The sequence below is a fragment of the Lathyrus oleraceus genome, chromosome 3, assembly GCF_024323335.1.
Source record: "Lathyrus oleraceus cultivar Zhongwan6 chromosome 3, CAAS_Psat_ZW6_1.0, whole genome shotgun sequence".
In the NCBI taxonomy this organism is placed as follows: Eukaryota; Viridiplantae; Streptophyta; class Magnoliopsida; order Fabales; family Fabaceae; genus Lathyrus; species Lathyrus oleraceus.
Window position 1 is genome coordinate 89,629,596 of NC_066581.1, and position 121,896 is coordinate 89,751,491.

At 37.8% G+C, this 121,896-nt stretch overlaps 11 protein-coding genes and 1 pseudogene across 17 annotated transcripts; 5 read left to right on the forward strand and 7 right to left on the reverse strand.

Annotated features, from left to right (window-relative positions):
• Nucleotides 1-27,020: 27,020 nt before the first annotated feature.
• LOC127129836 (uncharacterized) lies at nt 27,021-27,599 on the reverse strand. The gene has a single exon (XM_051058955.1). The coding sequence runs from the start codon at nt 27,597-27,599 to the stop codon at nt 27,021-27,023; it is 579 nt and encodes a 192-aa protein (XP_050914912.1).
• Nucleotides 27,600-57,915: 30,316 nt separating this feature from the next.
• LOC127129837 (uncharacterized) lies at nt 57,916-58,999 on the reverse strand. The gene is made up of 3 exons (XM_051058956.1): nt 58,956-58,999; nt 58,740-58,918; nt 57,916-58,535 (listed from the first exon to the last, which is right to left on the reverse strand). The coding sequence occupies exons 1-3, from the start codon at nt 58,997-58,999 to the stop codon at nt 58,189-58,191; spliced, it is 570 nt and encodes a 189-aa protein (XP_050914913.1). The 3' UTR covers nt 57,916-58,188.
• Nucleotides 59,000-59,123: 124 nt separating this feature from the next.
• Nucleotides 59,124-59,764, forward strand: LOC127129838 (uncharacterized). The gene is made up of 2 exons (XM_051058957.1): nt 59,124-59,563; nt 59,752-59,764. Exons 1-2 carry the CDS (start codon nt 59,124-59,126, stop codon nt 59,762-59,764), a joined length of 453 nt encoding a protein of 150 aa, XP_050914914.1.
• Nucleotides 59,765-59,770: 6 nt separating this feature from the next.
• LOC127125526 (zinc finger BED domain-containing protein RICESLEEPER 1-like) lies at nt 59,771-61,920 on the forward strand. 2 transcript variants are annotated; one of them, XM_051054324.1, is made up of 3 exons: nt 59,771-60,489; nt 60,569-60,632; nt 61,741-61,920. In XM_051054324.1, exons 1-2 carry the CDS (start codon nt 59,775-59,777, stop codon nt 60,628-60,630), a joined length of 777 nt encoding a protein of 258 aa, XP_050910281.1. In that variant the 5' UTR covers nt 59,771-59,774; the 3' UTR covers nt 60,631-60,632; nt 61,741-61,920. The 2 variants fall into 2 exon arrangements, with proteins under 2 accessions (XP_050910281.1, XP_050910280.1); XM_051054323.1 differs by having other exon boundaries at nt 59,771-60,632.
• An 864-nt stretch (nt 61,921-62,784) lies between these two features.
• LOC127125524 (pentatricopeptide repeat-containing protein At1g62670, mitochondrial) lies at nt 62,785-65,686 on the reverse strand. Of its 2 annotated transcripts, none has more exons than XM_051054321.1 (2): nt 64,454-65,686; nt 62,785-63,357 (listed from the first exon to the last, which is right to left on the reverse strand). In XM_051054321.1, the coding sequence occupies exon 1, from the start codon at nt 65,459-65,461 to the stop codon at nt 64,460-64,462; it is 1,002 nt and encodes a 333-aa protein (XP_050910278.1). In that variant the 5' UTR covers nt 65,462-65,686; the 3' UTR covers nt 62,785-63,357; nt 64,454-64,459. The 2 variants fall into 2 exon arrangements, with proteins under 2 accessions (XP_050910278.1, XP_050910276.1); XM_051054319.1 differs by lacking the exon at nt 62,785-63,357 and adding an exon at nt 63,484-63,939 and having other exon boundaries at nt 64,454-65,684.
• Nucleotides 65,687-66,444: 758 nt separating this feature from the next.
• Nucleotides 66,445-69,324, reverse strand: LOC127125523 (pentatricopeptide repeat-containing protein At5g50280, chloroplastic-like; annotated as a pseudogene).
• A 77-nt stretch (nt 69,325-69,401) lies between these two features.
• Nucleotides 69,402-72,162, forward strand: LOC127125525 (protein root UVB sensitive 3). The gene is made up of 10 exons (XM_051054322.1): nt 69,402-69,596; nt 69,741-69,804; nt 70,155-70,238; nt 70,532-70,614; nt 70,718-70,847; nt 70,956-71,048; nt 71,197-71,335; nt 71,436-71,476; nt 71,568-71,755; nt 71,860-72,162. The coding sequence occupies exons 1-10, from the start codon at nt 69,564-69,566 to the stop codon at nt 71,956-71,958; spliced, it is 954 nt and encodes a 317-aa protein (XP_050910279.1). The 5' UTR covers nt 69,402-69,563; the 3' UTR covers nt 71,959-72,162.
• Nucleotides 72,163-79,674: 7,512 nt separating this feature from the next.
• On the reverse strand, nt 79,675-82,557 carry LOC127125522 (pentatricopeptide repeat-containing protein At5g50280, chloroplastic). The gene is made up of 2 exons (XM_051054318.1): nt 81,626-82,557; nt 79,675-81,195 (listed from the first exon to the last, which is right to left on the reverse strand). The coding sequence occupies exons 1-2, from the start codon at nt 82,447-82,449 to the stop codon at nt 79,908-79,910; spliced, it is 2,112 nt and encodes a 703-aa protein (XP_050910275.1). The 5' UTR covers nt 82,450-82,557; the 3' UTR covers nt 79,675-79,907.
• Nucleotides 82,558-88,453: 5,896 nt separating this feature from the next.
• On the forward strand, nt 88,454-89,653 carry LOC127125527 (uncharacterized). The gene has a single exon (XM_051054325.1). It carries the CDS (start codon nt 88,469-88,471, stop codon nt 89,540-89,542), a length of 1,074 nt encoding a protein of 357 aa, XP_050910282.1. The 5' UTR covers nt 88,454-88,468; the 3' UTR covers nt 89,543-89,653.
• Nucleotides 89,654-90,853: 1,200 nt separating this feature from the next.
• LOC127129840 (uncharacterized) lies at nt 90,854-91,927 on the reverse strand. Its single transcript, XM_051058958.1, has one exon. It carries the CDS (start codon nt 91,925-91,927, stop codon nt 90,854-90,856), a length of 1,074 nt encoding a protein of 357 aa, XP_050914915.1.
• A 5,948-nt stretch (nt 91,928-97,875) lies between these two features.
• LOC127125528 (pentatricopeptide repeat-containing protein At5g50280, chloroplastic) lies at nt 97,876-100,753 on the forward strand. Its single transcript, XM_051054326.1, has 2 exons — nt 97,876-98,802; nt 99,233-100,753. The coding sequence occupies exons 1-2, from the start codon at nt 97,979-97,981 to the stop codon at nt 100,518-100,520; spliced, it is 2,112 nt and encodes a 703-aa protein (XP_050910283.1). The 5' UTR covers nt 97,876-97,978; the 3' UTR covers nt 100,521-100,753.
• Nucleotides 100,754-108,125: 7,372 nt separating this feature from the next.
• LOC127125531 (protein root UVB sensitive 3) lies at nt 108,126-119,155 on the reverse strand. Of its 5 annotated transcripts, none has more exons than XR_007804677.1 (9): nt 111,912-112,088; nt 110,077-110,133; nt 109,869-109,932; nt 109,435-109,518; nt 109,059-109,141; nt 108,826-108,955; nt 108,625-108,717; nt 108,338-108,459; nt 108,126-108,237 (listed from the first exon to the last, which is right to left on the reverse strand). XR_007804677.1 is itself a non-coding variant. In XM_051054331.1 (9 exons), the coding sequence occupies exons 2-9, from the start codon at nt 110,107-110,109 to the stop codon at nt 108,192-108,194; spliced, it is 672 nt and encodes a 223-aa protein (XP_050910288.1). In that variant the 5' UTR covers nt 110,110-110,133; nt 118,993-119,155; the 3' UTR covers nt 108,126-108,191. The 5 variants fall into 5 exon arrangements, 4 of the variants coding, with proteins under 4 accessions (XP_050910288.1, XP_050910287.1, XP_050910286.1 ...); XM_051054331.1 differs by lacking the exon at nt 111,912-112,088 and adding an exon at nt 118,993-119,155 and having other exon boundaries at nt 108,338-108,476; XM_051054330.1 differs by having other exon boundaries at nt 108,338-108,476.
• Between the last annotated feature and the right edge of the window lie 2,741 nt (nt 119,156-121,896).

The following is a 121,896-nucleotide window of genomic DNA, read 5'->3' on the forward strand; positions in this document are numbered from 1 at the left end:
GAACCAATCCCGGAGGAGGGGCCTGACCCTGAATCCGAATGGATTCTGATGTTTGATGGGGCCGTTAACGTGAATGGAAGCGGTGTTGGTGCTGTTTTGGTTACGCCGAAAGGATCCCATATTCCTTTTGCTGCCCGGCTAACATTTGAGTGTACCAACAACGTAGCTGAATACGAAGCTTGTATCTTGGGGATAGAAGAGGCGATTGATTTGAGGATCAAGAACCTTGTCATATATGGAGATTCAACTCTGGTTGTAAATCAGGTTAACGGGAAATGGTATACACATCAATCTCATTTGGTTCCGTATCGAGATTATACGAGGAGATTGTTGACGTTTTTCACCAAGGTGAAGATGCATCATGTGCCCAGAGAGGAGAATCCTTTGGCAGATGCTTTGGCTACTCTGGCTGCCTTGATTAAGGTGCAAAGGTGGAATCAGTTCCCCAGTGTGGAGATTGGTCGTCTGGATAGACCGGCTTATGTGTTTGCTGTTGATACAGCACCTGATGATGAGAAGCCGTGGTATTACGATATCAAGCGATATCTTGAGACGCAAGAATATCCTGAGGGAGCATCGAAAAAGGACCGAAAGACTCTGCGGAGGTTAGCCATGGTGTTTTACCTGAATAAGGATGGGGTTTTGTACAAGAGGAATTTTGATTGGGTCTTGCTCAGATGTGTTGATGATAGAGAAGCAAGTCAATTGATGAAAGAGGTTCACGAGGGATCGTTCGGTACCCATGCCAGTGGGAATGTGATGGTGAAGAAGCTGTTGAGAGCAGGTTATTACTGGATGACAATGGAGGCCCAGTGTTTTAATTTCGTGCGGAAGTGTCATAAATGCCAGATTTATGCTGATAAGGTGCACGTGCCTCCAAATCCGTTGAGCTTAATGTCGTCTTCATGGCCGTTTGCTATGTGGGGCATTGATATGATTGGAAAGATTGAGCCTACGGCTTCGAATGGGCACCGGTTCATATTAGTGGCTATCGATTACTTCACCAAGTGGGTTGAAGCAGCCTCTTATACGAACGTGACGAAGCAGGTCGTTGCCAGGTTTCTTAAGAGAGATATCATTTGCCGATATGGGGTTCCCGAGAGAATCATTACTGATAATGGTTCTAACTTGAACAATAAGATGATGGCAGAGCTGTGCCGGGAATTCAAGATCGAGCATCACAATTCTTCTCCTTATCGTCCGAAGATGAATGGGGCGGTTGAGGCAGCCAACAAGAATATAAAGAAGATTGTGCAGAAAATGGTGGTAACCTATAAAGATTGGCATGAGATGTTGCAATTTGCATTGCATGGGTATCGAACGTCGGTGCGCATATCTACTGGGGCAACTCCTTTCTCATTGGTATATGGGATGGAGGCGGTACTACCCGTTGAGGTTCAGATTCCCTCTTTGAGAGTCCTGATGGACGTAAAGTTGCAAGAGGCGGAATGGGTAAGGACCCGGTACGAAGAGTTGAGCCTAATCGAGGAGAAGAGGCTGGCAGCCATCTGTCATGGGCAGTTGTACCAGCAGCGGATGAAGCGTGCTTTTGACCGAAAGGTACGACCTCGGGTGTACCACGTAGGTGATATGGTACTGAAAAGGATCCTTCCTCCTCAAAACGATCGAAGGGGCAAATGGACACCGAATTATGAAGGTCCGTTCGTGGTCAAGAAGGTTTTCTCTGGCGGAGCCTTGTTGTTAACGACCATGGATGGTGAGGATTTTCCATCCCCTGTGAATGCGGACGCAGTTAAAAAATACTTCGTGTAAAAAGACCCGCTGGACGAAAAGAATAAAATAGTCCAGGCAAAAAGGGGCATCCCGGCGAACCAAAAACAGAAAAAGGTTCGGGAAAAAATTAGGGATAAAATGAAAAAATGTACACCCGGCAAGTCGAAAACCTGAAAAGGCGACTTGGGCAAAAAAGGGTATCCCGGTGGACTGAAAACCCGAAAGGGCGGTCCAGGCAAAAGAGGGATTGAAACGAACAACTGCGTTTGGCATGATCGTTTGCGCTTTGGTTAAAGCATCATGGATAATACCCGGTAGGGATCAGTTGGAATCGTCTTGTTTAGAAGGCAGAAAGCACGGAGAGTCTGAGGACATATGGGGTGTAACCGAGTTGGAACTCGATGAGATCACGGGTTTCACATTGCCATTAGGATAGATTTTTCCTTTTGTGCGCAATTACCTCTTTTCAGGAATTGCTTCCTTTGTATTGCTCATTTGAGCCACACTTTTTCAATCAATAAAATGCATATTCAGTCAAATAATTTTGTTTTTGTCTTTCATTACCGCTTTGATTGCAAAAACATCCAATATTTTTGATAAAGAATATTTGCATTTTAAAACATACAGGTTCCTTCCAATGCATGTTTATAAGATTGAAAACCTGAAATCTTATTCGGAAGGTTGAGTGACCCAAGTGTTGAAATCTTGGCACGCCTGGGGCACGGTTTTATCTAACGATCTGTTTTGCAGGAATTGTTAGGTACTTTTCACTCACTTGCAGGTTGTGGTATGGAAGCTTTGGTAAACAAATCCCCATGGGAGTCCGATCAGGGACGAATGTATGAAGGGTTGACGAAGACGTTGAGACGTACGACGATCCTTGATGGTAATCAAGAAGACTCTTCAAAGTCGGAAGACTGGAAAGTCTGTAGAAGTTCCCCGCAGAGTCCGATCAGGGACGGGCGAAACGGAGAACGGTAGAGAGACGACGAGGGACGTACGACGAACTTTGGAGTTAATCAAAAAGACTCTTCAAAGTCGGAAAATTGAAAAGTATGTATAAATCCCAGGAGTACGCTTTCCGTCGAGCGCGGAGTGATTGGGAATACAAGATGATGGAGCAGAAAAGGTCCAGACGAGTCTGGGAATTCTCAAAAGTGGAAAGCTGATACGAGATTGAGAGGTGGATACCGTGGTTCGACGAGTCGACGAGTGTTCTGCAACCATGTTTCTCATTTCCCAGCTAAGTCCCCAAGCAGAGTGGAGAGGACTAACTCCCCAGCAGATCCGAGATCTGTGGTTTCCCTAGCCAAGACGGGATGGTTATCCTCGGCAGGTTTATAATGATGTTTCCTCAACAGCCAGGCCAGAAGGTTGCTATTCCCCGAGTGGAGCGGGTTTCAATGAAATATATCTCCGGGAGTGCATCCTACCAGTGGATTGGACGAGTTTCCGTAGCAGACTGATATCTGCATCCCCAGCTGAGTTGATCCTACATGTTGATTGGATGGGTCGTCCCCAGCGGAGTAGCATTCGTTTCCCCTAGCAGGGTCAGGATGGTTATCCCCAGCAGGTTTTAGATCGATGATTCCCCAGTCGTTAGTCCAGGAGGTTGTTGTTTCCTAGCGGAGCTATCTGTGAGCATTCCCCCAGCGAAGTCGACAGGTATCTGTGAGGGTTCTCCAAGCAGAGGTGGATGTACATCCCCAGCAAGGCAGACTGTTGTATCCCCACAGATTGTTGGTGGTTCTTATCCCCGGCAATTCCTCAAGAGGATTGGGTGCAAAGGAGGTTTTCCCCAGCAAGGGTTGCCTATTTCCCAGCAACAGTGTTGTTCCCCAGCAGGGTGGAGTTGGAGCAATGCTGAGTTCCTCAGCAGAGTGTCTCGTGTTCCCCAGAAGAGTCCCTTGAGGGGGATAATTTTTATACATTCATCATGTAGAATAAAGCATAGCATATTGCATAGAAAGATAAATAATCGCGTAGCATTTCCATAATTGTGGAGCATTACGCAGAGAAATCAATCATGCATCATTGCAAACATAAGCTAGTCTCAAGCTGTGGTTACCGTTTGAGAGGTGGTTTGCCAGACAGCGAAGGTGTTACTCCGAGGAGTTTAGCCTCATGATTTGATCAAAGATATTTCCCCAGTAGTGCAATACTGGAGGAGGTTTCTGTCGTGCAAGACAGAAGCTGAAGATATTACTCTGAGGAGTTGAGCATCAGGACGTCAGGTCAGCAATGTTCCCCAGTAATGCGATACTGGAGGAAATTTTTCCGTCGGACAGAGATGGAAATAAAATCAGAGGACGTTACGCGATCAGTGCGATTCCGGGGTTCAAATGGAGAAAAGGAAATGTTGCGTCATTTTCTGGAGATCGGGGTTCAAATGGAGAAAAGGAAATGTGGAGACATTTTCTGGGGAGCGGGGTTCAAATGGAGATTGGAGTTGAAGATTATATCCGGGATGAGGTCCTCAGGAGTATCTTCTGTTCATGTGTCACCTTAGACTCGGGCTGAGGCCAATGGAGGTCATTATAGGTGTCTTCTGAGGAAGAGATACACATGTTACCTTCCTTTTGTGAAGGTATACCCTCTGACATGTCGCCCTCAGAGTGGTTTGGTGTTATTTCCGACGTTGCCAGCGGAATTATCACGAGAGATTGGAGAACGGGGTTCAAATGGAGAAAAGGAGATGTTGAGGCATTTTCTGGAGACGGGGTTCAAACGGAGAAAAGAAGATGTTGAGGCATTTTCTGGAGACGGGGTTCAAATGGAGAAAGGGAGATGTTGCGGCATTTTCTGGAGAACGGGGTTCACGATGGTGATCGTGGGTTATCGTCAGGCGACTGGGGTTCAAACTGGAGAATGGGGTTCATTATTTGGCAAACAGGAGAGCGGGGTTCAAATGCAGAGATCCGAGGATCATTTGCGCAAAGAAAAATTTTCGGGGTTCAAGAAAAGAAAAAAAGAGAGCAATTATCAGAAAATTTCGGGGTTCAAAAAAAGCGAAAAAAAGAAGAGAGAATAATAATCCCGAGCGGATGTGGTGTTCAGACCATGGTTATCCCTGTGTTACCATTTATTTTGGTATTCAGGTCGACGGTTTTCGGTATTCAGGCCGACTTTCTCCGTACCAGACGGATTTTTGTTTCGAGGTTTCTTCGCCGATTCTGACAGGCGTTGTTAATTATATCCCATCATAGTGCAAATTGTTCGTCTGTTCTTGGTATTCAATCACTCTTCATCCTGATCATCTGAAAGCCGAGGCTGTTCATATCGACAGGTTCACAGTGGATTGAATAGGGGCAGCTGTAACACCTCAAAATTTGCCCTCTTCTTTTGGGACTAGCTTAACATATTGCATTGCATTTTTAGGTCATTAGGCATGGCATATTGCATATCATGTGGTTACATAGTGCAAATTATCCTCACAAGTCTTGATCAGAAGATGAAGAGGTCATGGTGCAAGCTAGGGTTTCATTGGACTGGTCATTAATCATCTGAGGATGTGGAGGTCCAAATTAGGGTTTCATGATTCTCAAAGGATATTGATCTTCATCTTGATTGGAATGATACATCATCATCATCATGGCTTGTTATCATCAAAAGAATCAAGTGTTGGAGCATTTTCCTTGAGATTAGGGTTTTGACCACTGGTCAACCCTAATTAGTTGCATTGGGCCAATCAGGGCTTGGCAAGGAGATGGGGTCTACAGTGGATATGGGGATCATCATGTGATTAGATTGAGCTTATGGAGGCTAGGGTTTCATCCTTGAGCCATTTCATCAGAGGATTGAGGCTCAATTGGATCAGTGCATTGCCAAATTCATCTATCAGTTGAAAAAGTCAAATGTGGTCAACTGTGCTTGATTTAATGGATTTGGAGGTGGGAGAGAGTTGGATACACTTCATTCATGTTGAAACAAGTGTTATTTGACATTTCAAAGCTCAAGAATGAAGAAAATCAAGTCAGACAAAAAATTGCCAAAAATAGAAAGTGACTTGTAATGGAAGTTTCCAAAAATGGAAAGTTTTTCACCTTACAATTACATGTCCAAAAACGCTTCAAATGAAAATTTGTTCAACATGAAAGTTGTAGATCTTGATCTCACCTTTCCAAAAAGTCCAAGAACTTGAAATTCCCATATATGGTTGGCAAGTTATGGTCCATTCATTTTCCAAAAAGACCTATAATCAAAGTGGCATAACTTTCACATGGAGTGTCCAAAATGAGTGATCTTTTTATGAGCAAACTCCATTTCACATGTACTTTCATGGTGCATAATCAAAATTCATCAAAAATGGTCAATGCAAAAGGTCAATTTTCAAGTGCAACAATTAAAATCCAAGGGCAAAATGGTCCAATTTGAGAAATACATGGAATTTTGGAATGGGACTTTTTGCAACACACCACAAATGCCAAATAGAAGTGGTTTGAACTGTCATGAGTTTTCATGGTGCAATATTTGGCTAGGCTATTTTTGAACTTTCACTTAAAGTGCATTTTTGGCATGGCATAGTGAAAATGAGAAATACAAGGCCAATTAACATGAGACCAAAGCCAACACACTCCAAATGACATTTAGAAGATGTTTGAGCTGTCACCTTGCTGTCATATAGCCTAATTGGAAATGTCACTTTTGCCCTTGCCTTAAGTTTCACATTATGTTAATCAAACTCATTTCTTGCTAATTGGTGATTAAGAGGATGATTAAAGTGAAGTATAAAGTGCTAATCATAACTGAATTGCAAATGATAATCACAATTTTCGAGGTTTGTAACTAACTTTCCCTCCAAATTCACAAAAACTCTTCAAGAACTTCATCACTACTTTTCAAGATTTCTCCACGAATTCTCAACCAAATTGCCTAATTCTTGTTGATTCGTGCTCCTTACATCTTCCTCTCCAACTGTTTTGATGAATCCATTGCCAACAACATCAAAATCGTGATTGTTCAAAGGAGGCTCAACAATGGAGTTTTGAGATTTCTTCCACTTGGATCAACATTGAGCTTAGCTGAGCGTGGCATTCACCTTCCTCAACCTTCATCATCATCTGTTTTGGCAAAATACATCCAGAATCATCAAGAATCGTTGCTGCCATTTCCAAGGTGCATGAATTCGAATTTCACCATTTCTTAAATTATCATGTGCTTATTGTAGTGCATTCAATGTAGATGAACGTGATATGCTTGGTTTTGGATTTGGTTAGCTATTGAATGAGTTATTTTGATTTGAAGTTTTGATGTCATAATTTAAAATGCTCGATCCCGATTGTATGTTAAGAATTAGGATATTTGAGTCACATATTTTGAACCTACGTGGAAGGACGGTCACAAGGACTATAAGCTTGTTGATTTTCATTAAGATTTATGGATCTTGATTTTTCTGGAAATTTTCGAGTGTTCTTGTACAAGAACACGTTAGAACACTTGTTTGATCCAACAAATTGCCTTGCCATGTTTGAAAGCTGTTTCCCGCGCCTGTAAGCCAATAGGAATGCGCCATAGCATGTTTTCGAAGCGACGTCGTTTTGGTGGACTTCGTTAAAATTGCAAAAATGCCACTGCTTCATTTAATTAATATTTATTCCATTTCTTTTTCTTTTGATTATTTTATTTTGTTATGTGATCTTCTAAAATTCATATCTCATTCATTTTTCATCCAAAATTAGTGAGACTTTTTGCATTATTCTCATGGTGATGTGTAGAATTTTATGATGATTTTTGTGGATTTTTTGCATGTATAGAAAAATAATTGGCTTAGGGTTTGTTGAATATGTCACATTTTTGTATGTTTTGCCAAAACCTTCATGAAATGCTCATGCTTCCAAGGAAATGGATGAAAATTTTTGTGCTTGTTCTGGACTCATTGATGGTGATTTTAATGTAGAGTTTGTGATTTTTGGATACTTGGTTGATTAGATATGATTTTTTGAATCAAGGTGTGACAATTTGTGTCACACCAAGCTAGGTCAACTTCATGATTTTATTTGCCTGGCCTAGAGATGTTTGATTGCTCCAATTTTTTGCATGAATGATCATTGATATGTCAAGATAACATGTGAATTTTTCTGGAATTGTTGATGGCATTTTCTATTTGATTGATAATTTTCTTCCCTGTGTGCTCATTTTGTGACATTGTGTGACACATGTTGGCATTTTGCTTGTGAAATTCTCATATGGTATTGGATGGATGTGAAATTTGATATGTTGATTGTAGACACATTGTAGGACATTGTGGTTTTGATCCCATTCATTTCTAATATGATGCCACTGTTTTATGAATTATTGAAGTTGATGCTTGTTTGGATGCTTTGAATTGGCTTGTATAATTGTGTCTGGACTTCTTGATTTTCATTGACCTACTTCCTTTTGTCCAATTGAGCTGAAATTTGACATGCTATACATTGAATGTGTCCTGTTTAGGTGTGAATTATTTGAGGATTTTTGGAATTGTTTTGGTATGCTTTTGATTAAAGTCATTCTGTTTGGACTTTTGGTGTTGCATTTGACCTAGTTTGACATATTTCGGTCATGAAATGATAATGGTGAATGATATGAGCATGTGACCAATTGCATTTGCTTTTGATTTGTTTGAATGTGATGTTGGATTGGTTTTACTTGCTGTTTAGAATTTTTTATCCCCTTTGGACCCTAGGCTTGGCCTAGTGGTCTTGTTTCTCACATTTGGTGTGGATTTTCAGGTTGAAAGGCAAAAAGCTTAAGGAGATAAATGCAAGTTGCAAATTGAATTTGTTTGATGTTGTCCACTAACATTGACTTTGTGTTGTAGGGATTGATGCTTGAGCTTGAGCTCATAGCTTGCACTTATGTGCATTAATTTGTGTTGCTTGTACAGATTAACTGATTAACATTTGTTGTTTACTGTTTGTCTGTCTGAGTACTGATGATACTTGATTGATTTCAGGTACATTTAGTTGCTTACAGTTCCTTGAGAACTTGCTTGTTGTTGCTTGGTTTTTAAACCAATTGAGGTAGGAATTCTATTCTCCATGTAGTCTGGAAGACCTGGCCTGTTACTTGGCCAGGCAGCTGTCTGAAGTCCTCCTTAAGAGGCGATGTTTGTGCTTGTTTATTTTTGTACCAAGCAGGAAAAGACCTTGATTAAGGCAATTGGCGGAACCCAAGGGATATGCAATCTATCCCCCGCTATTCTGTTGAGTCGTCCCTCTGCTCACACCACTGTGTTGATGCATTGGGGCATTAACCCAAGATCTTGTACTTTGTACAGTTGTGTCAGAGTCTTTGAGCGTAGAAGGGTTCCATCTTTCTGAACCCACGCTCCTGTGTCTGAAGCTCTCCCTGGCCAGGGATAAGAGCTGTGAGGTCTCATCCTCACTTCACCTTTCATCAGCTTCACCTTAGCCCCTCAATGGCAAGGTTAAGAGCTAACACTGCCTTGTACAGATGACTTGCCTCGGCAGTCAAACCCTTTGTTTGGGCTCACTTGATTGGATATAGTGTGTGCTTTGTGAATATTTGCTTGAGGTGCTTGTTTTGCTTTGTTTATGCTTGTATGCTTGCTTCTTTCCTGGATAGGATTAGCTTGTTGTTGTGCAAGTAGGTAGAAACCTGAACATAGGGCAATGATGCATGATAACACTAGGCTCGAGTACAGCTCCCTGGTAGTGTGTCTCCCCTTTGTCTCTGGCTAGAATTTCAGTCCCTTTAGGGGGAACTACATCGCCCTGATCCTTGTTCCAGACGAGGTATGTAGGCAGGTGGTCGTGCGAGACCACTCCGGGCACCCTTTTTCTTTTTTGTGTGTGTTGTTTGACAGTTGCTAGGCTCGAGTTCCCGACTCCTTAGCAACTTGTTGTTTGTTTGTGCTTGTTGTGTGCTTGGAAGCTGATGTAAGTCCATCGAGTGGCATTCGGGTTCCAGTGTGGGTTTGTCTTGGTTCGGATGTCGATGTAAGTCCAGTGATTGGCATTCGGGCTCCACGTTTGCCTCTTTGTGTGTGTTTTGGTTCGGATGTTGATGTAAGTCCAGTGATTGGCAGTCGGGCTCCATGTTTGCCACCTTTTGTGTATGGGTGTTTTGTGTTGTTTGGCGTGCGTGAGCCGAACTACGGTAGCTCTGATTCTCGTTCCAGACGAGATACGTAGGCATAGGATGCGATGTCCTATCGAGCCCTCTCTCTCTTGACTCCACCTGTGTTGTTTTCGGTGGGTGTATGTGTGATGTTTTAGCAACCTTTTCTTTCTTAGAGCGTGGATCCCGTCGAGTACGACGGACGTGAGGGGTGCTAATACCTTCCCCTTGCGTAACCGACTCCCGTACCCATTCTCTTTGGTCGCGAGACCATGTCTTTTCCAGGTTTACTCTGAGCGTTTCCTTTCCCTCTTTGGGATAAATAACGCACGGTGGCGGCTCTGTGTTGTTTTTGTTTCAGCTCGCCGGTTGTTTTTCGCGGATGCGACAATGGGTACCCTGTAGGGGGCATTTGCTGAGAGGATGGTTGGTTGCCCGGTGACCAATTCTGCAGATATTGTGGTGGCTGGAGAGAGGATAGAAAGTTGGTTGAAGTTGGGGAAGATTCAGGGCAATGCTTCGTCATCAGGATCGAAGAAGCCCTTCGGAAATGGCCAAAGGAAGAAAGAGGGTGATACCAGTGCGGTGTATACGCAGAGAGGACCAAGTAGAGATCGTTACTTTCAGCACACTGCTGTGGTAACTATTCCTGCTAATAATCAGCCTGCACAACAATAGCAACAACCGCAACAACAAAGACAATCGTTTCAACAAAGGCCGCAGAGGGCCGGGTATCAAGTCAGAGGGAGGATGAATGATCGTCAGTTCGATAGACCGCCTGTGACCTATTCTTTCCTGTTGAAGAAGCTAAAAGACTTGGGGTTGGTACAGTTGCGAACGTTGGCTCCTTTGAGACCTGATCAGAGGCCAGCTAGTTTCGATGAAAACGCCAAGTGTGAATTCCATTCAGGTGCTCCTGGGCACAATGTAGAGAACTGCAAAGCTTTTAAGCATGTGGTCCAAGACCTGGTGGATTCAAAAGCTATCAACTTTGCACCGTCTCCCAATGTGAATGCTAATCCTATGCCTGCGCATGGTCAAATGGGGGTGAATGTGATCTTTGAGGAGAACAGAGTTTGGTTGTTGAATGTTGATCAGTTGAAGACTCCTTTGGCTGAGGTCAAGAGGCAGTTGTTGTTGAATGGGGTCTTTCCGGGTTGTGACAATTGTTGTGTTGTGTGCACTGTTGCTATTAATGGGTGTATACTATTGAGGGAGGTTGTCCAGAGGCTGATGGACGAAGGAAGCCTCGGGTTTGAGAAGGCTGGTATGGGGAAGGAAGATGTCTCCACCATAACCATATACTTTGATCCGGTTGATTTGTCAACTCTGGCTGATGCGGCTCCAGTTACTATCACGGTACCTGGGCCAATTCCCTACGACAAAGATGATGCCGTGCCGTGGCATTATGGTAGGGAGGTATATTGTAATGGAGAGAAAGTGGAGGATCAAGCTGCGGGTGAAACCACTATTTCAAAGGTGGATAATGCCGGACCCAGTGGGTTCACTCGTAGTGGAAGGCTGTTTGCACCTGATGCTCTGAGGGGAGGAGAAGGAGAAAAAGAAAAGAAAGAAAAGGTCGAGGCTTTAGCCAGGGCAAAAGGAAAACAAGCGATAATCAATGAAGGTACTCCCGTGGTGACACCGACGCCTGGTGGGTCGGAGAGAGAGCTTGATGATGAAGCGGAAGAATTCCTCAGAATCATCAAGAAATCTGAGTATAAACTTGTTGATCATCTGCAGCAGACTCCTTCCAAGATTTCAATCTTGTCTTTATTGCTGAGCTCTGAGGGGCATAGAGAGGCTTTGTTGAAGATTCTGAAAAGAGCCTATGTCCCTCAGGAGATAACCATTAACCAGTTGGAGACGGTGGTATCTAATGTTCATGCCAGCCATGGGCTGGGTTTCACCGATATGGATCTGACTGTGGATGGGAGGAATCATAATCGGGCTTTACACATCGCAATGGAATTTAAAGGGGTCGTGCTTTCGCATGTGTTGGTTGATACCGGCTCCTCATTAAATGTGTTGCCAAAGAAAGCCTTGGCAAAGTTGAACTGTGAAGGATTGATTCTGACGCCTACAGATCTGATAGTGAGGGCTTTTGATGGGTCGAAGCGGGCTGTGTTCGGAGAGGTTGAGCTCTCGGTGAAGATCGGACCTGAGGTGTTCAAGTTTGTTTTCTATGTCATGGATATTCAGCCGGCATACAATTGCCTGTTGGGTCGCCCATGGATTCATGCTGCTGGGGCAGTAACATCGACTTTGCACCAGAAGCTAAAATATATCTGGGATAGACAGGTCGTCACCGTGTGTGGAGAGGAGGATATCTTTGTCAGCCACCTTTCTTCGTTCAAATACGTGGAGATGGACGGTGAGATATGGGAGACCCCGAGTCAAGCATTCGACACCGTTAAGGTAGAGAATGCTCTTTTTGCCAAGGAGGAGGAGAAGTCGTCCATATCTTCATATAAGCAGGCCGCCGAGGTGGTGAAGAGTGGGGAAGCTCCTGGTTGGGGGAAGATGATGGACATCTCCGCCAAGAAAGACCGCTTTGGAGTGGGTTATCAGCCGGGCAGAGGCTCATCCGGACGAGGTAGAGGACGTCGTCCGTCCGTCACATTCACCAGTGCTGGAATGCTGGATCCAGATCACATTTGTATGGTGAATGATGAAGTCGATAGTGACTGTGAGATGGATCGATGGAGAAAGTCGTGTGCGCCATGGATGGGAGTCCAGAACTGGAAGGCTGAAAAGATCATCACGGTCACTCTGCTCGAAGAGTAATAATTTCTGTTTTCAGTTTTATCTGCATGAAAGCCATACGTTTTGCCCGAAACATAATGGTTCATTGTAAGGGCCACCTCATGTTTCATTTTGCAAATTTGCATCATAAATAGAACGGATGTTTTTCAATTAAAAGCGGTGTTCCCTATTTTTCATTTATTTTTGCAGTTTAAAAATAAAAACAAAATAAAAATGGCAATGTTTTCATTTTCCTTTTCAATTTGTCTCGCTCCGGTTCTAAAGCAATGCATGAATCAACATTCATGCAGATGCGATTTCTCGCTGGATCTCATTGATAACAATCCGGTTACACCCTCATATGACTTCGACAATCCGATCTATCATGCCGAAGAAGAAGGCGAAGAAGATTGTGAACTGCCAGGGGAATTAGCCAGGTTGTTAAAACAAGAGGAGGAGGTGATTCAGCCGCACGAAGAGCAGGTTGAGATTGTGAATTTAGGTACCGACGAGGTCAAGAAAGAAGTTAAAATCGGGGCTGCTTTGGAGGCGAGTGTCAAGAGCAGAATGGCGGCACTGTTGAAAGAGTATGTTGATATTTTTGCCTGGTCTTATCAAGATATGCCAGGGTTGGATACCGATATCGTTGTGCACAAGCTACCATTGAGAGCAGATTGTCCTCCAGTGAAGCAGAAGTTGCGTAGAACTCGACCTGAGATGGCCATGAAAATTAAGGAGGAAGTGCAGAAGCAGTGGGATGCTGGTTTCCTAGCTGTCACTAATTATCCGCCTTGGGTCGCGAACATTGTGCCAGTCCCGAAGAAAGATGGGAAGGGGAGAATGTGTGTGGACTACCGGGATCTCAATAGAGCTAGCCCGAAGGATGATTTCCCATTACCTCACATTGATGTGTTGGTAGATAATACAGCTCAATTCTCGGTGTTTTCCTTCATGGATGGTTTTTCTGGCTATAATCAAATCAAAATGTCGCCAGATGATATGGAGAAAACAACGTTCATAACACCATGGGGCACTTTTTCTTACAAGGTGATGCCATTTGGTCTCAAGAATGCCGGTGCTACTTATCAGAGAGCCATGGTGACTTTGTTTCATGATATGATTCATCATGAAATCGAATGCTATGTTGATGACATGATAGCAAAGTCCCAAACAGAAGAGGGGCATTTGGTAGATCTGGCCAAGTTGTTTGACCGACTGAAACAGTTCAGACTGAGGTTGAATCCGAACAAGTGCACTTTCGGAGTGCGGTCCGGTAAATTGCTGGGGTTCATTGTAAGTGAAAAAGGAATCGAGGTTGATCCTGCTAAAGTGAAAGCAATAAGAGAAATGCATGAACCGAGAACAGAGAAGGAGGTTCGTGTTTTCTTAGGTAGATTGAATTACATTTCACGGTTCATATCTCATCTAACAGCCACGTGTGAACCGATATTCAAATTGTTGAGAAAAGATCAAACGGTCAGGTGGAATAATTATTGCCAAGCGGCATTTGAAAAAATAAAAGAGTATTTGCAGGAGCCTCCGATTCTGATGCCTCCTGTGGAGGGACGACCGTTAATTCTGTACTTGACAGTCCTCAAGGGGTCTATGGGGTGTGTATTGGGGCAGCATGACGAGTCTGGTCAAAAAGAGCATGCCATATACTACCTTAGCAAAAAGTTTACCGACTGTGAAACAAGATATTCACTGCTCGAGAAAACTTGTTGTGCTTTGGCCTGGGCTACTCGCCGACTGAGACAGTATATGCTGGTTCATACCACTTTATTGATTTCCAAGATGGATCCGATCAAGTACATTTTTGAGAAGCCAGCATTGACCGGACGGGTTGCGAGATGGAAAATGATTTTGACAGAATATGATATACAGTATACCTCTCAGAAAGCAATCAAGGGGAGTGTATTGTCTGATTACCTCGCCCAGCAACCCATTGAGGATTATCAACCAATGAAGTTTGAATTCCCTGATGAGGATATCATGTTTCTCAAATCGAAAGATTGCGAGGAACCAATCCCGGAGGAGGGGCCTGACCCTGAATCCGAATGGATTCTGATGTTTGATGGGGCCTTTAACGTGAATGGTAGCGGTGTTGGTGCTGTTTTGGTTACGCCGAAAGGATCCCACATTCCTTTTGCCGCCCGGCTAACATTTGAGTGCACCAACAACGTGGCTGAATACGAAGCTTGTATCCTGGGGATTGAAGAGGCGATTGATTTGAGGATCAAGAACCTTGTTATATATGGAGATTCAGCTCTGGTTGTGAATCAGGTTAACGGAAAATGGTATACGCATCAGTCTCATTTAGTTCCATACCGGGATTATACGAGGAGATTGTTGACGTTTTCACCAAGGTGAAGATGCATCATGTGCCTAGAGAGGAGAATCCTTTGGCAGATGCTTTGGCTACTCTGGCTGCCTTGATTAAGGTGCAGTGGTGGAATCAGTTCCCCAGTGTTGAGGTGGGACGTCTGGATAGACCGGCTTATGTGTTTGCTGTTGATACAGCGCCTAATGATGAGAAGCCGTGGTATTACGATATCAAACGCTATCTGGAGACCCAAGAGTATCCTGAGGGAGCATCCAAGAAGGACTGAAAGACTCTGCGGAGGTTCGCCATGGTGTTCTACTTGAATAAGGATGTGGTTTTATACAAGAGGAATTTTGATTGGGTCTTGCTCAGGTGTGTTGATGACAAAGAAGCAAGCCAATTGATGAAAGAGGTTCACGAAGGATCGTTCGGTACCCATGCCAGTGGGAATGCAATGGTGAAGAAGCTGCTGAGGGCAGGTTATTATTGGATGACAATGGAGGCCCAATGTTTCAATTTCGTGCGGAAGTGTCATAAATGCCAGATTTATGCTGATAAGGTGCACGTGCCTCCAAATCCGTTGAGCTTGATGTCGTCTCCATGGCCGTTTGCTATGTGGGGCAGTGATATGATTGGGAAGATTGAGCCTACGGCTTCGAATGGGCATCGGTTCATATTAGTGGTTATTGATTACTTCACCAAATGGGTGGAAGCGACCTCTTATACGAATGTGACGAGGCAGGTCGTTGCCCGGTTCTTGAAGAGAGACATCATTTGTAGATATGGGGTTCCCGAGAGAATCATCACTGATAATGGTTCTAATTTGAACAACAAGATGATGGCAGAACTGTGTCGGGAATTCAAGATTGAGCATTAAAATTCTTCTCCTTATCGTCCGAAGATGAATGGGGCGGTCGAGGCAGCTAATAAGAATATAAAGAGGATTGTGCAGAAGATGGTTGTGACCTATAAGGACTGGCATGAGATGTTGCCGTTTGCATTGCATGGGTATCGAACCTCGGTGCGTACATCCACTGGGGCAACGCCTTTCTCGTTGGTATATGGGATGGAAGCCGTACTACCGGTTGAGGTTCAAATTCCCTCTTTGAGAGTCCTGATGGACGTGAAATTGCAAAAGGCTGAATGGGTAAGGATTCGTTATGAAGAGTTAAGCCTGATTGAGGAAAAGAGGTTGGCAGCCATTTGTCATGGGCAGTTGTACCAGCAAAGGATGAAGCGTGCTTTTGACCGAAAGGTGCGACCTCGTGTGTATCACGTAGGTGATATGGTGCTGAAAAGGATCCTTCCTCCTCAAAATGATCGTAGGGGAAAATGGACACCCAATTATGAAGGCCCATTCGTGGTCGAGAAGGTTTTCTCTGGTGGAGCCTTGTTAACGACCATGGATGGCGAGGATTTTCCATCCCCTGTGAATGCGGACGCAGTTAAAAAATACTTCGTATAAAGAGACCCGCTGGACGAAAAGAATAAAACAGTCCAGGCAAAAAAGGGCATCCCGGCGAACCAAAAAACAGAATGAAAAAGGTTCGGGCAAAAATTAGGGATTAAAAAGGAAAAAACTGTACACCCGGCAAGTCGAAAACCTGAAAAGGCGACTTGGGCAAAAAAGGGTATCCCGGTGGATTGAAAACCCGAAAGGGCGGTCCAGGCAAAAGAGGGATTGAAACGAACAACTGCGTCTGGCATGATCGTTTATACTTCGTATATGACATGGATAATCCCCGGTAGGGATCAGTCGGAAACGTCTTGTTCAGAAGGCAGAAAGCAAGGAGAGTCTGAGGACATATGGGGTGTAACCGAGTTGGAACTTGATGAGATCACGGGTTTCACATTGCCATTAGGATAGATTTTTCCTTTTGTGTGCAATTACCTCTTTTCAGGAATTGCTTCCTTTGTATTGCTCAATTTGAGCCATACTCTTTCAATCAATAAAATGCATATTCAGTCAAATAATTTTGTTTTTGTTTTCATTACCGCTTTGATTGCAAAAACATCAAATTGCTTGTGATAAAGGATCTTTGCATTGTAAGACACAGGTCCTTCCTATGCATGCTTATAAGATTGAAAGCTTGAAATCTTATTCGGAAGGTTGAGTGACCCAAGTGTTGAGATCTTGACACGCCTGGGGCACAGTTTTATCTAACGATCTCTTTTGCGGGTGCTGTTAGATATTTTCGCTCACTTGTAGGTTGTGATGTGGAAGCTTTTGACAAAAGAATCCCCGCGGAGTCCAATCAGGGACGAATGATGGAAGAATGGTGAAAAGACGGCGAGACGTACGACGATCCTGGATATTAATCAAGAAGACTCTTCAAAGTCTCAAAATTGGAAAGTTTGTACCCACCTAAGGAGTTCGCTCTTCGTAGAGTACGGAGCAGTCGAGAATACAAGGTGATGAATTAGAAAAGTCCGGACGAGTCTGGGAGTTCTCAAAATTGGAAAGCTGACAGTGGATTTAGACGATGAATGTCCTGGTTCGACGAGTTGACGGGTGTTCAGTACCAGACTTTCCTGATCTCCCCAAGCAGAGTCGGGATGACTGATTTCCCCGCAGATTCAAGGTTTGTGGAGTCCCTATCAGGGTCGGGATGGTCATCTCCCCGGCAAGTTGGAGATCGGTGTTTCCTCGGCAGCCAGGCCAGAAGGTTTCTATTTCCCAGCGGAGGTATCTGTTGGTAGTGGTTTCTCCAAGCAGGGTCGAGATTTATATCCCCAGCAAGTTAGAGACTGTTGTTTCCCCACAGAGTGCGTTGGTGGATTCTTCCCCAGCGTAGTCCCCAAGCGGATCGGGTGCAGAGGAGGTTTTCCCCAGCAAGGGTTGCTTTTTCCCAGCAGCAGTGCTATTCCCCAACAGGGTGGAAATTGGAGTGTTGGCGAGTTCCTCAGCAGAGTGCCTCGAGCTCCCCAGAAGAGTCCCTTGAGGGGGATACTTTTTATACATTCATCATGTAGAATAAGCATAGCATATTTCATAATAAATCGCGTAGCATTTCCATGGTTATGGAGCATTACGCTGAAAAATCAATCATGCATCATTATTGCAAACATAAGCTAGTCTCAAACCGTGGTTATCGTTTGAGAGGTGGTTTTGCCCGAAGGTGAAGGTGTTACTCCGAGGAGTTTGGTACCGTATTTTTATCAACAGTACTTCCCCAGTAGTGCGATATTGGAGGAAGAGTTTATGTCGAGCGGAGATGGGAATGTTAACCGAGAAAGTTTCGAGGTCCAAAAAGTAAGGAAAAGAGAAAGAATAATCCCCAGCGGAGCGCGAAGTGTTCGTTTGCTAGGGTTGAATAGAAGACAGCCGGTTCGTGGCTTGTTATCCCCAGCATGGGTCGTTGTCACGTGTGCCGACTCATTTATCACTGTTCCTTTCTGCCAATGCTGACAGGCATGAAAAGTTTTCCGGTATTCAGACTGAAGCGGTATTCAGACCAGTTTTTCGGTATTCAGACCGAGATGGCAGTCAGGCCAGTTTACGGTGTTCAGACCGAGATGGCAGTCAGGCCAGTTTCCGGTGTTCAGACCGAGATGGCAGTCAGGCCAATTTTCTGGTATCCAGACCGAGGCGGGTGTTCAGACCGATGTGGCATTCAGGACAGTTCCGATATTCAGATCGAAGAAGCTTCCGAAATTCAGATCGATGCAGCTTGTGGCATTCAGGCCAATTTTCCGGTAGTCAGACCGAAGCGATAGTCAGACCGAAGTGGTGTTCAGACCAAAGTGGCATTCAGGCCAGTTGTTGGGCATTCAGGCCAATTTCCCGGTATTCAGACCAATATCAATACTCTCATACTAGGATGTTCAGTATTCAGACTGACGAGCGGCGTTCAGGCCATGGTTATTCCTGTGTTATCATTTATTTTGGTATCCAGACCAATATTCCTGTTTCGGTATGCGGGCCGACTTTCTCCGTGCCAGACGGATCCTTCTTTTGAGATTGTTTCTTTGCCGATTCTGACAGGCATGGTTAATTATTTTCCCATCAGAGTGCAAATTGTTCGTCTGTTCTTGGTATTCAATCACTCTTCACCCTGATCATCTGAAAGTCGAGGCTATTCATATCGACAGGTTCACAGTGGATTGAATAGGGGCAGCTGTAACACCTCAAAATTTGCCCTAGCTTAGCATATTGCATTTCATTTTGTAAGACATTAGGCATTACATCTTTGCATATCATGTGGAGACAATAAGCAAGTCATCCTCCCAAGTCTTTCTCAGAAGATAAAGAAGTCAAAAGATTCAAGCCTGAGGGTCTTATGAATTGATCACTAATCATCTGAGGGTTGGTGCTTCAAATTAGGGTTTCTTGGTTCTTCAAGGAGGTTGATCTTTATCTTGGTTTCTCAATGGTACATCATCATCATCATGGTCTTATCATCACCAAGAGATTCATTGTGCTTGATCAGTTCCTTGAGATTAGGGTTTTGACCTCTGGTCAACCCTAATCAGGAGTATCATGCCAATCAGGGCTTGTCAAGGAGATGGGGGTTTTAAAGGAGATGGGGATCATCATATGGTTTTGATGGGCTTATGGAAGCTAGGGTTTCATCTTTGAGCCATTTCATCAGGAGATTGAGGCTCAAGCTCAACAGTCAAGCTGAAATTCATCTATCAACTGAAAAAGTCAACCTAAAGTCAAATCATGGATTTAAAGGTGGGAGAGGGTTAGAGAGACTTCATTCATGTTCAAACAAGTCTCATTTGACATTTCAAACATCAACATTGAAGAAAATAAAGTCAGATGAAAACTTTCCAAAAATAGAAAGTGACTTGTAATTCAAAATTGTCAAAAATGGAAAGGTTTTCTCCTCAAGATTACATGTCCAAAAATGCTTCAAATGAAATTTTGTCCAACATGAACGTTGAAGATCTTGCTCTCACCTTTCCAAAAAGTCCAAGAACATGAATTTCTCATGTATGGTTGGCAAGATATGGTCAAATCTTGGTCAAGATAATTTGAACTTCACAAGTGCATAACTTTTGAACCATAAGGCCAAATGGAGTGGGATATTTTGCAACATTTTCCTTTTGTCATGTGCTATCCAAATTATACATCATAAGCCATGCATTTTGATCACTAAAATATTTCAATTTCCATTTGAATTTTGGAGGGAAAATGGCAATTTGAAAAATATTCATTGAATTCGCTTCCAATCACTTGCTTTGGCTTAGAAACATCATTTGAAGTTGATCCAAACCAGAACCTTGCACTGTTACATTGCTTTTCATGCATATAGGGTGAATTGGCTAATTTGCACATAACACTTCAATTTCACTAATCATTTGCATTAGCACTAATTGTGATTACCAATATCATTAACAGAACATATAAAAGGCAAATCATAACTGTTTTTGGGATTGGCATAACAGAATTCTGAAATCTAGATCTAGATCCAAAAGCTTCACATTTTTTTCTCTCAACTTTTCTCCAAAATCCTTCACAAACCGCGCCAAGTTCTTGATCAATCCTTCATCCATAAGCATATTTGAGTGTGTTTGAAGCAAGAATTCATCATTTTCGTGCTGGTTTTGGAACTGTTGCAACCTTGCATCATCAATGGCAATTGAAGATTCAAGCTGAATCGTGCAAGCTGAACCTCCAATTCTTCATCCATTCACTCATCCAAGAACAAAGAAGCATCTGTTTGGACCTTGCAAGGCTTGAAAGTCACGATTCCACTTCTGCACTTCAATTAAGGTCAGGATTCGAGTCTCAAGATTCTTGAAATTAGGATATGCATGTGGTAGATCTTTGAACATAGGTCACACTGAGCTTTAGATCTTGGAAATTCGTTGAGTAATGAATGAGTTATTGTGAATCTAAGTTTGATGATTGAACTTTCTTTGGATCGAATCTTGTGATATAATGAGAATTAGGTTAATATAAGCTTTGATCCATGTTGTGTGTTGAAAGACGAAGCTAATGATATATTCACTTTGCATTTTGGTGACAAATGTTCATGATCTGGAAAAGTGATGAAGAACACGTATGAACTTAGGGTTTTTTGAATCCATAACTCATTTGATCTTGTAGCGCGCCTATTGCATGTGTTTTCTGTTTAAGCTCATGTATTGGTTGCATGGAGTAGGGCGTGGCACTTTGATTGGCTATAATTCATTTTCGCTGCCATGTAGACTTAAGTGAAACGCAGAGTTTCACTTAAGCGCGCCCTAGTTTAAATAGATACACAGTTCGATACCTGGCTGAGACAACTCCATGTGCCTTGCTTCATTTTATTTTCATTTTTTTCACATGTTCATCCATGCCATTTCATGTCATTTTTTAATTTTTTCTTCATTTCAAAAATTCATAACTTCATGAATAATGATCCAATTGAGATGAGGTTTTTTGCATGATGATCCTCATGACGTCTACTTCGTTTTGATGATTTTTCCAGAAATTGTGCACGCATGAATTTTTATTTTGCTTAGGGATTGTGTATGTGTATGTTTTCATGACCTACTTTGCCATATCCTTCATGAAATGATGAGATTTTATCCAACACTCTTGAAATTTTGTGTGCTTAAAATAGACACCTTAATGGACATTTTGGTATAGAGTTTACATTTTTCACATGTCTGGTTGTGGAGTTATGATCTGATGAATGTAGGCGTGACAATATGTGTCACACCTTTGCTTGCTTGACTTGTGGATTTTCTTTACCATGCCAATTCAATGCCAAATGATGTGAATTTTCGCATGATGCTACCTCTGGATGTTAGGATTTCTTGTGAATTTTTATGGAACTTTTGGATTCAATTTGGATTTGTTTGAGATTTTCTCTTCTGGCTTGCCATTTGTGGACCTTTTGATAGTCATGAACTTCAAAGATTTGTGAAATGCTTGATGTTTATCATATGAACTTGAAATTTTGCACATGTGTTCTTGACACTTTGAAGTTCATTGTGGCTTTGGTTTGAGGCATTTATCATGTTTGGATTCTGTTTTAGGTTTGTGTGAAGTTGATGTATGAAATTGTGCCTCATTTGAGCTTGTTTTGCCTTGCCCTGCCTTAGGGAATTTATTTGCCATGCTTCCACTTGTCCAAATGCATTGAATTTTGGTATGATGATCATGTTATGAGTGCTGTTTATCCATGATTTTTCTTGGGATTTATTGAATCATTTTTTAATTGATTTGGATTGGTTCATTATGTTTGCTTCAATGAGCTTTGAACTTGCATGCCTTGCCTTAGATGCTTTGTGAAATGAAATTGGTTGATGATATGGACATGAAACCACTTGGATGTTGTTCTTAATTGATTAAGCTTGGTTCATGCCAATTTTCATGTTCTGTTTTGGATTATTTCTCCTTCTTTGACCCTAGGCCTTGTCCTAGTGGTTAGTGCTTATGTTTGAGTTGTGTTTTCAGGACAAGGAGCATATGGCCTTGAGGAGTTTGATTCATTTGCTCATTTGGATTGATATTTGATTGATGTTGATTAACATTAAGTTGTTTTGTAGGTGGATTAGCTCCTTTGAGTTGAGCTTGTGCTTTCCTTTGATGCATTGATGTTTGTCTGTTGACTTGTGTACAGTTGTCTGTTGACCATTAACTGTCTGTTTGACTTTTTGAGTTGAATACTAGTTGTGTTAGATTGTTTTCAGGTACATTAGTTGCTTGAGTTCTTTTGAACTTGTATTTGTTGTTGCTTGGTTGCTTAACCAATTGAGGTAGAACTCACTGACTTCATGTAGTCTGGAAGACCTGTCCTGTTACTTGGGCAGACACCTGTCTGAAGTCCTCCTTAAGAGGCAATGCTTGTGTTTGTTTATATTTGTGCCAAGCAGGAAAAGACCTTTGTTAAGGCAATTGGCAGATAAAAGAGATGTGCAATCCATCTCCTGCTATTCAGTTTAGTCATCCCTTTGCTCACACAACTGGTGTTGATGCATTGTGGGTATTAACCCAAGATCTTTGTTGAGTTAGTCATATGTGTAGAAGGGTTCCAACTTTCTGAACCCACACATTCCTTTGTCTGAAGCTCTCCCAGGCCAGGGATAAGAGCTGTGAGGCACACCCCTCACCTCCCATTTCATCTGCTTCACCCTAACTCTCAATGTTAGGGTTAAGAGCTAACATCACCCGATTCCAGTTGGCTTGTGTTTCACAGCCTAACCTTGTGTGAGACCACTTTGTTTGTATATAGTGTGTGCTAATTGCTGATTGTGTGCTTGTATGCTTTGCTTTGCCTGTTTAGGATAGCTTGCTGCCTGTGCAAGTTAGATAGAAAACTCAACCTAGGACCATTGTGGATTGCATGATAACTATTAGGCTCGAGTCAGTCTCCCTTTTAGTTTGTCATTTCCCAGTCTCTGGTTAGGAGAAAGTTTCTCCCCTGTTTAGGGGAACTACGTTGCCCTGATCCTCATACCAGATGAGGTACGTAGGCAGGAGATCGTACGAGATCTCTCCGGGCACCCTTTTTCTTTTTTTTGTGTGTTTGCTTGACAGTTATTAGGCTCGAGTTCCCGACTCCCTATTAACTTGTTGGTGTGTTATCCCTCTTGTGTGTTAGGAGATTGATGTAAGACCAGCGATTGGCATTCCGTGTCCTTTTGTTGTGTGCTTGGAGTCCGATATAAGCCCAGCGATTGGCATTTGGTTTCCAGTGTGGGTTTGTTTGGTTCGGAGTTTGATGTAAGTCCAGCGATTGGCATTCGGTTTCCATGTTTGCCTGTTTGCGTGTGTTTTGTTTCGGCGTGCGTGAGCCGAACTACGGTAGCTCTGATTCTCATTCCAAATAAGATACGTAGGCATAGGATGCGATATCCTAGCGAGCCCTTCCCCTCTTCTCCCACCTGTGTTGTTTTCAGTGTGTGTGTGCATTTGTTTTGAGCAACTTCTTTAGCAACCTTGTCCTATCTTTTTTAGCGTGGATCCCGTCGAGTACGACGGATGCGTAGGGGTGCTAATACCTTCCCTTCGCATAACTGACTCCCGTACTCTGTTATCTCCGGTCGTAAGACCATTTCCTTTCCAGGTTTACTTCGAGCGTTTCCTTTCCCTCTTTGGGATAAATAACGCACGGTGGCGACTCTGTTTGTTTTGTTTTAGCCCGCCGGTTGTTTTTCGCGGATGCGACACTATGCTCTTCCTATTTTCGATTGTGGCAAGAGGCACTTGAGAGAGTAGGTTTTCCATTGACTAGCTTCCCAAACAAAGAGAAATCAAATAAGGAGAGAAAAAAAATCCTTAAATAACAAAATACAATCCTAGGTGGTCTAAGAATACTATTTTTTTTTTAAAACTTACCGACTTAAAACTGTAAATAGATTTTGTTTATGAAGTTTTACATGGTGGTGTTATGATATTCTTTGCAAAGGAATCATAAAATTGATTGAACAAAATTTGTTTTCTCTATCTCATTTACATATGAAATTCTATATTTACTATGATAGCAATTCAAGTTCTTTGCAGAATACCACTTAAGTTGGTTCCTTATCATTTTAGAACCACAAAAAAGACATTTAATGAACATTGCACATTGATTCGAAACACGGGATCATCACCCTTACCAAATTCGAAACAAGGTGAACAATGACTCCAAATACCCTACCAGTTTAGGACTTCTACATTCAAGTCTATTATGGTGCAACAATATTTCATGTCAAAGCATCATCATCAACATGATTTGTTCGACTAGGTAATAGTTGTGTATCGTAATGCAATGTTTTCAGAACTATTTTATTTTATTTTATTTTATTTCATTTCATTTCAGATCTTTCTGAACCAGCTCATTTTTCATTAGAAAAATATAAATATTAACAGAATACTACTAAACTCAAAGTATTCATAACTGAAGCTGTAAAAGAGAGCTCTTACATTTTCCTTTGAAAACATGCATCCACTTCATCCTTGCGGGACACCCTTTAAGTTCTCCAAACATGACTTTTGCTTCAGAAGCTGCATTCCATCCAGAGATAACCAACTTCTCAGATACTTTATCAGAAGGCGAAATGTTCCATAGCATTTGATGCTGCTCCACTGCATTTCATGATCCTCTCCAGTCCCAATGTATGTCAAAGATCCCTAAACTTGATTATGTTTATATGATAATCTCAGATTCGATCATATGCTAAAATCATTTATGCAATAGTTAAATCATAGTTTCAAAACTGTTCTTAAAAAACATTTCCGAGACATAACCTTTACACCTCTTGCTCAGTAGTGTCAAGTAGAAAAAGATGGAAGTGATATCATCAAACCATGCGAGATGCTGTTGTCTCAAACCATTGAGCAATGCAGAACAGGAAGGTGAGGAAACACAACAAACAAAAGATTTCATCATATGTCAGATACCAAAGCATATTTTTTATAAATCAGAATAATTATTATTGTATTATTTGGTATGCAAACTACATCTTACCACATTTCTCAAAGTAAATACATAACAGCATAAAATGTTACTGGAAAATAGAACTAGAATGTTGACATAAAGAGTAAAAAGCCCTAATGGAATCCATGCCCGTGGATAGATCTTTAGGTAAGCCAATGACAATAAACTTCAAGACAGAAAGTTCCAAATTACAGTATTTCCACCCCTTTGACACCAACTTATGAAGATCTTTAAGAATAAATCAATTCACATAAAAATGTATGTCCTTGACAAGATAACATAAGTTTATTGGTATCACATTACATTCTCCATTACTATTTTTTTTCTATCACAGGACAACAAATACTATACTTTCAACACCTAAAGTCCCAGTAACAAACCGCATGCCATCATAGGTAAGTCAGTCTATTTCTTTTCATTATCAATATTTCTATTTCACCGATCCAGGAAATAACGGTTTATTCAAACTTACGCTACAATGCTATAGGCTATAGCATCGACATAGTCACTATTTGACAGCACTTTGTACTAAATAATATCGCAGAACAGGAGCGGTTGTTCAAATTCTGCTACGCTTTAGCACCATTATAACTGTTATTTAACAAAGCTGCATTATCGATCACTTGATGCTGTCTAAAGCTAGCTTCAGGCCCTGCATATTTAGTGTATAGTAAATTGACTTTAACTAGATATTTTTCACATTGCTTATATTTAGGGATAGAAAATATTCTGAAGTAAAATACAGATTTCATAATTTCATGGAATGTGATAGAATTGATGGAAGAAACAAATAAATAATAGAAAACAAAGAGTATATCATTTTTGATAAGCTTCGCCCATATAAGCATGCGAGAGACCAACTTTAATAACTTTAATATGGTCTATGCAAAAATAATTGGAAGAATTATTTTAATCATTTTGATTTAACTTAATATTCGATTCAACTCAAGCAACTAATTAGTCATTATTCTTCTCTAGTATATAGTTTTTGCTAAGGTGTTACTTATGAGGATGAAAGATTTATCAGTTGATATTAGAAGCCTTACCTGGTGGCTTGGAAGGGTTTTGCTTCTTGAACGAAGAATTCTGGATGAGCAGTCTTCTACCCTTTTTGATCTCTCGCATGCTTATATGGGCGAAGCCTTACAACAATTTGGCACTTCAGAACAAGGTTATTAAAGTTGGTTTGCTTGATGGAGGGAGCTCGGCCATTGACTCTTGCTTCATTTAGAGGTTGGAATTATGGAATATGTATATGGACGAGTTGACACATACTTTGACAGTATGTGTTTTCATTTAGAGGTTGTTATTTATTTATTTTATTTTACTTTGACAGTTGTTATTTTGTTCTCTTGGAATATGTATATATACAGGTTCATAAGGCAAGACTCATAAGTAACACATACTGATGCACACCTTTCGTTTCACATTGAAAACAAAATAAATAACAACTGTCAAAGTAAAATAAAAAATAAAAATCCAAGAGTCAATAGACCATATTTAGATAAATAACATAATTAAGTGTGTATAGGATAAACAACAAAATAATTCTAACAAAATCATCTTTGAGCATAATTTTTGCATTTGAATCCAGAACAAGAGTTTACACAAACAAATTTAAATTGTAAAATCATGATTGAAAAACTGAAATATGTATTTGGAAAGCAGCAAACCAAACATAATATATAACTATCAAGAATTGCATTAGGTTGGCATTGATCTACTTAAAATCTACAATATCAGTAGCTTTCTTGACGAGCTTCACATGTAAGATGGATAGCTTTCAGTGATTATCAATTTGTAACATCATTATCATCGGAGTCTAATTTCCACCAAGAACCTTTGTCATCATTGTAGTCATTATCAATTTCATCATAGATATCTTCAATATCATCATCTCCAGATGCTTCAGCATCTGCATCATCCATGTTGAGTTTCTTTTTATCCACATCTGGATTGTACGTCCACTCCAACCTTTTCAATATATCACGATCTTTCCAATTTTCCATAACCGATACAGCCTCCTTCTTAGCCTTCCCCATCAAAATTTCCTCCCAGGAAAATGCAGTATCGGCAGTCCTTTTCAAGACTCCGTTACTACTAATATCCCCAATAACAACAGTCTTGAGACATCGCAACTTTGCTTCCTTTATCACATCAACAAAATCAGAATCATCCGATACAAGGACCACGCACTCAACCCGCCTGTGATCCATCATATCCACCATATGCTTTTGCAGCGCAACATCTGCAACTTGCGGCCTATCCAACACGGTTTGAACCCAAAACCCTGCCCGTTTCAGCTCATCAGCCAAACCATACCCAACTTTAGGAGTCAGAACAGCCCTTGCAGCCTTCTTATACTTGTCCATTTTCATAGAATACTTTCCCACCAATTTCACTTTCCTACTCCCTCTAGCAGACTCTATCTGATTCACCCTTTTCGCGTGTGTAACACCTCAAAATTTGCCCTCCTCTCTTGGGACTAGCATTAACATATTGCATTACATTTTTAGGTCATTAGGCATTTCATATTGCATATCATGTGGTTACATTGTGCAAGCCATTCTCCCAAGTCTTGATCAGAAGATGGAGAAGTCAAAGTGCAAGCCTAAGATTTATTGACTGATCATGGGCCATCTGAGGATTGGGCTGTGAATTAGGGTTTTATGGTTCTCAGTGGATGTTGGCCTTCATCTTGAGTACAATGATACATCATCATCATCATGGTTGGATGTCATCAGAAGATTGAAGAAGATTCCTTGAGATTAGGGTTTTGACCACTGGTCAACCCTAATCAATTGCATTGGGCCAGTCAGGGCATAATCAGGAGATGGAGTCTATGATGGATGTGAGGTTCATTTTGTGATTATATGGTGCTTATTGGGGCTAGGTTTTCACCCTTGAGCCATTTCAGTTGGAGATTGGAGCTTAATTTGATCAAAGCATTGCCCGATTCATCTGTCAGATGAAAAGTCAACTGTGGTCAACTGTACATGATCTGATGGATCTGGAGGTGGAGATGAGTTGGATACACTTCATTCATGTTGGAACAAGTGTTATTTGACATCTCAAAGCTTAAGAATGGAGAAAATCAAGTCAGGACAAAAACTGCCAAAAATAGAAAGTGACCTGTAATTGAAGTTTCCAAAAATGGAAAGTTTTTGACCTCAAGACCACGTGTCCAAGGAAGCTTCAAATGAAAATTTGTTCAACATGAAAGTTGTAGATCTTGTTCTCACCTTTCCAAAAAGTCCAAGAACTTGAAAATCCCATGTATGGTTGGAAAATTAGGGCTCAGTGAAATTCAAAAATGACCCATAATCAGGAGGCCATAACTTCCACATGGTTTGTCCAAATTGCAAGTTCTTTATATGCACAAACTCCATTTGACATGTACTTTCATGGTGCATAATTGTATTTTCCCAAAAATGGCCAATGCAAAAAGTCACTTTTCAACTGGACAGCTGAATTGGACCAGGGGCAAAATGGTCCAACTTTCAAAATAATTGGAATTTTTGAGTGGGGATTTTTGCTACACCTCATGAATGGCATTTGGAATATGTTGGAATCATCACTTCATGGTTAGGCTTCATGGTTTGAGATTTGGCTTGAAAAATGGAAGTGTGAAAATGGACAAAATGCAAACACAAGGTGAATTTGAGAATTACACAACCAATGAGCATGAGACAAGTTTCAGCAGCTCACATATGACATTTGGAAGGTGTGTGAGCTGTCATTGAGGTGGCATGAGCTGTCATATGGAAATTACACTTTTACCCCTCACTTGAAATTAGCATTTTCACTTACATTCCAATTTGGTTAATTAAGTTGGTTAAGCATGGTTTAAGCACTCCTATATATTCTTAATCACTTGCTAATCCTAACAGAAAATTACAGTTACCAAGATTGGATCTCAAAACCTCTCATTCTCTCAAAATTTCATCAAGAACACAAATCTTCAAATCCACAATTCTTCATCAAATCTCAACCAATCTTCAAGATTCTTGTTGCATTCAACTCCTTGCATCATCCTCTCAAACTGTTTTTGGCCATTGGAGCATGAGGAATGAGAATTCGCAGCTGTTGCATATGGAGCATCAATGGTGAAATGCAAATTTGGAGCAATAGAAGCCATGGCAATTGATCTCAAGCTCATCATTCATTTGCTAGAAGGCTATAGTGCATCTGTTTGAGGCCATACACGTGAAGAACACCACGAACAAGCACTGCCATTTCCAGGTTTGAGAAAATTCGAACCTCATGATTTGTTGCATACTTATGTGCGTTCTGTAGTTCATCTCACGTAGATCATTGTGATATAGTTGGTTTTAGGAATAGATGACTGTAGCGTGTGTAATCTGGAAATGAATTTTTGTATCCAAACCCTAACCTATTCGATTCACATGATTTAGGAATTGGTAGGTCGAATTGAATAGATATTCGTGTTCTATGTTCTTAGACGAGTCCAACGGTTATATGCTTGCTCATTTTCGTATTAGTTCGTGGATCTTCATGTTTTGAGTTTTCTGGAAAAGCTGTGCGAAAACGATGAAGAAAACACTGTTCAATCCAAATTTTGGTTTGAAAATTCAAAAAACGTGTTTCCCTCCCCCGCGCGTTTTATTTACAGAAATGCCATTGGCATTTTAATTAATTTAATTAATTTCATTTTAATTCATAAAAAATTGCTAACACCTTTAAAAAATCATAAAAAATTGTAGAAAAATCAGAAAAATATGAGGATTGTTTCTTTGACTTTGTTGTTGACTCTAGAATATTTTTGACCTATTGGTCAAAGTTGTGCATGGCAAAAATATCATTTGACCTAGGCTTCTTTCATATGTGCTCAAAATTGATACATTTTACCATTTGGTTCATGAAATGCACATAATGTTAAATAAATTCTTGCCAATTTTTGTGATGATTCTTGACTGGATGATGTTTATTTCCATATAAATTTCATGAATTTTTGATGCCTGGCCATTGAGATATGATTTTTGTAACTTAGGTGTGACAATTTGTGTCACACCTCTTGATGTCAATTTGCTGGAATTATTTGAGTGACCTATACATGTTGAAATTGATTGAAATTTTGCATGATGCTTAGTTGACATGTCAGGAAGCTATGAGAATTTTTGTGGAATTTTACATTGCATTTTCAATTTGATCATGATTTTCCATCTCTGTTGGTCACAATTGCAAGCTTGTATGATACATGTTGGTAGATTGAATGGGAAATCTTCATGTGGTATTGTATGATCATGAAATTTGGCATGCCTGTAATAGACACATAATGTGACATCCCTGTTTTGGTCTCATCCATTTATTTGTTGTTTTCATTGAGTTATGAATTTTTGAAGTAGAAGCATGTGTTGATGTTGTGATTTGGAGCATGAAATTGTGACTGTTTTTGTTGATTTTCATTGACATGGTTCCATTTGCCCAAATGAGCTCAAATTTGACATGGTAGACCTTGAATATCCCCTGTTTAGGTGTGATTAATTTGAGAATTTTTGGATGTGTTTTGGTATGGATTTGAATGCAATAGTTCTGTTTGTATGCTTGGTGCTTCATTTGAACTAGTTTGCCTTATTTTGTGCATAGCATGAGCATAATGAATGATATAAACATGAGACTAATGATGTTTACTCTTGTTTGACTTTAATTTGAGTTTGGTTTGTGAATGCCTTGCTGTTTAAGGATTTTTTCTTGTTTTGGACCCTAGGCTTGGCCTAGTGGTCTAGTTGCTAATGTGTGCTTGATTTTTCAGGATCAAAAGCATAATGCACATGGAGAATGATCCAAATCAATTTTAATTGATGTTGTTGATGTTTGTACACTAACATAACTTTGTTTTGTAGGTGGTGAAGCTTAGGCTTAAGCTTTGAGCTTGCCTTGTGTTGTGTATTGAGTTGTATAGATTAATTGGTTGAACACTTGCTGTTTACGGTTTGTCTGTCTGATTACTAACCGTGTGTGACTGTTTCCAGGTACCTTTAGTTGCTCAGTTCCTTGTGAACTTTTGCTTTGCTTTGCTTAAGCAACTTGCATAGAGGTATAATTTTCTAACTTCATGTAGTCTGGAGACCCGGCTGTTACCGGGCCGGGCAAATGTCTGAAGTCCTCCTTAAGAGGCAATGATTGTGGTTGTTTATTTTTAAGCCCAAGCAGGAAAAGTCCTTTAAATAAGGCAATTGGTGGAAGGTAGGGATAAGCAGTCTGTCCCCCACTATTCAGTGAGTCTTCTCCTTGCTCCCATTACATGGTTGTAGCATTGAGATCCCAGCCTAAGATCCTGTGCAGTGCACATTGTGTCAGAGTCTTCGAGTATAGAAGGGTTCCCCTATTCTGGACCCATGCTCATTTGTCAGAAGCTCTCCCTGGTTAGGGATAAGAGCTGTGAGGTCTCATCCTCACTTCATCCCTTCATCTGCTTCACCTTAGCCTCGTAATGGCAAGGTTAAGAGCAAAACCAGCCTGTACAGACGACTTGCTTAGGCAGTCAAACCTGATTGATTGAGCCCCCTTGTTTGGCTATAGTGTGTGATATGTGGATATCTGATTGACATGCTTGTTTGAGATACTTGTTCTCCTCTGATGTATGCTTGTATGTTGATTGCTTGTGTGCTAGCTTCTTTCCTGGTTAGGATAGTTTGCTTATGCAAGTAGGATAGAAACCTGAACTTAGGGCGACTTTGCATGACAACACCTAGGCTCGAGTCGTAGTCTCCCTAGTGTCGTGTCTTCCCCTGGTTTCTGGTTAGGAGAGTTTCTCCCCTGTTAAGGGGAACTACATCGCCCTGATCCTCGTGCCAGACGAGGTATGTAGGCAGGTGGTCGTGCGAGACCACTCCGGGCGCCTTTTTTTCTTTTTTGCGTGTGTTTACTTGTTATCTGATTGTGTTTTGGTTCGGATGCCGACGTAAGCCCAGTGATTGGCTGTCGGGCTCCACGTTTGCCGTTTTGAGGGTGTTTTGGTTCGGATGCCGACGTAATTCCATCAATTGGTTGTCGGGCTCCATGTTTGCCACCCTTGCTTGTTTGTTTGTTTTGTATTGTTTGGCGTGCGTAAGCCGAACTACAGTGGCTCTGATTCTTGTTCCAGACAAGATATGTAGGCATAAGGTGCGATACCTTATCGAGCTCCCTTCTCTTAACCCCACCTGCGTTCCCCGTGTGTGTGTGTGATGTTTAGCAACCCATTCTTTATTTTAGAACGTGGATCCCTAGGAGTACCTAGGACGTGAGGGGTGCTAATACCTTCCCCTTGCGTAACCGACTCCCTTACCCTTTCTCTTTGGTCGCGAGACCATGTTCTTTCCAGGTTTCTCTGAGCGTTTCCTTTCCCTATCTTGGGATAAATAACGCGCAGTGGCGGCTCTGTGTGTGTTTTGTTTTCGAGCCTCGCCGGTTGATTTTTCGCAGGATGCGACAGCTGGCGACTCTGCTGGGGACTACATCGATGTAGACCTATGCTGGTCCATCGTCCCTAAGCGAGTCCTTCCTAGCGTTTTAGGATTGGTTTAGGTTGCTTGTTTTGTGTGATTTATTGCATTTATTATTCTAACCAGTGTATATATTTGCATAAATGTCTGCATGCATCATACTATCATGTTGCTGTCCTCCGTGCAGGTGTTTCCTCTGTTTGGGGTGGGTGTTCTGAGTGGGGCTAAAACCCAGGCCCGAGTATACACCTAGGATTAGCGTGGTCTCATGTCTCTTCACATGTTGTACGACATGATGCGGAGACATGTCACCACAGCCGGACGAGGTTCATTTGAGAGAGTCTGGCCGGGTGGAGTTATTCCGCTTAGGTTGGATTATCTCTTTTGGGCTATTGACTCTGGTGACCGATCATTTCCCGGATCTTTGGTTTAGACGATCTTAAGGGAGCTACAATGGCACACCCGAAAGGGCAAACCCATTGAGTATCTCTGCCCGATTGTCGAGACTATTGTCCGCCTTAGGATGACCTGTTTAGAATTTACCTGTGAGGGGAGGGTGTTTCTTTCAGATGCATGATCAGATGACTTTGATGGTGACTAATTGTACCGTGGATCAGAGTCTTATTTATGAGTCAGATTTATGGCCATTTATTGCCGAGACGCCGGAGTGCTGTCCGTGGACATTTATCAGTGGGGATCCGTTTATTTCAGGATTCCCCGGGCCGAGATATTTATCAGTGGGGATCCGTTTATTTCAGGATTCCCCGGGCCGATTCAGATGGTTGTGGGTGTCTGCTCAGAGACTGGTGATGATGATGATGTATCTTTCTTCCGTTTATTTCGGAACCCGAGGGTCAGAGTTGTGGTTACATATTCCTCAGATGGTTGTGATCGGTTCAGAGGTCAGGGCTGTGACTCAGAGCAACAGATGACCAGATGACTTGGAGGATGGCACAGCCCATTGCATTCATTCATACATCATTCTCATTTTGCATTCATCTGCACCAAACTCACGTCTAGCCATATGGGGAGTATTATTGATTGAGAATCTGGTTGAGAGACATCGTGAATTTCAGAATGTGGATGTCAAAATATTAGCTGTCTCGATGAAACCAGAATCAAAGGACAGAATCTTCCTCATGTGGATAGACGTTGCATTCATGCATATTAACCTGTTTGCTGTTTTGCAGGAATCATTGCTCGCGCTCGTAGAGTTGTACCTTTGCACTCAACTCGTCCTCACAGATACTTCACCAGACGCAATACTCCTCGACTGATGGATCTTCCCAGTGCAGATATGCTTGAGCTAAAGGACAAAATGAATGAGCTGATCAACATCATGCAGGGTTTTGCAGTTGGTCAGAAAGCTTTGGCTGACAAAGTTGAAAAGCTCGAGCGGGCTTCAGCTGCTAACAGTGTTGTTAATCTGGATGGTGTCTCCAATCAGGGGCTGGGTGGATCCAGAGACGGTGAAAAAAGAGCAACCATTGGTGTGGTGAATAATACTGGTGCTGGTGGCCAACCGGGGCAGAATCTGAAGGATAATTTTGTGCCTCCATTCTATGGCTTCGATGAGGATAGGGAGGAAGATAGGGAAGCAGATCAGTTTTCCATGCACAATGAGCCCTTGGATCAATACGGGGTCCCGCCTCAGAACAAGGAGATCCAGCTGCTGGCTGAGAAGATTAAAGTGCTGGAAAGTTATGCCACTCCGGGGATGATCAACATGGCGAATATGGGGTTGGTTGAGGGGATTGTGATCCCACAAAAATTCAAGGCGCCTGCATTTGACAAATACAATGGGAGTTCCTGCCCGGAAACCCACCTTCAAGCCTTTGTCCGCAAGATCTCTGCATACACTACAGATCAGAAACTGTGGATGTACTTCTTCCAGGACAGTCTTTCTGGAGGATCCTTGGAATGGTATACCAAGCTGAAATCTGCTGACATCAAGAGCTGGCAGGATCTGGGAGATGCATTCTTTAAACAATATCAGTTCAACGTTGACATGGCTCCGAGTCGTACCCAGCTGCAGGGTATGTCTCAGAAAAATAACGAAGGGTTTAAAGAGTATGCACAAAGGTGGAGGGAGTTGGCTGCCAGAGTTCAACCTCCGCTAGTGGACAGAGAGATGTCTGATCTCTTCATGGGTACCCTGCAAGGGGTTTTTGCTGAAAGAATGGTGGGTTGTCCGGTGACCAACTTTGCTGACATTGTGGTGGCAGGGGAGAGAATCGAAAGTTGGCTGAAAATGGGGAAGATACAAGGTAATGCTTCGTCATCAGGGTCGAAGAAGCCATTCGGGAACGGTCAGCGCAAGAATGAGGGTAATACCAGTGCGGCCTGCGCTCAGAGAGGACCCAGTAGGGATCGTTACTTCCAGCACACCGCTGCGGTAACTATTCCTGCTGATAATCAGCCTGCACAACAGCAACAGCAGCGTCAGCCATTCCAGCAGAGGTCTCAGAGGGTAGGATATCCAGTCAGGAGGAGGATGAGTGATCGGCATTTTGACAGGCTGCCTGTGACATATTCTTTCCTATTGAAAAAGTTAAAAGATATGGGGCTGGTACAGTTGAGGACTTTGGCACCTATGAGACCTGATCAAAGGCCAGCCAATTTTGATGAAAGTGTCAAATGTGAATTCCATTCGGGTGCTCCCGGGCACAGCGTAGAGGACTGCAAAGCTTTTAAGCACGTAGTCCAAGACCTGGTGGATTCAAAAGCGATCAACTTCGCTCCATCTCCCAACGTTAATGCCAATCCCATGCCGGCACATGGTCAGGCGATGGTGAGTGCAATTGTTGAAGATTCAGATCACGCCTGTGTGATGGGCGAAGAGAATGACAGTAACTGCAAGTTCAATAGTTGGATAAAGCCGTGCGTACCAGGAAGCTGGAAGGCTTAACAAGATCAGCACTAACACTCGTCCGGAAGAGTAATATTTCTTGTTCTCAGTTTTATCTGCATGAAAGCCATACGTGTTGCCCGACACGTAATGGTCCATTGTAAGGGCCACCTCATGTTCATAATTTGCATTTCTGCATCATTAATAAATGGATGTTTTTCAGTCAAAAAAGCGGTGTTCCCTGTTTTTCATTTATTTTTGCAGTTTAAAAACAAATAAAAATGGCAATGTTTGTTTTCATTTTTTTCCTTTTTTGATTTGTCTCGTCCCAACTTCAAAAAATAATTCTCCGGATCTCGTTGATAACGATTCGGTTACACCTCATATGACTTCGACAATCCGAGCAATCAGGCTGAAGAAGAAGGCGAAGAAGACTGTGACCTGCTGGAATTAGCCAGGTTGTCAAAACAAGAGGAGAAGGTGATTCAGCCGCACGAGGAGCGGGTTGAGGTTGTTATTCCGAGCACCGCCGAGGTCAGGAAGGAAATAGGAAAATGAGGCCGCTTCAGAGGCGAATCGAGAGCAGAATGGTAGCCTTGATGAAAGAGCATGTGGATGCCTTCACCTGGTCATGTCAGGATATGCCAGGGTCAGGTACCAATGTCGTTGGGCACAAGCTACCATGGAGAGAAGACTGTCTTTCCGAGAAGCAGAACGCCGGTGCCACTTATCAGAGAGCCATGGTGACTTTGTCTCATGATGTGATTCATCATGAAATTGAATGCTATGCTATGACATGATAGCAAAGTCCCAAACAGGAGTGGGGCATCTGGTGGAGATAATTCAAACTGAGGTTGAATTCAGATAAGTGCACTATCAGAGTGCGGTCCGGTAAGATGAGGGGTTCATTATAAGAGAGGAGTCGAGGTTGATCCTGCTAAAAAAAAAAAAAAAAAAAAAATGCCTGAACCGAGAAAAAGAAAAGAGGTTCGTGGTTCCTTCGAAAGAATGAACTATCTGTCATGGTTCACATCTCATCTAACAGCCACGTGCGAACCTATATTCAAGATGTTGAAAAAAAAATCAAACGGTCAGGTGGATAATGATTGCCAAGGGGCATTGAAAGAAAAGAAAGAATGAGTTGCAGGAACCTCTGATTCCAATGTCTCCTGTGGAGAGAGACTGTTAATCTGTACTTGACGGCCTTCGAGGGGTCTACGAGGTGAAGTGGGTCAGCATGACGAGTCTTGTCGAAAAGAGCATGCAATTTACCTTAGCAAAAAGTTTACCGACTGTGAAACAATACATTCACTGCTCGAGAAAACTTGCTGTACTTTGGCATAGGCTGCTCGACGACTGAGACAGTGTATGCTGGTTCATGCCACTTTGTGGATTTCCGAGACGGATCCGACCAAGTATGGGTTTGAGAATCCAGCATTGACCGGACGGGTTGTGGGAATGCAAAAGAATGTTGACTGATTTGTGATGCTCTCAGAAAGCAATCAAAGGGGTATTGTCTGATTACATTGCTCAACAACCCGTAGAGAATTATCAACCGATGAAGTTTGAGTTCCCTGATGAGGACATCTCGAGGTGCTCTAATCGAAAGATTGAGAGTAGCCGATCCCGGAGGAGGGGCCTGACCCTGAATCCGAACGGATTCTGATGTCTGATGGGGAGGTTAAGGTGAATAAGATTTTATTGCCCGGCTAACGTTTGAGTGTACCCACAGTGGTGGCGGAGTGCGAAGCTTGTAGCCCAGTTACGGAACGTCGGTGCGAACATCTACTAGGGCAAACTCCTTTCTCGTTGGTGTATGGAAGGAAGCCGTGCTACCTGTTGAGGTTCAGATTTCCTCTTTGAGAGTCCTGATGGATGTGAAATTGCAAGAGGCCGAATGGGTAAGGACCCGGTACGAAGAGTTGAGCCTGATTGAAGAAAAGAGGCTAGCAGCCATCTGTCATGGGCAGTTATACCAACAACGGATGAAGCGTGCTTTTGACAGAAAGGTACGACCTCGGGTGTATCACGTAGGTGATATGATGCCAAAAGGATCCTTCCTCCTCAAAACGATCGAAGGGGCGAATGGACACCGAATTATGAAGGTCCATTCGTGGTCAAGAAGGTTTTCTCTGGCGGAGCCTTGTTGTTAACGACCATGGATGGCGAGGATTTTCCATCCCCTGTGAATGCAGACGCAGTTAAAAAATACTTCGTGTAAATAGACCCGCTGGACGAAAAGAATAAAATAGTCCAGGCAAAAATGGGCATCCCGGCGAACCAAAAACAGAAGAAAGGTTCGGGCAAAAATTAGGGATAAAATGTAAAAAACTGTACACCCGGCAAGTCGAAAACCTAAAAAGGCGACTTGGGCAAAAATGGGTATCCCGGTGGACTGAAAACCCGAAAGGGCGGTCCAGGCAAAAGAGGGATTGAAACGAATAACTGCGTCTAGCATGATCGTTTGCGCTTTGGTTAAAGCATTGTGGATAATACCCGGTAGAGATCAATCAGAATCGTCTTGTTCAGAAGGCAGAAAGCACGGAGAGTCCGAGGACATATGGGGTGTAACCGAGTTGGAACTCGATGAGATCACGGGTTTCACATTGCCATTAGGATAGATTTTTCCTCTTGTGCAATTACCTCTTTTCAGGAATTGCTTCCTCTGTATTTGCTCAATTTGAGCCACACTTTTCCGATCAATTAAATGCATATTCAGTCAAATAATTTTGTTTTTGTTTTCATTACCGCTTTGATTGCAAAAACATCCAGATATTTTTGATAAAGAATCTTGCATTTTTAAGACATACAGGTCCCTTCCAATGCGTGTTTATAAGATTGAAAGCTAGAAATCTTATTTGGAAGGTTGAGTGATCCAAGTGTTGAAATCTTGACATGCCTGGGGCATGGTTTTATCTGACGATCTGTTTTGCAGGAACTGTTCGGTATTCGTCACTCACTTGCAGGTTGTGGTGTGGAAGTTGTTGATGAAACAGATCCCCAGAGAGTTCGCTCAGGAACGAAAATGGCGAGGTGACGTTGAGGCGTACGGAGATCCTTGATGATAATCAAGAAGACTCTTCAAAATCAGAAGGTTTGAAAGTATGTAATTCCCCGCAGAATCCAATCAGGGATGAGTGAATGGGTAGAGGAGGATGGTAGGAAGAGACGTCGAGACGTCCGACGACCTTTGGAATTAATCAAGAAGACTCTTCAAAGTCGGAAAATTGAAATTTCTGTATAATCCGGGAGTACGTTTCCGTCGAGCACGGGGCAATTGGGAATACAAGATGATGGAGCAGAAAAGGTCCAGACGAGTCTGGAAATTCCCCAAAAGTGGAAAGCTGATGCGAGACTGGAAGGTAGATACCGTGGTTCGACGAGTTGACGGGTGTTGTACCAACTTTTCTCATTTCCCAGCTAGGTCCCCAAGCAGAGTTAGAGGGTTGGCTCCCCAGCAGATCCAATGTCTGTGGACTTCTCCAGCCGAGTCAGGATGGTTATCCCTGGCAGGTTCACAATGGTGTTTCCTCAGCAGCCAGACCTGAAGGTTGCTATTCCCCGAGTGGAGCGGGTTTCAACGAAATATATCTCCAGCAGTGTTCATCCTACCAGTGGATTGAACGGGTTTCCGCAGCAGGCGGATTTCTGCATTCCCAGCTGAGTTGATTCTACCTATGGATTGCATGGGTTGTCCCCAGCGGAGTGGCATGTATTCCCTAGCAGGGTCAGGATGGTTATCCCCAACAGGCGGTAGATTGATGGTTCCCCAGTCGACAGTCCTGGAGATTGCTATTTCCCCAGCGGAGTATCTGTGAGCATTCCCCCCAGTGAAGTCAACAGGTATCTGTGAGGGTTTCCCAAAGCAGAGATGGATGTACATCCCCAGCAAGTCAAAGACTGATGTATCCCCACAGAGTGTTGGTGGTGCTTATCCCCAGCGGTTTCTCGAGTGGATTGGGAGCAAAGGAGGTTCTTCCCCAGCAAGGGTTGCCTTTTCCCAGCAGCGGCAGTGCTATTCCCCAGCAGGGTGGAATCGGAGATTGACGAGTTCCTCAGTAGAGTGTCTCGTATTCCCCAGAAGAGTCCCTTGAGGGGGATGTTTTTATTTTTATGCATTCATCATGAAGAAATAGCATGGCATCATTGCATAGAAAAATAAATAAATCGCGTAGCATTTCCATAATTATGGAGCATTACGCAGAAAAATCAATCATGCATCATTGCAAGCATCAGCTAGTCTCAAGCCGTGGTTACCGTTTGAGAAGTGGTTTTTGCCAGACAGCGAAGGTGTTACTCCGAGGAGTTCAGCATTGTGATAGATCAAAGGTTCCCCAGTAGTGCGATACTGGAGGGTACTTTTTCCGTCGGGCAAAGATGGAAGGGTTACGCGATCAGCGCGACTCGAGCCGTGGTTACCGCTTGAGGTTTGGTTTCATCAGATGTTGAAGGTGGTACTCTGAGGAGTTTGGAATCATGACGTCAGATCAGCAATGTTCCCCAGTAGTGCGATATTGGAGGAAATGTTTCCGTCGGGCAGAGATGGAAATAAAATTAGAGGACGTTACGCGATCAGCGCGATTTCGGGGTCCAAAAAGAAAAACAAGAAAGAAGATAATCCCCAGCTAAACGCGAAGTGTTTGTCTGCTAGGGCTGAATAGAGAGCAGTCGGCTCAGGGCTTGTCATCCTCAACATGGGTCGTTGTGGCATTCCGGCCAGTTTCCGATTTCCAGATCGAAGAAGTTTCCGATTTCCAGATCGAAGAGGTTCTCAACAATCAGGACGAAGAACTTGTGGCACTCCGGCCAGTTTCCGATTTCCAGATCGAAGAAGTTTCCGATTTCCAGATCGAAGAGGTTCTCAACAGTCAGGACGAAGAACTTGTGGCATTCCGGCCAGTTTCCGATTTCCAGATCGAAGAAGTTTCCGATTTCCAGATCGAAGAAGTTCTCAACCATCAGGACGAAGAACTTGTGGCACTCCGACCAGTTTCCGATTTCCAGATCGAAGAGGTTCTCAACAGTCAGGACGAAGAACTTGTGGCACTCCGGCCAGTTTCCGATTTCCAGATCGAAGAAGTTTCCGATTTCCAGATCGAAGAGGTTCTCAACAGTCAGGACGAAGAACTTGTGGCACTCCGGCCAGTTCCGATTTCCAGATCGAAGAAGCTCATGATGATTAGATCGATGCAGCTTGTGGCAATCCGGCCAGTTTCCCGGTATCCAGACCGAAGTGGTATCCAGACCGAAGTGGTATCCAGACCGAAGAGGTATCCAGACCGAAGCAGTGTTCAGACCAAAGTGGTGTTCAGGCCAAGAAAATGAAAAAAGAAGAGAAAAAGTTCTGGGGTTCAGATGCAGAGATCCGAGGATCGTTTGCGCAAAGAAAATTTCCGGGGTTCAAGAAAAGCATAAAAAGGAATAATAATCCCGAGCGGATGAGTGGTTTTCAGACCATGGTTATCCCTGTGTTACCATTTATTTTGGTATCCAGGTCGACGTTTTTCAAGTTTGTTCGTCGCCGATGCTGACAGGCGTTAATTATTATCCCATCAGAGTGCAAATTGTTCGTCTGTTCTTGGTATTCAATCACTCTTCATCCTGATCATCCGAAAGCCGAGGCTATTTCGTATCGACAGGTTCACAGTGGATTGAATAGGGGCAGCTGTAACACCTCAAAATTTGCCCTCCTCTCTTGGGACTAGCATTAACATATTGCATTACATTTTTAGGTCATTAGGCATTGCATATTGCATATCATGTGGTTACATTGTGCAAGCCATTCTCCCAAGTCTTGATCAGAAGATGGAGAAGTCAAAGTGCAAGCCTAAGATTTATTGACTGATCATGGGCCATCTGAGGATTGGGCTGTGAATTAGGGTTTTATGGTTCTCAGTGGATGTTGGCCTTCATCTTGAGTACAATGATACATCATCATCATCATGGTTGGATGTCATCAGAAGATTGAAGAAGATTCCTTGAGATTAGGGTTTTGACCACTGGTCAACCCTAATCAATTGCATTGGGCCAGTCAGGGCATAATCAGGAGATGGAGTCTATGATGGATGTGAGGTTCATTTTGTGATTATATGGTGCTTATTGGGGCTAGGGTTTCACCCTTGAGCCATTTCAGTTGGAGATTGGAGCTTAATTTGATCAAAGCATTGCCCGATTCATCTGTCAGATGAAAAGTCAACTGTGGTCAACTGTACATGATCTGATGGATCTGGAGGTGGAGATGAGTTGGATACACTTCATTCATGTTGGAACAAGTGTTATTTGACATCTCAAAGCTTAAGAATGGAGAAAATCAAGTCAGGACAAAAACTGCCAAAAATAGAAAGTGACCTGTAATTGAAGTTTCCAAAAATGGAAAGTTTTTGACCTCAAGACCACGTGTCCAAGGAAGCTTCAAATGAAAATTTGTTCAACATGAAAGTTGTAGATCTTGTTCTCACCTTTCCAAAAAGTCCAAGAACTTGAAAATCCCATGTATGGTTGGAAAATTAGGGCTCAGTGAAATTCAAAAATGACCCATAATCAGGAGGCCATAACTTCCACATGGTTTGTCCAAATTGCAAGTTCTTTATATGCACAAACTCCATTTGACATGTACTTTCATGGTGCATAATTGGATTTTCCCAAACATGGCCAATGCAAAAAGTCACTTTTCAACTGGACAGCTGAATTGGACCAGGGGCAAAATGGTCCAACTTTCAAAATAATTGGAATTTTTGAGTGGGGATTTTTGCTACACCTCATGAATGGCATTTGGAATATGTTGGAATCATCACTTCATGGTTAGGCTTCATGGTTTGAGATTTGGCTTGAAAAATGGAAGTGTGAAAATGGACAAAATGCAAACACAAGGTGAATTTGAGAATTACACAACCAATGAGCATGAGACAAGTTTCAGCAGCTCACATATGACATTTGGAAGGTGTGTGAGCTGTCATTGAGGTGGCATGAGCTGTCATATGGAAATTACACTTTTACCCCTCACTTGAAATTAGCATTTTCACTTACATTCCAATTTGGTTAATTAAGTTGGTTAAGCATGGTTTAAGCACTCCTATATATTCTTAATCACTTGCTAGTCCTAACAGAAAATTACAGTTACCAAGATTGGATCTCAAAACCTCTCATTCTCTCAAAATTTCATCAAGAACACAAATCTTCAAATCCACAATTCTTCATCAAATCTCAACCAATCTTCAAGATTCTTGTTGCATTCAACTCCTTGCATCATCCTCTCAAACTGTTTTTGGCCATTGGAGCATGAGGAATGAGAATTCGCAGCTGTTGCATATGGAGCATCAATGGTGAAATGCAAATTTGGAGCAATAGAAGCCATGGCAATTGATCTCAAGCTCATCATTCATTTGCTAGAAGGCTATAGTGCATCTGTTTGAGGCCATACACGTGAAGAACAGCACGAACAAGCACTGCCATTTCCAGGTTTGAGAAAATTCGAACCTCATGATTTGTTGCATACTTATGTGCGTTCTGTAGTTCATCTCACGTAGATCATTGTGATATAGTTGGTTTTAGGAATAGATGACTGTAGCGTGTGTAATCTGGAAATGAATTTTTGTATCCAAACCCTAACCTATTCGATTCACATGATTTAGGAATTGGTAGGTCGAATTGAATAGATATTCGTGTTCTATGTTCTTAGACGAGTCCAACGGTTATATGCTTGCTCATTTTCGTATTAGTTCGTGGATCTTCATGTTTTGAGTTTTCTGGAAAAGCTGTGCGAAAACGATGAAGAAAACACTGTTCAATCCAAATTTTGGTTTGAAAATTCAAAAAACGTGTTTCCCTCCCCCGCGCGTTTTATTTACAGAAATGCCATTGGCATTTTAATTAATTTAATTAATTTCATTTTAATTCATAAAAAATTGCTAACACCTTTAAAAAATCATAAAAAATTGTAGAAAAATCAGAAAAATATGAGGATTGTTTCTTTGACTTTGTTGTTGACTCTAGAATATTTTTGACCTATTGGTCAAAGTTGTGCATGGCAAAAATATCATTTGACCTAGGCTTCTTTCATATGTGCTCAAAATTGATACATTTTACCATTTGGTTCATGAAATGCACATAATGTTAAATAAATTCTTGCCAATTTTTGTGATGATTCTTGATTGGATGATGTTTATTTCCATATAAATTTCATGAATTTTTGATGCCTGGCCATTGAGATATGATTTTTGTAACTTAGGTGTGACAATTTGTGTCACACCTCTTGATGTCAATTTGCTGGAATTATTTGAGTGACCTATACATGTTGAAATTGATTGAAATTTTGCATGATGCTTAGTTGACATGTCAGGAAGCTATGAGAATTTTTGTGGAATTTTACATTGCATTTTCAATTTGATCATGATTTTCCATCTCTGTTGGTCACAATTGCAAGCTTGTATGATACATGTTGGTAGATTGAATGGGAAATCTTCATGTGGTATTGTATGATCATGAAATTTGGCATGCCTGTAATAGACACATAATGTGACATCCCTGTTTTGGTCTCATCCATTTATTTGTTGTTTTCATTGAGTTATGAATTTTTGAAGTAGAAGCATGTGTTGATGTTGTGATTTGGAGCATGAAATTGTGACTGTTTTTGTTGATTTTCATTGACATGGTTCCATTTGCCCAAATGAGCTCAAATTTGACATGGTAGACCTTGAATATCCCCTGTTTAGGTGTGATTAATTTGAGAATTTTTGGATGTGTTTTGGTATGGATTTGAATGCAATAGTTCTGTTTGTATGCTTGGTGCTTCATTTGAACTAGTTTGCCTTATTTTGTGCATAGCATGAGCATAATGAATGATATAAACATGAGACTAATGATGTTTACTCTTGTTTGACTTTAATTTGAGTTTGGTTTGTGAATGCCTTGCTGTTTAAGGATTTTTTCTTGTTTTGGACCCTAGGCTTGGCCTAGTGGTCTAGTTGCTAATGTGTGCTTGATTTTTCAGGATCAAAAGCATAATGCACATGGAGAATGATCCAAATCAATTTTAATTGATGTTGTTGATGTTTGTACACTAACATAACTTTGTTTTGTAGGTGGTGAAGCTTAGGCTTAAGCTTTGAGCTTGCCTTGTGTTGTGTATTGAGTTGTATAGATTAATTGGTTGAACACTTGCTGTTTACGGTTTGTCTGTCTGATTACTAACCGTGTGTGACTGTTTCCAGGTACCTTTAGTTGCTCAGTTCCTTGTGAACTTTTGCTTTGCTTTGCTTAAGCAACTTGCATAGAGGTATAATTTTCTAACTTCATGTAGTCTGGAGACCCGGCTGTTACCGGGCCGGGCAAATGTCTGAAGTCCTCCTTAAGAGGCAATGATTGTGGTTGTTTATTTTTAAGCCCAAGCAGGAAAAGTCCTTTAAATAAGGCAATTGGTGGAAGGTAGGGATAAGCAGTCTGTCCCCCACTATTCAGTGAGTCTTCTCCTTGCTCCCATTACATGGTTGTAGCATTGAGATCCCAGCCTAAGATCCTGTGCAGTGCACATTGTGTCAGAGTCTTCGAGTATAGAAGGGTTCCCCTATTTTGGACCCATGCTCATTTGTCAGAAGCTCTCCCTGGTTAGGGATAAGAGCTGTGAGGTCTCATCCTCACTTCATCCCTTCATCTGCTTCACCTTAGCCTCGTAATGGCAAGGTTAAGAGCAAAACCAGCCTGTACAGACGACTTGCTTAGGCAGTCAAACCTGATTGATTGAGCCCCCTTGTTTGGCTATAGTGTGTGATATGTGGATATCTGATTGACATGCTTGTTTGAGATACTTGTTCTCCTCTGATGTATGCTTGTATGTTGATTGCTTGTGTGCTAGCTTCTTTCCTGGTTAGGATAGTTTGCTTATGCAAGTAGGATAGAAACCTGAACTTAGGGCGACTTTGCATGACAACACCTAGGCTCGAGTCGTAGTCTCCCTAGTGTCGTGTCTTCCCCTGGTTTCTGGTTAGGAGAGTTTCTCCCCTGTTAAGGGGAACTACATCGCCCTGATCCTCGTGCCAGACGAGGTATGTAGGCAGGTGGTCGTGCGAGACCACTCCGGGCGCCTTTTTTTCTTTTTTGCGTGTGTTTACTTGTTATCTGATTGTGTTTTGGTTCGGATGCCGACGTAAGCCCAGTGATTGGATGTCGGGCTCCACGTTTGCCGTTTTGAGGGTGTTTTGGTTCGGATGCCGACGTAATTCCATCAATTGGTTGTCGGGCTCCATGTTTGCCACCCTTGCTTGTTTGTTTGTTTTGTATTGTTTGGCGTGCGTAAGCCGAACTACAGTGGCTCTGATTCTTGTTCCAGACAAGATATGTAGGCATAAGGTGCGATACCTTATCGAGCTCCCTTCTCTTAACCCCACCTGCGTTCCCCGTGTGTGTGTGTGATGTTTAGCAACCCATTCTTTATTTTAGAACGTGGATCCCTAGGAGTACCTAGGACGTGAGGGGTGCTAATACCTTCCCCTTGCGTAACCGACTCCCTTACCCTTTCTCTTTGGTCGCGAGACCATGTTCTTTCCAGGTTTCTCTGAGCGTTTCCTTTCCCTATCTTGGGATAAATAACGCGCAGTGGCGGCTCTGTGTGTGTTTTGTTTTCGAGCCTCGCCGGTTGATTTTTCGCAGGATGCGACAGCGTGCTCACGCTCATGCAGCTGCTTGAAATGGTTAACAAGTTTTTCATTAGTATAAAACTTTCTCCCGCAAACACGACAAAGATGAGGCTCATTACGTTTGATCACACCCTTATTCTCCAAACTATACAACAATTGCCTCTCTTTCCGACTCTCCCGAACAACATGAGGGACATGGCTAAAAGTGTGGCTATTCGCATAAGCCACCATATGGCGAACAACCCCGAAGGAAGCTGCAGCTATTCTGAGCTTATTGGCAACTTCATAGGGGGGAATTGAATTGGGTGGTTTGTTATCCAAATCCCAGAAAAACCCTACTCTACATAGCTTCTCAGAATGACAGTGTCTCAAAGCACCATATGATTCTTTGCGTGTGGCTTCTATTGTGTAGAAGATTCTACGGAATTTGAGGATTGAAACCATAAATAACTAATAGGTTTTATGTTGTTCTACAAATCAAACAGCCTGAAAAGAAAACTGAATCTAATCAAAAAGACATATTAATGAACAACAGAGTGAAGGGAGGTCCTCGCCTGCAACGGTGGTTTTGGCAGAGAGAGGGGACTGAAGAAGGGCCGTCAATGGCGGGTGCGAAGGGCGGAACGGAGCCGGTAACGGGCTGCTCCTTCCAATATTGAGAATGAGAGAAAACCCTAAACGAAGAGAGTGAGTGAAAGGAAGTGAGAAATTTGGAGTAAGAAACGAACCTCCGCATTTCACGATTAACAACGGAGAATTGCAGTGTTGCGCTCAGTTCAGCATTTATTGTACTTCACTTCCGACTGAGAGATCCCTTTAATGCAGAAGATGTTGTTAATCAAACAGCGAGACTTCGGGTTCTTCACTTCCGACTGAGAAAGTCTCGTTAATCTTTGAGGTGGAAAAAAAGAGAATTTCGTAATGCATGATGGATATTTTTGTACCATTATGCACAATTATTTAAATGTTATTAGATTTTATTTCTTGATGTATTTATTTTTGAATAAACGTTCAAATATTTTGGAGATGTATTTTCGGAATAATTTCAAATATTTAATATAATAAACTCAAAAGTTATTTACATTTGAATTATATTGGAGTTGCATATTTGTGGATATTTCAGAGATACATATTCGAAATGTATCATAACAAATATTTAATGTTATAAGTTATTTATCTATGTTCAGATGAAGTATAACGTGCGATCGAAAATAAAAATAAAAATAAAAATTGATGTACATAATAATTGTTAGAAATTTCTGAAGGATTAAAGGGGTCCAGGCTTGAATCGTGAACGCAACACTTTCCTTATAGTATTTCAAACACTCTCGATTGTCTTAGAGTTCTTATGCAGGAATACCCAGGATAATTCAGCCTTATCGAGTTTGCGCAAGACCGGCAAAAACCCGAATGCAGCGAAGAGCGTCTGGAATTATTTAGAAGGTTTTCGGATTTTGTTTGTTGTATTCTGAATCCGGATTTATGCTTTTATAGGCCATGTTGATATTGTTTCACAAAGTAGCGACCCTTGGTGAAGCAATGTCTTTTTCCAATAATCATAATGGTTGGCCTGCAGCATGTTTCACCAACAGTTGCATGGTTTCACCTTTGCAACATCTCATGAAGAGTTACAATCTCCGAATTCAAAATTCAAAATTCAAAATTCATGAAGAGTTATCTCATGCATTTATTAACATTAACTCACTTCCACCATTTGTCATTTTGGAACACACTTGTATTTAATAAATTACAACAATCCCCCACTTGTTCTAATAATGACAAATCCAATTCCAGAATATAGAAAGCAAAAAGTGTTAATACAGTTAGGTATCTTTCGATTTAAACTTAACCTTAGTAAAGACAACGCAAAGCCTAATCGGAACGTTAGGTAGCTATGCTTTGAACCATTATCCCATGTGATCAGATCGACGTTGGTATACACACACTTTTAGAGGTTCTTCGCCTACATATCTCGCCTAGCACTATTTATGGCCATGTGCTTTTCCTGTTTTCATGAATTTTTCATGAGAGAAACTCCAACTCTCACCTTAAGACGGCACCATCTTGAAGTTCATATAGGTGAAGTTCAATTCGTATCTATTTCTTGAGATGCGTATCCTCCTTGATATAGAACTTCATTAAGAGTTTCCTTGAAAACCCAACCCTCAGTTTGTAATCGTCAACATTATCGCGGAATGTTGCATAACCTTCCGAATCAACGACTTCTTGTTACCCATTGAATCTTAAATTAAAATGTGTTAACTTCAGATTGGGTTGCTATCATTGTCGGAACCCTTATTCAAGGAGTTTTAATCCCATACCTTTTGAGGTAGTCTTTACTAAATCTCTGGCCAGTGGTTTAGTAAATGGATCAGCCAAATTATAGCTTGTTTGTATATATGTTAGTGAAATGATCCCATCCTTTATCATTTTTCTCACGAGAGAGTGTCTAAGACCTATGTGTCTAGACTTTCCATTGTACATTTCACTAAACGCTCTAGCCAGGGTGGCTTGACTATCACAATGTATCAATACTTTTGAAACATTGTCTTTAGCTAACGGAACCTCCAATAAGAGGTCCCTCAACCATTCTGCTTCTTGTCCAGCAGACGCAAGAGCCACAAACTCTGATTCCATGGTTGAGAGAGTAATGCATGTTTGTTTCTTGCTTTTCCAAGAAATAGCACCTCCCGTTAATGTGAGTATCCACCCAGTTGTAGATTTATAATCTCCAACACTTGATATCCAACTTGAGTTGGTATATCCTTCTAGTACGGCAGGAAACTTACCATAATGAAGGCCAATATTTTTGGTCTTTAACAAATATCCGAAAATCCTAGTTATGGCCTTCCAATGTTCATCATTTGGATTGCTAGTAAATCTACTCATCTTACTAACTGCAAAAGCTATGTCAGGTCTGGTGCATTGCATTAAGTACATTAGACATCCAATTGCACTTGCATATTCCAATTGTGCCACGGTTCTCCCATTGTTCTTTTGAAGTTTGACACTAGGATCGAATGGAGTGTTTACTTCTTTAAAGTTTAGGTGTTTGAACTTTTCCAACATTTTCTCAATATAATGTGTTTGATTAAGTTCATAACCCCCACTATTTCGTTTTACTTTGATCCCTAGTATAGTGTCAACTAGTCCAAGATCTTTCATCTTGAATGTGGAAGTCAAAAATTTCTTTGTTTCTAATATTCCATTTATTTCATTGTTGATAATCAACATGTCATCAACATATAGACATAGAAATATCACAACACTTCCGCGCACCTTTGTGTACAAGCATTTGTCACAAGAGTTTGGAACAAACCCATTTGAAATTATGGCGGTGTCAAATTTTTGATGCCATTGTTTTGGTGCTTGTTTTAAACCGTATAAAGACTTAACAAGTTTGCATACCTTTTGTTCATTTCCAGGAAGCATGAAACCTTCTGGTTGCTCCATGTAGATCTCCTCATCGAGATCTCCGTTTAAGAATGTTGTTTTAACATCCATTTGATGAACAATAAGGTTATTCAAGGAAGCTAGTGCAAACAGGATTCTAATTGTCGTAGTTTTTGCTACCGGTGCATATGTGTCAAAATAATCGACACCTTCCTTTTATCTAAATCATTTTGCTACTAGTCTAGCCTTGTAGGTGTTTAATATACCGTTACTATGATACTTTTTTCTAAACATCCACTTGCATCCAATGGGTCTTGATCCCTTCGGAAGATCAACTAGTTCCCAAGTATGATTTGACATAATTGAATCCATTTCATCTTGGATAGCATCTTTCCAAAAGAAGCGTCCCTAGAAGCCACTGATTCCTTATATGTTTTAGGATCATCTTCTACTTGAAGAATAATAGGAATTTCATGAACATCATTCTTGCTATTTCCTTCAACTAAATAAAGAGAAATGAGTTGGGAATTGATTTCATCTGGTCCTAGATCCTTAGTTTTTCGTGCCCTTTTGCTTCTCCTTGGTTCTGATTGTGTTTCAACAATTCGTGTCGAATCTTTGTCACGAGATTCTTCAATTGTGGGATTTTCAGGTCCCTTATCCTTTGTGATGATATTTTCAAAGAATTTCACATCATTCAACAATTACATTAGACTCTATATTTAGAAGTATGTATGCTTTGCTATTTGGTGCATATCCTATGAAGGCACATCTGATTCCTCGAGGACCCAATTTTGTCCTATGTGCTTGAATATTTGTTTATCTTGCTTGCATATTCCAAAGGATGGGAGCTACTTGGATCATCAATATGATCTCAAGAAGGGAACTCCATTTGTGGTCTTACTTTTTATCCCCTACCTCTTGTATGATTAGGATCTTAGCCATTCTTCTTCTTCCCTCCACTCTAACCCAAGCCAAAACTTTTGTGCAAACATTTAACATTTGTTTTCAAACATTAGAAACCTAAGCTTTATGCTTTTGATTTTCAAATTTCCTTTTCATAATACTTATTTTGAATTGAATTCTTAAATCAACTTTGACCATATTTTCTACATACTTTTCATTGGTAAATATAACCCATTCAAATTCCTTTTTGTGGTTTCAATGACCACTTTCTTAATCAAAAAATTTCATAACCTTTAGCTATTAGTTTTGAGTTATCCTTGAGGTAGATGTAATACTCACCTATATCCTTAGTGATGGACAATGAGTCTTCCATGCTTATTATAGGGTTAACCCCTCACTAGCATGTTGAAGTTATCCTCACATGGTGGATTTGTGGTTTTAGGTTGAGTTTTCTCCCTTGGATAACAAAAGACCTTAAGGCTTTTGGACCAATCAATTCACCAACTCATTTCTTAGATTTTTTATCCCGAACTACGAGGTTTTGATCCTAATCTTTTTTAGATGGTACGTAGGCAATGGGTTTATCCATCCAAACACAAAATGTAAATAACTTGTATATTCTTTTCTCATCTCTTCAATCATGTTTGCACAAATAAATTTTCACAAAATACCAACCTTACAACCAATGTGAAAAGGGCTCCCTAGGAGTACCTAGGATGTTTTGGGTGCTTAAAACCTTCCCATTGCATAACCAACCCCCTTACCCAGATCTCTGACATTTTTATTAGTTTTTGATTCGATAAAACTTCTCGGTTTTTGTTCGCTTTCTAACATTTTCTTTGGATAAATAGAAGTGAGGTGGCGACTCGACTTGTATGGTTCACCTTAGATTTAGTCAATATCTCTAATGGTAACGAATACCCCGCTACACACCCGCACCAACCACCCATACGCATCCTCTCCCTTGAATATTGGAATCTCCAATCGCCTCCTTCCTCCAAAAATTCCACCTCTCTGGTTATTGTTATGATAATGGTGTCGTGGTCGCGATTCCCCTTATTCTGAGCTAAAAGTGCTTCCCTCGTTGTCGTCGTCTCGCCGGTCCTCACGCCCTTTACGTGTGTGACGCCATGTTTGTTGTTCTTGAATGAGTTGACGTATCTGATCAACGGTGACTTGAGGTCGTGACTGTTGATCTAAAACGAGTTGATGAATCTGTTCCATGGACGCTTCCATGTTACCCATCCACTGTTCTATTAGTTCAACATGATTTCCCCTAACGCTTCTCGTAATGACCATCCACAGGAAAAACGAAACCAAGGCTCTAGATACCAAATTGTTAAGATCAAATCAGTAGTCTAGCAACAAGAGAAATGGAACAGGGACACAAATAAGTCAAATGATGAATATTATTGATGAAATAAGGCTAGAGTTCATATGGGATCTAGCAGAATACAATAAACTAGCATGAAAATGGAAAGAAAAGATGAAGAAAAAGGGTCAAGCTCTTCGAGAGGCCTTATCTCTCCTATGAAAACTAGCGTCCAAACGGGCACTCCGTGCCCGTTTGTCCGTTTTTTTTATTGCGCTAACACGTGAAAATATTAATTGTTTCTCTTTTTATAAGTTTGATTTTAATATAAACTATTTATTTGATGAAACATATATAGTTGTATAGAAGAAAAAAAAATTGTTTGCAATGTAATATTTTTTGTATTAAATTTTGTTTGAATTGAGAAAACCGCATTCTGACGTGACGTTATTCAACCGCATTGGAATACGGTATTATGAAAAAAGAAAATAGGTGACACCAAAATTAAGTTTTGTCTTTATATATTGTTATAGATTGTTCAAAACCATAAGAAGATTTAGATAAAATAAGAAAAAAATGTTTTCCACAGTTTATTAAGCAAATAAACATAAACTTTAAAAGAGAGAATTAAGTGACATTGTTGCTTAATAGGAAGGTCAACCATATAATCAAAATCAGAACTCTCTCTCTCTCTCTCTCTCTCTCCCTCTCCCTCCCTCCCTCCCTCCCTCTCTCTCTCTCCCTCTCTCTCTCTCTCTCTCTCTCTCTCTCTCTCTCTCTCTCTCTCTCTCTCTCTCTCTCTCTCTCTCTCTCTCTCTCTCTCTCTCTCTCTCTCTCTCTCTCTCTCTCTCTCTCTCCACCCAAATATCAACTTTGTGATGATAATACACACACTCACTCCCCATTTCTCCCTACTTCTACTACTGCAATGGTTCTTAAAAAAAAAAAGAAATGAAAACATGCAACATGCTTAAAGTAAAATTACAAATTGGATTTTAGGATTTCAAACAACCACATATTCATAATCGTTTCCTTTCTCCATTCATGATATCGAACCAGATTTGCAACACATGAAAGAAAATAGAGATGATAAAGAAGAGAGACATATATATATATATATATATATATATATATATATATATATATATATATATATATATATATATATATATATATATATATATATATATATATATATATATATATATATATATATATATATATATATATATATATATATATATATATATATATATATATATATATATATATATATATATATATATATATATATATATATATAAGCTATCTTTATTTGATGCCTTGCTCCTCATCTTGATATTGCTTGATTCTAAATTCCAAGGGGAATTTGGGTTTCTATATGACATTCTTGTCTATTTGATTGCAGCCCATTGGTCAGATCTTTTTAACTCTTAACTTTAAAATTTTGTGCTTAGGATTAGTCTCTTCAGCTTCTCCCTATTTCTTTAATTTCAAAATATTTCCCCGTTTTAAAAATCTTCTTTTCTTGTGTTTGTTTTCCAAACATTAGACCATATTGCAAACTAGAAACTTTAGCCTTATGTCATTGCATTTTCAAACTCATTTTCTTAAACAAATTTGTAAATAAACTTAACTATACTTGACTTAAAGTTTTCAAAAGATAAAAAGAACTAACACTCTTTCAAACCATTTTAGGCCATTTGTGCTATATATATATATATATATATATATATATATATTATATATATATATATATATATATATATATATATATTATATATATATATATATATATATATATATAGACAGTTGCTTATCATTACTTCCATATAAAATTCTAAATTAATACGAATAAGAAAATAAAATAACGATGGTTTCCAATTACAATTTTGTTAAGCATAAATCATGGTTATAAAAATTTAATGTATTATCTATTACACAAGTGAGATTCTAATTTTGTAAGTAGAATGAATAAATAAATCAATTTAAAGTGTAATTAGGAAAAGAAAATCATATCCAATATAAATTTATATTTTTATGATAATGGAGAAAAGCAAAATAAACTTATCTTTATGTTTGTGTTTTTCAATTATTTTAAATTTTTTATGTGAAGTTTTAAAAAAAAAAAAATTTAAGAGCAACTATATATGCTCATATCTTGCAACAATGAGGTGATTAAGTTATGAAAAAAATTGTCATTATCGTTACTAAAAGAAACTATTGTCAATTTTAAAAATGTGGTGAGAGGTTATTAAAATAAACTATATTGGAAGTAAAAAAACAGCATATTAGAAAGTTACATAGAAAATCAAAAGTAAGATAGAAATATAATAGAATGAAAAAAGTTCAACAAAAAAAATAGTATGTTTATTGAGAAAAAGATGAAATTAAAAAAGAAAAATAGAAGAGGATTTTTAACTTGTCATCCTTCAACAGATAATGGAAGTTATAGATATTATATTTTTTTTTGTGGGAGATGGAAGTTAGTTTATCAATTGGTAACAAACAAAAGATACTAATCACTCAAGTTATTTATAAAAAAGATAAAGGGTAATTTTGGAACAAAAATAGACCACTCCAAAAACTTGTATCCTCTTTATATATAGTTATAGAAATGGAAGTTATAGATAATTATATATTTTTTTTGTGGGAGATGGAAGTTAGTTTATCAATTGGTAACCAACAAAAGATACTAATCACTCAAGTTATTTATAAAAAAGATAAAGGGTAATTTTGGAACAAAAATAGGCCACTCCAAAAACTTGTATCCCCTTTATATATAGTTATAGATGAGACTCAAATCATGCATACTGACAAAGGAACATTCTCTCTGCATATATTCCCTCACATCTGGATTTCTCTCTCTTCCTGCCACCTGGCACCTCTCCCATGTGCTGCTAACAGAATTAGTTTTGAGTGGGAGTAACATAATTCCTCATCTCTCTCTTCTTACGTGTCTTCCTATACACCTTGTCATATCTATCAAGTTCTCAACTCTAGACATTCAAAAAATATTCTAGAAAATATTACAATCTTAAGAAATATCTATACACTCCAAATACTACAAGAATTTTCTATATACATTATCCAAAATAAAATAAATCCAAAATAACTAAACCCAAAAATCAAATAATAAGGTTAGACCCAAATCAAGTTTAATATTTCAACAGAAAGAAGTTTCATGAAATCGTCCATATGATGAAAACGAACATCGAACATATAGAGGATTTTGAGTAAAGGAAGATAAACAGAACAATCAAACAAAGTGTCTAGATGTATTTTGATTAATGTCATGGTGACAAGTGTTTTGAAGCTGAAAACGGTAGGCGCCAAAGGAACATATAACAAGTATAGATAGAGATGACGGATGCCACATTTTTTAGCTATTTCAATCCAATTGTCGAAAGTGAAACGGTCAGTCTCAGCATCCCATTGTTCATAACAACAATTGAAAATAAAATATTTGAGAGGAAGGTGCTGAGAGTGTGGGGAGAACATAAATGTGTTCACGAATCTAAGCAAGTGAATCATGTTCTCTGCGTTGTTGACGATTCCATCGTCAATGCGTAAGACTGAGAGTGAGTGGCATATAGAGATCCAATTCTTGGAAAGAAGCATGGTTTTGAAAGCATGTTTGGTTGGGAGAAAAGAGATAATATGAGATAGTATCTCTTCTGGTAAGTCATTGATGGACAACTTTGATTGCAACCTTTCTATGCTCTTACTATTTTCGATTGTGGCAAGAGGCAGTTGGGAGAGTAGGTTTTCCATTGACTAGCTTCCCAAACAAAGAGAAATCAAATAAGGAGAGAAAAACAAATTCTTAAATAACAAAATACAATCCTAGGTGGTCTAAGAATACTATTTTAAAAATAACTTACCGACTTAAAACTGTAAATAGATTTTGTTTATGAAGTTTTACATGGTGGTGTTATGATATTCTTTGCAAAGGAATCATAAAATTGATTGAACAAAATTTGTTTTCTCCATCTCATTTACATATGAAATTCTATATTTACTATGATAGCAATTCAAGTTCTTTTCAGAATACCACTTAAGTTGGTTCCTTATCATTTTAGAACCACAAAAAAGACATTTAATGAACATTGCACATTGATTCGAAACACGGGATCATCACCCTTACCAAATTCGAAACAAGGTGAACAATGACTCCAAATACCCTACCAGTTTAGGACTTCTACATTCAAGTCTATTATGGTGCAACAATATTTCATGTCAAAGCATCATCATCAGCATGATTTGTTCGACTATGTAATAGTTGTGTATCGTAATGCAATGTTTTCAGAACTATTTTATTTTATTTCATTTCAGATCTTTCTGAACCAGCCCATTTTTCATTAGAAAAATATAAATATTAACAGAATACTACTAAACTCAAAGTATTCATAACTGAAGCTGTAAAAGAGAGCTCTTACATTTTCCTTCGAAAACATGCATCCACTTCATCCTTGCGGGACACCCTTTAAGTTCTCCAAACATTACTTTTGCTTCAGAAGCTGCATTCCATCCAGAGATAACCAACTTCTCAGATACTTTATCAAAAGGCGAAATGTTCCATAGCATTTGATGCTGCTCCACTGCATTTCATGATCCTCTCCAGTCCCAATGTATGTCAAAGATCCCTAAACTTTATTATGTTTATATGATAATCTCAGACTCGATCATATGCTAAAATTAGGGGTGTTCAAAAATTTGGTTAACTGATCCAAATATCTAATCTGAATTGAATTGAACCATAAAAAACTTAAACCATTTAAATGGTTAATAAATTGAATTATTTATTTTAACCAATTCAATTAATCTAATTGAATTTAAAAACCAGTTTAAACTCTTATAAACTCTTTCCACAATTTTATATAAAATATAAATACTATTATTTCACAAATTCAATAAACTTAATAAATCATTATATTAAAATAATAAATATTTTAATTATAATTTTTTAATATTTTTTAGTTAGTTACTATTATCATAATATTTTCATTTTCACATTAGTGTTCTTCCCCAAATATGAAATATGAACCCTAAATCATCTTCTCTCCAATTCAAACTCAACATCAATTTCAATTTCACCTTCTATTTGTTTTGAATCGATTTCGATTTCAATTGATTTCAAATTTCACTCGATTTCATTTTCGATATGTTCCATTTTCACTGGGTTTCGATTTAACTCGGTTTCGATTTAACTCGGTTTCAATTTAACTCGGTTTCGATTTCACCAGATTTCACCTTCTCTACTCGGATCTTGCTCGTAGAAACTCTTGTCTCGACTCTTTTTGAGGTAAACCTGTTATTTTCTGCTCTCAATTTCACTTTGAATTGAAATAATATCCGAAAATTGCTTTTAGTCTTGATAGGATTTTATTTGAATTTTATTCTACTGGTTGATTTGTGTTCTCCTGAAAATGATGGTTTGGTTCCAGTAATTTTAGTCTGGATAGGAACTTGCTTTTTATACAGTGTATTAACTCTGTATGTTTATTCATTTCTTGGCTATGAGATTAGGGTTTGTATGTTAAATCTAATTTTATTGCTCTAAAATTTCATCTCATTTATTGTATTGTGATCTTATTACCAAGACTGTTGCTTTTTTTTTGTTTGTTCAAGTTAGATTTGCATCAATTTGATATTGAATTGTTGGCTATTAGAAGTTAGAAAGTTAGTTAGAAAGGTAATTGATTGCGGTAATGTCTGTATCCGCATTGGGCTGCAATTGCAGTGTGATCCTAAATCACACTAAAAACCTAATGCCGCAACGGCCGCATCATATCACCGCAACGACCGCATCAGTCTGCATCAGTCTGATCAGGCCGCAACAAATTATGCATTGCTTGTGCGTTTTGATTTTTTTGGACCCAGGCATTAAACTCTCTAGTATTATTGACCCAATCCCTGATGCCTAACAGAATCTGAGAGTGGCTTATCAGATGGATAACAATGGTGATTGGAACCTTGACTGGTTGAGTAGAGAATTGCCTCAGAACATCTTGGATATGAGAGGAAAAAAGTGAATCAATGGTTGAGATTAGAGCACGATAGAACATGAGATGAATCAATTTCATTATTTTTTAGTTAATTGGGTTTTCAGCCGTGTCTTCCGTTAACTAGTTGTTTCTTCAAAACACAAACAAAAACACATAATTGTTCATTAGAAATAGTCTTCATTGCATTTGCACACCAGAGATGCACATTAATAGTTTTATTTGGTTCATGTTAAATCCAACAAGACATGAATGCTTTCACATGCTCATAGTAAGAAAAAATAACTAGTCAATGAGATTTCTATACAACACAGCAAAAATGGAAAGCAAGAGAAAGGTAACATCTATGCGTCAAATCATATGTCCACCGGTGAAGTGACATATCCCATATCTCCTCTAGCATAAGCCTTAATGTCTTCTAGTTTAATTCGCAGCGGAAATTCTCAATAACATCATCGTATCCGGATATTCCTTTCAAACCAGGATGTACGCAGCATACTTCGTCCCTTTTCGCCCACATGGCTTGCATGCCTGCAAGATCACCATCCCTGAATGCATTATAAAACTTGCTGTTTAATCCCAATACTTCTATTTTGCTATCTTTTTGAAGGCTTTTTAGAGTATCCCTTATTTCTGCTGCTCTGGTATAATTCTCCTCAGCAATTGCCTTCTGCAGCTCCTCCACTAAAGTGTGTTCATCTAATGCAATGTTCTCGCTACTCAACGCGCTCTCCGAGTCTTCACTTTTTACTCCCTGTCGTGTCCCTGATCAAATAGAATTGAACAAGATTGTTTACAATGTCAATCAATCAAAATCGTTAAATCATATGAAACGTGGATTGTGACTGGTTTCCAGCAAAATCAAGACAGTAGAAAGAAATGGCCAACAATCTGTATGTGACGAACTGAAACATTATCCAAAAAGTAATCGCTATATGAATCAAAAGGGTTCAAGAAAAGGACACTTACTGAATGTTCTCATTTGTAACTTGAGACATTGATTAGGCAAAAGACACGGTTGGTTTCCTCTTTCAAAACTTTTCCCGAAAACCAACCTATTTTGATCTGAGGGCTCTGCATTTTTTGTGACATGTAATTTATACAGTGGCTTCCTACTTCCTTTTATGTATTTTTGGTTAGTGAATAGACTTTATTTCAAAAATTTAACTATTCTATTGGTTTTACTTTATCTTCTTGAGAATGAAAATGCTACCTTTATTCAGAACCATGATGTTGTGCAGTATGTAAGAATATAAGTGAATAACAATTTATCTTATGGCTTTTGCAACTAGCTTCTCCTTATAGATCGGACGGATGCTTAAAACTTTTCAACAAAATTCTAGTAACTTCGATATGGATGGTCATGACAGTGTTATGGACTTTGAGACAGAAGAACATATTGGTTCTACACCTCCAGTTTCTAATAATGCTGGTTTGTTGCCTCAAAAGCGTAAAAATCGGTCAGAATCATGGAATCATTTTACACCGATGCCGTCGAACACAGAAATGTCAAAGTTAGCAAAATGCAAGCATTGTGGCTCCTTAATCAAGTATAATGGTGGAACAAGCGCTATGCTAGCTCATTTGAGAAGATGTAGTGATAATCCAGACAATGCGGTGAATGTGACGATGCATGAACCATCTTCAAGCTCAATGGAAAATAGGGAAGCGGTTGTTAATTCATCTCCTTCGGCTCCCAAATTTGACCAAGAAGTTAGCCGAATGGACTTGACAAAAATGTTTGTAGCCATGGAACTTCCGTTTCAAAAGGTAGAGCATCCATATTTACATAGGTTCATTTATGGCTTACAACCAAAATTTAAGTTCCCGTCACGCAATACACTAGCACGTGATATTTTGAAGAATTGGGACGTGGAGAAAGCGAAGATGAAGACTATTTTGTCACAAAATTGTCGCCGAGTTTGTATCACTACAGACACATGGACATCTACCCAAGACTCTAATTACATGTGTCTTACAGGGCATTACATTGATAACATGTATATGCTTGAGGTTTTTGGTGTTGGAAGAAGCATTCTGAACATGTGTAATTCGGAAGATCAAAAGGTAAGGTCAATGGCTATAAAGATGAAGGCAAAGTACAATAAATATTGGGGAAAACCTGACCACCTTAACATGTTGTTATTGATTGCAATGGTATTAGACCCTAGATGTAAATTGAAGCTTGTGGTATGGATGGCAGCTAGGATTTATGATACTAGTGATGCAGAATATTTGAAAATCAAGTTGGGTTCATATTTGAAGTCTATTTTTGATGAATACTCTGGCAGGGCAGTGTCTCGTCTAGGTAGTTCAGTTAATCTATCAGGTGGTTTTAATGCAGTTAATGATCCGTACCATTGTGCTGAATTCTACCAATCAGATGAGTGCAGCACATCAGAGACAGAATTACAGAAGTATATTCAAGAAGAAGTAGAAAACCGTCCTCCAAATTTTGATGTGCTAGAGTGGTGGAAGGTGAATTCAAGCCGATATCCAATACTTGCAAGCATTGCAAGAGAGGTTTTAGCCATACCGATATCCAGTGTAGCCTCTGAATCAGCTTTCAGTACCGGAGGAAGAATCCTTGATGCATATCGTAGTTCTTTAACATCGGCTAGTGTGGAAGCACTTATGTGTACTGAAGATTGGCTCAAAGGAGTAGTTCCATCTTTTCTTAGTAGTGAGGATCTCGATAATATTGATCGAATTGAGGATGGTAAGATGTCAAAAGATATAAAAACTAGTGTCTTATTACTTTATTATTACATGTTAAATTTTCATTCTTTCTTTTGCAGAACTATATTCTGCGCCAGATGCCGGAAGTTGCTCATCCTTTGTGTCAGTTGTTGATGATTGAGGGTAAGATTTTTGATGATCACTGTTCACTACTCTTGCATTGCAATTATAATTTAGATTTATTGGCACTTGAAATACTCTCATAATCGTGCTGCATTGCAATCATCAGTGTGTGTTACTTGTCACTATGATTGTTGTTGGATGCAGATTTCTTGCTGTCATCAATGCACGCATTCACACATTGTATTAGTGACTGTCAGATCAATATCAAACAATTTATATTTAAGTTTTATATTTTAAATTATAATTCAAAAATTAAAAAGCATATTTTTTAAACCATCAGATCTCGATAGAACAGTCACTAATTCATCGAATGTGTGCATCCGTGACCGCAATGAATCACATTCATGATTGTTCTTCTTTGCTATTAATGTGATATGAGAACTTAATTTGACTGCTATGAAACAGTCTTATGAGGTGAACTCAAGAGGGATAGAGATCTTTTGGAAAAGCTGGATTCCCAAAGAATCTAAGCCAAAAGCAACAGTTTTTTTCTGTCATGGATATGCAGACACTTGCACTTTTTTCTTTGAAGGCATGTAACTGGTATTCAGAACTAAATGAATAAATCTGTTAGTGAGGTTTCGACTCTCTGTGGTGCGTTTGTTAGCTTATCATGGAGCTCGATTTGTTCTTTTGAATCAAAATGTGCAGGTTTGGTTAGTGTGAAGAGTTAGTTAGGAAATTGGTTTTTTCTATTAGATTGAAATGTTGAGAAGTTAGGTGGAATGGTTTCAAATGAAATTCACGCGAAATGTAAATTTAAATTCAATTTCTGCTTGTGAAATACAGTAGCTATTGATCTATTTTGAAATGAACTTGGACTTAAATTGTAATTTCGTTTTAGGTTAGTTTCGAAGTCAATTTGAGAATCAGTTGGTAGTGGAATTTCAATTGATTTTAAAGTTAGTATTATTTTGCATATTCTGCAGAATGTTGTTAGCTTAGCAGGGCAATGTTTGTGTTAATTTTTTTCCTGACAAATTATTGGTCTCGTTCTGGTGTAGCAGTAGGGCATTATCCTCATGCTAACTTGTTTTCTTTTTTTTGCTTGGAATTGAATGATATCACATGGTGAAACTCATATTGCCGTGCATGGATGATTTTGCAGGTTGGAGATGGCTTGGATTGCCTTTGAAGAAGATGGCCATGGGAAATTGTGGTTGAAAATTGGATGTTAATGCTTATGAGCTTAGATTAAAAATTAGAACTTTTAGGTCACATGTTAGTTTAGGTTCATTTTTGGAATGTTCATTTGTAATGTGCAATGAGTTTATCATGGAAACTATGTATTAAGACGAACTTATGGTTCATGATTATGTATGTGGACCATTTTCTGATATGATATAAGTGTATAGCATAAAAAATTGTCGGTTGTGGCATTCGCTGATGAATATGAATTCAATTTTTTAAAAAACAAAAAAGAAACAGTTTTTAAAAAATCCAGATTTGAATTCAATATTTAAATTCAATTTTATTATAAAAACAAAAAAGAAACAGTTTTTTTAAATATATAAAAAAAACCAGTTTGGAATTTGGTGAAAAAATTAATCCAATTTTTTAAAAAATTGGTTTTAAACTGGTTTAAATAAATTAAACTGGTTTAAATAAATTAAACTGGTTTAAATAAATTAAACTGGTTTAAAATTATGAACCGGTTCTGAATTGGTTTTAAACCGAATTGAATTGATTAAACAGATTAACCACTTTTTGCTAAAGTGGTTTTTAAAAACTGCATTGAACCATTAATATGGTTCGGTTCAATTCAATTCATGAACCACGAACACCCCTAGCTAAAATCATTTATGCAATAGTTAAATCATATTTTCAAAACTGTTCTTAAAAAACATCTCCGAGACATAACCTTTACACCTCTTGCTCAGTAGTGTCAAGTAGAAAAAGATGGAAGTGATATCATCAAACCATGCGAGATGCTGTTGTCTCAAACCATTGAGCAATGCAGAACAGGAAGGTGAGGAAACACAACAAACAAAAGATTTCATCATATGTCAGAGACCCAAGCATATTTTTTATAAATCAGAATAATTATTATTGTATTATTTGGTATGCAAACTACATCTTACCACATTTCTCAAAGTAAATACATAACAGCATAAAATGTTACCGGAAAATAGAACTAGAATGTTGATATTAAGAGTAAAAAGCCCTAATGGAATCCATGCCAATGATAGATCTTTAGGTAAGCCAATGACAATAAACTTCAAGACAGAAAGTTCCAAGTCAAAATACAGTATTTCATGTTTCCGATGGCATTTCCACCCCTTTGACACCAACTTATGAAGATCTTTAAGAATAAATCAATTCACATAAAAATGTATGTCCTTGACAAGATAACATAAGTTTATTGCTATCACATTACATTCTCCATTACTATTTTTTTCTATCACAGGACAACAAATACTATAATTTCAACACCTAAAGTCCCAGTAACAAACCACATGCCATCATAGGTAAGTTAGTCCATTTCTTTTCATTATCAGTATTTCTATTTCACCCATCCAGGAAATAACGGTTTATTCAAACTTACGCTACAATGCTATAGGCTATAGCATCGACATAGTCACTATTTGACAGCACTTTGTACTAAATAATATCACAGAACAGGAGCGATTGTTCAAATTCTGCTACGCTTTAGCACCATTATAACTGTTATTTAACAAAGCTGCATTATCGATCACTTGATGCTGTCTAAAGCTAGCTTCAGGCCCTGCATATTTAGTGTATAGTAAATTGACTTTAACTAGATATTTTTCACATTGCTTATATTTAGGGATAGAAAATATTCTGAAGTAAAATACAGATTTCATAATTTCATGGAATGTGATAGAATTGATGGAAGAAACAAATAAATAATAGAAAACAAAGAGTATATCATTTCTGATAAGCTTGTGTGTCTGAACCTTCATTGACAAAAGCTCTTGCATCGCATGAATAAAGCAAAATTCGAAAGAGACATGAATACAAATCCAACAGCATCATCATTAGTGCATACTAATCAATCAGAACTAAATACTGATGACCATTCAACTGATCCTGCAGTTCAAATATCCTGGAATGATGTTGGTCGTTTGTTTGATTTGCCACGGAGCAGCAGTACAATTGAGTACAAAGAAACATATAGTGCCAGAAAATAGACTTTGACTGGATCCTCATCCTGATGATTTTGGGTATGATTTGGAAGATGAAGATCTCACATCCAAATAAGGAGAGAAGTGAATCAAAAGTGAATTTTTTTCTCCACCACGAGAAAATAAATAATGATTTAGATCATGCAGAGACCGTAAGGAACCTGAAAGAAGTACAGAAAACAATTTCCAAATTTGAGTATGTTGCAAAGAACTTTTATTAGTGAATCCATCATAAAGGTAAAAAATAGATTTAAATTTCTTTTTTGCTCTTAAGGTAAAAAAAAATAGATTCAAATTCATTATATTAGTAATCAAGTCAACATAAGTCATAGGGTGCTGAAAAATAATCAGCTCAAAGGCACTTCAGATATTGACACAGACATCAACAACCAACTAGAACTCTTGGATTTGCAGACAAATATAATTGAAGAATTGGATCCACAAATGGACCTTGCCAAAGGGAAGTTAATGCAAACAACAATTACAGTGGTTAATTATTAAATTGGTGGTTATATTACTATATAATTCACATTGTATATATAAACTTCAAAGTTTCCATCATGTCTTTGTTTTCCACCTTCTTTTGTGTAACTATAGACAAAATAAATAATTAAATCATAATAATTACATAATTGTCTGCAATATAACCAATTAAATAGTGCGAAATTATCTTACCTAGAGTTACTCTTCAAGTAGACCTCTAGTAATCATTTCGCGAAGAAGTTTCTCTGCCTTTGCATTCTCATCTTTATAAAAGAGCGCACGGATTATAGTTTCATAAGTTATAGCATTAGGAATGATACCATTGTCATCCATTTTGGACAACAAGGCCTCTGCTTCATCAAACAAGCCCTCTCTAGAAAGTCCATTGATCATAATACTATACGTTCGGACATCTAGACTATAACCCTTAATCAAAAGATCCCTAAAAACATCTTGTGCATTCTTAAGTTGTCCTTCTTTGCATAATCCATCTAGAAGTATATTGTATGTGAACATACTTGGTTGTATGCCTTGGTCTTTAATTTTCTTGACTAATGCAATAGCTTTGTCAACATGATGGTTTTTGCATAAAGCGTATATTATAGAACTGTAAGTGACTATATCGGCTGGTTGACCATTATCGTGCATCTCAAGAACAAGCTCCCAAGCATAGGAGATTCTCCCTGATTTGCACAAACCATCAATAAGGGCATTGTAAGTCATCAAATTAGGAATAATATTGTTGCAACTCATTTCTTTGAAGAGATTGATGGCCTCATCCACCATTTTACTCTTAGATAGTCCATTGATCATTGTACTATAAGAATGAACATCAAGAGCCACTCCCCTTCGAGCCAAAGTATAGAATATATTCATGGCCTTGTTCACTTCATTAAGTAGGAAATGACCATCCATTAATGAATTATATGTAACAACATCAGGTGTCACACCTTCTTTCATCATCACGGCTAACAGTTTCTTAGCTTCTTTCACTTTTCCTTCCTTACAAAGAGCATCAACCAATATATTAAAAGTATAATCATCTGGTTTGATGAATTTTGATATCATTTCATGGAAGGAGCAGCCCGTTACCGGCTCCGTTCCGCCCTTCGCACCCACCATTGACGGCCCTTCTTCAGTCCCCTCTCTCTGCCAGAACCACCGTTGCAGGCGAGGATCTCCCTTCACTCTGTTGTTCATTAATATGTCTTTTTTATTAGATTCAGTTTTCTTTTCAGGCTGTTTGATTTGTAGAACAACATAAAACCTATTAGTTCTTTATGAAGCTTCTCCTCTGCATCCCCGTCCTGTTGACTATGTGTTTGCAAAATGTGGACGCTATCTTGCAATGTTTCATTTTATTGATGGAAAGCATCCACCACTACGAATAATTGGGTTAAAGCTGGTGGTGGAGGTGGATCACTTCGGCTAGGAGATGATTCGGACATCGCACAGCTGGGCTATTAGAGATTTTGATGATGATTTTTTGTGTGGCCTGGAAAAATTTACCAAGACCACACGGTGGGCGCCAAACTTTCTTGCTAAAAACACTAAAAGGTTGACTTCTCCCATGCTAGTCAAGGAGAGCCTCAAATGGTTGGTTAAGTGTCTGTAAATGTTTTTTCGGGTAGTTATTGTTTGTCTTTCCCCATTTCTTGATGTCCCTTATATAGGCTCATTTGTCACCCTCAACAATCATGAAGAACCCTTTTCTCTTCCTTTCTGCATTCAAAGCCTAGAAAATCGCCACCGCTTTATCATTTAATTTCACTTCTTAATGGCTTGTAACATCTGCTTCATTATGGTGTCGTTATGACCTTTCATTTTTGGAGAGCGTTTTCAGATGGTGGCCCTTCGTCCGACTATTATCTCGGCTTATTCGGATTCCATACTCGACGACACGGGACTCTCCACTTCGGCCCATCAGGACTCTCAACCCGACAATACTATGATTTCGTTAGGCCGGATTATATCTCAAGTATCCCTTAGGCGAATTCGTGTTCTAGCCCAGGCTACTACTCGACTTCCACCCAATCATTCTTACTTCATCATAGACTTCTTTCGATTTTACACATCGACTGGTCAAAATAATTTATAGAATGTACATCTTCAAAACTATAGTAATAGAGAGGAAAAATGGAGAGGATCTGGACACTGTTAATAGCTACTACTTGTGTTACAAATAATCCAACTATTCTTCTTTTATTCCTTCAATCTCAATTTCTTCGATCACTATTAACCAAGACTTTAAACTTCATTAACCATACACTTAATATACTTTTGGAATACAAATTGACTAATATAATTATCATATGATGACACATTGTTCAAAGTTAAAATGAAGAAACTTAATTGGATCAAAATTGAACTTACAAGGCATTGCACCATTAACTTCTACTATACATCAACATTAGAACTAAGGTTTTTTTACATGTCTCGTCTTGTACTTCCAAAACTCATCTTTTTTCCTCTTATTTTACATAATGCCCATCTTTTTGTTAATTGCACCATACAAGGCTACCTTATCACTCTTATTCTTGTCTGCGGCTTTGACATCGAGAATATCCCGTAGCTTCCGGTAAGAATTGATATCCATCACCTGCCCATTCTTGATCATCTGCTTGTGATAAAAAAATGCCCGCTTATAGTCTCGAACACGGACAAAGGCGTATAACATGGTTGAATATGTTATCGAATCTGGTCTTAATTTAAGAGCTTCCATTTCTTTCAACAACTGCGGCAGCTTCGAGTCTAACCCTCCTCGTGCATATGCATTCATCAGCATATTATAGGTCATCACTGTTGGTTGCAATCCGATCTTCCCGAATTCAAAGATCACATCTCTTGCTTCCATGAAGAGACCTTGTTTGGCAAAACCATCAACAAGAATGTTGAATGTAACCTGTGTTCCTTTAACTTTCTCCCTCATCATCAGCTTCCATATTTTCATCAATGTTTCGGTGTCACCAGCTTGTCTGAACGCATCTAGTAAAGTAGTGTAGGTTTCTATTGAAGGTCTGGTACCTTCTCTGATCATGTTTTCAAATGCAGCATAAGCTTTTTCGTACCAGCCACTAGCTGAATAAGCATGGATCACTGCTGTATAGGAATGTGAAGTGGGTTTTATACCGACTTTCTTCATCTTCAAGAATACATCATAAGCCATGTCGCTCATATTTTTCTGCCTCCCATATGCGCTGATTAGACAAGTATATGAATTGGCATTTGGCTTCAAGCCAAAATCCTGCATTTCTGAAAGCAGATTCTCTACAATCTTAGGTTGCACTCTTCGGCTGTATGCATGCATTAGAATGTTGAAGGTAACAGCGGTTGGTTTAATCCCTTTAGCTTTCATCTCGACAAAAAGCCCTTCGGCTTCTTTTACGCGGTTGGATTTACAATATCCATCCATCAGAGTGTTGTACACAATTGCATTGGAAGAAACCCCTTTCTTCTCCATTTCAGATTGAATGATGAGAGCTTCACTCAGCAGACCCTCCACACAAAATGACTTTATCAGTGCACCGAGGACTTCTACGCCCAATCGGACTCCTTTTTTGTTCATTTTCTCGAAAAACTGCCATGCATCTTTTGCACAATGGCCAAGTTTTCTCATAACAATAATCATAATAGAGCACGTAACATGATCAGGAAGAACATTATCTGTTTCCATCGACTCATAAACCTTCCAAGCATCTTCATATCTAATAAACACAACCACGAACGCATCAACATCAAACTCTTATGTTATGCAGTATTCTAAGGTATAAAAGACTACCATAGTGCTACAATGGAAAAACTAGATTGGTATGAACAGATACAATAACAATCATGGAATAACACATAGATACTATACCAAGTAACACATAGATACTATACAATAACTCAGGATCGTCTTTTAGGACACAGAATCAAAATTTGTCACAGTTAAACCGTGGTTAAATAGAGCCTCATACAAACATTTGTCACAATGAAGTGTGATCAAATACGGCCTCTATTTAATTTGCCACATTTATACTATGGTTAACCTACATAGTACCTCCAAAAAAGTTGAAACGACCTGCAATAAGACACCTACACAGATGCTATACCAGTAATATAGAAATGATGGAATGTGAATAAATGTGTAGCTACCTGCCATCAGAGAGAAGGCCTGAAATTGCAGCATTATAAACACGAACATTTCTGAATTCCTTGCCAGAGGGCAAGTTTCTGAACAAAACCATCAACTTATCACCCATCTTTGCTCTTCCCAACAAAGGGAACAACACAGTAAAAACCCTTGGTGTAACAAGCGATGGTTCCTGTGACCTCATCCACTGAAAGAAATACAAACAACACACCATAAGGTGTTCTTTCCCAAGTGTTTCCAAAACCTCTACACACTCTTTCTCATTGACCCTTTTTTCATACTCTCCCAAAGCTTCCTCTAGAGTCAAATTCTGTGGCAAATTCTTTGCAAGATGAAGAATTTCCCCAACAACGCCTTGAGGCAGTGATGATTCCTTCTTTTGAGACCCCGTTTCTTGATTGTCTTCAACCAACAAAGGGATTTCTTCTTCTTCTACTTCTTCTTCTTCGTCGTCAAATTCTTCTGAAGCAAGGTGCCACGTTGTACGACGATTTCTCTGAAGGGACAATTTCCCTTCTTTTCCAGGGTTTTGAGATGGAACCGTAGTGCGGGTTTTGAAGAATTTGTAGATTGGATCATCTGGGTGATGGGATTGTTCATTTTGTTCTTGTATGTTTTGCTCTTGTTCGTGTAGCTCAAAATATGGGAGAAAAATGGGGGTAGTTGAATAATTTGGAGTTGTAGTTAGAGAAAGTGGGGTTTTGTGTGAGTGAATGTGGAAAGAGGGTTTAGTGTGAGTGTTGGGTGAAATTGAAGGTTGAAGATAGAAGAAGCAATAAGAAGAAGAAGAAAAAGAGAGTTTATGGTTTATGAGACTGAGAAACATGGCTTGTGTGGGTTTGGATTTGGAAGGATAAAGAAATTTGGGTAAAATAAGGGATTGGTGGTATTATGGTCTTGTTTGAAATTCGAAGAAAACAAAATTGTTTGGATTTTGTTTTTGTTTTAGAAAAAAGTTATTTGAAAGTGTTCATGTGTCTTTTTTTTTAAATTATTATTAATGTCCCAACGTGTGAGTATCATGTCTGGTGTTTGCATGGTGTCGGGCTTGGGGCTGTTTGTCTTTTTTGGTTTTATTTTGGTAAGTTGCTTTTAGTGTTTCTTAGGCTGCATTGTGTTGGTATTGAATGTTGAAACTATTTCCAGTGGTTTTTGAGAGATCTAACTGGCATGGTTGGAGGAATCTTATTCACGTTCTACCAGGTCTGTATCTCAAATGAAATTATAGTTCTTATTAATTTTGAAATGAAATATGCAGCAATAACTCTATGCGGGTTCAATCTCCACTCAAATGATTCTGAAAGCATGATTTATTAACTATATTTCTATTTATTGTATATGCTGCAGGGATCAAATCTTGATAGCAATGCAAAAATGTGGCGTCTGGTTGCAGATCTCATGAACGATCTTGGTAGATTATTTGACACTTCGTCTTTTTATAGAAGAGATTTGTGTAACCATGTTCTTTATGAAAATTTTCCTGTGATGTATAGGCATAGGCCAATAATAGTTTAACCGATTGAATGTTAGTTTCATAGTATATCAATTCAAGGACTGAGATTGGAAATGAATCTTGAGGCCTACATGTGCATCATTCTCCCCTTTCGACCAAACAACATAACACTATTTGGTCGTAAGGGGAGAATGATGCCGGAAGGCTTCAATATATCTTTTATTGATGCTACATTGTTATATTTGATCGTCTACATTGCAATCTTTGTATCTCATATCAATCTGTTAAGTTGTATGAACCGATTGCAGGTATGCTAATGGACCTCATTTCACCATTGTTTCCATCAGCTTTTGTTTTTATTGTTTGCTTAGGAAGCATATCAAGATCTTTCAGTAAGTTCCAACATTTCTTTAACTTCAAAAATAGATCTGTAACATAATTTATTAGTTAGTTTCTGTAATTTTTTACTTCTCTTTAGTTTCCATGTCAGTAATTTTGTAAGATAAGTTGATGTTACATTATAGACTAAACCATTTCCTAAGAATTAAAGCTGTTAAACAGAAATATATGCTTGGAATTATCCAAAATCAGGATACTCTTTTTCTTCTTTTATTTCCCGATTGATATCGTATTTGAATTTTTTTTAAATTAATATTTTGCTTCTTAAATCATGATTTTGAACTAGCCGGAGTTGCGAGTGGAGCCACTAGAGCAGCTTTGACTCAACATTTTGCTCTTCAGGATAATGCTGCAGATATATCTGCTAAGGTATAAATTGTATTAATATTAACTGTTTAGATTATCATTAAGTCTTTTATTTAGTAGGGCATTAAAAATAGAGATATTTTGATTTGTGAACATACATCAATAGGAAGGAAGTCAAGAAACTGTGGCTACGATGGTTGGCATGGCACTGGGAATGCTTGTTGCTCGCATTACTATTGGACACCCACTAGCAATTTGGTTTTCTTTTTTGTCTCTGACCATGTTTCATATGTATGGTATGTTTTCAAATTGTAATTTGTTTTTATGCATTCTTTCGAGTTTTGGAATTGTGAAGAACATTAAAAGAAAATGAGGCTATATATTAAAAGCTTGTTTCAATGTAGCAAACTACCGAGCTGTTCGATGCTTGGCACTGAACTCACTAAACCCTGAAAGAAGCTCTATTCTTTTGCACCATTTCACCGAGACTGGCCAAGGTATTATCTGTTTCCATTTTTACGACTTATCTTTGATGTTAGAGTTAGCACCCTGTGAAAGAGAATGTTATTTCCAATTTAGAAACTAGCTTATTCTGTTCTCATTGTTTCTCTCTATATTAATGCCTGCTTCTAAACTTTTTGCCAGTTCTCTCCCCTAAACAGGTCTCTTCACTGGAGCATGTTTTACCGATACAACTAACTCCATGGCATTCAAAGAAGGCTAATTCATTGGATACAAAAGTACGTTTAGGCACAAGGATTTCTTCATTCGATGAAATGGAAATGTGAGTTTCTAAAATTTAGTCCGTGCCCTCATCATAGATAACAAATTTCTTCTTTGAAATGCCATTCATAAAGCTTACTTAGAAAACTCTCTTTGTACAGTAAGGAGCATTTGCTTTCGGTAGCATCTTACTACACAAAAGGTTAATTTCTCAAAAAAAATTCAACTACTTGCTTTCCGCTTCTTACTTTAAGTCTTAAAACCTTATTTCGTTTTCTCGATGCTGTATTTAGCCAAGTACTTACTAGTGGAAAAGAAAGGAATCGTTAACGTTATTGTTCATAAAGATTCAAATGGCGCTGATATCCTAAAGTCCTTTATTCACGCTCTTGTCCTTGCAAATAATGCTTATAAAAGCAAATCTTTGCATTCAGACAGCCAAACATGGATGGAAAATCAGTATGAAGTATTTATTCAGAAGGTACATATTTGAATATGGATGGAAAACTAAGGCATCGTCTAAATAACTCGGTTATTGTAAGATTCTTTTGAAGAGTTTATCGAAACTGAGTCTGTTTGGTACAGGTCAAGTCATTAGGGTGGAAAACAGAACGGCTCCTATCGTCACCTATCATATGGAGAGCAAACTGGATACACCAATCAGCGACCGAAAAAAACGATTAGGCGAAGAGGAAGCTAATGGAAGGACTCGATGGACTGAGTTATTTATGATTGTACAACATGTTTATGGTTTTATTGAAGTTCTGTCAAAATAGAGAAATTTGATCATGTAACTGTCAAAATACAAATTATATGCTTTAAAATAAAACAAACTTGTAATCACTGAGAGATGTGATATTTGATGAAAAGAAAAGTTGGAACTAGAAACTAGTCACGGTAAGCAGAAGTTCTAACAATGAAGATATGTATGAAATGATATAAAAGTTGTTGTATTAAAAGAAGACCAACTGAAACACTGAGGTTCCTGAAAAAAGTTTAAGATCAAATAGGACTATAACTCAATCAATTAGGAGTTATGATGTGTTTCCTAATCTAGTAATCACATAAGACGATTACTTAGTTAATAAGGTCACCACTGCAGAGTTAGAGCCAATTAATTTTAATAAAGCTTTAAATGGTTTAGTATTCAACCATGAAACTCAAGAATATTGACAAGAACAATAATGTGTGGAAATAACAATATAGAGATTGGACTATGCATCTAAGTAGATGTAAAATTTATTGGAGATTTCTTAATGCACCTTATATATTATTAGGGCACCACGTGAAAATACAAAAGTGTTTCTAAATTTCGGAGTTGCATCTCCAAAAGCATCCCAAACACACGCGATCTAACCCAATTATTGAGCGTGACTTTTTTTTGATTTGGAGATGTATCTTCTGAATCTGTCCGTAGATGCATCTCCGTAGCATACTGAGACAGAAAAATAAAAGAAAAAACTATAAAGTTGTATTTTAACAAAATAAAATGACCATTCATAACATAAAATCAACATTACAGGTGATGTTAACATACAATCAGACATTATATTTCAATATTCAGGTGGACGATACAACATCTTCACAATTATCTTTGATCGGTCTTGAAATTGTCGCTTCCACCTCGATCAGAACTTTTGTTTCAAAACGGAAAAATATATTCCACATAGTCCTTACATTTGCATTTGTCTTAATCTCATAGTTGTTGAATTCAATCTTGTCTTCGTTGTTAATTGACAGTGAACGATATTCGAACTTCACAATTTTTCAATTTTCTCGGTAAGGTAGAAGATTATGCACTTCGTATTGCATATCTGCAAAAGAGGTGTACTCATTGATCTTTAATTTCCGCCTGGGTGTTGCGCTGGAAAAGGAGACATTTGTGAAATATCAGATTATTTTCATTTGCGGCATTTTATGTTTATATGAAATAAAAAACATAAGTCTATATTTATAAAAGTTGTAGACAAACATGAACATAAAAAAATTATATCGAGATTCCGGAGATGCATCTCCGGTACCACCCTATTATCTTATTCTGGAGATGCATACCCGAAACTTCTTCTAATCTAAATAGAAAACATAATCTGTGTGTTTTGTTTGGCAAATGGACAATTTTTTTGACAAACATCACAATGGATTAAAATATTTGAAATCGTATATATTACACTTCATTAATACTAGTACACAATTACATACAATTAATTGATGACGAAAAACTAAAAAGAATAGAAAGATTTTCCGTCGGCTAAATCTATAAGTATGGGTGGTCCCCCTTTGAATTTTGTGCATTTGATTCTCTTTCAATGCCACTCAATTTGGTGAAGTCTTCATCCTTTCCACAAATTGATCCGGCCAAGTCTCGACTTTTGTTGTTGAATGAGTCGTCCACTCCGCTGAACAAAGTGTCGTGATTTTGAAAGACACCCAATATACATAATACGATCATTTGATGAAATACAAGAATGCAGATTTGGAGTGAAAATGTTGATTGAGAATGAAATGATTTTTGTAAAGGGTTTGGAGTTGAAAGCAAGTATGGGTTTGTGATTGTGCTTGTGAGTGTTTTATCAATTTATTTCGGAAATACAACTCCGTAAATACCAGATATGCAAATGTGACAGATATTTCAAAATCCCGTCCCAAACCTCCGAAGATGCATCTCCAGAATATTCACTAGGCTGCTCAAATATCAATATATTTGTTCAAAATACCCGAAGATTCATCTCCGAAATAAAATTTTGTTTTACTCTTAGGTGACGCTCATTTGATGCGTCCAGATATGTATCTCCGGAATATGAGAGACATTTTCAATTTTCTATAGAGTATTTTTCCATCCAATAGAGGGAAATAAGAAATTCCCAAATCTATTTCATTAAATGAGCCATTAAAAAAAATCAATGTATCTAAATTATATGCGGTTCAAATATATTAATTCTTCAATAAATTTAAAAAATATTTTTTTATTATATTAACTATCAGAGATAGTATAGGATTTGAAGTGGAAATTTAAAATTTGGAATAAAATAATTGACATTTTCCTCCTCAATTAAACTTCACAAAATGTACATCAGAAGATTGTTAATATTGTGTCTATATAAGAAAAACAAGCAATAAGAAGTTGTTAATATTGTGTCTACATGTTCACGATTTGCTGATCATTGGAGCAAATGAAGAGGAGCTAAAAGCCTTCAAGGTAGTCATAATGCAATGTCATATTTATTGGGAATGGAATTTATGTAAATAAGCATAAATATCTTTCTACAAAAGAAGTATGTTGAATATAAATCACTGGCTCCTTCATGTACTTATGCAATACAAGGTTAATAAAGTGTAGTCTTGACGAGAAGATTCATGGAATAGCCAAGAATATGTCATCTAATGATTTCAAAAAGGGGCACTCGGAATGTTAAAGGCACAATTGTGGAATTTGATACCAAACCAGACGGATAGTAAAGGAGATGCAATTGCATATGGTTATTCAAATTTGGAGGGAGAGGTGATAAGATGACAAGAATGATCCAAAAGATAAAAAAAAGAAAAAAAGTAATGTAGACTATCTATTTATGATTGATGGAACACCAATCTCACAGAGTTCAAAAAAGAAATCAATAGTTACTCTATCATATTGTGAGATAAAATATGTTGTAGCCTCATTTGAAGCTTGTCAATCACAATGGATTGATATGTTACTTGAAGAATTGAAGATTCATGAAGCTGGAAGAATAAATTTGCTAGTTAATAAACTTCACAATTTCTTTTGGTAGCTCATTCTGAGTCAAATACCAAACAATATGTATCATCCATCCCCTTGCATTATCCAATGTCATAACTTCTTCAACCTCTGTACTCGGTGCTTCTAAGGTCTCTTGAATTACCGTCTTGCTTAAATCGGAACCTTTGGTGCTCGCTAACCGGGCTAAGAGGTCGACTATGACATTCTCCTATGGGAATATGGTTTACCTCAAATTCCACAAACGTCTGAGATATCTTGAGAGCTTTTTGCAAGTATCTGACTAACGATGGATCCTTCTTCTGAAACTCTCCTCTGACCTGGCTGGTGATTAACTGAGAGACAGTTTGAACAAGCAAATGTATTACTCCAACCTCTTTTGCCAACCTCATTCCTGCAATCAAAGCTTCATACTCTGCCTATTTATTGTTAGCCTAAAAATTAAAACACAAAGAATATTCTAAGATCAGGTCACCTGGGCCCTCCAATACTATCTCAACTCCACTTCCTTTAAGATTAAAGGATCCATCCACAAATGGAGTCCATCTGGATGATGACTCTTCTGAGGCCGAAGCACTCAATTCAACCAGGAAATCAACAAGCATTTGAGATTTGATGTTACTCTGAGGCACAAACTCTATATCATACTCTGACGATCTATTGCCCATACCACCATTCTTCCTGCCAAGTCCGGTTTCTTCAAGACCTGCTTGATAGAATAATTGGTTCTGACAATGATAGGGTGTCCCTGGAAGTAGTATCTCAACTTCCGAGTTGTAATCACTACTGCCAATGCAAGACATTCAATCTTATGATAACACAATTCCGCTCCTCTTAGCACCTTACTAACAAAATATATTGGCTTCTCTCCTTCCTCCGTCTTTTGGACTAACACGAAACTCATAGCCTTGTCTGAAATGGCCAGATACAGGATGATACATGGTTCTCCTTCGGTCGTATCAGGATGAGAGGTGCAGCCATGAAACGTTTTACTTATTTAAAAGCATTTTCACATTCTTCCGTCCACTGGAACTTCGCTGACTTCTTCACCGCAGCGAAGAAATGAATAGACTTATCTCTTGCACAAGACAAGAAGCGAGATAAAACGACCAAACGTAATGTCAATTGTACCTCTTTTACTATTAATGGACTTCTCATATCATTGATTGCTTGATATTTATCTAGGTTTGCTTTTATTCCCCTGTTGGTCAACATAAACCCAAGGAATCTCCCAGCTTGTACCCAGAAAGTGCACTTGTCCGAGTTAAGCCTCATGTTGTAACTTATGATTGACGCAAATGTTTCTTCTAAATCTTTGACGTGTTTCCAGTTTTATGGGGTTTTTATCACCATATCATCCACATATACCTCCAGGTTCCGCCCTATCTATCAAGCGAATACCATATCCATCAGTCTTTGGTAGGTAGCCCCTGCATTTTTTAGTCTAAAATGCATCACCTTATAATAATTATTATTCATGTTCGTCATGAACCATCTTAGGAGCATCCAACGGATTCATCCGTATCTGATCGTAACCCGAGTAAGCATCCATGATACTGAGAAGACAGAGACCAGAAGCCCCGTCGATGAGCCGATCAATGTGAGGAAGAAGATAACGATCTTTGGAACATGCCTTATTCAAGCCAGTGAAATCCATGCACATTTTCCACTTTCCCACTTTCTTTTTTACCATGACTATATTAGCCAACCAGGCCGGGTACTTAATTTCCTGGATGAAACCGACCCTCACAAGCTTTCCGACTTCATCTTCTATCGCTCTTCTCCTCTCCTCTCCATCCTTTACTCTCTCTGAGACACTGGCTTGATGGTTGCATCCAACGCCAGATGGTGGCAAATTATGTTTGGATCGAATCCAAACATGTTAGTCGGTTTCCATGCGAACATATGTATGCTCTCCTTCAATATTCTTATGATCTCGACTTCCTCCTCTAGAGACAAATTAGAACCAATTTGAGTCGTCTGGGATGTTTGGGAACCAATCTGTACCTTCTTCACATCCTCGATGGGTGTCAGACTATCTTCCGCTGAGTCTTCTCTTGTATCAACATCAATTAGATTCACCTATAAATGATCACCTTTTATTGGTTAATCAACTTGAGCTTTCTTTTTGAGCTTCAGAATATCTTTATAACATTGCTAATCTTTGATCACCTTTTACTACCCCTACACGGTCATCTTCGAGAGGATATTCAGTGTGAGGTATAAAGTGGATAATGTCGCCTCTAAAATATTGAATGGCAGTCTGTCAATAATAATGTTGTAGGGATACGCGGCATTGACAATCAAGTACTTAACCTTGACACTTTTCGTGTTGTCTTCACTTCCAAAAGTTGTTATCACATGCATATACCCTAGAACCTGCACTTGTTCTCCGGAGAAGTCGACTAAAGTACCTTTAAAAGGTAACAACTCGATCATATCAAAATTCATACTCTTGAATGCATCCCAATATGAAACATCTGCTGAACTTCCCGGAGCTACTAAGACTCGCTTCACGCTCCAGTCATGAATTTGTACTTTAATTACCATTGGGTCGTTCTTGTGAGCCAATACTCCTTCGACATCTTTTCTAGAAAAACTGGTTACAATCGAGTTTTCATCTTCTTCTAAAAGTGGGTTTTGTCTGATATGCATCACTTCCCAGGCATATCTCTTCCTGGATGAACCGGTTTCTCCTCCTCCTGTGAATCCTCCAACAATGGTGTTCAATGTATGACGGGTCACTCGGGCTTCGCGAACCTCATGTGTATTCTTCCCCTTCTTTTGCGGAGGATTTTCCGAGCTGATATTCCCCCTTGGGAGGACTTCTCTTTCCTGGTTGTCCTCTGACATCTTTCACATAAGACAACAAACGAACTCTCTAAATTAAGATCTCGATTTCTCTTTTGAGCTGATGACAACCTTCCGTGTGATGAGCACGAAGTCTATGGTAGCACATCATGCATTCTCGTCTTTTACCATCACGACTTGGACCCCTTTTGGACTCCTCGGGATGGGGAGTAATTTGAGATGATAGACTTATCTCAAAATGTCTTCACGCCTGGCATTCAGTGACGTATACTCGACATCTTTTGTCAAACGGTCGTCGGGATGGTCTTATCATTGTCCGATCTCTAGGTTCGGGCTTAGGGTACTCCTTCCTATACCTGACTTCATATTCTTTAGCTCGCATTTTTTCCTTGGCGTCTCGAGACCTCTTTTCCATGTTGCTCTCCTGCCTTTTGATATAGCATTATGCTCTGGTAATAACCTCATCCATGCTGGATGACGATTTTTGTGCTAGGGATTTGTTGAACTGACCGACTTTGAGACCATGTTGAAATTCCCCCACGAACATCTCCTGGTTCGGATGAGACACCTTAAAAGTTTCTTCGTTGAACCTCGCCAGATACTCTCTGAGAGACTCCAAGTACCCTTGTCTGACGTTGAATAAACTGGTAGTCAATATTTTTCTATGTTTGCTTGTTGAAAAGTGTTGTACCATCTTTTAATTTAGGTCCTGGTAGCTAACGACCGAGAATCCGGGTAAGCTCATATACCATCGCAAAGCCTCTTCCTTAAAAGTACCTGCCATGAGTTTACATTTAAGAGGGACAGAAGCCCCTATTATTTCCATCTGATTATTGATCATACTAATGTGCTCCTGTGGGTCGGTTTTTATCATCAAAAGATACCAATAATGGTGGTTTGAAGTTCTCTGGAACTTGATCATCCTAGATCGCCTCAGACAATGGTTGGGAATCCAGAAGCTTCTCCTCTGCATCCCCGTCCTGTTGACTATGTGTTTGCAAAATGTGGACGCTATCTTGCAATGTTTCATTTTATTGATGGAAAGCATCCACCACTACGAATAATTGGGTTAAAGCTGGTGGTGGAGGTGGATCACTTCGGCTAGGAGATGATTCGGACATCGCACAGCTGGGCTATTAGCGATTTTGATGATGATTTTTTGTGTGGCCTGGAAAAATTTACCAAGACCACACGGTGGGCGCCAAACTTTCTTGCTAAAAACACTAAAAGGTTGACTTCTCCCATGCTAGTCAAGGAGAGCCTCAAATGGTTGGTTAAGTGTCTGTAAATGTTTTTTCGGGTAGTTATTGTTTGTCTTTCCCCATTTCTTGATGTCCCTTATATAGGCTCATTTGTCACCCTCAACAATCATGAAGAACCCTTTTCTCTTCCTTTCTGCATTCAAAGCCTAGAAAATCGCCACCGCTTTATCATTTAATTTCACTTCTTAATGGCTTGTAACATCTGCTTCATTATGGTGTCGTTATGACCTTTCATTTTTGGAGAGCGTTTTCAGATGGTGGCCCTTCGTCCGACTATTATCTCGGCTTATTCGGATTCCATACTCGACGACACGAGACTCTCCACTTCGGCCCATCAGGACTCTCAACCCGACAATACTATGATTTCGTTAGGCCGGATTATATCTCAAGTATCCCTTAGGCGAATTCGTGTTCTAGCCCAGGCTACTACTCGACTTCCACCCAATCATTCTTACTTCATCATAGACTTCTTTCGATTTTACACATCGACTGGTCAAAATAATTTATAGAATGTACATCTTCAAAACTATAGTAATAGAGAGGAAAAATGGAGAGGATCTGGACACTGTTAATAGCTACTACTTGTGTTACAAATAATCCAACTATTCTTCTTTTATTCCTTCAATCTCAATTTCTTCGATCACTATTAACCAAGACTTTAAACTTCATTAACCATACACTTAATATACTTTTGGAATACAAATTGACTAATATAATTATCATATGATGACACATTGTTCAAAGTTAAAATGAAGAAACTTAATTGGATCAAAATTGAACTTACAAGGCATTGCACCATTAACTTCTACTATACATCAACATTAGAACTAAGGTTTTTTTACATGTCTCGTCTTGTACTTCCAAAACTCATCTTTTTTCCTCTTATTTTTCATAATGCCCATCTTTTTGTTAATTGCACCATACAAGGCTACCTTATCACTCTTATTCTTGTCTGCGGCTTTGACATCGAGAATATCCCGTAGCTTCCGGTAAGAATTGATATCCATCACCTGCCCATTCTTGATCATCTGCTTGTGATAAAAAAATGCCCGCTTATAGTCTCGAACACGGACAAAGGCGTATAACATGGTTGAATATGTTATCGAATCTGGTCTTAATTTAAGAGCTTCCATTTCTTTCAACAACTGCGGCAGCTTCGAGTCTAACCCTCCTCGTGCATATGCATTCATCAGCATATTATAGGTCATCACTGTTGGTTGCAATCCGATCTTCCCGAATTCAAAGATCACATCTCTTGCTTCCATGAAGAGACCTTGTTTGGCAAAACCATCAACAAGAATGTTGAATGTAACCTGTGTTCCTTTAACTTTCTCCCTCATCATCAGCTTCCATATTTTCATCAATGTTTCGGTGTCACCAGCTTGTCTGAACGCATCTAGTAAAGTAGTGTAGGTTTCTATTGAAGGTCTGGTACCTTCTCTGATCATGTTTTCAAATGCAGCATAAGCTTTTTCGTACCAGCCACTAGCTGAATAAGCATGGATCACTGCTGTATAGGAATGTGAAGTGGGTTTTATACCGACTTTCTTCATCTTCAAGAATACATCATAAGCCATGTCGCTCATATTTTTCTGCCTCCCATATGCGCTGATTAGACAAGTATATGAATTGGCATTTGGCTTCAAGCCAAAATCCTGCATTTCTGAAAGCAGATTCTCTACAATCTTAGGTTGCACTCTTCGGCTGTATGCATGCATTAGAATGTTGAAGGTAACAGCGGTTGGTTTAATCCCTTTAGCTTTCATCTCGACAAAAAGCCCTTCGGCTTCTTTTACGCGGTTGGATTTACAATATCCATCCATCAGAGTGTTGTACACAATTGCATTGGAAGAAACCCCTTTCTTCTCCATTTCAGATTGAATGATGAGAGCTTCACTCAGCAGACCCTCCACACAAAATGACTTTATCAGTGCACCGAGGACTTCTACGCCCAATCGGACTCCTTTTTTGTTCATTTTCTCGAAAAACTGCCATGCATCTTTTGCACAATGGCCAAGTTTTCTCATAACAATAATCATAATAGAGCACGTAACATGATCAGGAAGAACATTATCTGTTTCCATCGACTCATAAACCTTCCAAGCATCTTCATATCTAATAAACACAACCACGAACGCATCAACATCAAACTCTTATGTTATGCAGTATTCTAAGGTATAAAAGACTACCATAGTGCTACAATGGAAAAACTAGATTGGTATGAACAGATACAATAACAATCATGGAATAACACATAGATACTATACCAAGTAACACATAGATACTATACAATAACTCAGGATCGTCTTTTAGGACACAGAATCAAAATTTGTCACAGTTAAACCGTGGTTAAATAGAGCCTCATACAAACATTTGTCACAATGAAGTGTGATCAAATACGGCCTCTATTTAATTTGCCACATTTATACTATGGTTAACCTACATAGTACCTCCAAAAAAGTTGAAACGACCTGCAATAAGACACCTACACAGATGCTATACCAGTAATATAGAAATGATGGAATGTGAATAAATGTGTAGCTACCTGCCATCAGAGAGAAGGCCTGAAATTGCAGCATTATAAACACGAACATTTCTGAATTCCTTGCCAGAGGGCAAGTTTCTGAACAAAACCATCAACTTATCACCCATCTTTGCTCTTCCCAACAAAGGGAACAACACAGTAAAAACCCTTGGTGTAACAAGCGATGGTTCCTGTGACCTCATCCACTGAAAGAAATACAAACAACACACCATAAGGTGTTCTTTCCCAAGTGTTTCCAAAACCTCTACACACTCTTTCTCATTGACCCTTTTTTCATACTCTCCCAAAGCTTCCTCTAGAGTCAAATTCTGTGGCAAATTCTTTGCAAGATGAAGAATTTCCCCAACAACGCCTTGAGGCAGTGATGATTCCTTCTTTTGAGACCCCGTTTCTTGATTGTCTTCAACCAACAAAGGGATTTCTTCTTCTTCTACTTCTTCTTCTTCGTCGTCAAATTCTTCTGAAGCAAGGTGCCACGTTGTACGACGATTTCTCTGAAGGGACAATTTCCCTTCTTTTCCAGGGTTTTGAGATGGAACCGTAGTGCGGGTTTTGAAGAATTTGTAGATTGGATCATCTGGGTGATGGGATTGTTCATTTTGTTCTTGTATGTTTTGCTCTTGTTCGTGTAGCTCAAAATATGGGAGAAAAATGGGGGTAGTTGAATAATTTGGAGTTGTAGTTAGAGAAAGTGGGGTTTTGTGTGAGTGAATGTGGAAAGAGGGTTTAGTGTGAGTGTTGGGTGAAATTGAAGGTTGAAGATAGAAGAAGCAATAAGAAGAAGAAGAAAAAGAGAGTTTATGGTTTATGAGACTGAGAAACATGGCTTGTGTGGGTTTGGATTTGGAAGGATAAAGAAATTTGGGTAAAATAAGGGATTGGTGGTATTATGGTCTTGTTTGAAATTCGAAGAAAACAAAATTGTTTGGATTTTGTTTTTGTTTTAGAAAAAAGTTATTTGAAAGTGTTCATGTGTCTTTTTTTTTAAATGCACATTGAAAGTCTACATGTGATTTTTTTTAGGATAAGTCTCTAATAACAATAATTAACAAATGATAACAAAAATCATACACACTAGTGTTTAGTTTTAGGATATGTGCATGTTTTGTGTGAGATATTCATTAAAATGCATAATTCTCAATTTACTTTAAAAGGTTCACATGATTTTTTTTTGGTTTGGGTAGATGATTTTGATAGTCATGTCACTAAAGTGGGCGAAATACTTTTTTCAAAGATTTAGGAGGACTATGGAGAATATTGAATAGGTTGGTGGTAGACACATTTTCGTGTCTGCTCGTCGCAAACTGATGGACCAACTTCTTTATTAGGTCATGATAGCGGGTGATTGAGAGTCGTGGTAGACTCAAGTGTCACTTTAATGATGCGTCTCCAAAGGTTTCAGAGGGAAGTTTGTATTTTAGGGAATTGGAGATTTTGTCATTTATGTATTGATGGATTTGACATGTTCTTGGGGTCATTGTTGTTAACCGAGAATATGGAGATGAAACGGTCAAGAAATGGGAGGGGTTGAATAGAACGACTCCCTTATACCATTTTCAAAAACAAATTCTTTTCAAAAAATCTGAGTTTAAAGCGTGGAAGCAAAATATAACAGCTGGATTCAAGAAATATATGTTTCATCGTCTTTTTAATAAGAATGGTTCAATTAATATTACAAACAACGAATGTAAAAGAAGTTGTTTTAAAAAGAAATGTAAATTCAAAATTTTAGGGTTAACAAAATCTCAATTGACGAATAAAATGTTCAATGAATTAGATGCATCGAAAATCTAAACTTATATGATAAAACATTATATGACATTCTAAAGATGAACAAAATATAATACATATGGTATTATGCAGAAAATTAAAACATAGATAGAGAAAGAAAAATGTACACGAAGATATATAATGGTTCGACAATTCGTCATCGATATGCCTACTCTACTCTTCAATGGTTTTAACTATTGGAAACGATAACATCTTCCACTATTTCAAAGTTAATGATACAAATATTTTGGTACAACGAGTTATCATCAAACTAAATAGTAACAACTCAATGCTTTAGCCAACACATATAAAAAACGATATTCCTTTTGCTGATGAAGATTACTCAACTGCTAACACACAAACAAGATCTTCAATGATCTTGATCCAAACACACTTGCAAGACATAATAATCATGCTTCAAACTTCAATTCCGCAATAACTTTTACTCGAATCGGACGAAGACTTATCTGAGCGATTGTTTTAACCAAAAATGATTTGACAACTTGCAACTTTGATATGCGACAACCTTTACCTAGTTCCACCAAAGTCTTCTATGGAGTATTGAGAAACTCTTATCTTGCTCGATATACACCATCTAATACGTTGGACAAGAAGAGATCCTTTCTCCTGATACACAGAACAAATTTCACAGAAAAATATTAGATTCCCTAATGTACCTTTAATCTACCTCTCATACTCAAGCTTTAGAATTGAGCATCACAATAATGGTTTCTTAGTATAAGATTGAAGATGATGAATAATATCTAAAGCATCTCACACAACACAACTACAAACTCTCACAATATTAATATTCTAAGAAGTTTTTCACAAGTTTGAATTAAGGAATAATGTGTGTGAATGAAAAAGCTCTCATGGCTTCTCTCAAGATTCTTGACAAAAGGAGTATTTGGTTCTTGGTGAATATCTTGATTACTCTCAACTAACCATCAATAATGATTATTGAAAAATGATTATCTCACATCAAGTACTTTTTAGAAGAGACACTAATTGGTTAAATATGTGCATGAGGTTTGGCACAAAAAGATGAAAGGAAGAAAATAAGATTTGAGTTAAATCACGAGGTTATGATTTAAATAAAGAAAGAAGGATTTGAATTAAAGGAGTGAAGTGAAGAATTTATTATTTTATTTGAATCATGTTCCATGTCTGTGATTTGAGTCACACTAAATCATGATTCGAATCACAATTGATTTTAAAGAAAAAAATTTGGTTCACATGAGTCAAATCAAATACCATGTGATTCGAGTCAAGAAGTACAATGATTTGAATCACACACTTTCCTAATTCGAATCAAGGTGGCATAACCAAATTATAAACATCTAGGGAAGTGTTTGATTCAAATCATAACATGTATGATTTGAATTAATCTTCACAAAAACCTTGATTTAAGTATTCTAACTTGTGATTAAAGCTACACTCAAGATTTTGACTTACATCAAATTGTATAGGCTAAAAAGATACATTATCATAGGTCCAAAAATAATACATTGAGTATAGGGGTATCTAAAGGTACATGTCTAAAAAAATAGTCAAAATGATCAACTTACAAACAAATTACAAACGAATTACAATAATGCAATAAATCAAATTACACACACATATCAAATTTAGACAGAACATCACAATAAATGATACTGACTGCAATGCAATTTCAGCTACACGTTCTTGTGCAGGGATGTCCAAGTGGGTGTGGAGTTAGAGTAAGTTCACACAAGGATTGTAAGAAGATTTGTATATGAGTGATTGTTGAGTGAATTGAATCTCCCTTTCTCACCTCATGGCTGAGGTATTTAAATGAATTGTTTAGGCCTGGGTCTTAAGACCTAAGAGATTGGTTATGATACTCTTCTCTCTCTCAGGAATATGGATGTGGAACTGTTACTTCCCTTATTATACTAGAGAATGAATTTTCTTCTTTGATTGTCTTTCTCGTACCATTAGTGGGTCAGGACATGTCACTCCCCATATTTTAGTAAGTGGGTGAGTGACATAACCAACAAGCTATTGATTCAATTAATGGGCATACATTATGAGTAATAGGCGACTACAAACTCTATTTTGGGTGATGCGTGTTATCATCTTGTCCTTGGTGAATCGTATGTTACTTTGTGTAATCCTTTGCAAATACACAAATCAATTACTATTATAAATAAATTTGACTTTTTTTGTTTCATTCGATGATTAATGTATTTAGCCCATATATAATCCATATACATCAACTATTTAATAAAGCAAAAAAGTGAAATTTGCATGTAATAATGACCATAAGGTCTATACCACTACATACTTCAACATATTTATATATAAATAAGGTTTAATGGAGATACAATGACAACGTAAAAAAGTTTTATACTATCACCCAAAGAGAATATATCTTGTATTAATGTTGATTAAGTATGAAGACTTTGATAGTAGAATCTTGTGCGTGATTGAAAATCATTCGATAACACTTGTGGAATTGAAATTTTTTGCAATACGATTAGTTTGTACATTTGGTGTAATTCAATAGTTCGATTTAATACATTACAAACTGGTTAAGTACATTTGTGAATCTCTCAATCGATAAGCATAATCTCTTTTACGCAAAAGTTGCTTCCGTCACGTAAAATAAACTCTATTTTTGAAACTTTGATAAAAATATTTATAAACATCTTAAGACATGAGTTTAAAGCCAGTAATGATCAAGTGAAGTATGAATCCCTTATTGCAAGAATGGCCTTGGCTAGAGAAATGGGTGTGTCTAATCTCAAATCCAAAAAGTGATTCTTAACTTGTTACTAGTTAAGTCGCTGCGACTACCAGATGAAGGAAACACAATTTATTAGGTATTTGTAGTAGGTTTAAGAGTTTGCAAAACACTTCAATTCATTCGAACTAACTTACAATCCTAGAGTGGAATACTCAAGAGCTATCCTCTTGTCAAAATTCGCCAACACCAAGTAGTCGGGTCACAACAAAACGATTTCACAAGAAACATTGTGCGTCCTTAACATAGAAAGTAAAGTCGTCAAATTCATAGACTCCTTAGATGCCAAAAGCGGGATGATGTCCTTATTTCAATACCTAACATATTATAAATTGTCCCCGAACAAAGAGGAAGTGAATAATATAAGAAGGATAATGCAACAAATTCCATCAATACTCAAACCTACATCACGTCCCCATAGAGAGGTCTTGTATTACGTATCCTCGCCTTGGCCGTTTTATCAATGGGGGCGTAAACATCCCAAGTCCTTTTCCTTTAGCACTAGAACAACTAAATTCTTTACTCGTGAGAGTGAATTACTTCACTAAATGAATTGAAGTTGAAGCAATATCAAAGATCACAATAAATAAAGGAAGACGCTTTTATTGGAAATTGGACAATCAATGTGTTCAAGTTACTTGGGGTCTGCATGGGTAACCAATTAATGTGAACCAACTCATTTCTATAATTAAGATACTATTATGCGTTTACTATATTAAAAATCAAACCTTTAACGTTTTCTCCTTCTTCAAAGACTCATTTCTGCATTATTTGGTGTGGTTAGGTCATGAGTGATAGGTTTGAGTGTGTTATCCATCATGGGAGTGTGTTTGTGGAGTTTAACAAATTATGTTACAAGGGGTTAGAGGAGGTTTGACAAGTTGACCCTAATTTATGGAATTATTTTGAGGTTATGGGTGGTTTAAAGGATTTAAAGTATCAAAAAGTGGAAAGTTTTGGTATTCTGATTCAATGGATATTAATGAGCTAGTTTTGTTCAAAGATGATGCAGGAACAAATAGAGTGAAAATGATAGCACGAATTAATGAGAATGTGCATTTATATGTCATGCATCCAGTTTATGGGGAAAATTCAATATTGTCTCTAGAAAACAACGTATGATCCAACAATGTAGAAGAAGACAATTTGAAAGATTTGAATAATGATGTGAAAGGTATTTTTGAAGATTTGAATACTCTGAATAATTTAGCAGATGGCACCTTGGATGATTTAAATAATGGTATAAAAGGAACTTTTTATGATTTGGATACTTTGGAAGATTTGAATAAGGAGGGACCACTGATATAGAAGATTGAGATGCAGTTGACCAAGAATCTTCATGTGAGGATGTTAATTTGGAAGGGGCCATTGTGTCTGTGTTTGAGAAAGAAAGAAAGCACACCGACACAACTTAAATCAAATACACACCAACACTTTCTGTAATCACATTTGAATATCAAGAAAGAAATAATAGCATGTTTGATACAAGTGAAACCCTTAAATAATGATCTTTTTTTATCTTTTTGTTGAGTCATTACATAGTTGACACTCCACGTTGGCAAATGCTAGCGTTTTCTTAACTATGCTAACGTTTTGTTAGCTAAACTAAAGGAAAAAACCAATAATGCTAACGAACCTAATATTAACGGACCAAAGTGTAACGTTTTATATTAAGGGACTAAAGCGGAACTAAAAATTAACTTAAGGGACCTAATAACTAATTATGCCTAGTTTATATATATATATATATATATATATATATATATATATATATATATATATATATATATATATATATATATATATATATATATATATATATATATATATCAAATGATACCGCTTTTTGATTAACAATATCCTCAAAGATTAACGAGACTTTCTCAGTCGGAAGTGAAGAACCCGAAGCCTCGTAACAACATCTTCTGCATTAAAGGGATCTCTCAGTCGGAAGTGAAGTACTATAAATACTGAACTGAGCGCAACACTGCAATTCTCCGTTGTTAATCGTGAAATACGGAGGTTCGTTTCTTACTCCAAATTTCTCACTTCCTTTCACTCACTCTCTTCGTTTAGGGTTTTCTCTCATTCTCAATATTGGAAGGAGCAGACCGTTACCGGCTCCGTTCCGCCCTTCGCACCCGCCATTGACGGCCCTTCTTCAGTCCCCTCTCTCTGCCAAAACCACCGTTGCAGGCGAGGACCTCCCTTCACTCTGTTGTTCATTAATATGTCTTTTTGATTAGATTCAGTTTTCTTTTCAGGCTGTTTGATTTGTAGAACAACATAAAACCTATTAGTTCTTTATGGTTTCAATCCTCAAATTCCGTAGAATCTTCTACACAATAGAAGCCACACGAAAAGAATCATATGGTGCTTTGAGACACTGTCATTCTGAGAAGCTATGTAGAGTAGGGCTTTTCTGGGATTTGGATAACAAACCACCCAATTCAATTCCACCCTATGAAGTTGCCAATAAGCTCAGAATAGCTGCAGCTTCCTTCGGGGTTGTTCGCCATATGGTGGCTTATGCGAATAGCCACACTTTTAGCCACGTCCCTCATGTTGTTCGGGAAAGTCGGAAAGAGAGGCAATTGTTGTATAGTTTGGAGAATAAGGGTGTGATCAAACGTAATGAGCCTCATCTTTGTCGTGTTTGCGGGAGAAAGTTTTATACTAATGAAAAACTTGTTAACCATTTCAAGCAGCTGCATGAGCGTGAGCACGCGAAAAGGGTGAATCAGATAGAGTCTGCTAGAGGGAGTAGGAAAGTGAAATTAGTGGGAAAGTATTCTATGAAAATGGACAAGTATAAGAAGGCTACAAGGGCTGTTCTGACTCCTAAAATTGGGTATGGTTTGGCTGATGAGCTGAAACGGGCAGGGTTTTGGGTTCAAACCGTGTTGGATAGGCCGCAAGCTGCAGATGTTGCGCTGCAAAAGCATATGGTGGATATGATGGATCACAGGCGGGTTGAGTGCGTGGTCCTTGTATCGGATGATTCTGATTTTGTTGATGTGATAAAGGAAGCAAAGTTGCGATGTCTCAAGACTGTTGTTATTGGGGATATTAGTAGTAACGGAGTCTTGAAAAGGACTGCCGATACTGCATTTTCCTGGGAGGAAATTTTGATGGGGAAGGCTAAGAAGGAGGCTGTATCGGTTATGGAAAATTGGAAAGATCGTGATATATTGAAAAGGTTGGAGTGGACGTACAATCCAGATGTGGATAAAAAGAAACTCAACATGGATGATGCAGATGCTGAAGCATCTGGAGATGATGATATTGAAGATATCTATGATGAAATTGATAATGACTACAATGATGACAAAGGTTCTTGGTGGAAATTAGACTCCGATGATAATGATGTTACAAATTGATAATCACTGAAAGCTATCCATCTTACATGTGAAGCTCGTCAAGAAAGCTACTGATATTGTAGATTTTAAGTAGATCAATGCCAACCTAATGCAATTCTTGATAGTTATATATTATGTTTGGTTTGCTGCTTTCCAAAAACATATTTCAGTTTTTCAATCATGATTTTACAATTTAAATTTGTTTGTGTAAACTCTTGAACGAAGAATTTTGGATGAGCAGTCTTCTACCCTTTTTGATCTCTCGCATGCTTATATGGGCGAAGCCTTACAACAATTTGGCACTTCAGAACAAGGTTATTAAAGTTGGTTTGCTTGATGGAGGGAGCTCGGCCATTGACTCTTGCTTCATTTAGAGGTTGGAATTATGGAATATGTATATGGACGAGTTGACACATACTTTGACAGTTTGTGTTTTCATTTAGAGGTTGTTATTTATTTATTTTATTTTACTTTGACAGTTGTTATTTTGTTCTCTTGGAATATGTATATATACAAGTTCATAAGGCAAGACTCATAAGTAACACATACTGATCCACACCTTTCGTTTCACATTGAAAACAAAATAAATAACAACTGTCAAAGTAAAATAAAAAATAAAAATCCAAGAGAACTGACCTACAAGGGTCAACTCGTCCATATACATATTCCATAATTCCAACCTCTAAATGAAGCAAGAGTCAATGGCCGAGCTCCCTCCATCAAGCAAACCAACTTTAATAACCTTGTTCTGAAGTGCCAAATTGTTGTAAGGCTTCGCCCATATAAGCATGCGAGAGATCAAAAAGGGTAGAAGACTGCTCATCCAGAATTCTTCGTTCAAGAAGCAAAACCCTTCCAAGCCACCAGGTAAGGCTTCTAATATCAACTGATAAATCTTTCATTCTCATAAGTAACACCTTAGCAAAAACTATATACTAGAGAAGAATAATGACTAATTAGTTGCTTGAGTTGAATCGAATATTAAGTTAAATCAAAATGATTAAAATAATTCTTCCAATTATTTTTGCATAGACCATATTTAGATAAATAACATAATTAAGTGTGTATAGGATAAACAACAAAATAATTCTAACAAAATCATTTTTGAGCATAATTTTTGCATTTGAATCCAGAACAAGAGTTTACACAAACAAATTTAAATTGTAAAATCATGATTGAAAAACTGAAATATGTATTTGGAAAGCAGCAAACAAAACATAATATATAACTATCAAGAATTGCATTAGGTTGGCATTGATCTACTTAAAATCTACAATATCAGTAGCTTTCTTGACGAGCTTCACATATAAAATGGATAGCTTTCAGTGATTATCAATTTGTAACATCATTATCATCGGAGCCTAATTTCCACCAAGAACCTTTGTCATCATTGTAGTCATTATCAATTTCATCATAGATATCTTCAATATCATCATCTCCAGATGCTTCAGCATCTGCATCATCCATGTTGAGTTTCTTTTTATCCACATCTGGATTGTACGTCCACTCCAACCTTTTTAATATATCACGATCTTTCCAATTTTCCATAACCGATACAGCCTCCTTCTTAGCCTTCCCCATCAAAATTTCCTCCCAGGAAAATGCAGTATCGGCAGTCCTTTTCAAGACTCCGTTACTACTAATATCCCCAATAACAACAGTCTTGAGACATCGCAACTTTGCTTCCTTTATCACATCAACAAAATCAGAATCTTCCGATACAAGGACCACGCACTCAACCCGCCTGTGATCCATCATATCCACCATATGCTTTTGCAGCGCAACATCTGCAGCTTGCGGCCTATCCAACACGGTTTGAACCCAAAACCCTGCCCGTTTCAGCTCATCAGCCAAACCATACCCAACTTTAGGAGTCAGAACAGCCCTTGCAGCCTTCTTATACTTGTCCATTTTCATAGAATACTTTCCCACCAATTTCACTTTCCTACTCCCTCTAGCAGACTCTATCTGATTCACCCTTTTCGCGTGCTCACGCTCATGCAGCTGCTTGAAATGGTTAACAAGTTTTTCATTAGTATAAAACATTCTCCCGCAAACACGACAAAGATGAGGCTCATTACGTTTGATCACACCCTTATTCTCCAAACTATACAACAATTGCCTCTCTTTCCGACTCTCCCGAACAACATGAGGGACATGGCTGAAAGTGTGGCTATTCGCATAAGCCACCATATGGCGAACAACCCCGAAGGAAGCTGCAGCTATTCTGAGCTTATTGGCAACTTCATAGGGTGGAATTGAATTGGGTGGTTTGTTATCCAAATCCCAGAAAGGCCCTACTCTACATAGCTTCTCAGAATGACAGTGTCTCAAAGCACCATATGATTCTTTTCGTGTGGCTTCTATTGTGTAGAAGATTCTACGGAATTTGAGGATTGAAACCATAAAGAACTAATAGGTTTTATGTTGTTCTACAAATCAAACAGCCTGAAAAGAAAACTGAATCTAATCAAAAAGACATATTAATGAACAACAGAGTGAAGGGAGGTCCTCGCCTGCAACGGTGGTTTTGGCAGAGAGAGGGGACTGAAGAAGGGCCGTCAATGGCGGGTGCGAAGGGCGGAACGGAGCCGGTAACGGGCTGCTCCTTCCAATATTGAGAATGAGAGAAAACCCTAAACGAAGAGAGTGAGTGAAAGGAAGTGAGAAATTTGGAGTAAGAAACGAACCTCCGTATTTCACGATTAACAACGGAGAATTGCAGTGTTGCGCTCAGTTCAGCATTTATAGTACTTTACTTCCGACTGAGAGATCCCTTTAATGCAGAAGATGTTGTTACGAGACTTCGGGTTCTTCACTTCCGACTGAGAAAGTCTCGTTAATCTTTGAGGATGTTGTTAATCAAAAAGCGGTATCATTTGATATATATATATATATATATATATATATATATATATATATATATATATATATATATATATATATATATATATATATATATATATATATATATATATATATATATATATATATATATATATATATATATATAAACTAGGCATAATTAGTTATTAGGTCCCTTAAGTTAATTTTTAGTTCTGCTTTAGTCCCTTAATAAAAAACGTTACACTTTGGTCCGTTAATATTAGGTTCGTTAGCATTATTGGTTTTTTCCTTTAGTTTAGCTAACAAAACGTTAGCATAGTTAAGAAAACGCTAGCATTTGCCAACGTGGAGTGTCAACTATGTAATGACTCAACAAAAAGATAAAAAAAGATCATTATTTAAGGGTTTCACTTGTATCAAACATGCTATTATTTCTTTCTTGATATTCAAATGTGATTACAGAAAGTGTTGGTGTGTATTTGATTTAAGTTGTGTCGGTGTGCTTTCTTTCTTTCTCAAACACAGACACAATGGCCCCTTCCAAATTAACATCCTCACATGAAGATTCTTGGTCAACTGCATCTCAATCTTCTATATCAGTGGTCCCTCCTTATTCAAATCTTCCAAAGTATCCAAATCATAAAAAGTTCCTTTTATACCATTATTTAAATCATCCAAGGTGCCATCTGCTAAATTATTCAGAGTATTCAAATCTTCAAAAATACCTTTCACATCATTATTCAAATCTTTCAAATTGTCTTCTTCTACATTGTTGGATCATACGTTGTTTTCTAGAGACAATATTGAATTTTCCCCATAAACTGGATGCATGACATATAAATGCACATTCTCATTAATTCGTGCTATCATTTTCACTCTATTTGTTCCTGCATCATCTTTGAACAAAACTAGCTCATTAATATCCATTGAATCAGAATACCAAAACTTTCCACTTTTTGATACTTTAAATCCTTTAAACCACCCATAACCTCAAAATAATTCCATAAATTAGGGTCAACTTGTCAAACCTCCTCTAACCCCTTGTAACATAATTTGTTAAACTCCACAAACACACTCCCATGATGGATAACACACTCAAACCTATCACTCATGACCTAACCACACCAAATAATGCAGAAATGAGTCTTTGAAGAAGGAGAAACGTTAAAGGTTTGATTTTTAATATAGTAAACGCATAATAGTATCTTAATTATAGAAATGAGTTGGTTCACATTAATTGGTTACCCATGCAGACCCCAAGTAACTTGAACACATTGATTGTCCAATTTCCAATAAAAGCGTCTTCCTTTATTTATTGTGATCTTTGATATTGCTTCAACTTCAATTCATTTAGTGAAGTAATTCACTCTCACGAGTAAAGAATTTAGTTGTTCTAGTGCTAAAGGAAAAGGACTTGGGATGTTTACGCCCCCATTGATAAAACGGCCAAGGCGAGGATACGTAATACAAGACCTTTCTATGGGGACGTGATGTAGGTTTGAGTATTGATGGAATTTGTTGCATTATCCTTCTTATATTATTCACTTCCTCTTTGTTCGGGGACAATTTATAATATGTTAGGTATTGAAATAAGGACATCATCCCGCTTTTGGCATCTAAGGAGTCTATGAATTTGACGACTTTACTTTCTATGTTAAGGACGCACAATGTTTCTTGTGAAATCGTTTTGTTGTGACCCGACTACTTGGTGTTGGCGAATTTTGACAAGAGGATAGCTCTTGAGTATTCCACTCTAGGATTGTAAGTTAGTTCGAATGAATTGAAGTGTTTTGCAAACTCTTAAACCTACTACAAATACCTAATAAATTGTGTTTCCTTCATCTGGTAGTCGCAGCGACTTAACTAGTAACAAGTTAAGAATCACTTTTTGGATTTGAGATTAGACACACCCATTTCTCTAGCCAAGGCCATTCTTGCAATAAGGGATTCATACTTCACTTGATCATTACTGGCTTTAAACTCATGTCTTAAGATGTTTATAAATATTTTTATCAAAGTTTCAAAAATAGAGTTTATTTTACGTGACGGAAGCAACTTTTGCGTAAAAGAGATTATGCTTATCGATTGAGAGATTCACAAATGTACTTAACCAGTTTGTAATGTATTAAATCGAACTATTGAATTACACCAAATGTACAAACTAATCGTATTGCAAAAAATTTCAATTCCACAAGTGTTATCGAATGATTTTCAATCACGCACAAGATTCTACTATCAAAGTCTTCATACTTAATCAACATTAATACAAGATATATTCTCTTTGGGTGATAGTATAAAACTTTTTTACGTTGTCATTGTATCTCCATTAAACCTTATTTATATATAAATATGTTGAAGTATGTAGTGGTATAGACCTTATGGTCATTATTACATGCAAATTTCACTTTTTTGCTTTATTAAATAGTTGATGTATATGGATTATATATGGGCTAAATACATTAATCATCGAATGAAACAAAAAAAGTCAAATTTATTTATAATAGTAATTGATTTGTGTATTTGCAAAGGATTACACAAAGTAACATACGATTCACCAAGGACAAGATGATAACACGCATCACCCAAAATAGAGTTTGTAGTCGCCTATTACTCATAATGTATGCCCATTAATTGAATCAATAGCTTGTTGGTTATGTCACTCACCCACTTACTAAAATATGGGGAGTGACATGTCCTGACCCACTAATGGTACGAGAAAGACAATCAAAGAAGAAAATTCATTCTCTAGTATAATAAGGGAAGTAACAGTTCCACATCCATATTCCTGAGAGAGAGAAGAGTATCATAACCAATCTCTTAGGTCTTAAGACCCAGGCCTAAACAATTCATTTAAATACCTCAGCCATGAGGTGAGAAAGGGAGATTCAATTCACTCAACAATCACTCATATACAAATCTTCTTACAATCCTTGTGTGAACTTACTCTAACTCCACACCCACTTGGACATCCCTGCACAAGAACGTGTAGCTGAAATTGCATTGCAGTCAGTATCATTTATTGTGATGCTCTGTCTAAATTTGATATGTGTGTGTAATTTGATTTATTGCATTATTGTAATTCGTTTGTAATTTGTTTGTAAGTTGATCATTTTGACTATTTTTTTAGACATGTACCTTTAGATACCCCTATACTCAATGTATTATTTTTGGACCTATGATAATGTATCTTTTTAGCCTATACAATTTGATGTAAGTCAAAATCTTGAGTGTAGCTTTAATCACAAGTTAGAATACTTAAATCAAGGTTTTTGTGAAGATTAATTCAAATCATACATGTTATGATTTGAATCAAACACTTCCCTAGATGTTTATAATTTGGTTATGCCACCTTGATTCGAATTAGGAAAGTGTGTGATTCAAATCATTGTACTTCTTGACTCGAATCACATGGTATTTGATTTGACTCATGTGAACCAAATTTTTTTCTTTAAAATCAATTGTGATTCGAATCATGATTTAGTGTGACTCAAATCACAGACATGGAACATGATTCAAATAAAATAATAAATTCTTCACTTCACTCCTTTAATTCAAATCCTTCTTTCTTTATTTAAATCATAACCTCGTGATTTAACTCAAATCTTATTTTCTTCCTTTCATCTTTTTGTGCCAAACCTCATGCACATATTTAACCAATTAGTGTCTCTTCTAAAAAGTACTTGATGTGAGATAATCATTTTTCAATAATCATTATTGATGGTTAGTTGAGAGTAATCAAGATATTCACCAAGAACCAAATACTCCTTTTGTCAAGAATCTTGAGAGAAGCCATGAGAGCTTTTTCATTCACACACATTATTCCTTAATTCAAACTTGTGAAAAACTTCTTAGAATATTAATATTGTGAGAGTTTGTAGTTGTGTTGTGTGAGATGCTTTAGATATTATTCATCATCTTCAATCTTATACTAAGAAACCATTATTGTGATGCTCAATTCTAAAGCTTGAGTATGAGAGGTAGATTAAAGGTACATTAGGGAATCTAATATTTTTCTGTGAAATTTGTTCTGTGTATCAGGAGAAAGGATCTCTTCTTGTCCAACGTATTAGATGGTGTATATCGAGCAAGATAAGAGTTTCTCAATACTCCATAGAAGACTTTGGTGGAACTAGGTAAAGGTTGTCGCATATCAAAGTTGCAAGTTGTCAAATCATTTTTGGTTAAAACAATCGCTCAGATAAGTCTTCGTCCGATTCGAGTAAAAGTTATTGCGGAATTGAAGTTTGAAGCATGATTATTATGTCTTGCAAGTGTGTTTGGATCAAGATCATTGAAGATCTTGTTTGTGTGTTAGCAGTTGAGTAATCTTCATCAGCAAAAGGAATATCGTTTTTTATATGTGTTGGCTAAAGCATTGAGTTGTTACTATTTAGTTTGATGATAACTCGTTGTACCAAAATATTTGTATCATTAACTTTGAAATAGTGGAAGATGTTATCGTTTCCAATAGTTAAAACCATTGAAGAGTAGAGTAGGCATATCGATGACGAATTGTCGAACCATTATATATCTTCGTGTACATTTTTCTTTCTCTATCTATGTTTTAATTTTCTGCATAATACCATATGTATTATATTTTGTTCATCTTTAGAATGTCATATAATGTTTTATCATATAAGTTTAGATTTTCGATGCATCTAATTCATTGAACATTTTATTCGTCAATTGAGATTTTGTTAACCCTAAAATTTTGAATTTACATTTCTTTTTAAAACAACTTCTTTTACATTCGTTGTTTGTAATATTAATTGAACCATTCTTATTAAAAAGACGATGAAACATATATTTCTTGAATCCAGCTGTTATATTTTGCTTCCACGCTTTAAACTCAGATTTTTTGAAAAGAATTTGTTTTTGAAAATGGTATAAGGGAGTCGTTCTATTCAACCCCTCCCATTTCTTGACCGTTTCATCTCCATATTCTCGGTTAACAACAATGACCCCAAGAACATGTCAAATCCATCAATACATAAATGACAAAATCTCCAATTCCCTAAAATACAAACTTCCCTCTGAAACCTTTGGAGACGCATCATTAAAGTGACACTTGAGTCTACCACGACTCTCAATCACCCGCTATCATGACCTAATAAAGAAGTTGGTCCATCAGTTTGCGACGAGCAGACACGAAAATGTGTCTACCACCAACCTATTCAATATTCTCCATAGTCCTCCTAAATCTTTGAAAAAAGTATTTCGCCCACTTTAGTGACATGACTATCAAAATCATCTACCCAAACCAAAAAAAATCATGTGAACCTTTTAAAGTAAATTGAGAATTATGCATTTTAATGAATATCTCACACAAAACATGCACATATCCTAAAACTAAACACTAGTGTGTATGATTTTTGTTATCATTTGTTAATTATTGTTATTAGAGACTTATCCTAAAAAAAATCACATGTAGACTTTCAATGTGCATTTAAAAAAAAAGACACATGAACACTTTCAAATAACTTTTTTCTAAAACAAAAACAAAATCCAAACAATTTTGTTTTCTTCGAATTTCAAACAAGACCATAATACCACCAATCCCTTATTTTACCCAAATTTCTTTATCCTTCCAAATCCAAACCCACACAAGCCATGTTTCTCAGTCTCATAAACCATAAACTCTCTTTTTCTTCTTCTTCTTATTGCTTCTTCTATCTTCAACCTTCAATTTCACCCAACACTCACACTAAACCCTCTTTCCACATTCACTCACACAAAACCCCACTTTCTCTAACTACAACTCCAAATTATTCAACTACCCCCATTTTTCTCCCATATTTTGAGCTACACGAACAAGAGCAAAACATACAAGAACAAAATGAACAATCCCATCACCCAGATGATCCAATCTACAAATTCTTCAAAACCCGCACTACGGTTCCATCTCAAAACCCTGGAAAAGAAGGGAAATTGTCCCTTCAGAGAAATCGTCGTACAACGTGGCACCTTGCTTCAGAAGAATTTGACGACGAAGAAGAAGAAGTAGAAGAAGAAGAAATCCCTTTGTTGGTTGAAGACAATCAAGAAACGGGGTCTCAAAAGAAGGAATCATCACTGCCTCAAGGCGTTGTTGGGGAAATTCTTCATCTTGCAAAGAATTTGCCACAGAATTTGACTCTAGAGGAAGCTTTGGGAGAGTATGAAAAAAGGGTCAATGAGAAAGAGTGTGTAGAGGTTTTGGAAACACTTGGGAAAGAACACCTTATGGTGTGTTGTTTGTATTTCTTTCAGTGGATGAGGTCACAGGAACCATCGCTTGTTACACCAAGGGTTTTTACTGTGTTGTTCCCTTTGTTGGGAAGAGCAAAGATGGGTGATAAGTTGATGGTTTTGTTCAGAAACTTGCCCTCTGGCAAGGAATTCAGAAATGTTCGTGTTTATAATGCTGCAATTTCAGGCCTTCTCTCTGATGGCAGGTAGCTACACATTTATTCACATTCCATCATTTCTATATTACTGGTATAACATCTGTGTAGGTGTCTTATTGCAGGTCGTTTCAACTTTTTTGGAGGTACTATGTAGGTTAACCATAGTATAAATGTGGCAAATTAAATAGAGGCCGTATTTGATCACACTTCATTGTGACAAATGTTTGTATGAGGCTCTATTTAACCACGGTTTAACTGTGACAAATTTTGATTCTGTGTCCTAAAAGACGATCCTGAGTTATTGTATAGTATCTATGTGTTACTTGGTATAGTATCTATGTGTTATTCCATGATTGTTATTGTATCTGTTCATACCAATCTAGTTTTTCCATTGTAACACTATGGTAGTCTTTTATACCTTAGAATACTGCATAACATAAGAGTTTGATGTTGATGCGTTCGTGGTTGTGTTTATTAGATATGAAGATGCTTGGAAGGTTTATGAGTCGATGGAAACAGATAATGTTCTTCCTGATCATGTTACGTGCTCTATTATGATTATTGTTATGAGAAAACTTGGCCATTGTGCAAAAGATGCATGGCAGTTTTTCGAGAAAATGAACAAAAAAGGAGTCCGATTGGGCGTAGAAGTCCTCGGTGCACTGATAAAGTCATTTTGTGTGGAGGGTCTGCTGAGTGAAGCTCTCATCATTCAATCTGAAATGGAGAAGAAAGGGGTTTCTTCCAATGCAATTGTGTACAACACTCTGATGGATGGATATTGTAAATCCAACCGCGTAAAAGAAGCCGAAGGGCTTTTTGTCGAGATGAAAGCTAAAGGGATTAAACCAACCGCTGTTACCTTCAACATTCTAATGCATGCATACAGCCGAAGAGTGCAACCTAAGATTGTAGAGAATCTGCTTTCAGAAATGCAGGATTTTGGCTTGAAGCCAAATGCCAATTCATATACTTGTCTAATCAGCGCATATGGGAGGCAGAAAAATATGAGCGACATGGCTTATGATGTATTCTTGAAGATGAAGAAAGTCGGTATAAAACCCACTTCACATTCCTATACAGCAGTGATCCATGCTTATTCAGCTAGTGGCTGGTACGAAAAAGCTTATGCTGCATTTGAAAACATGATCAGAGAAGGTACCAGACCTTCAATAGAAACCTACACTACTTTACTAGATGCGTTCAGACAAGCTGGTGACACCGAAACATTGATGAAAATATGGAAGCTGATGATGAGGGAGAAAGTTAAAGGAACACAGGTTACATTCAACATTCTTGTTGATGGTTTTGCCAAACAAGGTCTCTTCATGGAAGCAAGAGATGTGATCTTTGAATTCGGGAAGATCGGATTGCAACCAACAGTGATGACCTATAATATGCTGATGAATGCATATGCACGAGGAGGGTTAGACTCGAAGCTGCCGCAGTTGTTGAAAGAAATGGAAGCTCTTAAATTAAGACCAGATTCGATAACATATTCAACCATGTTATACGCCTTTGTCCGTGTTCGAGACTATAAGCGGGCATTTTTTTATCACAAGCAGATGATCAAGAATGGGCAGGTGATGGATATCAATTCTTACCGGAAGCTACGGGATATTCTCGATGTCAAAGCCGCAGACAAGAATAAGAGTGATAAGGTAGCCTTGTATGGTGCAATTAACAAAAAGATGGGCATTATGAAAAATAAGAGGAAAAAAGATGAGTTTTGGAAGTACAAGACGAGACATGTAAAAAAACCTTAGTTCTAATGTTGATGTATAGTAGAAGTTAATGGTGCAATGCCTTGTAAGTTCAATTTTGATCCAATTAAGTTTCTTCATTTTAACTTTGAACAATGTGTCATCATATGATAATTATATTAGTCAATTTGTATTCCAAAAGTATATTAAGTGTATGGTTAATGAAGTTTAAAGTCTTGGTTAATAGTGATCGAAGAAATTGAGATTGAAGGAATAAAAGAAGAATAGTTGGATTATTTGTAACACAAGTAGTAGCTATTAACAGTGTCCAGATCCTCTCCATTTTTCCTCTCTATTACTATAGTTTTGAAGATGTACATTCTATAAATTATTTTGACCAGTCGATGTGTAAAATCGAAAGAAGTCTATGATGAAGTAAGAATGATTGGGTGGAAGTCGAGTAGTAGCCTGGGCTAGAACACGAATTCGCCTAAGGGATACTTGAGATATAATCCGGCCTAACGAAATCATAGTATTGTCGGGTTGAGAGTCCTGATGGGCCGAAGTGGAGAGTCTCGTGTCGTCGAGTATGGAATCCGAATAAGCCGAGATAATAGTCGGACGAAGGGCCACCATCTGAAAACGCTCTCCAAAAATGAAAGGTCATAACGACACCATAATGAAGCAGATGTTACAAGCCATTAAGAAGTGAAATTAAATGATAAAGCGGTGGCGATTTTCTAGGCTTTGAATGCAGAAAGGAAGAGAAAAGGGTTCTTCATGATTGTTGAGGGTGACAAATGAGCCTATATAAGGGACATCAAGAAATGGGGAAAGACAAACAATAACTACCCGAAAAAACATTTACAGACACTTAACCAACCATTTGAGGCTCTCCTTGACTAGCATGGGAGAAGTCAACCTTTTAGTGTTTTTAGCAAGAAAGTTTGGCGCCCACCGTGTGGTCTTGGTAAATTTTTCCAGGCCACACAAAAAATCATCATCAAAATCGCTAATAGCCCAGCTGTGCGATGTCCGAATCATCTCCTAGCCGAAGTGATCCACCTCCACCACCAGCTTTAACCCAATTATTCGTAGTGGTGGATGCTTTCCATCAATAAAATGAAACATTGCAAGATAGCGTCCACATTTTGCAAACACATAGTCAACAGGACGGGGATGCAGAGGAGAAGCTTCTGGATTCCCAACCATTGTCTGAGGCGATCTAGGATGATCAAGTTCCAGAGAACTTCAAACCACCATTATTGGTATCTTTTGATGATAAAAACCGACCCACAGGAGCACATTAGTATGATCAATAATCAGATGGAAATAATAGGGGCTTCTGTCCCTCTTAAATGTAAACTCATGGCAGGTACTTTTAAGGAAGAGGCTTTGCGATGGTATATGAGCTTACCCGGATTCTCGGTCGTTAGCTACCAGGACCTAAATTAAAAGATGGTACAACACTTTTCAACAAGCAAACATAGAAAAATATTGACTACCAGTTTATTCAACGTCAGACAAGGGTACTTGGAGTCTCTCAGAGAGTATCTGGCGAGGTTCAACGAAGAAACTTTTAAGGTGTCTCATCCGAACCAGGAGATGTTCGTGGGGGAATTTCAACATGGTCTCAAAGTCGGTCAGTTCAACAAATCCCTAGCACAAAAATCGTCATCCAGCATGGATGAGGTTATTACCAGAGCATAATGCTATATCAAAAGGCAGGAGAGCAACATGGAAAAGAGGTCTCGAGACGCCAAGGAAAAAATGCGAGCTAAAGAATATGAAGTCAGGTATAGGAAGGAGTACCCTAAGCCCGAACCTAGAGATCGGACAATGATAAGACCATCCCGACGACCGTTTGACAAAAGATGTCGAGTATACGTCACTGAATGCCAGGCGTGAAGACATTTTGAGATAAGTCTATCATCTCAAATTACTCCCCATCCCGAGGAGTCCAAAAGGGGTCCAAGTCGTGATGGTAAAAGACGAGAATGCATGATGTGCTACCATAGACTTCGTGCTCATCACACGGAAGGTTGTCATCAGCTCAAAAGAGAAATCGAGATCTTAATTTAGAGAGTTCGTTTGTTGTCTTATGTGAAAGATGTCAGAGGACAACCAGGAAAGAGAAGTCCTCCCAGGGGGGATATCAGCTCGGAAAATCCTCCGCAAAAGAAGGGGAAGAATACACATGAGGTTCGCGAAGCCCGAGTGACCCGTCATACATTGAACACCATTGTTGGAGGATTCACAGGAGGAGGAGAAACCGGTTCATCCAGGAAGAGATATGCCTGGGAAGTGATGCATATCAGACAAAACCCACTTTTAGAAGAAGATGAAAACTCGATTGTAACCAGTTTTTCTAGAAAAGATGTCGAAGGAGTATTGGCTCACAAGAACGACCCAATGGTAATTAAAGTACAAATTCATGACTGGAGCGTGAAGCGAGTCTTAGTAGCTCCGGGAAGTTCAGCAGATGTTTCATATTGGGATGCATTCAAGAGTATGAATTTTGATATGATCGAGTTGTTACCTTTTAAAGGTACTTTAGTCGACTTCTCCGGAGAACAAGTGCAGGTTCTAGGGTATATGCCTGTGATAACAACTTTTGGAAGTGAAGACAACACGAAAAGTGTCAAGGTTAAGTACTTGATTGTCAATGCCGCGTATCCCTACAACATTATTATTGACAGACTGCCATTCAATATTTTAGAGGCGACATTATCCACTTTATACCTCACACTGAATATCCTCTCGAAGATGACCGTGTAGGGGTAGTAAAAGGTGATCAAAGATTAGCAATGTTATAAAGATATTCTGAAGCTCAAAAAGAAAGCTCAAGTTGATTAACCAATAAAAGGTGATCATTTATAGGTGAATCTAATTGATGTTGATACAAGAGAAGACTCAGCGGAAGATAGTCTGACACCCATCGAGGATGTGAAGAAGGTACAGATTGGTTCCCAAACATCCCAGACGACTCAAATTGGTTCTAATTTGTCTCTAGAGGAGGAAGTCGAGATCATAAGAATATTGAAGGAGAGCATACATATGTTCGCATGGAAACCGACTAACATGTTTGGATTCGATCCAAACATAATTTGCCACCATCTGGCGTTGGATGCAACCATCAAGCCAGTGTCTCAGAGAGAGTAAAGGATGGAGAGGAGAGGAGAAGAGCGATAGAAGATGAAGTCGGAAAGCTTGTGAGGGTCGGTTTCATCCAGGAAATTAAGTACCCGGCCTGGTTGGCTAATATAGTCATGGTAAAAGAGAAAGTGGGAAAGTGGAAAATGTGCATGGATTTCACTGGCTTGAATAAGGCATGTTCCAAAGATCGTTATCTTCTTCCTCACATTGATCGGCTCATCGACGGGGCTTCTGGTCTCTGTCTTCTCAGTATCATGGATGCTTACTCGGGTTACGATCAGATACGGATGAATCCGTTGGATGCTCCTAAGATGGTTCATGACGAACATGAATAATAATTATTATAAGGTGATGCATTTTAGACTAAAAAATGCAGGGGCTACCTAGCAAAGACTGATGGATATGGTATTTGCTTGATAGATAGGGCGGAACCTGGAGGTATATGTGGATGATATGGTGATAAAAACCCCATAAAACTGGAAACACGTCAAAGATTTAGAAGAAACATTTGCGTCAATCATAAGTTACAACATGAGGCTTAACTCGGACAAGTGCACTTTCTGGGTACAAGCTGGGAGATTCCTTGGGTTTATGTTGACCAACAGGGGAATAAAAGCAAACCTAGATAAATATCAAGCAATCAATGATATGAGAAGTCCATTAATAGTAAAAGAGGTACAATTGACATTACGTTTGGTCGTTTTATCTCGCTTCTTGTCTTGTGCAAGAGATAAGTCTATTCATTTCTTCGCTGCGGTGAAGAAGTCAGCGAAGTTCCAGTGGACGGGAGAATGTGAAAATGCTTTTAAATAAGTAAAACGTTTCATGGCTGCACCTCTCATCCTGATACGACCGAAGGAGAACCATGTATCATCCTGTATCTGGCCATTTCAGACAAGGCTATGAGTTTCGTGTTAGTCCAAAAGACGGAGGAAGGAGAGAAGCCAATATATTTTGTTAGTAAGGTGCTAAGAGGAGCGGAATTGTGTTATCATAAGATTGAATGTCTTGCATTGGCAGTAGTGATTACAACTCGGAAGTTAAGATACTACTTCCAGGGACACCCTATCATTGTCAGAACCAATTATTCTATCAAGCAGGTCTTGAAGAAACCGGACTTGGCAGGAAGAATGGTGGTATGGGCAATAGATCGTCAGAGTATGATATAGAGTTTGTGCCTCAGAGTAACATCAAATCTCAAATGCTTGTTGATTTCCTGGTTGAATTGAGTGCTTCGGCCTCAGAAGAGTCATCATCCAGATGGACTCCATTTGTGGATGGATCCTTTAATCTTAAAGGAAGTGGAGTTGAGATAGTATTGGAGGGCCCAGGTGACCTGATCTTAGAATATTCTTTGTGTTTTAATTTTTAGGCTAACAATAAATAGGCAGAGTATGAAGCTTTGATTGCAGGAATGAGGTTGGCAAAAGAGGTTGGAGTAATACATTTGCTTGTTCAAACTGTCTCTCAGTTAATCACCAGCCAGGTCAGAGGAGAGTTTCAGAAGAAGGATCCATCGTTAGTCAGATACTTGCAAAAAGCTCTCAAGATATCTCAGACGTTTGTGGAATTTGAGGTAAACCATATTCCCATAGGAGAATGTCATAGTCGACCTCTTAGCCCGGTTAGCGAGCACCAAAGGTTCCGATTTAAGCAAGACGGTAATTCAAGAGACCTTAGAAGCACCGAGTACAGAGGTTGAAGAAGTTATGACATTGGATAATGCAAGGGGATGGATGATACATATTGTTTGGTATTTGACTCAGAATGAGCTACCAAAAGAAATTGTGAAGTTTATTAACTAGCAAATTTATTCTTCCAGCTTCATGAATCTTCAATTCTTCAAGTAACATATCAATCCATTGTGATTGACAAGCTTCAAATGAGGCTACAACATATTTTATCTCACAATATGATAGAGTAACTATTGATTTCTTTTTTGAACTCTGTGAGATTGGTGTTCCATCAATCATAAATAGATAGTCTACATTACTTTTTTTCTTTTTTTTATCTTTTGGATCATTCTTGTCATCTTATCACCTCTCCCTCCAAATTTGAATAACCATATGCAATTGCATCTCCTTTACTATCCGTCTGGTTTGGTATCAAATTCCACAATTGTGCCTTTAACATTTCGAGTGCCCCTTTTTGAAATCATTAGATGACATATTCTTGGCTATTCCATGAATCTTCTCGTCAAGACTACACTTTATTAACCTTGTATTGCATAAGTACATGAAGGAGCCAGTGATTTATATTCAACATACTTCTTTTGTAGAAAGATATTTATGCTTATTTACATAAATTCCATTCCCAATAAATATGACATTGCATTATGACTACCTTGAAGGCTTTTAGCTCCTCTTCATTTGCTCCAATGATCAGCAAATCGTGAACATGTAGACACAATATTAACAACTTCTTATTGCTTGTTTTTCTTATATAGACACAATATTAACAATCTTCTGATGTACATTTTGTGAAGTTTAATTGAGGAGGAAAATGTCAATTATTTTATTCCAAATTTTAAATTTCCACTTCAAATCCTATACTATCTCTGATAGTTAATATAATAAAAAAAATATTTTTTAAATTTATTGAAGAATTAATATATTTGAACCGCATATAATTTAGATACATTGATTTTTTTAATGGCTCATTTAATGAAATAGATTTGGGAATTTCTTATTTCCCTCTATTGGATGGAAAAATACTCTATAGAAAATTGAAAATGTCTCTCATATTCCGGAGATACATATCTGGACGCATCAAATGAGCGTCACCTAAGAGTAAAACAAAATTTTATTTCGGAGATGAATCTTCGGGTATTTTGAACAAATATATTGATATTTGAGCAGCCCAGTGAATATTCTGGAGATGCATCTTCGGAGGTTTGGGACGGGATTTTGAAATATCTGTCACATTTGCATATCTGGTATTTACGGAGTTGTATTTCCGAAATAAATTGATAAAACACTCACAAGCACAATCACAAACCCATACTTGCTTTCAACTCCAAACCCTTTACAAAAATCATTTCATTCTCAATCAACATTTTCACTCCAAATCTGCATTCTTGTATTTCATCAAATGATCGTATTATGTATATTGGGTGTCTTTCAAAATCACGACACTTTGTTCAGCGGAGTGGACGACTCATTCAACAACAAAAGTCGAGACTTGGCCGGATCAATTTGTGGAAAGGATGAAGACTTCACCAAATTGAGTGGCATTGAAAGAGAATCAAATGCACAAAATTCAAAGGGGGACCACCCATACTTATAGATTTAGCCGACGGAAAATCTTTCTATTCTTTTTAGTTTTTCGTCATCAATTAATTGTATGTAATTGTGTACTAGTATTAATGAAGTGTAATATATACGATTTCAAATATTTTAATCCATTGTGATGTTTGTCAAAAAAATTGTCCATTTGCCAAACAAAACACACAGATTATGTTTTCTATTTAGATTAGAAGAAGTTTCGGGTATGCATCTCCAGAATAAGATAATAGGGTGGTACCGGAGATGCATCTCCGGAATCTCGATATAATTTTTTTATGTTCATGTTTGTCTACAACTTTTATAAATATAGACTCATGTTTTTTATTTCATATAAACATAAAATGCCGCAAATGAAAATAATCTGATATTTCACAAATGTCTCCTTTTCCAGCGCAACACCCAGGCGGAAATTAAAGATCAATGAGTACACCTCTTTTGCAGATATGCAATACGAAGTGCATAATCTTCTACCTTACCGAGAAAATTGAAAAATTGTGAAGTTCGAATATCGTTCACTGTCAATTAACAACGAAGACAAGATTGAATTCAACAACTATGAGATTAAGACAAATGCAAATGTAAGGACTATGTGGAATATATTTTTCCGTTTCGAAACAAAAGTTCTGATCGAGGTGGAAGCGACAATTTCAAGACCGATCAAAGATAATTGTGAAGATGTTGTATCGTCCACCTGAATATTGAAATATAATGTCTGATTGTATGTTAACATCACCTGTAATGTTGATTTTATGTTATGAATGGTCATTTTATTTTGTTAAAATACAACTTTATAGTTTTTTCTTTTATTTTTCTGTCTCAGTATGCTACGGAGATGCATCTACTTGCAAATAATGCTTATAAAAGCAAATCTTTGCATTCAGACAGCCAAACATGGATGGAAAATCAGTATGAAGTATTTATTCAGAAGGTACATATTTGAATATGGATGGAAAACTAAGGCATCGTCTAAATAACTCGGTTATTGTAAGATTCTTTTGAAGAGTTTATCGAAACTGAGTCTGTTTGGTACAGGTCAAGTCATTAGGGTGGAAAACAGAACGGCTCCTATCGTCACCTATCATATGGAGAGCAAACTGGATACACCAATCAGCGACCGAAAAAAACGATTAGGCGAAGAGGAAGCTAATGGAAGGACTCGATGGACTGAGTTATTTATGATTGTACAACATGTTTATGGTTTTATTGAAGTTCTGTCAAAATAGAGAAAACGAAATAAGGTTTTAAGACTTAAAGTAAGAAGCGGAAAGCAAGTAGTTGAATTTTTTTTGAGAAATTAACCTTTTGTGTAGTAAGATGCTACCGAAAGCAAATGCTCCTTACTGTACAAAGAGAGTTTTCTAAGTAAGCTTTATGAATGGCATTTCAAAGAAGAAATTTGTTATCTATGATGAGGGCACGGACTAAATTTTAGAAACTCACATTTCCATTTCATCGAATGAAGAAATCCTTGTGCCTAAACGTACTTTTGTATCCAATGAATTAGCCTTCTTTGAATGCCATGGAGTTAGTTGTATCGGTAAAACATGCTCCAGTGAAGAGACCTGTTTAGGGGAGAGAACTGGCAAAAAGTTTAGAAGCAGGCATTAATATAGAGAGAAACAATGAGAACAGAATAAGCTAGTTTCTAAATTGGAAATAACATTCTCTTTCACAGGGTGCTAACTCTAACATCAAAGATAAGTCGTAAAAATGGAAACAGATAATACCTTGGCCAGTCTCGGTGAAATGGTGCAAAAGAATAGAGCTTCTTTCAGGGTTTAGTGAGTTCAGTGCCAAGCATCGAACAGCTCGGTAGTTTGCTACATTGAAACAAGCTTTTAATATATAGCCTCATTTTCTTTTAATGTTCTTCACAATTCCAAAACTCGAAAGAATGCATAAAAACAAATTACAATTTGAAAACATACCATACATATGAAACATGGTCAGAGACAAAAAAGAAAACCAAATTGCTAGTGGGTGTCCAATAGTAATGCGAGCAACAAGCATTCCCAGTGCCATGCCAACCATCGTAGCCACAGTTTCTTGACTTCCTTCCTATTTATGTATGTTCACAAATCAAAATATCTCTATTTTTAATGCCCTACTAAATAAAAGACTTAATGATAATCTAAACAGTTAATATTAATACAATTTATACCTTAGCAGATATATCTGCAGCATTATCCTGAAGAGCAAAATGTTGAGTCAAAGCTGCTCTAGTGGCTCCACTCGCAACTCCGGCTAGTTCAAAATCATGATTTAAGAAGCAAAATATTAATTTAAAAAAAATTCAAATACGATATCAATCGGGAAATAAAAGAAGAAAAAGAGTATCCTGATTTTGGATAATTCCAAGCATATATTTCTGTTTAACAGCTTTAATTCTTAGGAAATGGTTTAGTCTATAATGTAACATCAACTTATCTTACAAAATTACTGACATGGAAACTAAAGAGAAGTAAAAAATTACAGAAACTAACTAATAAATTATGTTACAGATCTATTTTTGAAGTTAAAGAAATGTTGGAACTTACTGAAAGATCTTGATATGCTTCCTAAGCAAACAATAAAAACAAAAGCTGATGGAAACAATGGTGAAATGAGGTCCATTAGCATACCTGCAATCGGTTCATACAACTTAACAGATTGATATGAGATACAAAGATTGCAATGTAGACGATCAAATATAACAATGTAGCATCAATAAAAGATATATTGAAGCCTTCCGGCATCATTCTCCCCTTACGACCAAATAGTGTTATGTTGTTTGGTCGAAAGGGGAGAATGATGCACATGTAGGCCTCAAGATTCATTTCCAATCTCAGTCCTTGAATTGATATACTATGAAACTAACATTCAATCGGTTAAACTATTATTGGCCTATGCCTATACATCACAGGAAAATTTTCATAAAGAACATGGTTACACAAATCTCTTCTATAAAAAGACGAAGTGTCAAATAATCTACCAAGATCGTTCATGAGATCTGCAACCAGACGCCACATTTTTGCATTGCTATCAAGATTTGATCCCTGCAGCATATACAATAAATAGAAATATAGTTAATAAATCATGCTTTCAGAATCATTTGAGTGGAGATTGAACCCGCATAGAGTTATTGCTGCATATTTCATTTCAAAATTAATAAGAACTATAATTTCATTTGAGATACAGACCTGGTAGAACGTGAATAAGATTCCTCCAACCATGCCAGTTAGATCTCTCAAAAACCACTGGAAATAGTTTCAACATTCAATACCAACACAATGCAGCCTAAGAAACACTAAAAGCAACTTACCAAAATAAAACCAAAAAAGACAAACAGCCCCAAGCCCGACACCATGCAAACACCAGACATGATACTCACACGTTGGGACATTAATAATAATTTGAAAAATGAAAGTAACCACATGTGTCGGTTTCTGACACTGACACAGACTCGTGTTGAACACCAGACAAGAGTTTACACAAACAAATTTAAATTGTAAAATCATGATTGAAAAACTGAAATATGTATTTGGAAAGCAGCAAACCAAACATAATATATAACTATCAAGAATTGCATTAGGTTGGCATTGATCTACTTAAAATCTACAATATCAGTAGCTTTCTTGACGAGCTTCACATGTAAGATGGATAGCTTTCAGTGATTATCAATTTGTAACATCATTATCATCGGAGTCTAATTTCCACCAAGAACCTTTGTCATCATTGTAGTCATTATCAATTTCATCATAGATATCTTCAATATCATCATCTCCAGATGCTTCAGCATCTGCATCATCCATGTTGAGTTTCTTTTTATCCACATCTGGATTGTACGTCCACTCCAACCTTTTCAATATATCACAATCTTTCCAATTTTCCATAACCGATACAGCCTCCTTCTTAGCCTTCCCCATCAAAATTTCCTCCCAGGAAAATGCAGTATCGGCAGTCCTTTTCAAGACTCCGTTACTACTAATATCCCCAATAACAACAGTCTTGAGACATCGCAACTTTGCTTCCTTTATCACATCAACAAAATCAGAATCATCTGATACAAGGACCACGCACTCAACCCGCCTGTGATCCATCATATCCACCATATGCTTTTGCAGCGCAACATCTGTAGCTTGCGGCCTATCCAACACGGTTTGAACCCAAAACCCTGCCCGTTTCAGCTCATCAGCCAAACGATACCCAACTTTAGGAGTCAGAACAGCCCTTGCAGCCTTCTTATACTTGTCCATTTTCATAGAATACTTTCCCACCAATTTCACTTTCCTACTCCCTCTAGCAGACTCTATCTGATTCACCCTTTTCGCGTGCTCACGCTCATGCAGCTGCTTGAAATGGTTAACAAGTTTTTCATTAGTATAAAACTTTCTCCCGCAAACACGACAAAGATGAGGCTCATTACGTTTGATCACACCCTTATTCTCCAAACTATACAACAATTGCCTCTCTTTCCGACTCTCCCGAACAACATGAGGGACATGGCTGAAAGTGTGGCTATTCGCATAAGCCACCATATGGCGAACAACCCCGAAGGAAGCTGCAGCTACTCTGAGCTTATTGGCAACTTCATAGGGTGGAATTGAATTGGGTGGTTTGTTATCCAAATCCCAGAAAAGCCCTACTCTACATAGCTTCTCAGAATGACAGTGTCTCAAAGCACCATATGATTCTTTGCGTGTGGCTTCTATTGTGTAGAAGATTCTACGGAATTTGAGGATTGAAACCATAAATAACTAATAGGTTTTATGTTGTTCTACAAATCAAACAGCCTGAAAAGAAAACTGAATCTAATCAAAAAGACATATTAATGAACAACATAGTGAAGGGAGGTCCTCGCCTACAACGGTGGTTCTGGCAGAGAGAGGGGACTGAAGAAGGGCCGTCAATGGCGGGTGCGAAGGGCGGAACGGAGCCGGTAACGGGCTGCTCCTTCCAATATTGAGAATGAGAGAAAACCCTAAACGAAGAGAGTGAGTGAAAGGAAGTGAGAAATTTGGAGTAAGAAACGAACCTCCGCATTTCACGATTAACAACAGAGAATTGCAGTGTTGCGCTCAGTTCAGCATTTATAGTACTTCACTTCCGACTGAGAGATCCCTTTAATGCAGAAGATGTTGTTACGAGACTTCGGGTTCTTCACTACCGACTGAGAAAGTCTCGTTAATCTTTGAGGATGTTGTTAATCAAAAAGCGGTATCATTATATATATATATATATATATATATATATATATATATATATAAATATATATATATATATATATATATATATATATATATATATATGTGTGTATATATATACACACATATATTAAAACTAATATCCAACATATTGAACTAATATCCAACACATATATATATATCAGCATATTAACTAATATATCTAACATATTGAAATATTAACGTATATTAACTAATATCCAACAAATATAAACTAATAACAACAAAAGATTCAATGATTCATATATTCAGATTTTTAAAAACATAGAGAAGAAATGTGTAACTTAGAGGAAAAATTAAACAACTTTGAATCTTTGATTTTATTCTCCTTGCAACAGTTTAAATATTTATTAAAAAATTAGAAAATGAATAAAATATATTAAAACTAGGGATTTGATATAATCCAAAAATCAAAAGATTTTTTTTTATAAAATTACCTTTTAAATAAACCTATAGAAGATTTTTTGATGAAAAATATGAGTTTGGTGGTGGAAGAGTGAGGTTAATGACGTAACATTGGGGGGAAATGAAAAAACCAGACAAGTAGAAAGATAAATAGATGCTGAAGTGGTGGAGGAATGGGGAAATGAAAGTGGTGCATCAAATATATGATTGTATTTGAGGGGGCTCCCCATGCCAGTTGAACGATAATAAATAGTTAGGGTAGCCCCTCACAAATTATAATGACTTTATTAAAGAGACTGACGTGCGCTCAGGTGATGGGATAATGTGCAGATGCAACTCAAATTAGTTAGGGGTTGTCCCTCAGAAATGCAACAGAAAATTATGGCTAGGGGTTACCCTTCACAAATGTAAACACTTTTATTAGAGTGTCTGACACAAAGTAGTTGTGACAGGACAATTTTAAAATGGTTGAAACTATTAGCTATGGGTTTCTGTTTCCCCTTGCTAATGTTATCGAAACTTTTAGCTAGGGGTTTCCCCTAAAAAATGGTCAATTTCAAAATTTAAAATATCCCTTCTTAAGATTTGGAGGGGTTGCCCCGGACTAATCAAGCAATTTCTTGTAGTGGACAACTCGGTTGATCCCTCGTTATCAGTTTGTCCCTCTTTAAAACACTTTATTAATGCTTTCTCACAATAAATGTCTTTTTATTAACATTCTTTATTGACTTTCTATTAATTGAAAAATTCAAGTGTAACAATTATATTATATTTCCATTAAAAAATGTTTAAAAACATATTCGATGAATTTCATTTTCTAATTTTAAGTTTTAATTTGTTAAATGTTATATTTTAAACCAAGCTTATTATTTTGCCGCATATTTATAATATTTGAATTAAAAAATTTAATATGTCAATTTTAATATCATAAAATTGATTGAAAATAAACCATATTGAATTCAATTTGTTGAATTCAATTTTTTAAATAGTTATTCATAATGGAACCAAACAATTTATATTATAATGTTTTCTTCAAAACCATTCAAATCACCTTGAAAACACTCATACATTTTAAGGTGGTTTGATTCATAATTATTAGAAGTAATTCATATTTATTAGTTTTGCTATTTTCTTAGCCCCTAAGTTTGTTAGAGGGTATTTTAGTATTTTATCCTATTCTAGTAACCCTAGTTTTAGCTTATAAATAGGGTGACAATCATTGTAACTTTTATCATGTTTGTAGCCGTCATTCTCTTTATAATAATATTCTACCTTTGCACCAACAATTGGTATCTAGAGCTCCGGTTCGGATTCATTGGGAAACACGGGAAACACGAGTGAACGTGGGTCTTGTGTGTTTGATTTTGATTCTTAGATTCGTGTTGAATCTTGAACAAAATCTGATCAGAATTTTAATTCTGTGGGTTGGGAAACACTGTGTGAGAAATCTGAGTGTACTGTGCAAGGTAGAAAGATGAACGGAAACGGCAACATGAACACCAAACTTCCAGTATTTGACGGTAAAAACTGGAATCGTTGGATGATCCAAATGCGTGTACTGTTCGGTGCTCAAGATGTTCTAGATTTTGTCACTGATGGTTATGTTCCGGTAGCAGCAGATGCGACGGATGAACAGAAAAACGCGCAGAAGGAAGTAAGGAAGAAGGATCAGAAAGCATTGTTCTTCATTCATCAATGTGTTGATGTAAATGTGTTTGAGAAGATTGCAGATTCAACGACAGCAAAGGCTGCGTGGGACACACTGGTTAGATGTTATGGTGGTGACGCATCAGTGAAGAAGGTGAAGCTTCAGTCCTTGAGAAAGCAATATGAGAATCTCAACATGAAGAATAATGAGAAAGTTTCTGAATACATCTCCAGAGTGATTCTGATCACTAATGAGATGAAAGCGTGTGGAGAAACTCTTTCTGAAGAAACAATCATGGAGAAGGTATTGAGATCCCTTACCTCTCAATTTGATTACATTGTGGTAGCAATAGAACATTCCAAAGATCTGAGCACCATGAGAATTGAAGAGCTGCAGAGCAGTCTAGAAGCGCAAGAGTTGCGTTTGACTGAGAGAACTTCTGAAAGGGAAGTAGAGCAGCAGGCTCTGAAAGCAACTTCTGATAGGAGGTATCAGAAGCAGTCAGAAGCCAGGAGAAGATCTGATGGTGGTCAGAAGTCAGAAAGCTCAACCTCTGATAGACAAAAGAATGCTCAGAAGGGAAAAGAGAAGTATGACAAGAAGAAAATCCAATGTTACTGTTGTAAGAAGTTTGGTCACTTTGCTAGAGACTGTTGGTCAAACAAGGAGAGAAAATCAGAAGAAGCAAATATAGCCAAAAGTTCTGATGACGAATTTGTGCTATTGATGGCCTCTGAATCTGGTGATATGGATCTGATAGACTGGTGGTATATGGACACTGGCTGTTCAAATCATCTTACTGGAAACAAGAAATGGTTGGTTGACTTTGACTCTGAAAAGAGGACAAAGATCAGATGTGCTGATGACAAATATCTTAATGCAGAAGGTATGGGAAATGTCAGAGTGATTCTGAACAATGGGAAAACAGCATTGATTCAGAACGTGTGGTATGTACCTGGCATCAGAAGCAATCTGATGAGTGTGGGACAATTAATTGAGAAAGGTTTTTCAGTTACCATGAAGGACAATCTTCTGACGCTGTATGACTGCAATTAGAAGTTGATTATGGAGTCAGAACAGGGAAGGAATAGAACATTCAAGGTGAATGTCAGAACTACAGACTCAGAATGTCTTAGTGCAACAAGTGCTGAGAAGGAGAGTGAGCTGTGGCATAGAAGATTTGGTCATTTGAATTTCAGAAGCTTAAAACATCTGAATTCAAAGAAGTTGGTACATGGAATTCCTGCAATTAAGAAGCCTGAAAAGTCATGCAAAGTTTGCATGGAAGGAAAACAACCACGATTGCCATTTGCGTCAGAAACTGCTCCAAGAGCAAAACATGCCTTGGGAGTTGTACATTCTGATGTGTGTGGTCCATTTCCAGTAGCATCGATTGGAGGGAATAAATACTTTGTGTTATTTGTTGATGAATTCACAAGAATAACATGGGTATCCCTTATTAAGTTTAAACACGAGGTGTTTGATGAATTCAAGAAGTTCAGAATGAAGGCTGAGAATCAGAGTGGTCAGAAGTTGAAGATTCTTAGAACTGACGGTGGAAATGAGTATAACTCCAAAGAGTTCCAAAAGTTCTGTGAGGAGAATGGAATTGAGCATGAGGTTACTGCTCCTTATACCCCTCAACACAATGGTCTTCATGAAAGAAGAAACCGCACTTTGCTTGATATGGTGAGAAGCATGCTAAAGGAGAAGAAGCTTCCTCAGAAGCTCTGGAGAGAAGCTGTTGCCACTGCAACGTATGTACTCAACCGATGTCCTACGAAGAAGTTGAAGGAAATAGTTCCGCATAGTACTTCACTTCCGACTGAGAGATCCCTTTAATGCAGAAGATGTTGTTACGAGACTTCGGGTTCTTCACTTCCGACTGAGAAAGTCTCGTTAATCTTTGAGGATGTTGTTAATCAAAAAGCGGTATCATTTGATATATATATATATATATATATATATATATATATATATATATATATATATATATATATATATATATATATATATATATATATATATATATATATATATATATATATATATATATATATATATATATATATATATATATATATATATATATATATATATATATATATATATATAAACTAGGCATAATTAGTTATTAGGTCCCTTAAGTTAATTTTTAGTTCCGCTTTAGTCCCTTAATTAAAAAACGTTACTCTTTGGTCCATTAATATTAGGTTCGTTAGCATTATTGGTCTCTTCCTTTAGTTTAGCTAACAAAACGTTAGCATAGCTAAGAAAACGCTAGCATTTGTCAACGTGGAGTGTCAACTATGTAATGACTCAATAAAAAAATAAAAAAAAATCATTATTTAAGGGTTTCACTTGTATCAAACATGCTATTATTTCTTTCTTGATATTCAAATGTGATTACAGAAAGTGTTGGTGTGTATTTGATTTAAGTTGTGTCGGTGTGTTTTCTTTCTTTCTCAAACACAGACACAATGGCCCCTTCCAAATTAACATCCTCACATGAAGATTCTTGGTCAACTGCATCTCAATCTTCTATATCAGTGGTCCCTCCTTATTCAAATCTTCCAAAGTATCCAAATCATAAAAAGTTCCTTTTATACCATTATTTAAATCATCCAAGGTGCCATCTGCTAAATTATTCAGAGTATTCAAATCTTCAAAAATACCTTTCACATCATTATTCAAATCTTTCAAATTGTCTTCTTCTACATTGTTGGATCATACGTTGTTTTCTAGAGACAATATTGAATTTTCCCCATAAACTGGATGCATGACATATAAATGCACATTCTCATTAATTCGTGCTATCATTTTCACTCTATTTGTTCCTGCATCATCTTTGAACAAAACTAGCTCATTAATATCCATTGAATCAGAATACCAAAACTTTCCATTTTTTGATACTTTAAATCCTTTAAACCACCCATAACCTCAAAATAATTCCATAAATTAGGGTCAACTTGCCAAACCTCCTCTAACCCCTTGTAACATAATTTGTTAAACTCCACAAACACACTCCCATGATGGATAACACACTCAAACCTATCACTCATGACCTAACCACACCAAATAATGCAGAAATGAGTCTTTGAAGAAGGAGAAAACGTTAAAGGTTTGATTTTTAATATAGTAAACGCATAATAGTATCTTAATTATAGAAATGGGTTGGTTCACATTAATTGGTTACCCATGCAGACCCCAAGTAACTTGAACACATTGATTGTCCAATTTCCAATAAAAGCGTCTTCCTTTATTTATCGTGATCTTTGATATTGCTTCAACTTCAATTCATTTAGTGAAGTAATTCACTCTCACGAGTAAAGAATTTAGTTGTTCTAGTGCTAAAGGAAAAGGACTTGGGATGTTTACGCCCCCATTGATAAAACGGCCAAGGCGAGGATACGTAATACAAGACCTCTCTATGGGGACGTGATGTAGGTTTGAGTATTGATGGAATTTGTTGCATTATCCTTCATATCTTATTCACTTCCTCTTTGTTCGGGGACAATTTATAATATGTTAGGTATTGAAATAAGGACATCATCCCGCTTTTGGCATCTAAGGAGTCTATGAAGTTGACGACTTTACTTTCTATGTTAAGGACGCACAATGTTTCTTGTGAAATCGTTTTGTTGTGACCCGACTACTTGGTGTTGGCGAATTTTGACAAGAGGATAGCTCTTGAGTATTCCACTCTAGGATTGTAAGTTAGTTCGAATGAATTGAAGTGTTTTGCAAACTCTTAAACATACTACAAATACCTAATAAATTGTGTTTCCTTCATCTGGTAGTCGCAGCGACTTAACTAGTAACAAGTTAAGAATCACTTTTTGGATTTGAGATTAGACACACCCATTTCTCTAGCCAAGGCCATTCTTGCAATAAGGGATGCATACTTCACTTGATCATTACTGGCTTTAAACTCATGTCTTAAGATGTTTATAAATATTTTTATCAAAGTTTCAAAAATAGAGTTTATTTTACGTGACGGAAGCAACTTTTGCGTAAAAGAGATTATGCTTATCGATTGAGAGATTCACAAATGTACTTAACCAGTTTGTAATGTATTAAATCGAACTATTGAATTACACCAAATGTACAAACTAATCGTATTGCAAAAAATTTCAATTCCACAAGAAGTGTTATCGAATGATTTTCAATCACGCATAAGATTCTACTATCAAAGTCTTCATACTTAATCAACATTAATACAAGATATATTCTCTTTGGGTGATAGTATAAAACTTTTTTACGTTGTCATTGTATCTCCATTAAACCTTATTTATATATAAATATGTTGAAGTATGTAGTGGTATAGACCTTATGGTCATTATTACATGCAAATTTCACTTTTTTGCTTTATTAAATAGTTGATGTATATGGATTATATATGGGCTAAATACATTAATCATCGAATGAAACAAAAAAAGTCAAATTTATTTATAATAGTAATTGATTTGTGTATTTGCAAAGGATTACACAAAGTAACATACGATTCACCAAGGACAAGATGATAACACGCATCACCCAAAATAGAGTTTGTAGTCGCCTATTACTCATAATGTATGCCCATTAATTGAATCAATAGCTTGTTGGTTATGTCACTCACCCACTTACTAAAATATGGGGAGTGACATGTCCTGACCCACTAATGGTACGAGAAAGACAATCAAAGAAGAAAATTCATTCTCTAGTATAATAAGGGAACGGAGCCGGTAACGGGCTGCTCCTTCCAATATTGAGAATGAGAGAAAACCCTAAACGAAGAGAGTGAGTGAAAGGAAGTGAGAAATTTGGAGTAAGAAACGAACCTCCGCATTTCACGATTAACAACAGAGAATTGCAGTGTTGCGCTCAGTTCAGCATTTATAGTACTTCACTTCCGACTGAGAGATCCCTTTAATGCAGAAGATGTTGTTACGAGACTTCGGGTTCTTCACTTCCGACTGAGAAAGTCTCGTTAATCTTTGAGGATGTTGTTAATCAAAAAGCGGTATCATTTGATATATATATATATATATATATATATATATATATATATATATATATATATATATATATATATATATATATATATATATATATATATATATAAAACTAGGCATAATTAGTTATTAGGTCCCTTAAGTTAATTTTTAGTTCCGCTTTAGTCCCTTAATTAAAAAACGTTACTCTTTGGTCCGTTAATATTAGGTTCGTTAGCATTATTGGTCTCTTCCTTTAGTTTAGCTAACAAAACGTTAGCATAGCTAAGAAAACGCTAGCATTTGTCAACGTGGAGTGTCAACTATGTAATGACTCAATAAAAAGATAAAAAAAAATCATTATTTAAGGGTTTCACTTGTATCAAACATGCTATTATTTCTTTCTTGATATTCAAATGTGATTACAGAAAGTGTTGGTGTGTATTTGATTTAAGTTGTGTCGGTGTGTTTTCTTTCTTTCTCAAACACAGACACAATGGCCCCTTCCAAATTAACATCCTCACATGAAGATTCTTGGTCAACTGCATCTCAATCTTCTAGATCAGTGGTCCCTCCTTATTCAAATCTTCCAAAGTATCCAAATCATAAAAAGTTCCTTTTATACCATTATTTAAATCATCCAAGGTGCCATCTGCTAAATTATTCAGAGTATTCAAATCTTCAAAAATACCTTTCACATCATTATTCAAATCTTTCAAATTGTCTTCTTCTACATTGTTGGATCATACGTTGTTTTCTAGAGACAATATTGAATTTTCCCCATAAACTGGATGCATGACATATAAATGCACATTCTCATTAATTTGTGCTATCATTTTCACTCTATTTGTTCCTGCATCATCTTTGAACAAAACTAGCTCATTAATATCCATTGAATCAGAATACCAAAACTTTCCACTTTTTGATACTTTAAATCCTTTAAACCACCCATAACCTCAAAATAATTCCAGAAATTAGGGTCAACTTGCCAAACCTCCTCTAACCCCTTGTAACATAATTTGTTAAACTCCACAAACACACTCCCATGATGGATAACACACTCAAACCTATCACTCATGACCTAACCACACCAAATAATGCAGAAATGAGTCTTTGAAGAAGGAGAAAACGTTAAAGGTTTGATTTTTAATATAGTAAACGCATAATAGTATCTTAATTATAGAAATGGGTTGGTTCACATTAATTGGTTACCCATGCAGACCCCAAGTAACTTGAACACATTGATTGTCCAATTTCCAATAAAAGCGTCTTCCTTTATTTATCGTGATCTTTGATATTGCTTCAACTTCAATTCATTTAGTGAAGTAATTCACTCTCACGAGTAAAGAATTTAGTTGTTCTAGTGCTAAAGGAAAAGGACTTGGGATGTTTACGCCCCCATTGATAAAACGGCCAAGGCGAGGATACGTAATACAAGACCTCTCTATGGGGACGTGATGTAGGTTTGAGTATTGATGGAATTTGTTGCATTATCCTTCTTATCTTATTCACTTCCTCTTTGTTCGGGGACAATTTATAATATGTTAGGTATTGAAATAAGGACATCATCCCGCTTTTGGCATCTAAGGAGTCTATGAAGTTGACGACTTTACTTTCTATGTTAAGGACGCACAATGTTTCTTGTGAAATCGTTTTGTTGTGACCCGACTACTTGGTGTTGGCGAATTTTGACAAGAGGATAGCTCTTGAGTATTCCACTCTAGGATTGTAAGTTAGTTCGAATGAATTGAAGTGTTTTGCAAACTCTTAAACATACTACAAATACCTAATAAATTGTGTTTCCTTCATCTGGTAGTCGCAGCGACTTAACTAGTAACAAGTTAAGAATCACTTTTTGGATTTGAGATTAGACACACCCATTTCTCTAGCCAAGGCCATTCTTGCAATAAGGGATTCATACTTCACTTGATCATTACTGGCTTTAAACTCATGTCTTAAGATGTTTATAAATATTTTTATCAAAGTTTCAAAAATAGAGTTTATTTTACGTGACGGAAGCAACTTTTGCGTAAAAGAGATTATGCTTATCGATTGAGAGATTCACAAATGTACTTAACCAGTTTGTAATGTATTAAATCGAACTATTGAATTACACCAAATGTACAAACTAATCGTATTGCAAAAAATTTCAATTCCACAAGAAGTGTTATCGAATGATTTTCAATCACGCATAAGATTCTACTATCAAAGTCTTCATACTTAATCAACATTAATACAAGATATATTCTCTTTGGGTGATAGTATAAAACTTTTTTACGTTGTCATTGTATCTCCATTAAACCTTATTTATATATAAATATGTTGAAGTATGTAGTGGTATAGACCTTATGGTCATTATTACATGCAAATTTCACTTTTTTGCTTTATTAAATAGTTGATGTATATGGATTATATATGGGCTAAATACATTAATCATCGAATGAAACAAAAAAAGTCAAATTTATTTATAATAGTAATTGATTTGTGTATTTGCAAAGGATTACACAAAGTAACATACGATTCACCAAGGACAAGATGATAACACGCATCACCCAAAATAGAGTTTGTAGTCGCCTATTACTCATAATGTATGCCCATTAATTGAATCAATAGCTTGTTGGTTATGTCACTCACCCACTTACTAAAATATGGGGAGTGACATGTCCTGACCCACTAATGGTACGAGAAAGACAATCAAAGAAGAAAATTCATTCTCTAGTATAATAAGGGAAGTAACAGTTCCACATCCAT

What these genes read in the sequence shown, in the direction of transcription:
- LOC127125524 (XM_051054321.1), bottom strand. Translation starts at nt 65,461, where the DNA reads ATGAACAACAGAGTGAAGGGAGATCCTCGCCTGCAACGGTGGTTCTGG.
- LOC127125527 (XM_051054325.1), top strand. Translation starts at nt 88,469, where the DNA reads ATGGTTTCAATCCTCAAATTCCGTAGAATCTTCTACACAATAGAAGCC.
- LOC127125528 (XM_051054326.1), top strand. Translation starts at nt 97,979, where the DNA reads ATGTTTCTCAGTCTCATAAACCATAAACTCTCTTTTTCTTCTTCTTCT. An exon ending in GGCCTTCTCTCTGATGGCAG is followed by an intron (nt 98,803 to 99,232) that starts GTAGCTACACAT and finishes TGTGTTTATTAG; the next exon opens with ATATGAAGATGCTTGGAAGG.
- LOC127125525 (XM_051054322.1), top strand. Translation starts at nt 69,564, where the DNA reads ATGGTTGGAGGAATCTTATTCACGTTCTACCAG. An exon ending in TTTCACCGAGACTGGCCAAG is followed by an intron (nt 71,049 to 71,196) that starts GTATTATCTGTT and finishes ACTTTTTGCCAG; the next exon opens with TTCTCTCCCCTAAACAGGTC. An exon ending in AGCATCTTACTACACAAAAG is followed by an intron (nt 71,477 to 71,567) that starts GTTAATTTCTCA and finishes TGCTGTATTTAG; the next exon opens with CCAAGTACTTACTAGTGGAA.
- LOC127129837 (XM_051058956.1), bottom strand. Translation starts at nt 58,999, where the DNA reads ATGGTTCTGAATAAAGGTAGCATTTTCATTCTCAAGAAGATAAA. An exon ending in TTCATTCTCAAGAAGATAAA is followed by an intron (nt 58,919 to 58,955) that starts GTAAAACCAATA and finishes TTTGAAATAAAG; the next exon opens with TCTATTCACTAACCAAAAAT. An exon ending in GTTACAAATGAGAACATTCA is followed by an intron (nt 58,536 to 58,739) that starts GTAAGTGTCCTT and finishes CTATTTGATCAG; the next exon opens with GGACACGACAGGGAGTAAAA.
- LOC127129840 (XM_051058958.1), bottom strand. Translation starts at nt 91,927, where the DNA reads ATGGTTTCAATCCTCAAATTCCGTAGAATCTTCTACACAATAGAAGCC.
- LOC127129838 (XM_051058957.1), top strand. Translation starts at nt 59,124, where the DNA reads ATGGATGGTCATGACAGTGTTATGGACTTTGAGACAGAAGAACATATT.
- LOC127125531 (XM_051054329.1), bottom strand. Translation starts at nt 111,627, where the DNA reads ATGGTTTCAATCCTCAAATTCCGTAGAATCTTCTACACAATAGAAGCC.
- LOC127125522 (XM_051054318.1), bottom strand. Translation starts at nt 82,449, where the DNA reads ATGTTTCTCAGTCTCATAAACCATAAACTCTCTTTTTCTTCTTCTTCT. An exon ending in GGCCTTCTCTCTGATGGCAG is followed by an intron (nt 81,196 to 81,625) that starts GTAGCTACACAT and finishes TGTGTTTATTAG; the next exon opens with ATATGAAGATGCTTGGAAGG.
- LOC127129836 (XM_051058955.1), bottom strand. Translation starts at nt 27,599, where the DNA reads ATGGACAAGTATAAGAAGGCTGCAAGGGCTGTTCTGACTCCTAAAGTT.
- LOC127125526 (XM_051054323.1), top strand. Translation starts at nt 59,775, where the DNA reads ATGCTTGAGGTTTTTGGTGTTGGAAGAAGCATTCTGAACATGTGTAAT.